We start from the raw sequence: 144,179 nt of genomic DNA on the forward strand, positions 1-144,179 counted from the left end.
ACAGGTGTTCATTATGAGGCTCCGAAAACAATCTGTGGGTTACCTTTACAGTGAGAAATTCCGAGGTGGGACACAGGTGTAACTCCAGCCACGCACCAGGGCTTCACTCCCTCTAGGAGCCAGGAAGGGTCCTTCTTGGTGGGATCAAAGCCTTGTTTGTCAAAATTTGTTTTATATTCCAGTTCTGCCCCGCACAGCCCCCTAATAAGACCCTGTGCATCTCTGGACTGTTGACATCTTCTCTATAAAAAGCATGTACTGGGTAAGGCCCCGTTTGTGAGCCCGGTAAGAAAGCCTGCTGGGTGTGAGGGCCATGCGCGCCCAACTCTGGGTGCTGGCTCCCGGTGCCAGCCCCAAGCCTTCAGGCTGTGTGGTCAGGGTACAATCTCTCGGCGGCACCAGTCCGTGAAGAATCAGAAACCACAAATCTGACCTTTGGAGATGCAGGAAGTAATTGGCTCCATGTCCATTAGTCAAAAACATGTGTTTTTCAACATCTCGAGGGACTGAAGTGCCTCTAAACCACAAAACAGACTCGGACCAAAAGGTGGGTTCCTACTGATAACTGCATTCACTACCTACCACTCCTCTTCCTGGAAAGTTCTTTCCCTACCCTCCACAGCCGGAGAACAACTGAGATCTGGAAAGGGGGCTCTCAGCCCATCTCTGGCTTGCCGAGGCCTCGGAGGGCCTGACCCTTGATGCCGCGCGTCTGTCCCTCCTTCTCGTGACTCACAGACGGCTTCCTCAGGCCTCATTGGGAAAGAGTCTCAGCATCTTCCTGTCTCCGCCAGCCCACACGGTTTTATTGTGGACCTCCAGCCCACAAGGCCTGAACTGGGCTCTGGAAAACAGCCGTTTCCCATGGAAGGAGCAGAAGAGAAACTTAGGTAAACAAACGAATGTCAATGAACCAGTGAGAAAAGTTTAAGTTGGGGAGACGGAGAGTCTTGTGAGAGGGAGGACCAGTTTTGGCCAGGATAGCTGCCGGCCAGGCCAGGGGAGGTCCCTTCGCCCAGGTGGCTTTGGGGCGGGGAGTCAGTAAGCGCACAGACCCTGAGGTGGGAGTGTCTGGGGTCCATGAGGTCACGGGGACTAACTCCCCAGACCAGAAATGACAGATTAGGAGGCAGGGAGCTGCAGAGAAGGCAGATGAACCCCGGCCACAGGCAGAGGCAGAGAAGGGAGAAATGTCAAAGGTGGACATGAGAACCCAACAATGATAGAGCTTCAGAGACATTTCGTGTGAGCCCATGTCATCCACACCCCCTCCCCCCATGTCCCTTGGAAGGGGTCCCTTGATTGTCCCCAGTACCAGAGATACTAAGTGTCTGCATGCTAAAGCTGAGATACTAATATGCGTTTATATTTATATTCAAGACTCAATTCATTTCAGTCCCCAAAGCACGTACTCACCTTGACTACGTGTGAGACACGCTGCCAGACTTCGGAGAGGGCACATGGGTAATTACAAGGCGCAGGCGCGCATAGCCCACAGTCTGGCTAGAGAGCCGCATGGACAGCTCTGCGCCGGTTAAGAAATCACGGGACACTTTACATGTCTTAAGAAACTCTCTATCCACGGGCGCCTGAGTGGCTCAGTCAGTAAGCGTCTTTAAGCGTCTGCCTTCGGCTGGGGTCATGGTCCCGGCGTCCTGGGATCGAGCCCCGCATCGGGCTCCCTGCTCCGCGGGAAGCCTGCTTCTCCCTCTCCCACTCCCCCTGCTTGTGTTCCCCCTCTCACTGTCTCTCTCTGTGTCAAATAAATAAATAAAATCTTAAAAAATAAAAAGTAACTCTCTATCCAAAATGGTTTCCCTTGTTTTTGAACTACTAAAGCGAAAAGCGTAATCTTAAATTGCTGGAAGAGTCACTGACATGAATTATTATTCCCAACACGGCTGGCTAAAGAGGTGCATTTGGACATGCATACATACAGTTATACACATAAACCAATGATCATATAGCATTTTAATGATTTCTGAGCCGTGTCCCCAAAGTGATAAAATGCATTCTAATAGTCAATAAAGTGATTACATTTCTGCCCTTTACTAACCTCCAGATCTGGCAGGCAGGTTGGCCTTTGGAACATGCCTGGGTCCCCTCCCAGGGTCAGGCAGCTCCACCCTGCCCAAGCACCTGGGTCCCTTTGTTTCCGGAGGAGAAGGAGGGGGGCAGTTTAAGTTCAGTGCATTGGAGGGAGGCGCTGTGGGTGGAGCCTAGGACCCGGCCAGTGCCTGGGGGAACCGCCATCCTCCTGCAATGGAGGCCCTTTGTGTGTGAGATGGAGTCTATTTTCCCACCCTTTTACCTGGGCTAATCAATGCCTTTCATTGGCCAGTGGAATGCAGTGGGAATGATAATTGTGCCTGGAGCCTGGCCTCCAAGGCTCCGTGTGGCACTCTGCTTGCATCCCGGGAACGCAGAGCAAACCCAGATCAAACCCAGAGCTCACGGGGCTGAGATAAGTGTGCGCAAGAGTCGAGCTAGCTCAGTTGTCCTGTCTGAGGCCCCACACAGACAAGAGCCCAGCCAGGATCACCAGAGCTGACTCACAGCTGACCCGGGACCTTAGCAGACCTGTGAAGGAGCCCAGCAGAGATAAGAAAAACCGTCCAGCTGAGGGGCGCCTGGGTGGCTCAGTCAGTTAAGTGTCGGCCTTCAGCTTAGGTCATGATCCCGGGTTCCTGGGATAGAGCTCCTCATCCTGGGGCTACCTGCTCAGCAGGGAGTCGGCTTCTCCCTCTCCCTCTGCCCCTCCCCTTGCTCATGTTCTCTCACTCTCTCTCAAATAAATGAATAAAATCTTAAAGAAAAAAAAAATCATCCAGCTGAGCCCAGGCTGAACTGCTGATCTGCCCAGCCACAGGCTAGGTCAGTGGTGGCTGGCTGAAGCCACCAAGTTTTAGAGAGCCCTCCATTCAGAAATCTGCCTGTATCTATAATCACATCTATATCCGAGTATGAATTAAAGGAAGTGGCGAAGGATAAGGGCACTGACTAATGTACAATATACGCACAGATACAGATGGCAGGAAATAAAAAATTGTTATAGGCAATGAAGCCAATAGACACATAAATCTTGTCCCTATAACTATCTTACAAATTGTTCCAAAAACAGTCATTCATTTATTATGTTCACCATCTGAACACCTGAATGAGTGCAAAAGGTGGGGGACAGAGTCGGTGGGTCTTGGTCCTTGTCCTAAGGTTCAGTGTGACCACAGCCCTGTCTGTGTTACGGCTTATGCCGCACTTTTCTATAGGTTACCTTATTTTATTTTTAATAGAACACATCTGTGAGGTAAACCAGAGCTAGAATCAGCATCCCACTTTCTCAGACTCAGAGTCTCCTGCAAGCTAGCACAGGGTGTACTCATCAGTGCCAGGGTTCACGCCAGAGCTTCTCTAGCAAACCCTGGGCTCCTTCTCCCGCTTCCTGCTGCCAAGTTCGCAAGGATGTGTGCGCTACAGGCTAGATTTTGCTCTGTCCCTGGTGCTGTGGCTGCCCCCACTGCTGCCTGATTCTGTTTCCTCCCCCTCCCGATTAATGTCATTCCGTTTCCAGGAGGTCTGCCCATGGACTACCTAGTCCTTAATCACTAGCCTGGAGCTGCCCCTCTGGGTTGGGTTAAGATTTGGTCTGTAATCAAATTATACTCAGATGACGAAAAGAAAAAAAAATATTGGAAAAGAGTAAAGTTTATCATTTTCCTACTAACTAACATGGTGATGACATACAGATGTATGAAACGCCTACAAGTATTACCTAAATCATAATTTCTGGCACACGCAACGTATGTATTATGGGTTGAACTCTGCCCCCCCACCCCACCCCCGGCCGAAACTAATATGTTGAAATCCTAACCTGTAGGATTAACCTATAGGAAGTACCTCAGAATATGACCTTATTTTGAAATAGGGTCATTGCAGATGTGATTAGTTAAGACGGGGTTGTAGTGGAGCACGGTGCACCCCTAATCCAATACGACCGCTGTCCTCCTAGAAGGGGAAATCTGGACACAGACACAGGCACAGAATGAGTGCCAGAGAGGATAAAGACAAGAACACCAAAGCCTGCCAGCAAGCCGCCCAAAGCCAGGAGAGAGGCTGGGACAGACTCTCCATCCCAGTCCCAGAAGGAACCAGCCCTACCATCAACCTTGATCTTGGACTTCTGGCCTCCAGAACCAGGAGATGGTGAATTTCCATTGTTTAAGCCCCTCCCAACGCCATGGCCGTTGTTCAGGCCACCCGGTGCGAGCGCCCTATGTTTACTAGTGTGTCATTGATATGGAAAATGGCATGCTTCCATGTGTCCAACTCTGTACCTCCTCTTTCTCCCAAATCCCAAAGAAATAACAGTTAATATGGACATAGGGAATGCATCCATAATTATGCTAAGAACGTTGCAAGAAGACTCATTAAAGGGTTGGAGACTTTTTTGGAAAACCAAAAGGGAGCCATTTTGTGATTAATCTGCATGGGGGGAAGGCTGCACCCCAGGACACACCCTCCAAGTCTGCTGTAGAAGTGCTTCCTCACCAGCCAGAGCACTGGTGTCTTCCCAGGAGTAGTTTCTAGCTTTAGAAAAGCGCAGGAATCTGCTATGCAGAGATGAGCCATGCGTGCACCACATCAAGTCGCTTTGCCTGTCATATCCAGGACGTGGCTTAAGACCCAGAGGCCGAACGACAGCGTGAACCAGTGTCAGAAAACTGCCCTTCCCACGACCTGCACCGAGGTGCCCGGCCCCCACCCCAACCCCGAGAGGAGGTCTCTCTGCAGCGCCTGCCCAAATGTCTGCAGGTGCGATCTGTACACACTCCAAGTGGAAAATGCACCGAAGTGGGGTGGCAGTGACGGAGTGGGGACCACGTCCTCGCGTTACTGCCTGCACCCCAGACTGGAAAGTGACATCTCCCCGCATGTCCTTGGCTAACCCAGGTGCCCACAGAGGCTCGGCGGGTGCGAGTCTCTCCCCAGGAGGTCCAAAGCTGCTCGTATTTGCTGCAAAACATACACAATTAACACATTGTTTAGATAATTTCTATTTCATAAAATGGAAAAGTGGTGATTAAAACCTACATCATGTAATACTAATAAGCAGGCAAGATTATATAGGCCATTTGTTTCCATGCAAACACGATCATTTTCTCTCTCTCTCTCTTTTTTGGTTTCCCCCAAAACTGAACACAATTTCTCTAGCATCCCTCTACTTGGCCCAGTGGCAGAAACTTACTATTACACAATTGGGTCAGTTTAGTTGAATAAATATTTATTTAGTTCAGGGTTTTGTGTAAATTACAATAAAGAATTGGCTTCCATGGCCAAAGGATATGATTTCCTCAGGAAGCTACCCCTGACCACGTGGGTACTTCGTGAAAGGTGCGCCCGCGCTCACTGGCCAGAGGTTTTGAGTCTACACTGTTGGCCGTTGCTGGACTGTAGGAGCCCTCCTGTCAGTCCGGTCTTCCGAGTCAGGCATGGTTGTCAGTCCCGTGCAGAGGAAATCCAATTGCCACCCCGCTTTGATAAAACAGGAGTTTATCTCCGGAATGCTGGAGCTGACGTCAGCAGCTCTGCCCAGCGTGGCTTCTCCGTGGCGCTCAGGTCTCGCTGGTTTTTAGGGGAGGCATTCTGCTCCTTGCTGACTGTCAGCCTGGTTGATGGGGCAAGGGGCCTGGGGGATGAGCAGGGCTCGGTCTGTTGGCAGGGTGCACACCACCTCAGCAAGTGTTCACACAGATCTGGGCTTTATACCGAAAAGCCAAGAAGTGACTGTTTATTCTCTTTTTTCACATTTTTTTTTTTTTATAACAACTCTACTCTGGAGACAGTCAAGGTCAATATCTAATTTAAATGGAATGCGTGGTGAGGCTGCAAGGCCTTGTATCAGTGCATTGAACATTTTAAAGTATTACCAAGACACACATGTAGACCTATTCAGGTAAAAGTGTCATCTCAATAGAAGTTTTCCCAATGGGACAGTTGCAAACTCTTGAATTTCTACAGACCTAAGATCAGATCTCTATTTGGCTATTTACCAGTTGTTGCAGATTGGGCAAAATAGTTCATCTCTGTAAACCTTATTTTCCTTGAAGATATTTGGTGTAGACCAGTGTTGGCATGGAAGAGACACTCAAAAAATCATAGTCTTCATTACTACTGTTAATAAATCCATTATTGATTAATTGAGGCTCTACTAGTGATCCAGCTCCATGGTAGGATGGGAAATTGGGTTTTATCTGTGCTTTACCAATGAAATGTAACATAGACTAATTCAGGAAAATCACTGGCTACAAAGTTCTTCTGTATTAGTGTAATCATATATACATAAAATTATTGGTATGATATGATGTCTGGGGTTTGCTTCAAAAAAATCTAGTAGATCAGTTATTAATGAAGCACAATGGCCATGAATTATTATCAAAATGGGATAATGGAAACATGGGTTAATTGTATTCTATTTTTATGGATGTATGAAATTTTCTGTTACATATTTTTTTTAATCTTTGGTACACATAACATATTTGAAGACAGACAAAGTGATTTTACATTTAGGAGTATACTGAATCAAACCACTTTTATAAAACGTTACCCTTTTAATTAATTGTACCTTCCCCACATGGTGACATCTCATAAAATTTGAATAGAATTTGAAGCTCCCAAAAGGTAAAAAAAATATTAAAGTTATAAATTATATATAATTTATATATTTAAATTCAGTTTTTTATAAATTATATATAATTAAATTAGTTAAGAGATGGACAATTATCACTTTAAAATAAATTGTTTTTTAAAGTCTAGTGAATTTTAGACTTATGTATATTATTATATTTATTAGATTTATAGCTAGAAAAATATGTACTATATTTATTAGATATATTTATGAGAATATACCTATTATATTAGAATATATCTTGAATACCCCTAACAGGCTAGTCATTCTGTGAAATTCATTATGTACATGATCTCAAATTGCTCCATGATGTTCTTCCGTTGGTGTAATGGGGATATTCCCATCGTACTGGTAAGGAAACTAAGGCACAGAAAGGTTAAGCAACTAGCTTGAGGAAATTCAGCTAGTAAGTGACATCAGTGTAACCTGGTGTCTCTGGCCCAGAGCCCTTGATTCTCCCACTGTACATTCTCACTTGGCCAACACAGCTGTGCATGAAACACCTCGAGAGCCTCCTTAAATGTAAATCCACGAGTGAGAGCATCCAGTTAGGTCGACACTGAGAAGAACACCTTAAAATCGATTCCGTTTGTTACAGATTCAGCGTGGTGTCTGGCTGGTGGAAGCGCTAGTTGCACAGGCTGCCTGGCCCGGGTGTGACATCCGTGGGCGATGCCTGGGGCTCGTTTGACCTCCCTCCTCCTGTTCTGTCCTGAGGGCACCTGTCTCTGAACACAAAGGGAGGCCCAAGCCCAAGGGCTCTTGGCCCTCAAACTCTCCACCCTGGGGTTTTGTGCAGGCCACCTCCCCAGTGTTCAGGGAGTCCTGCAGTGACAGCTCAACCCCGGAGGGTTTCCTGCTGACCTCGGTGACCAACCTGTTTGCCCTTTGGAGGGAGTGTTAACTCTTGGACTTTGCCCCTCTGCATTTATCACTTGTGTTTGTGTGTTTATACAACTGCTTGTATTGATTGCTGGGTTCGTGGCCCTTCTGTTTACGCAGCTTTTGGGAGGCCGGAGCCCCTGCCCCATTAATCTCTGTTCCCTGCACCTCACCCCAGGCCTATCAGACGGCTGGTGCTCAGCAAATGTTTGTTACATTGGATCCATGGGTCTCTCTGTGTTAAGCCCCTTCTGCTGGTCTATCTAAACTGTATGTAAGTCCTATATGGACCTATATGTAGGTTGTGGCCAAAGGTTATTAACAAATCGCATGAACTTTTTTTTTTTTTTTAAGTGGTGCTGTTTACCTAGTCAGTCCAGTGAAGGAACGGCGCTGGCCAGTGTGTGTTTGTGTGTTACCCTGAAGTTTGGGAGGCATGGGTTCTCCTCCACCTCAACCAGGAGCTCGCTCTGCAGAGCCCGGCTAATCGTGGAGCTGCTCTGGGCCCCGACCTCCTTATCTGTGGTTATTCGTGTGCAGTGATTAAGAGTTCCAGGCTCTGGACCCAGGAAGGTGAATCTGAGTTTGCATTCTGGCTACACTACTTAGCTCTCAGGCGGGTGACTTAGCCCCTCTCTGCCTCAGTTTCCTTATCTGTGAAAAGGGAATGATAGTCCCCCTCTCAACAGGTTCTCCCGAGGATTAGAGAAGATAATGAACACAAAGTGCTTACTCGGCTGAGTGACTGGCACATCACCGCTGTTTCCAAGTGTTGGTTTTTCTCACAACTCTGAGCCCAGGACTTGCTGAAGCACTCGGACAAGGTAATGTAGGTGTCCATGATTCTAAAAGGAAAAGGTATTCAGATACACAGAAAAAGTCTTCCTCCCTGGCCTCCGTGTTTGCTCCGTGTTGGCCGGCCCAGGTCCTGCAGTGATGGGGACGGTACATTTTCCAGGCCAAGAGAGCAGAGTGGCTGAAGTCATTCACCTGCTCGACAAGGAACAATAAAGAGCATTCCAGTGACTGGGGAGAAAAGAAGTTATCGGTCACTTTTGCACACACACCCCCGTTTTGAAGTCTTTTGTGTTGATATTTTTTTAAGTCTCACAATCATGTCTCTCCCCCCACCCCACCCCGGGGGTCTTCAATCCTAGCCTATTTTATAGCATTCTTTCCTTCATAAGCATCCAGAGGATTTCCCTGTCCTCCACATGGAGGGGCCGGGTCAGGCACAGAATGCAGAAATGGAAAGCAACAGCACTGGGGGGCAAAGACTAGCCAGTCGGTAAAACTCAAAGGGAAATTGAGGGCAGCTTGGCTGTCCCGCAAGGAGCCCAGTGGTAACTGTGTCCCTGAGCAAAGCTGGGCTGCATTATCAGCATCAGCAGAGACGATGATGGCTCTGGTTTCGCCAAAGGTCGGTGTCGGAGCCCCTGATGGATACTGCCCATCGTTAACCACGTCCTTTTCTTACATCTCACCTAAAGGACTGGGGCCGATCTGAGAGCAGTGATCTCAGAACAGTAAGATGGCTTTGGAGGCGGAGAAGATGTCAGGAAAGCGAGAAAAACCGTGGCTTCTGAGGATCTCACTTGTGGGGTCTGGCAGGGCCACGCTTACAGCCTCTGCCACCACGTAGCCTGGGGCACTTCTCCATATCTTGCAGGCATTCCGACATTGAAAACTGGGTCAGAGGCATTTGAATTGGCCCGGAGGACCCCTGGCCTGCCAAAGCCCTCCTGCTTTGTCATGGTTTTCAGACTTAGTGGAGCAGGCATGCATAAGAAAGCAGAGGGTATGGGGCAGGGCATTCGGGCTGACTTCCTCCAAAACACTAATCTTGTAGAAGGCTTAAGAATTCCAGGGGCTCATGGACATTTTAGCATATTGCAGATACCTGCAAGGGGCTTTGAAATATCACTAAAGATGTCCGCAGATTGCATTTCTGTCTTTTCCACTGCAAATAGGAAGCAAAGGGAGATCTTTGGCCAAACAGGTCAACTCTGATACTGATGCTGAGACCTTGGAATAGCAATGTAACTCATCGGAGCCTTCACTCATCACCTCCTCTCTCCTGATGTGGGTAAGGACAGGGTGTCTTGAGATCCAAATAAAACAATATATGCCAAATTCTCTCTAAGCCTTTTAATACTATATAAACAAAGACTGTATCATTCCTTATAGCCAAAGACCTAATTATCATTTGCATTGCTTTGTTCTTGTGGAAGTCCCACTTATTAATTGCAGCAAATTGAGAAAATGTAAATAAGCATTAAAAAAAGTTAGAACAGTGTGTAATTCTTCTGTCCAGAGTTAACGATTATAAATACATTGTTTATCCTCTTTCAGTATTTAAATGAACTTGACATAGATCATGTGTGGTATTCTTCATTATTTTAAAATCCAAGGCATTGACAAATTGCCTTAGAATTTACTATATGCCAGGGACTGTTCTAAGCTTTACACAAAGCCAACCATTTAACACAGCAACCCGATGACCTAAGTGGTGCGCTTCTCACCTGCATTTTTACATAAGTAAATTGAGGCACGAAGTTAAGTCACTCATCCAAGACGGCTCGGCCAGTGGATCATAGAGGAGAGGTTCAAAACCAGGCCTTCTGAGTCCAGGGCATGTGTCGTTATCTGCTAGGCTACATGGCCCCTTTTCTCTCTGGAAAAGTGATTTTGTTGACGGGACATACCAGGTTTGGTCATGAATCACTATCAACATTTGCACTGTTCTTCTTGGCTGGGCCCTTTCCTAAATGTCTCACGAAGACACGATACGGAGCTCAGCTGATCTCTGTTAAGCTGCATTCAAGTGAACTTAGACTTCTCATCCAGCAAAGACCCACAGCGCAGCCAAAGCCCTCCCCACACACCACCGAGTCCTACTCGCGCTTCCAGGCCCAGTGTAAGCCTCGCAGCTTTACCTGCAGTGCCCCCTCTCTCCCACTGCCCACACCTTGTGGGTCACAGCTTTTAAACACATTCTTCACGTTCATGAAATGCGCGCACGCAGTTTTGAAGGAAGAAGAACTAAACTTTTATAACAAGGTCCCATGTTTTCCCCATTTGTCCCCCACCACGTTCTTCACAGTTTGTGCAAAAGGCAGCGTCCCATAGCCGACCCTGTTTGTCCCTATGTTTCCTTGAATGGAGTTAACAGTTCCCGTCCTGCAGGATGTTCGGGTCAGTGCTGCTTATCCACAGCTAAGTGAAACCTTGAATTGACTCAAGTTAAACATTTTGGCAAAGAATACACTTTAGGTGGTAATTTTATCTCACGAGTTGTGCTCTTTTAAGTCTTTTAACATTAATGATTGCGTATAATGTCCTGTAAGATTGTCCGTGGCTCAAAAAAGAAATCATAATCATGCTTCTTTATAACCCACAGCATCCAACACCCATGAGCATGGCCCTTAGCTTTGTTTCTGAAGCCAGCGAATGGACTGGTGGGACAGACAGGGCACGGTGAGGTGATGGACGCAGGTATAGGCGGAGCAGGTGCCCGCCCCACCCCCCACCCCCCAGCACCTGGGACTGGTGCTCTTTGGAAGTGGCATTCCAGAGCATCCGCGTTTTGGGAGGTGTCTCCAGAACCTATTTGCCTGTCCCTGTGCCACTCCGTAAGCTCACACACGTCCACTATTAATAACTGCCCTGGTTTTGGATGTTCACAGATAAGCTTTCACATGGCTTTTGAAGCACGATTTCCTGTTCTGAGACCCTCACAGCGTCAAGTGCCTCACCTGGCACCATGGGAAGCCAGGAAGTAGGGCTGGCTGGGGCTCACTCTGCCCCGGGCACCCCTGTCCTCACTCACACCCCTCTCTGTGCGAGCCACATTGTACCGATGAGAAAACTGAAGCACAAAGAGGTTGGTTAACTTCTCCAAAGTCACACCGTTCCTGAGTGGCAGAACTGGCATTCACGCCCGGCCCTCTGGTGAGTTCAAAGTTCCCGTTCTAATTGCCCTCCCTTAAGGATATTGGTCGAAGCTACGAGGTTGAGTTAAAGTGCTACGATCTACTCATTTTTTTTTCTTCTTGGGAAATGACTTGATCCGGCTGCGAAAACCACTCTCAACGACCCCCAACAAGTGCTCTTTCCCTCGGGGTCTGGGGCTGTGGGGCCTGCGGCAGTCGTGACCACTCTGTGGCCCCTGGGTGTGGGGCAGCGCTGGGCACAGCGGGTCTGGGATGCACGCATCCTACAGGACGATTAGCCCCTGCTTGCCACAAGGATGCCCTGTTGCTGCCCCCTGCCAGGCATTCGCTTGGCTCTCCAAAGCCTTTCGTGAGGCCGAATCCTGCAAAGCCCTCTGACATGAGAGCTGCACACAGTTTCTGCAGCTGACAGGAGGCACCGTGGTTGCTGAGCATGGAGAAGGCCTTTGTGGGAAACAGATCTGAGCCAGGATTCCGGCTCTGCCACACACCAGTGCCCCCAGTGGCCTCCTCTCCTCTGGCCCTTCCCCTGGGCAAGGGGACAGCTGCCCTGGTGCCCCCTTCCTGGGCAAGTTGGCGGGTGGCTTGCCTTCCTGGGTGAAAGCACGGCTCACAGTCAAGACTGTCCTTTTCCTGCTTAATACCACATTTAAAATTTCTCAGTGTCCTGGGACGCCTTGGTGGCTCAGTGGGTTAATCCTGACAATAGTGAGAGCTGGGGAGCCAAGCTCCATACGTGCTTGTGTGTGCACGCGCTTGTGTGCACAGGCACACGGGGGTGGTGAGAGCCGACGTTCACAGAGCTCGTCAGCCTGGTGCAAACACTTTCTTCCTACTCTAAAGCTACCGTTTCACCAGGCTGCAGTTCCTAGACCAGTCCACCTTGCATTCCTAACAGGGCTATTGCTTAAGTGTGCCTTCGCTTCCCGCCCCTCTGCGCGTACTTAAGTGAGAAAGTGAGTGTGAGCTCCCGAGGTGTCAGTGTCCAGGTCGGCTGTGCCCTCTCTTCCAGAGAGAGGGGCCAGGATGCCTTCGGTGACAATCATCAATATATGCTGAATAAACGAATGGATTTGTGAGTGTCTACAATCTCTCCAGACCACTTTGCGTTATGATTTTATATGCCAAAGTGATCATCAGAAAGTATCAATTCAGTTACTGATCTAATTCTGTACAGAGCCGGATGGTGAGGGCGCAAAGAAACTAGAAATTCAGGTCTCGGCCCCCAGCTCACCTCTGGAAAGTGGGCCCCCCAAACTCTGTTATCCCTGGGAAACGAACCTTTGGGAAGGTTCAGTGGAGGAGCCGAGAGCTGTGCACCCAAAGCTGCCCACAGACCCATAGTGCTCCCTTTGTGAAGAGTGTCCTCTCCTAAGTACCTGCCACTGGGCACTTCTGGCTGCACCCAACAGCCATGGGCTCCCCGGGAGGTCACAGCACACCGGAGAGAGTGTCCGAGTTTCCTGATACCTCGTTGCCCCAGCTCGGTCCCTCAGGAGTGGGAATGAAATAAATCCATCAGTCCTAATGAAAAGTCACATTTTTTCTTTCAATGGCATAGAAAGAGTTCCCTGGAAAAATTAAACTGTTGAGTCTTTGTATTTTGTCCTTGTTTACTGAGCAAAGCATTAAATATACAAGCCAATCCCTCAAACTAATCTTCCTCTTTCTCCACAGAAACAGAAAGTAGATTAGTGGTTGCCAGGGACAGGGATGGGGGGTGACTGCTAATGGGGACGGGGTTTCTTTGGGTGATGAAAACACTCCAGCATTAGTCGGTGCTGGTGTTTGCGCAACTCGGGGAAAACCAGTGAATTGTATATTTCAAAAGAGTGAATGTTGCGATATGTTAATTATTCCACAAAAGAAGCTGTTATTTAAAAGCAACAGCAACAATGCAGTAAAGCTCAGCCACTTTTGCACCTCCCTGGGGCCTGTTCTGTCCTCCTCCGGGGGCTTGGAGCGGGAGGAAGGCTGGAACACAGTAGTTGGGAAAGCCAGGCTTCGGGGACCAGGAGGGAAGATCCCTAACCAGCAATTATGCGTGTGCACCGAGGCGGCGGGAAGGGCACATTTGTGACATCTTCCTGGGCCAGATAACAAAGGCATTTGCTTCCTTTGTGTTGTGTCTACATCAATTAGAAGGTGTAGCCTTAGGATAAAGCACAGGATGTTTGCCCTTTAAAGCTCCTGAGCACACCTGGAAACTTGAGACCAGAGCTTGTTGGAAACAGACCACTTGCCCAAGTAAGCCAGGAAACTCTCCCCAAAATGTGCATGCTCTACAATGCGGGGTTGGCCTAACATTAGTGACAGGCACTACTTTTGTTTAAATGCTAAAAATGTTTTCTCAGAGATTCGCATCAAGGTCAAGAGATTAGCAACCCGAATGTGTTTAGAAAAATACCAACTGTGGGCTCTCAGAGGCCGAGGGCTTAAGGAGAAGTTGCAGAAAGGAAAAAATCTTCCCTCTGAAGTGAGTTGACTTGGGGTGAAATCAGGCCTCCGTCTCTGTGTGAAAGATGCAGCGCTGGTCCTGAGACATTCCACCCGGCTCCCTCAGCAGGGTCTTCATGTGCAGGCTCCAGGGCAGCCAGCACGCTCCTGGGCCTGTGGATGGGACCACGTGGTCCTCTCTGCCTTCCCGCGGTGCCTATGGCTTCGCCAGCGCCCTAGGGCATGGGAACGAAGCAAAGGGTAGGGACCCGCCCCAAAGGAATTTACAGACCCAGAAGGGGGGTAACACTAACCAGTTTGAGGATGAGGAGGACTCAGAGCAAACTTGTCGTCTGACAATCACTTGTCTTTTTCGTCCCTGCTCGGAGGCCCTGTGTTGTGGGGACCCAGCAGAAAGATGTCCTCCCTGCTCCTACCCTCAAGGGCACAGACAGCGGGAGCAAGGATCTGAAAGTGAAATAACCCCGGGGAGCCCATGGAGGGTGGGCCTGGCTCGGCTGGCTGGGACGGGGCAGGGCATGAAGCAGTAAAGGCGGGGGAGATCTACGGACTGTGCTCCCCGAAAAGATATATTCAAGTCCTAACCCTCCAGTACCTGTGACCTTATTTGGAAACAGGGTCTTTGTAGACATCAGGCTAAGATGAGATCTTCGGGGGGGGGGGGGTAGGTTCTAATCCAATATGACTGGTGTCCCTATAAAAATGGGGAAATTTGGATGCAGACACACACGCAGGGAGAATGCAAACACGAAGGCAGAGATCAGGGCAATGCTTCTACAAAACGAAGAATATCGACGATTTCCAGCAAACCCCCAGAAGCTGAGAGAGAGACGCGGGACAGCATCTCCCTCATGGCCTCAGGGAACCAGCCCTGACACATCATGAACTCGGGCGTCCAGCCTCCAGAGCTCCGAGACGATACATCTCCGCCGTTCGAGCCGCCCAGTCTGTGATGCTTTGTTGCTGCAGCCTCAGCAAATTGACATAGGGACTTGGTGTCCTGTCCTCGAAAGACGAGGAGTTCTCCAGGGAAACGAAGGGTAAAGGACCTCCGTACCCAGGCTGACAGGAGGTGCAGGTGCACAGACAGTGGACTTTGGGGATGTGCTGGCTCCATGTGACTCAGGCACAGAGGAGAGAAGTGAATAAGCTTGGAAAGATGGGCCAGAACTGACGGCACATTCAGGAACGGCTTGATCTGGGAGACAAGGGGGATTCTGTGTAAGCAGGGACTGAAAAAGATGAGAGGGAAAAAATATATATAATCCTATAAGCATAGAGAAGGCCCTGCAAGCCTTCCATGGAGCTCAAGAATATGGGAGGGACTGGGAAGGGGTTCCAGTGAAGCCCAAGCAGCAAGCCGATCCACAAGGAGAATGAACGCTAGTGCCTCTGTAATAATCAGAGAGACTTATTTTTCTGTCAACCTGCCTCATTTCGATTGCAGCCTGATACCCAGCCTCTACCTGGGGCTTCGGAAAACTCTGCTGTGGGCTGGGGAGCCCAACCGGGTCTGTTCTTCCAGTCAGCTCTGCAAGAGGAGAGCGCCCTGCTGCAACTTGGCTCTCAGTCTCTCTCTCATTTCTAAGATTGATTTATTTATTTTAGAGAGACAGAGAGAGCACGAGCAGGAGGGGCAGACCTGAGCTGCAACCAAGAGTCAGACGCTTAACTGACTGCACCACGCAGGCACCTCTGCAACCTGGCTCTTACAAAGGTTTGTGGGACACAGTGCCTGGTGCAGGCCCCTGGCTCTGAAAGATGCAGGCCACTGTCCTGGGAAATGGGAGCAGTACCATCTTGTCAACAAGCTCATTCGGGGCCTTCCTGAGGGTGGAGAGGACCACAGTAGGCCTCCCCTTTTCGCACAAAAAGCCAGGACTGAGCCTCAGGGGGAGTCAACCAGGATTGTCCAAACCTTTGCCAGGACAACCAAAGTGTGACAGACGAGAATTCCTCCTGCTCAGCGTGAGTACTTTTTACTTCTTTCCTGTGTGCGCACACGGGGTTTTAACTAGCCTACTTAAAAAGCTATTTCTCTTACCTGCATCGATTGCTGTGTCTCTGGTGAACTTCTAGGGAATGAAAAGTGAATTCACTTACTCTTTTTTCTTCTGTTCATGATCAAGTGGCTACTTTGCAAAAACAGGGTAGGCATCTGTTTGCTTTTTGTGGAAACCGTGAAACATCATCGCAATTAAAAAAACGGGGGGGGGGAACCTATAAGAATCTTTGTTGAGGAGATACTCGCGCCAGGACGACTAGCAATTACTGCTCATTTGGAGGTAGAACTCTGCGGTGCTTGACATTAAAACGGAGAGTTTTCTGTAACAGGGACATATATTTCCAGGAGCAGGGGCTCGGCAGCTGGGCTTGTGGCGGGGGGCCCACGCACACGATGGAGTCCATGTTACAGATGCCACGGGACCCCCGTGCGTGCTGACCCGGGACCCTGCAGCTCACAGCCCTACTCTCAGACTTCACAGCTCAGCGCTGCACCCCCGTTACATCTACCCAAACGAAGGCCCCCTGAAAAGTCACCCCGTACTTCCTCAGGGGCGACTTTGTCCCTGTAATAGAAATGAATAGAAATGTGGTCCATGGGGCACTTTGTTGTCTCGGTGGCTGATTTTGAGATAAGAAGGAAGAGGCAGTCTTTACATCTTGTCTTTAAAAAAAAAAAAAAGGATATGCCATTTTTGCCTTCTTGAGAAATTTTGGGGGTTTTTAAGATTTATTCAAGATAATGACCCATGTTTTCTGAGAGCATTGCATTGGCATTGCATGATTAGCTGACATTCATGAAACAGTATGGCATATGGATTTCCAGCAAGAAGAGAAAGCCAAATCTGCACAAAATTATCAGCCTGATTTGGGGATTAGAAATAGGTTCATTGCTTTCTCAATTCCACTGTATAAAACCAGCCAGGCCTCTATAAAGTAAACCACTGCAGGTAATCGGAAGCATGAGGTTATTACTGAAGAGTGCCGGAGTGCTTTAGAATTTGCTTGAGAACAATGTGCCATTCCTCATGGTGCTTTTCAACCACCATTAGGAAAGCCATTTCCGTAGTGGGCTCCGGTCTCTTCTCAGTAAAGAAATCTCATCAAATTCTTATTCTTACTGAATTTTGTGAACTTGATTTCAAAACAAATTCATTCATTCATTCATTCATTCATTCATTCATCAATGAGCTGAGTGGTCAAGGATCCACAGAAGCCGCGAAGCTACAGTAGAAGACAGACCAGCACAGAAACTAATCTGCACGCAGGGTGGGTAAGGGCAAGGAGGAGCTACACCTTGGGGGTGGATCCAACTAGCTGGGGAGGCAACCAAGGAAGGCTTCCAGGGAGAGCTGTGACTTTGTCGAGAAGGAATGTGTTCAGGTCGCCTCGGCAAAACTGAGGACAGGCATTCCTGGCTGGCCAGGCTGTTTGCAGGATCAGATGTGGCCGGGGCTGTGCAGGCTGGCTGGCTGAGCCTCCGCCTCCTCGTCAGGGAGCGGGGGCAGTGGTCCTGCTGTCCAGGGCTGTGGCACACACCCGAGTGCGAGTGGACCACCCCGGGCCCGTTTGGTCCCACCTGCAGTTACCAGAGGGTAGCTGCTGACTCTCTGTGGAACATCCTATGTGGATCGATAAATACTTCTTTTTTTCCTCCCATTCCTTTCTCTGATCCTTCTAGTAAATTCTCGAGGTTTGAGAAAGACCGAAAAGAAGCACACTCTACTCCTCACCCCTTACCCACGCTTGCATGCCTTTGGGGATGAACAGGAATGACCAGGAGGAAGAAGGCAGATGCTACCATTGCATTAAAGGGAATGGCCGTTTACCTGCTGGCGGCCAGGCTCAGTCTCTTCTCCAAGACAGTGGGCTGTCCTTCTCCTCGGGCAGCGAACCTGTGTATTAGCGCCAGCGACCTTTGACATGTGTTACTACGAACTGAAACTAAGTTTCTACATTGAGGTATTTGTGAATAATATTCCAACGTAAACTCCTATCCATTATTTGTGGAGAAATATCAAGACATTGTATTATTAAAAAATCAGAGAAAAATCAGTGTGTTTAGGAGTAAAGAAACAGAGCAAAGAATAAATTACGAGACTCCAGAATCCGTGTGAAATCATGTGGGATGCATCACAAGTCGAAATACAAATAACGTTTCTCTTCCAGGTCCATCCCCGACATTTCGGAATGGTTTCCAGAGCATGCGCACCTTTCTCTCCAGTGAGGAACGCGTGCCAGAGCCCAGTACAGAGGCGGCATGGGCCAGTCCTTGGCCTGTGTTTTGCCGAGCCCTCCGTGGGCCGGAGCCCCCCCAGCTCTGGAGGGCGGGTAGTGTTCCTGGGGACACCATTACTTTGATCTGTTTGATAAATGGAGTTTCTATTTGAGCGAAGAGAAGATGCCCAAAACATCACTTGCAACCAGCGGTCCACAGGCAACTGCTTCCTCCAAAGTCCCTAACGTGGGGGCTTTGTGTCGCCACCACTTCTCGGACGCGATGAGTACGTGTTAGGTTGACGAATGAACGCGAAGTCAGTGGATGTCGTGTGCTTGCCACGTATGGAGCTTAATGACAGTTAACCCCATGGGTGGTATGGGAGCTGAGATGCTTCAGAGGTCAGACTTTCCAGCATGTAATATCAAGGGGCTTCAAAACACAAAATGATTTTTCTTTAGAACAGCTGAGAAGTGAATTAGCCAGCTTCAAACCCGCTCTATGCTGCAAGCTCACAAGCATGCAAACACATTCCCTTTCTTAGAAAAGGCCATAGGAGTTGGAACAGCTAACAAACAACCTTGGATACTTGGTTTTATGATAACTTAGAAAACTCGACATTTTAAAAGTTTTCATTATTATTGAAAAGAACATGTCCACAGAGCCCCAGACCCAGGGACGGCCTGGATCCTGCCCCCTCCCCCCCCCCCCCCCCCCCCCGTGTAGGCGGAAGGATGGCTGCTTTCCCCCCGGCCCTCACGGCACCTGCCCTGCCCCAGGTTTCCCCAGGTCGTCTCTCTCCCATGCTTTCCGGGGACAATGAGCCAATAGGCCTGCACTTCTCTGTTCTCCGGTTCCAGAGCATATTTCTAATTGTCTCTCCTCTTGGATTTCGCAAAGACGTCCCTAGACCAACCTATTCAACTCTGAGATCATCATCAAGCTCTCTGTCCTCTGATTAAGTCACCGTGTCTTTACAGCTCCTGGCCTCCGCTCCAGGGCCCCGGCCTTCCCCCGATGCCCAAGGCAGGAGCCTGAGTCACCAGAGGGTCCTGGGAGCAGGCTTCCCACCCAGGTCTCCCTTCAAGAGAACCTGCTCCTGCAGTGGCTCTGGACGCCCACCAGCCTCTGCGCCTTCAGGCCACACTCTCCCAGGGGCTCCCAGCCATGTCTGTCCCTCACAGGCCCCTTTGCTCCAGGAGTTCCCAGGGGCCTGCCCAGGGCTACTCAGAGGTGCAAGGCAGCCAGGAGCCCTTCAGCCCCAGGCCTCCTCTCTTCCCTGTGTCCTGTCACAGGGGCAGGCTCTCCTCAGGCACACTTGCTCCCCTTCCTTCTCTTTCCCTCTGCACCCCTTCCAAGAGCATGTTCCCGATGCCTCTCTCCCTGCTGTACCATCACAATCCCCTGCCTCTGCTTTTCTCCCTCCAACCCCGCCCTCCAGGACGACCTTCAGACGCAAACATCTGTCCCCCTTGGTCCACAGTCCTGAGCAAGGTCTGTGGGGGTCTTCCTGCCCTTCCGGTGGGCCCACTGGTCCTGGCTTCATCTTCATTATGCAGCCTCACTCTCATCGTGGCGAACCTCTTCAGTTACTCAAAAGCTGAGGACGAGCATTTGCTCTTTACTTTGTCTATGAACTGGCTAACACCCAATGTGTACTCATCCTCCAAGGTTTAGATTATTTGCCTGTTCCTTTGGAAATACTCCAGCCTGCTCCCGCCCACCCTGCCCTCCCACCGGGCTGGGTGCTCCTGTGCCGACTTCCTATAGCACCCGCTCTGGTCTTTTATTTTTTACCTTTTGCCTTTTCGTTAGCACGTGGCATTCATCGCTTCTTGACAAGTGGTTGTCCACCTCCTGCCATTACGTGTGAGCTGAGAGGAGCAGGCCCACGCCTGTGGTTCATGATGGCAGCCCTGCTCTCGGTGCCGGCCTGGCTCAGGAACGATCTCTTATGTCACTCTCTCAATCAAGAGAGCCAACGAACGTCTGCTTAAATGATACCAAGTGGCTAAAACCTTCATTTCCTAGAGAACTGTAAAGGCAGCTGAAACTAGAAGGAAATGAGGCGAAAATCTGAGACTGCATTCCATGGTCCGGTCACAGATCCCGCGGCCAGGTTCTGACACTGTGGGCCCAGAGGAGGAGGAGAGAGGGAGACGGAGGCGCTTCCTTTCCCTGTTTGATGTCTTCAGGCCCTAAAACGTGGATTCCCTTCCCGAGATGGAGAGGGACTGACATGGATATCGCTAGAAAGCCCCTGCTACCACCCAGACTTTGGCTGTCCCGCACATGCACTTTTCGGTTTCACAGAATCCACTGGCCCTCTGCAGCCGATCTGGGGACGATCTGCTCCATCTTGCGCTCCTCCATGGACATGGAGCGCTGTGTGCCCTGCATCCACAGAGTTTCCAAAGCCACAGTGGCCCTTTCCCACTTGCTGCAGGTGAGCCTGTGAGGGCGATTGAGATTGCACTTGGAACACGTCTGACAGGTCATGTTTTCTCATGCTTGCAAAGCAGGAGATGCGAGGTGGGGAACCCGGGAGACGGGACCCTCCATTCAGACTGACTTGTCAGGTGCAGTAAATCAAATTAAGGTTGTGCATAAATACTGGCTTTCTTTCCCAAATCCAACCCTCCCGGTTGCACAAGCCAAAACAAGATGAGGGATTTTTCTTCTTCCTCTCTGACAGGACAAAACTCCTTTAACAGTTAGACTCTCGGTATGTGAACACACCCAAAGAAACCCATTCTTATGTGAATTTGTGCCCCTTGCCTGGCTTCTCAAATATATGAGCTTTTGGCAAAATGCTCTTTTTCATTTCCATCATTGTCAATATAACACAAAGCTTTGTTTCTTTCCTCTAACAGACTTTCTATTTTATTTCTCAAACACAGACAAATGTACACTTGAATGTCACATCACATTATTAGCAATAAAATAACCATTAATAATTTTAAATTTGAGCCACAACGGTACCATCTGCGGAGCGCCAGATGCTTCTCGTGCTTTGGATGGTGGGGTGCGAAGGCACCTCCGGGTCAGGATGCACACGGGGGCCTTTGCACACATCCTCACGCTCATGGCAGACTCGCGGGGAGGGTGCTGTTGAACCCGCGAGGGTGGGGCATCCTCACTGTGGATGAGGGAACTGGGCCCTTGGGACGCGTCCCCCAGTCCTGGGCTCCTCTGAAACCAGCTTTTCCTTATGAAGCCTGCCTAAGAATTACTTTCTCTGGATGCCTGTTCAAACCTTCGATCCTTCTGATCTGCTGTGTGATGTGTCCACTACCCACATCAGCTTCCCGGGCCTGCTTGGTAGAGACCAGCCTCCTGGCCCCAGGGCCCTTGGTGAGGACAGAGAGAGCCACAGTATGCCAAGCCCCCTGCTCTGCAGCCCCCATAGGTGCACCCCACAGTCCGCCTTCAGCTGCTCCAGCCCCAGCAGAAGCACCCCCCGACCTGCCCCGCAACTCTTCCATGTGCCGATGAGCAAGGCTACACGGGGCTCCTCCCGAGCTTCAGTAGGGGATAAATCTCTCCTAGATATCTCTCAATGGCCTCCCTTTCTCTGTCCCTGTTTCCCTGGCCACCTCCCCTGTGTCCTTGGGAGATTTCATAAGAAATGCTTATCACGGTGGCAAGAGCCAAGATGAAACTTCGGGAAAGAATCCCATCAGGGCACAGGAGGGTGCGGAAGAGGCTGACCGGGCCTCGGAAAGGTGGGCAGGGGTTTGGGCTGGAGTTGTGCAGAAGGCACAGCTGGAGGCTGGAAGCCAGGAAGGAGGGGCAGCAGAGAAGGCAGCAGGGCACAGAAAGACACGGGGCCACGAGCCAGGCCTGCCCCCGAGAGAGGCCGGCAGGCACCTGACAGCGAGAAGCCTGGCAGGGGAGCAGCCGGGGGTTGGTTGAGCTGGAAGGCCTAGGCTGAAAGCCACTGGGTACTTCGGCCAACTCTTCTGTGCCTCGGTTTCCTCATCTGTAAAGTGTGCAGCATATGCGTTGCCCCCCGCCCAGGCTCAGAGTGAGCATGACACGAGGTGATGCCTGAACAGTGTGAGGCACAGAGCTGGCCGGACGGTCGGCCTCTGGGGGCTGGTGGGCTGAGAGCTGTGGCCTTCGTGCCCGAGGAGGTTTATCTGTGCAACCAGTGTCTCCGGGACACGGTGGGCACGGAATCCAGGGCGTCATTGGAGGTGGGCTGCAACGAGGGTAAAGGAAACTGAGCCTCGAGTCCTTGCTTCGGGTCTATCCAGGCTCACTTGTTGTGGAGGTGGGACCCCACCCCTCCCCACCTGGGGAGATTGCCCGCACCCTGGATGGCGTTCTCAAGTGAGTGGCCTCGATGCCTATAAAGGAACTCATCGTGAACCCCTGAGACCCTAACTGTGGAGACCTCAGGGCTGAGCACAACACCTGGCCTGGAGTCAGCCCGCAGTAAAGGCCGGCTGGGAGGGAAACACCTCGTGGGAGCCCACAGGATGCTTTCCAAGAGGAAAATGTGCCACCCTCAGTGTGTGTGGCATCCCATTTCCTTTGAGAGCAAAACAAATAACCAGAACACCCCGAAATGCTCAGGGAACAGGAACGCCAATCGAGGAATGTCTTGGGGTCACTGGGAAGCCCCCCGCACTGGTAGGCTTTATTTTGCTGGTTTCAAATCTCAGCTGTTTACTAGCAACGTGACCTTGAGCGAGTTACTTAAAGTTCCCACCCTTCTCTTCAATGGGACTAAAGATACCCCGCTTGCTCGTTGAACCCCCAAATCAAGTGCAAGATGGAGTATAAGACGCACCGCTGTCCTGGCGTCCAGCGAACACTACAGAGCTCCGGCATTTTCTTTGGCTTGTCTCTTCTCCTTGAAGCTTGGTGAGGAATGAGGACCTCATCTTCACAAGAGAGTTACAATTGATTTCGGAGCTCTCGTCACCTTAGGCTAAACTTAAAGTTATTTAAATGCAGAACATTAACATATTTTTGATTAACTTAAACTTCTAACACACCTGGGGAAAAAAAAAAACCTCAAAAACAAAAACATAAAGGCAAAATACAAAGGGCCAGTTTTGAAGGCATCTTCTGAAGGCCAGTGAATGTGCCCTTGTTGGATCTGAGTGGAAAGAGAATTTCAAAGAAATGAGTATTTTCATAGAAAGTGTGCTGAACACACGCTCCTGCAAGCTCCCTGGCCACGTGTGTGTCGTGCATCGGAAGGATAGGCACCTGAGCCTCGAGACCTGCAGGAGGAGGAAGCTCAGGAGGGAGGTCGCGGCCCCGGGGAAGGAGGCTGAGCCATGCTGGGGGCAGGTGGAAGCCTGCGGGGCTTCTCCCTTGTGGATCTCACAGAGAAGGGCAGTTTCCAGAAGAAGTGGGACACTGACAGAGAGGGGGCCAGTCCTGCTTTTGCCAAGTAGGGAGTTCAGAAACAGACCATCCCCTTTCCACGAAAGAAAGGAGGGTTTCATACCGAAAAGGTGGAAGGGGGTCATCTTAGAGCAGAGGGCTGTCCTGCAAATGGACACAGGTGGCTTCAGGACAAACTCAACCCCGTTGCTTTCCAGATTTCTCTGAGTGCCTGAGAACTCCGCCCCGAGCAGAGAGCAGATGAGGCACTGGGGCCTGCAGCGAGGGAGGCTGCTCCTGGGGTCTTGCAGGAGAGCGGCGGGGCCTGGCACATGGTAACCGTGGTGTCTCAGCTGCAGTGAGGGCTTTCTGAGGTCTGTGGACCGCCCCCTTCTCCAGACCTTTCGCTGCTCGCCGTCAAAAGCATGACTCGCTGTCCCAGCCTGGCCCAGCGGAAGGGTGTCCCAGGACGGCCCCGGGCAGATGGAGATGTGGGTCACCATAAGTTAGCATCCTCAGTTTCGGATAAACTCAGAGACTCCAGGTAGATCGTCTGAGGCAGCACAGCCCTGGAGGCCAGATCTGGAAGGAACCCACAGTCTCCATACTCTTGGCCTGATGTCCACTAGCTCCATTTTAGCAACTGTACATTCAAGAGACTTTTTCAACCTCAGCTCTGAGCTAAGTGTTCTGGGGATGCCACAGGTCCCCGGGAGGCAGCCGTGAGCGTAAGTGGGCTCGCACTCAAGTGTGCAGGGAGGGCTTGGCCTTAAATCAGGCTAACTGTTTTTCAGAAGCTCTACCCCTCTTCACCCTTGGAGCCCATTCTTACTTGGACAGACGTCAGAGACTTCAAGCTTTCTCTCTTTGCTGGGCAGCTGGACTAAAGACGCACAGTGATCCGGACCGGCTGCTCGCCGCAGTCCTGGCCTTGACTCAAGCGAGCCTCCGTGGCCTCCCCGCACCTGCCTGGGCCCTTTGCTCTCCCCTCTTCCAGACAGTGACCTCATGCCTCTGTCCCCCAAACTTCAAGGCCTCCTCCCATGCCCTCTGGGTCAGCTGATTCCAGAGGCAAGTACAGCAGCCGGGAGGACACTCTTACGAACTCCCAGCGCCCCATCTGCCCTCGCCTCCTCTCATGGATGCGCTGTCCACACTTGCGTCTAGCAGGATCCATGTGACCCCTCACGCACGCTGCTTCTTCTCCCTTCTTCGACATATTGCCAGAGACAGCAGTGCCAACGCTCCGCCTCGCTCTCCTTGAGCTGCAATCCTGGCATCCGTACATCCAAAGCAGAACTGCGAACACGGTTGTCACATTCGCTAGCCCCCTCCCGCCCGGCCACCGCCCTGCCGACAGCCCACCAGTCCTTGGCCACCACTCCGAAAGTCACGATGGTCTTCTCATGCTGAATCCATCGGTGACCGGTAGGGTCGTGACCCCGCTGGTCACACCCGCTCTGAGAAAGGCCTTTTGTCACCTGGCTCCTGGCTCGCTTTTTCTCAGAGTCCTCTGCTGGTGTCTCGTGTCCCCTCAGCTGCTCAGAAGGGAGGGACCGGAGCTCAGCTGTGGACCTCTCCTGTGTCTCGGCCCGTCCCCTCGTGAGCTCAGTTACTTCTATCCATTTAAACACTACCTACTTGCTGACAACCCCGGGATTTACATCTCCGGCTCCAATCTCTCCCTGGAATCCAGCTCCGTGGGTTGCAGACTTGATATCCCCCTTACAGTTCTAAGAAATACCTCCTAGGTAGCGCCTCCCTACCCAATGAATTGCTCCCTAGCCACAAATCCGGCGTGTGGCTTCTGTGGTCTTCCCGACTCAGGGGACCGAGCTGCGGACCTGGTGCAGTCAGAACTGGCTTTTGATTCCACATTCTCTCACTCAGTCTGTCGGCAAGTCCCATTTGCTGCACTACTAACATATATTCTGAAAGTTCAAGGAGCATCACCTGGTCCAAGTGACCGATACCTCCGGCCGGGATGATTCCCGGAGCCTCTCAACCAAGCCTCCCACGGCAGGGGGCTGAAGTGACGGGACAAAATGCAAGCTGCGTCCGTCACTCTTCTGTTTGAAACCGCTCCGCCTCCCCAGAGCCCGAGCCCACGTGATGCCCTCGGTCTCCCAGCCTCTGTCCCCTGTTCCAGCTCTGACCTCAGGACTCGTTCTCCAGGATCTCATACCCTACCCCTTCTTCAAGTCTGGCCAAATGCCACTTCCCAGTGAGGCTTCGGACCACCCAACTTAGAGCCCGCAGCGCTCGCCGCCCCACACTCTGTTCTCTTGGCCTGATTTATTTTCTCCGGCACTTTCTACCCCTATTCTACTATCCAACGTACTTGTTTATTCTCTCTCTCTCTCTCTCTCTCTCTCTCTCCTACTGGTTTGTAAACGCCAGAGCCGCATGGGCTTCAGGAAGCTGTCTTCAGTCCCTTGACCCCAAAGCTTCGAGCAGGGCCTGATACATATTAGGTGCTCAGTTAGTATTTGTGAGAGGAATTCACGAATGCATTTCCGTGGAATCTAAAAGGGGGCCAGTGGTGACTGGCTCAGATCAGTGTCCGCGAGTCCAGACATCGAACGTGGACGGTCTTCCGACAGAACCCAGCGTTTGGCCTCAGAGCGGGGAAGTGACAAGAACCTGTCCCCTGCCGGGTGGAGCTCCTCTCAAAGTCCCTTCCTTTGCTCCAGGAGCAACCACAGCAACTGTCTTTGGCCGAGGGGCTGAAACCACATTTTTTCTGAGTTTAATGCAGACTTGTATGATAAAAACCTGTCCAGTGGCAACTCCCATGTCCTGGACATTTTCAGAGAGGGGTCCCCAGCACTTTAGGGTTGAGCCAGCGTGAGGCAAGCCTGTCCTGTTGAATTGTCCCTCTCATACGGCCTGGGTCCTGCAGGTGGTCAGCAGAGCAGGGCCTTCGCGGGCTGGCTGGCACTCCCCTGGTTTGCTTGTCAGGCAGTGATGCTCATCGCTGGTTCTGGGGGGCTTCTTTTGCTCTCTTAATACGCCAGCCCCATGCACATTCTTCACTTGGGGTACCCTCTAACCCCTAAACAGAGTTTGAAATTGCTTTACAGATATCATGAAATCCCTTAGCTTTGACTCTCAGCGTTGGCTGCCAGGCTTAAAAATCAAACATTTGGTACGCTTTAGAAATTTTTGCCACAAGGAGAGCCTCTTTGAGATTTTTGACTCCTTGGCATTTTTAATGTTATATTTATATTTACATTTTGTTATATTTAATGTCATAATTTTACATTAAACATTGCAGGAAACTTGTTTTAAAATATCTGCCATTTTCACAAAATAAGAGCCTAAATCAATTATTATTAATATTATTAACTTAATGAAACAGTTCTCTCCCCGCCCCACATCCCCTTCAAAGGAGATGCCAGTACAACTTACACGAAATGTGTTTATAACCTTGGAGTTGAATATTGTGTAACACACTCCACATAGTCCTCTGCCCCACCTCTGACCTTGCATTTCAAAGACAACCATGGAGGTGAGGCTGATGCCAACCATATGGCCAACAGGTAGACATTGTTTTATTGGTGATGTGCATAAAGCAGGTAGACCAATGGGAGAGAGGTTACTAATATGCACGGGCACCCCATCCACCTGATTCGGATCCTAGCTCAGCCATTGACTTGTACTTGACCTTTGGATAAGAAGTGTGATGCCCGGGGGCGTACCAGTGATGCTTCACGAAGCAGGTACAAAGCTGCAAGGAAGTAAAACACAGCAAGGGCCATTCTGGAAGCAGTGCTCCATGAGCAGTTGATTCCAACTCTCAGATCTGGCTTCTACATAGCAAGTACCAGCACCTCAGGTCTTGTTATGTGCAGTCTCTACTGAACTGTACAACTCCTGTTGGTACTTTTAAAGTCTCAATGCATGAAGAAGACACGGGGATGAACTGCCATTAGTTCACGCATTCACTCCCCCTGTCAGCCTTCAGCACCTTCTACATGTGAGGTTCTGTGCTAGAGGCTGCACGCTAAGTGTAGCCCACTTGGAGTTCACTGTCAAGGAGGCGATGTTAGATACTGAGGGCCACGGGAATGTGGCGGGTCCAGGAATACATCACCTGAAGAACTCAAGTTAGAAAGAGATAGCATTCTCTAGGGGATTGGAAAGGGTTTTGAAGGAATTTCTGATTGAAAAATCAGAACTATTAGACTGCCTTTTCTTACCAGCTATTCCATTAGCATGTCCACTGGGTGCTGAAGGAGTGAGCCTGGGACTGTGGGGGCAGAGAGCTGGGTTTTCCAGCAGCCAAGACAGTGTGAACATGCCCAGGGAACAGAAGAGTTGGTCTGAATCGCTTTAAAAGTTCAACCTGTTTTTCCTATTGCGAATGGCATGTAACACGAAATTCACTAGGTCCACCGTTTTCAAGTGTGCCGTTCGGTGGGGTGTTGGGGGGCGCATTGAGCACACCCACATTGTTGTGCAGCCGTTCCACCACCATCCACATCCTGCACCGGCTTCATCTTGCAAAACAGAGACTCTGTGCTCAGTAGACAAAACCCCGCCCCCTGCCCCGGCCAGGCCCAGCCACCCCTGGGGATCGACGGCCCCAGGAAGCCCATGGAAGCTGATTCACGGTGCCTATACTTTTGTATCTGACTTATTTCTCAGAGCCTTACGTCCTCAAGGTTCATCGATGTGGTTGCATGTGTCAGAATGTGAAATAGTGCTCCGCTGTGAGTACGCACCACGTTTTATTTGTCTAGTCATCTGAGGATGGACACTTGGGTTGTTTCTCTCTTCTCTCTCTTCTCTCTCTTTGGCTGTTGTGAATAAAGCAACTTTTTACCAAGGTCGTTATAGTGATTATGTGGCTGGAACACAGACTCAGGGAAGCTGGGGGCCTTTGGCCCCTTTGCTCGAGGCTGCAGAATCTGGAGGCACCCCTCTCAGCTGCAAACCCAGCTTCTCTTGTTCCCTAGTTCTGTGACTCTCAGCAAGTGACTTGGCTTCTCTGAGATTCAGTGCCCTGCAGAGTCTCAAGTCCACTTTCTCAAATGTTTCTGAGAAATAGACACAATGTAAATAATGGATCTGGTTTGTAGTAGGCACTTACAATTTAGCAACTATTGCCATTATAACACACTTTCATATCATAATTTTATTTAAACAGGGAAGACAATTATTTTCATTTCAGCAGGGTGTAATTTTTAAAAAATCAGAACTATTAGACTGCCTTTTCTTACCAGCTATTCCATTAGCACGTGTCACCTAAACAAGCCACGTGCCCCTTGGCCCCTCGGATTTCTCCCCTCTGAAATGGGGACACTTTTCCCCCGCCTGACTCACAGAGTCATTGTGGGAATTCAGTGGGAAAGTAGAGGTGAGTGTGTCGTGTAAACTGCCATGTGCTGAATAAAAATATGGAGCAATCATTCTTAGTCTATTAACAGAAGCACAATTTATTGACTAGACTCTTGGGAACAAATATTCGAGGAAAGAAGATGTTTTTGTTTTACCCTGTTATTGCTTTCCAGAAGTCTGGCTGCTCAGTAGCTGGAATGAGAGCCCCGGGGTAAGTAAAAGCCATCAAGTTATCAAGTACCTTTCAAGTTGGGGCAGCTCCAGTGCAGCCCAAACAAGCCCATTTGGAAAAGGAACACCAGGGCCTCCTCCAGGGGCAAAATTCCCCCCATCAATCCTACCTGCACTTGGTCCTTTTTATTAAGGCTGTCAAAAGACAAAACCACCCTTGCCCTGAACACCAGCAACAGTGGAGAATTTGGGGGGGGGGGGCAGGGGATGGTAATGGAGTAACTGTGCTCTTTGGCCAGAAGGAGGGAAGGGACAGTCACATTTATTGAGCACTTCCTCTCTGCCTCCCCACTAGCCCTGCGCCAAGCATCCAATGTGGAGGCTAAGGCTCACAGGGATCAGTGAGTCATTTCAGACCCCAGGACCCGTCCCTGGCACCAGGAGGGGAGGCCACATTTCTGACTCCAAATGTCACCACTGTGAAAATTAAATGTTTGGAATCGGAGGCGTGCAGTAACAAGAAGAAAAAATTCATTGGCAGGTTTAGCTGCATCGCGAGGCCAGGGGTGTGATTTTTGTCAGGTGAAAACTATGTTCAAAAGGGAACAGAAGGACCTGGCTTTTGCTCCAATCAGTCCTGCGTGCGGAGGTGTCGGGGAAACAGGGCTCCCTGCGGACATGAAGGTACTCCTCTCAGGTGCTCACTGGTTTTGTTCCTTGTGCAAACTGTGGAAACTGTAGAACTTTCCTTTTGCTTTGACAGCCAATAATCTTGGAGGTGAGTCTAGGGGAACTTTCTATGGGAAGAGATTTCGGAAGCTGGGGCATTTGATAAGGGTTTTGAAGGATGAGTAGGAGTTCACTCCTGTGGTCGGAGGAGAGGCAGAGATCATCACAGGTATGATGGGGCAGGTCTCTGGTGTTCCGGAAAGGCAGGTAAGTGGCATGGTAGGTGATCACTGGAGGGGGCGGCAGGGCCTTAAGCTAGATGTTTCTGCAGGACCAGAGTTTATTGGGCTACCAGTTTGTATTCTGTTGTCATTGCTCTAGAAGAATCTGAAATGAGAGAACTTTTTCTTTCCCTCTCTTTGAGTCAAAAAGGTGTTAGGCAACATGGAGTCTTAACTCTAGGGCAAGGGGTCTTACATGTCCCGTAGACACAGAGGGGTGACTCTGGTTCCTTATAGCCTGCCAGGGGGGAGACTAAACCTCAGGTGGGCTGACTGATGCGACAGTGTGGAAAGAAGATGCTGGGGGGGGCCGTGGGGGAGGATCCCAGCCAGGCCAAGGGGCAGTGGGGCTGGCAGCCAGGCAGGCAAGGTCTCTGGGCACACGGACGCCTCCCCGCTGCCCTGAGTCAGGGAGCCTATCACTCAGCACTCTGTTAGGTGCACACCCCGGGATCTTCAGGAAACACTGGGCTATGGCAGCAAGCGCCAGCAATAACGAGGTGCTCGTTTCTGTTTCCCAGCAGATGGGACTTTCTCTGCTGTGACAACTACAGCGGCTCTCAGCACTAACGGTACCGGAGAGCCAGGACTGTGCTGGCGTTCTTCCAAGTGCTTGGGCTGCCCGGACCCCCAAGGTAAGTGTGGTTATTGCCCTTTCTCCAGGGGAGGGCAAATGATTTTCCCAGGGCCACGTGGCTTGTAAGCAGGGGAACCGAGACTCGGGATCAGGCAGGCTGGCCCCAGGGTCTATACGGCAGTCTAGGATATATTATCTCTTGTGTAAAAAACAAACAAACAAACAAAAAAAGCCACAAAAAACCAACCTGGGGGCATTTCTTGCAATTCTTACTCCCTGCACGTGTCCTAAAGTGCGTGTGCGCCTGTACAGGCAGTGGACAGCTGCAGAAGGATGCTGAGTAGGGGCGTGACAGGTCACACGGTGTCCCAGAAAGACCATCCTGGAAGCCACGTTGAAGGTGCATGAGGCAGAGAGAGCAACACATTTTCAAAGACTGCTTACAAGCTGTTGCCTTACTCTGTACAGAAGAGATGTCAGCTTGATTGAGGCATTGGCAGAGGGAAGGAGGGGAGAGGAAGCCTTCAAGAACACTTTCAAAGGCAGAAACTCAAAGGTGCACAGCAGAGGGAGATGTGAGGAGGCCCGATAATCATGCTTGTTCATGTATCAGCATTCAAATGCACTTGAAATGTGGCTGGGACGGGCTTTAGCTGGAGTCATTCCAGAGACGACATCCTGCCCCTTGCATACATGCACGGAGCACACAGAGAGAGAGCGAGCCCACACGTCCTGTGGAGGTTCACTGATGGTTATAGCTCTGACTCATGGCTTCGATTTCTTTGCACGCTCCACACGTCAGTGTGGGATGGGCTGGGGCTAAGCACACATGTGTGATGGAGATAAAGTCTTTATTCTGGCTCCCCACTTTGTTTCAGGTGGGCTTCGAGGGAGGAAAGGGAGATCCTTTGCCTGAAGTGGTATTTTATCTAAAAGAAATGTTTTTGGTGAATTATAAGCTTTCCTGTGTTGAGACCCAGTATCATTCACAGTGAGTCACGATTTATCCATCCATCCCTCCACTCATCCCTGTATTGATTCTATTTGCTAAGCATTTACTGAGCACCTGCTCTCTGCAGGCCCTGGTGTGTGGTGCAGAGAAAGACACTGAGGTAGTTTACCGCGCCACAGGAGGCTGCCACCTTCCAGAAGCTGTGGTGTGCCCAGGAAAGCCCTGAGCTGGGAGGCAGGTGTCTGGGGTCGGCTCTAGGTTCCCCCATTGAGGATGACCTCAGACCATCTACCCTCAGATTCAACTTCTTCATCCAGGAAATGAGAAAGATGTCATCAAGTTCACTAAGAACTTGTCAGTGTTCTCGGACTCTGCATGCACACAGCAACAGGGAATCGTAGCATCCGGGTTTTGCAATGGCCCTGCTCAGATGTCACCAGTGCCTTTTCTCCACGTCATCTGTAAGATGCGTCATGGCTGCATCTCTACATTCACATCTGTAAAGTGGGCTGTTCACTGACTCAGGAAGCATTGATTAAGCAGTAGCCTGATGTCCACTGTGTGTGTCCGTCTTGGCGAACCCTGAGGTTCAAAGACAAACAAAACAAAGACCCTGCACAGGCCTCCTGGAAGCTGGTCGTGCTCCCGGGTAAAAGGTTCAGGTAGAGTGCGTTGCACAATTTCAGAAGGATGGCAGGATCTCCTGTCTCCGCTCCCCTGAATTCCTTCTTTGGGGTTCTCTCCTTGCAGAGCTCCGTCTGAGACCAGCAGACAGAAGGGGTAGGCTGTCTGCACTGGGGGCAGCGTCTTCCCCGGGGGCTGCTGGTTCTTCCCCAAGGCGCGGGGTAGATGGCAGTCCATCCAGGCGCGGGCATAGCAGCCTGGAGCAGCTTCATGAAGTCAATCCCCGCTCTTTCCTCTGGGCAGGCTCTACCCGACTTCTCGGCACGGAGCGGAGAGGCACAGGCAAGGCTTCCTGAGAAAGCTTGCGAGGTTTATATGCTCTCGATGAAAGAGCACCATAAAAACACAGGCTCGGGCAGCATGCAGCGGGACGCTGGAGTGTCTTTATTCATCAAGGCTGTAAAACGCTGGTAGGTACAAGAGAAAACAGCTCTGTCGGACTTAATCTGGCAATCATTTATATTTACAAGGCCTTATCTCTCCCTTTCTTTCATCCTCGACTTAACGGTGTTTTCTTTTGGTTCTCAAAAGTAACTTTTAAAAAACCTTGAAATTAGAAATGGAAAGACCAGGACAAAGATTGAAAAGGCAACTAAAATCGTTTACAGCAAACTATAAAAAGACCATACAAGCCTATATAACATGACTTTAAAAAAAAATTATTAATGGGTTTTAGGAGGAGAATCCAATTGAGATGGAACATCTTGTATCTGAGCTGGTCCCCGGACGAAGGAAGCCCAGGCAGGAAGTGCGCGTCCTTCCGTCTCCATCACTCACCCCATAAATTAAAACGCAAAATCATCTATATTAAGTACTCTTATCTTAGCTGGCTCAAGAGATTTAACCTCCTTCATCCAAAGGATGGAGGCAATTTATGTCAAGTCAGCGGGAAAACTAACAGTGTTAAGGTCTTTTTAAAAATAACTTGCCACCCACATTAGCTTGGAAGGAGAGCGGGCTGTAAAAGTTGTTTGGCAAGAACAGGTCGGGAAATCTGCCCCAGGTCAGGAGCAGAGTCACTGAGGCAAGCCAAATTCTAGGACTGAGGACTGATTGAGGAGATTTAAAAAATAAATAGGAGCACATCTTAGCAGCCTCTGTGTGGTACCAGCTTCCTCACTGCCAAATTTTGACACTGCTTATTAGTAACAAATGATATTTAAAATGGTGATGGACAACTGGGTTGCCATAAAAACAACTCTTTATTTCGAATACTGCTTCCTTTTCTCTCATGTTTCTTGAGTGTTGGCTAGGGTTTTTCTGGAAAATTTGATGTATTTCCAATAGTTTTGAGTTAAGGTATCCTGAGTCCCCTTGGGATGCAGTCTGGGGTAATGGAGCCCTGGACAGCATGAAAGCACAGCATCAGAGTTCACCACTGATTCAATGAGCTCCGTGAACTCTGCAAAGTCATTTAGGGCAGGATTGCTGGAAGCAAATAAATCCTGGACAGGAGCCAGAAGACCTGAATTCAAGTTGTGGGTCTGCCAAGGATCATCCAGACCTGTGAACCTGGGGTAGGTCCGTGAACCTTTTTAACTGTCGTGACCCTGGTGGGATGAAGATGGCCGGATGACGTAACAGGGCTCTTATGGGGCCAAGAAGACAATGCACTTGAAGGTCCACTGTGAGCCCTAAAATGCTCTCTGTAAATTTCAGATATTTGTCACCTGAGGGCTCAGGGCCCTCGTTGTCAGCGTGTTCATCCCATAAACCAACAAGTACTTATCAAGCGTCTGCTATTGGCAGCACTCTTGTGGGTACTGAACAAAACCTGGAAAATCCTGCCTGCATAGAGCTTACACCCTAACAGGAGGGGGCATACAACAAACTAACACAACTTAACATGTACAGAAAAATGTGAGGAGGTGCTGGGGGACATAGGAAAACAGAGTCCAGAGAAAGCTGGAGAGCAGCCAGGAGTGAGGGGAGAGGCTTGTGGTTTTCAGTGGTGCTCAGTGAGCACAGACCTGCAGGAGTCCCACCGTCCTAAGCTGATGGGGAATTCCGGGAGGTAACAGAACAGAGCCGGGGGTTGGGGGTGCAGCTACTTGGCTGTCTGGCTGCTTGAAGACCAAGGACGCACATGGGAAAGAGCTCGTTCAACGTGAAGGAGAAGCAGGCGTGTCATCTGACTTAAGTCAAAGGTCAGCTCATCGTTCTCATGACCTTGGCTGAGTGAGGTTGGGCATTGTGTGAGGAGCAGGTAGGAGGGCTCCTCTGACAAATATCCGTGATACCTGGCTGTGGTCCTCTGGGCCTCAACAGACAGACAGTGAGCCTGTGGTGCAGGAGCTCCGGGGACATAGATACCTGGGGGTCCTGGCACTGGGGGGCCAGGCCCAGCACCTCTGGAATCACTTTCGAGGACCATGGCGATGCCCAGGATGGCTGAGGCTGACAGAAACTCATTGCCAGGAGATGAAAGAGAACAGGATGGCCCCTGCCCGAGGGAGCAGGCACACCTGAGAGCTGCATGAGACATGGTGCTGGGGACCACATCGAATTTGGACTCTTTGGAGTCCTCAGAGGGCTGGGAGTGGGGGGCAGCCGGGTCCTTCTGTTCCTGATCACGTGACCACAATGCCTGGGTCACAGAAACTAGGCTGTGGGACTGGCTGGATCTTTGAAGGGGCTTCTGTGAGTCATCACATGGGTATGATATTATATAGCTTACAGATATCCAATTTATACTAAAATGCATGATATTACAACATGTGAACCTGGAAAGAACTTGGGATTCCAGATTGAGACTTTTCTTATCCAGTTATGACCCTTTCTTTCTTTCTTTCTTTCTTTCTTTCTTTCTTTCTTTCTTTCTTTCTTTCTTTCTTTTTCTTTCTTTTTTAAGATTTTATTTATTTGTCAGAGATGAGAGAGAGAGAAAGAAAGAGGGAGAGAGAGATTGTGCACAAGCAGGGGCAGTGGCAGGCAGGGGGAGAAGCGGACTCCCCACTGAGCAAAAAGCCAGATGCGGGGCTCGATCCAGGACCCTGGGATCATGACCTGAGCCGAAGGCAGACGCCTCACCGACTGAGCCACCCAGGCCTCCCAATTATGACCTTTTCTTAAGTCACCTCTTAAGCTAGTTAGGATAGCACCACTCTCCAGTGAGACTAGGCACTCACAGGAGATGTTCAGGAAAACCTTTTATTTAACTTCATAGTTATTGAAATTAATTATTAATCTTGCGGCTGTTGGTAATAATATAATCATTTCCTATAGTAAATGAACAGAACCTTTTATGGCAAATCTTTTTAAATGCATCACATTCAATCATGATTGTTGCCCTATAGCTTAATTTAATCACTAAAAGCCTTTATCTTGACTCCAAATCTACTGTTTTGTCATCTGAGCTGATGACCCAACATCCAGCCAATGACTTCTGTGAGAGCTACCGCAGAGCTTCCTAAATCCTTCAGGTCCTGTCCAAGCCGCCATGCTCCTCTTCATTAAAATCTCCCCCTTCCTGCCCCTCTCCAGTGCTATTCTCACTCATGGTCTGGCCATGCCTTCTTTGAGCTTTTCCAATGTCATCTTGTCCCCAGCCTCCTCTTGCATGCAGAGTGACCCTGTGGAGGTAGAAAGTCTTCTGTGTCACCAGAACCCGCTGTAGCTCCTCGTTGTTCACAGGAGGCTCTCTGGTTGCTCAGGCTCCTTGCCTCCTGTGTCCCCAAGTTTCTGAAAGGCTGCCATTCCCTTTGCTTTTCATTCTTCCTCTAGAAGAAACACACATGTGCCAGTTCATGCCTTCATGTTCTCGACTCGTGGGGAGGGGTTGCTCTTGACTGCGAGTTGTTTCCGGAACTCTCCCTCAGGTGACCCTGCACACTGCCTCTTCTGGGAAGGAGTCTGATAGAAACGTCATCTTCTGATCTCTCCCTGTCCAATCAGACCGCAGACCCCGCCCCTAGGACAGAGGCTGGGTGTTCTTCATCTCTGTAGGTGCCCAGTGAAGGTCTGGATCTGGTCTCAAGTGAAGCCCCAACACAAAGAGCTCCACACCAGAGGCGCGTCCCCTTCACGGCAGCACTTTGTGGACACTGCCACTGATGTCGTTCGTTTTTGGTTTTGTGTTCCATTCCTCTGGCTAAAATGTGGGTGTAGAGCTGTCTTTTTCACCTTCACCTATTCTCAACAAACTGAAGGGCCATGCCTGTTGAATAAATTAATATATGAACGAATGAAATGAATCCACATCTCTCATTACTTCTTCAGTTTGGTTCCCCAATTTTAAGTTGACTTTTTTTTTATTGTTTAACTACCTTAATATTATGTTAATATTATTATGTTATACTGTAGTGTCTTTATAAGGACAATTATGCTCATAATTTAAATGTTTTTTCTTAAACAACTTTAACTACATTTTGAATATATTGAATATATATTACAGTTGTGAAATAAAATACAAGCAGATATTCTTCTTCTTCAATAAAATGGAATTCTACTTGGACACAGGATGCAAGGCGTCTGGATTCTCTCTGCTCAGGCTCTGTCTAGTTTTGTGGCAAGTCAGTTAACCTCTCCATGCCTCAGTTTGCTCAACTGTAAAAGGAGGGGATTAAGCTGAATTGTGAATGTTATTTTCTACTTTAAAATGCTATTTCTCTCTCTCTCTCTATGTGTGTGTGTGTGTGTTTTTCAATTTTAACTTGATTTTCAAGTTTACTTGACAGTTGTGGATGTTCTTCATACCACATGGGAATGCTTTCAAACCCATTGCACTATGAAAAATCATGTGGAACTTTTACTCAATGCCAAAAACATCTTAATTACCTGCTGTCTTTTAGGATATTCTTCCCAGTGGACACATATTGGCAGGGGTTGCTGGAGGTAAGAAGCCAAAGAGAAGGGTGAGCAGACAATTTTCCTAAAACCCCGCATCTGAGATGCGATTATTTTCTGTTGGTTCATGCAATTTTATTCCCCAAACCTGTTTCCCTAATTAAGCAAAGAGGCCTTTTGGCAAATACAGAACACGTAGAAATGAAAAATAATCGGCATAAAACAGTGTAGGAAGCACCATTCCAAACGTAGAGTCCACATTGGCAATATGACTTCCCCAGAAGGACTCCTGAAGCACGCACAGCTATGTCTTTCTGGCAAAGCGGGCAGGATGCTCGCTCTAGCTAGGAAGAGGGGCTTTAGGAATGTTAGTTCCAGTAAAAACAGTCAGTGTAAGAGATAGGCATTTATTTTTCAGCAAACAAGAGTCTAATTGACTTTATTGCTTTCCTTGGAAGGCCCAGTAAATCACAGAAAGTCAGCCACAAGTAAAAATTCAACATCAAATGGAAGACACATAATAACGTTTTTTGGTAGCCCAAAGTAATGCCTGACTATTGAAGTCATATCCTTTTTTTTTTTTTTTCAGGTAGAATAATACCACATTTTTTTTTTTCTGGAAAATCTTGTAAAAAGTTACTTGATCTCCCCATTGTGGTTTTTCCCTCCATTTCATACTCTATTCCACTTTTGATGTAATCCTTATTACTTTTATTTTTTAAAAATTGTGGTAAAGTATACCTAACTGAAAATTTGTCATTTTAACTGTATGCAAGTGTATAATTCAGTGAATTTAAGCACATTCACATTGTTGTGCAATGGCCGGGACCATCCATCAGTCTAATCTTTTCATACCTTGTCCTTATTCGGAAGCCTACAGTGAACTCACACCCACCCCTCTGCTGCCCCATCATCTGCTGGATGAGGAAGTCCAATGAGGCAGACCCTCAGCCTCTACACGGCTTGGTTATGTCCTCTATATTCTACTCTGAGTCCCCCTGTGTGCTTGCAGGGGTCCTATGGGACAAAGCACACAGGCTTTGGAGTTAGACACCCCAGGCTTCTAACTTGTCTCCCATACACACCCCAATACCTTGGGCATGCCCCGTCACCTCCTCCAGCATGAGAGCCCAAGCCTATCTAGAGACCTGGCATCTCACAGAAGGTGGAGAATGGCTAGGTGTTGTAAATTGCACACAAGCACTTTTTCCTCTGTGTTTTGTGGATGTCTGGAAAAATAAGACGAAAAATGATGATGATGATGATGATGATGAACCATAGCAACAATCATGATAACCACAATAATAATAATACAGCTGAGGGGGGCCTGGGTGGCTCAGTCGTTAAGCGTCTGCCTTTGGCTCCGGTCATGAACCCACTGTCCTGGGATCGAGCCCCACATCGGGCTTCCTGCTGGGCAGGAAGCCTGCTTCTCCCTCTCCCACTCCCTCTGCTTGTGTTCCCTCTCTGGCTATCTCTTTCTGCCAAATAAATAAATAAAAATCTTTAAAAAAATTAATACAGCTGAGCTGGGAGTGAGGGAGTATGACAGCTGTCAGCCTAGGTTGGAGACTTGAGGACCTGCCCTTGACTTTGTCCCCACGCACATGGACTGAGCTTCACGCTTCCATTTAAGTAGGTTCATAATGGTTTGGAAGTGGGCAGGTTCACTCTAGGCACGCTGCTCTCCCCCACACCGGGGTACTATATGTTCCTGTTATAATAGTAGCTTTAGATTTAACTTTGGATTTAGCACAGTGATTAGAAAGAAGTGGAATTTGAATTCCTTTAATATTGTCCTTCGTTGCGAGTATCTGGAGTTCTTACTAGTGTATAACATTTAAAACAGCCAGATGATGTACAGACTGTGAGATAGAATAGTTTTGCTGATAAATGCAGACTGTAATCCACAACAAAGTTGTTTACTGTATTTTTACATCTTTAAAATTAAAATGCACTTTTATTTAAATCATTGTTTCATTATTTTTTTTTTTAGTAGGCTCTACACCCGACATGGGGCTTGAACTCACAACCCCAAGATCAAGAGTCACATGTTCTGTGGATTGAGCCATCCAGGCACCCCTCATTGTTCCATTTAAAAGCAAAGAATGAGTCAAGAAAATACTGATCATTCCTGATTGTTACATGATTAACACTGAAAATAATTTTGCCATGTCAAGGAGAAGGGTGTTAAAAATGATCCTTCCTGGGTGTTGAATATGCCAGGTCACCCACTGCTGGGAAGAACAGGAGGGTCAACTCTGGTTTGAGATTGTCATTATTCCAGGAAGTGTCCGCAGGCATAGACTTCTCAGATCTCCCCCCAAGGATTCAGTATATTCTCTTCACTCCCCAGCCCTCTTTAGACTAAATGCCTTGGCTTATTTTTTTACCCATTGGAGGCTACTCCCTTCCCTGTTACTTAAATCTGTCCCATTTTCCAACAGGGGAAAGAAGAGTGAAGAAGAAATATGGTGAAGAAAGGGAATATTAGAATTTGCGTGGAGCGGGGCTTAATTCTGGTTGTGTGACACTGTGTTGGATTTTCTCTTTAAACTTGTTTTCCCTTTTGCAAAACAAAGGTAATGAGAGCAAGCAACCTATTTTGATTGTTGTGTGGATGAGGGATATATGACACATAAAGGACAGAGAATGGTGAGGCACATGATGAACAGTTTAGGAAATCATCATCTCCCTCAATCCCTTTTAGCTCCTGACATGCCTCAGACCAGGTCTCAATGCCAGATCTGCATCCCCTAGCAGTCTCTTTCTGCCTGTCTCACTCTCGACATACACAGGCCCGGCGTTCACACGCACATTTATATCCACAGCTGTGCCTGCAGACACACATGCGTGGGTGCACGCTCAACGTTTGCACATACCTCCATGAGTACGCACATGCGTTCACATACAAAGATGTGATTATATGCAATTGTATGACCTAATCCTATAATTTTCTAAAATCAGGCCACATTATTCTTTAAGTAAACATTGCAATAGAGGGGCTTAATTTATAATATAGATCAAGATAAATGATTAGTCCAGCAACCCAGAGTGAAAGCATGTACTCTCACTATGTTTTTATTTTCTTTCGACACATGCTTTTTATCAGGAGACTCCTTCTTGCCAAGCATTTTTATTTTAAACTTGGCTTTTCATGACGCCAAACAATTTAAACATTTGGGCAATGGGATCAGTGCATATTTTCCACCATGTAATAAAATAATAGTTCAGTTGAAAACTTTATTAATTCCAAATTGAGTAGAGTCTAGCTAGTGACCGTTTGGCCCACAGTGGCCTTCGCTCTCTGGCTGGCTGGAGGGAAAAGAAGATGGTGGAAACAGCTGCTTTGCTTTCACATGGGAAACAAGGTAGTGATGTTTCAGAGATGCTTTGTCAGAAAAGGATGAGGTGTAAGAGAACACCCCTCATCTGAAAAGGAAAAAGGACTTTTGTTCTGTTCTTTGGTTGCACCTGAAGAAGACCACTTCTCTCCCAGGTGCGTGGTTAGGAGCCCGGGGGGTGGGGGGGGGGGTGATCCTAAATTTCCCACACGGAAGCATGGGCAGCATTTATCTCTGGATGCAGGTGTTATAGTGATTTTGTTATTTTTTATGGTTTAATTTTTTACATTTTTCAAATGTTCAGCTATAATCAACTTTTATTTGGGTAAAAGGAAACAATAAATCAGCAACCCCTTTTGAAAGAATGGCTTGTTGTGGGCAGAGCTTGAACTGGAGATTCAGAGTTCTGGGTCCTGTTCTCTGGCGCTGGTAACTAGTGTGTCCTCTTGAGCAACTCCAGCAAGTCTTTGAGGAAGTCTAACTACAGTGCGGAATGAGCAGTGACGAGACCGGCACATTCTTACGCCACTTCCAGCGCTATGATTTCTGATTTTAGATGAAAAGAACAACAAACATCACTTCATTAAAAATGGAAAAAAACAAACAAAGAAACATTATTGGACACATTGTTTGTATCTGGTTCTGAGTTCTGTGTTGTCACTGTTTGGTGCATTTTTAAAAAATAACACAATGCTATGTCAGTTCATCCGTACAACCACCCCCCACAAAGTGCTCATTACCACCCCTCTCATAGAGGTCAGGAAACTCATCTCCTGTAGAACGGGTGGTGGGATAAGAATTCTTTTTTTTTTTTTAAAGATTTTATTTTTATTATTTATTCATGAGAGGCAGAGGAGGAGAGAGAGAGAGAGAGGGAGAGAGAGAGAGAGAGAAGCAGAGGGAGAAGCAGGCTCCCAAGGAGCAGGGAGCCCGATGCGGGACTCGATCCCAGGACCTTGGGATCATGACCTGAGCCGAAGGCAGACGCTTAACCATCTGAGCCACCCAGGCGCCCTGGGATAAGAATTCTAACCCAAACCTGTCTGGCCCTGTAGTCCATACACTCTCACTATCGTTGTCAAGAATTCTCCACACTTGATGTGAAACATTTTGCAGAAAAGGCTAGGACTATTCTACAAAACAGCAATCGGGTTAGAGAACTATGAAGATGTTTCTAATGTCATCACTAAGTCATCAGCACATCTGGCTTCTCCCTAACTTGTTAGGAATGTTCCCGGTTGCTGAGCCTTCACCGGGGGCTCCAGAGGGAATGTTTACTTTGTTGAGTAATCCATTTCGTCCTTCTCTATCCAAACCACTAAATAAACTTGCTCCATTTTTGTCCTTTTAGGAAAGGTAATTGAGAAGAATCCAAGACAAATGAACTTACAACTGGCTTTCTGATGGCTTTGCTTTCTGGTTGTCTTCCTGTCCGTGAGTAGCTCTCAGCTTCCTCTTCCCAAAGGAAGGCACATTCCACCAGACGGTTCCATGCTGACCTGCACCCACAGCCACCCAGGGGAGAAAACTCATTTAATTTGACTGCAGCCACACAAATTTGTGTGTCCGTAGAAACTCGGGTTTTATGTTGTTCTCCCTATGGCTTAGAACTGTGGTTTATTGCTAACCACTTTCCTCTCTGTCCCTCTCTTCAAGGTAGATTTATTAGTACAAATATGTCACGCAAATGATGATTTATGGGGGCACCACAGTCCCCGAGAAAACATATTGATTTAAGGGAACTTGCATTCCTTGTTACAAGGGACTGTAAAGGGATCTCTGGATGATGGGACTGAAGTGAAGTTGAATTCATCAACCCACCAAAAACTGGACTTCCCAAGGTTTTCTGCAGCACGAGCCCCACCTCTGGAACCTGCGTTTTTCTACGTCATGGCTGTCCCTCCCATTCTGATTTCCTGCATTCTCTAACCAGCTCAAAGAACGATGACATTTACCTTGGTAGCTCTTCCCATGAGCGAATCGATAGGGAGACAGATTCGCGCTGCTAAGTGAGGAAGAGACGTGGAGAAGCACACGGAGTTATCCGCAGTCTCCTGATTCTGTTCTGATGCCCAGGAGAAATGACTTTCACCCAATCGATCCTAATGGGACTAATCTATATTCCTGGCCACGAACCTGGCATGAGGTAAGGGGGTGCGGGAGCACCCTCTCAGGTGCCCTTGGCTTTGTGGTGGGGGCAGTCACGTCTCCAGCTCCTGAAACCCACACAAAGCACTTAGTGTAGGGACTGCAGTGAAGGGGTGTCGCCCGGGCTCCGTCCAGGGGAGCCAGAAATGAGAGCATCAGGCAGGAAGCAAACAGAATCGTGCAATTATATTTAATTGCAGAAGGCATCCAGGCCATGCACTTTAGAACATCAATAAAAGGAGCTTTGTTTTTTCTGGGCTCAGTCATGGTGATTAGGGACGGGAATATGATGAGCAGCATTGATCACTTTCTTCATTCTCATAATGTCTGTCCATGTTTCTCTGATAATTTCACTTTCAAAGTGGGAAAAATGGAGTTATGTGACCCCCTGGGCCCAAACCCACTACCCTATTGACAACCTCCATTAATCTTTGAGAGTCTTACCCCATTTACTAAATAGCAGGGCTCACCTGGAGTCACACACCAATCAGTGGCAAAGTTAATTGCAATCAATATCTGCTAACATTTTTCCTTTCCACCCCCACCCAGACAGTAAATCTTATCTCCTTGGGAAGACTATCAGCTATGGGCAGCATCACTCCTTTGTAGGCTGTAGAACCGGGACTTGGGGCCAGAGGAAGTTTCCTTACATCATATTTAAAATCTATTTTATACTGAAAAGACTTTGGCTTCGAAGTTTCAGATTTAAATATTAACAGTCTCATTTTTGTCTTTTCAGCAGCTTTCTGCTTACTCATAAAATTTTAAAATACATTTTCCCAGGTTGTAAAGTAATACGAAACTCATTAAGGAAAATTGTTAAAAAAAATACACAATGAATAAAGAGAAAAATGATCTCACTACCGATGTAGAACCCAGGTTAACCTTTTGGTATCCTAGTGTTTTTTTTTCTTCTTTTGTTTTTCTCTAACCAAACACACATGTAAAGCCCATCTTTGTCAGTCGGTGTTATATCCACTAAGATGCGGCATGCCGCCACAGAGTCTCCTAGGTTCTCGACTTCTGTTGTTGTCTCGGAGTGGACATAAAGAAAAGAAAAGAAAAGAAGTGTGTACTATTGATGTCTATGTGTGTGTTAGTGCTCAATGTGTGAGCTACTTGAAAATGGCATGAATGTTCAATTAAGACATAACTCTGAGTTTTCCCCCTTGGTTCAAATGTCTGAATCAGAAAGCAAAATTCGGTGGACGCACGAAGTACCTTTCCTTTTTTTTTTTTTTCTGAAAGGTAGGCTTGATCTGTTTCACGAGCATGAGGGAAACCTCTCTGTCTCTGTCTCTCTCTTCCAGTTTCCATTGGTCTTAAAGTTGGAAGAAAGTTCATTCAGATTATAGCTATCTTTGCAGAATGCCATTTAGTTTCCTTGTTATGAGAAGTTTTTGCCCCCTTTTGTCCTCTGTGTTTTCACATGAAGATTGTGACAAGAATTTGGCAGGAGGTTTAACAAAAGCTGCTCGCTAAACCTCTGCCGTGAAAGTTTGAGACTTCCCCTAACTCCTTCCTGAAATGGTTTTCAGACTCCAATTGCCACGCTGTGTGCTGGCTCACGTGGTCAGTGAAGTGTGTCTCCCGCTCCCCAGGAGTCCACCTCTCAGACGTGACAGGTACCCAAGGGGATTGGCAAACGGTTGGAAATGCGCGTGAGATGTCCCGGAGTACGTTGGGGGTGTTCAGTAGGGAAGCTTTGTTTGGCGGGAGACACAGAGGACAACCCAGGAAGGAAGTCAGAACTTGTTATGTGGCCAAGGGGAGGTGGAAAGAAGGTCCTTCCAGCAGAGAGGGGAGGTTAAATGACAGCCGGTGGGGTTGAGACTGAGGTGTCTAAGGGGCATACTGCTGGGTGTGATGAGTGAGCATGTGCGGCTCAGCTCACTGAGGGCAGACGGAATGGCAAAATACAAACATTTAAATGTTGTTGATGTAAAGAATGTGGGAAAAGGATATGGAGGGAAACCTTCAAATACTCCTACACACAGAGCAAAGGAAGAGAAGAACCCACAAAAAACTACAGGAAAAGCCAAAGGAAGGAGTTCTGGATGAAGGGAATGATCCACAGCGTCAAGGGCAGAAAGAACCAGGAAGGGAAGGGCTGAGAAGCGGGGGTCGTGGGTGACGGTGGCGAGTTTGTATGAGTAAAGCATCGTTGCGGCGGCGGGGGGGTGGGGGGCAGTGAGGGCAAAAGAGAGGACAGAGGGACGGCTGCTCGGGCAGCCTCAGCGCAGCCGGCCAGTGGATTTGGAGAATTTTGGGTAGCCAAGTTCTGGGGAGCATGAGGGCCGGCGAATCGAGGTAGGCACGTGAGCACACCGAAGACAGAATCCACAACTCTCCCTGCTTTCCCACCTGGGCTTCGGAGTCACCTTTATTTACCTTGGGAATTGCAATGCAGGTCGTACTTAGAAAAGCCTCTGCTAGAGTCAGTTTGCTTCAAACGTCAATTAAAAAATCATGTAAGTGGGAAATGGGGCAAAAGGGTAAAATGTTTTCAGGAGACCTTTCTCCTTTGAAAATAAGTCAGTGTATATAACTGAGTAAATGGCTGTAATCATGAAAACACGAAAACGGTGTTTTCCTCTCCCTGCCTCATTTCAGCTTCATTTGGACCAATAAAATGTCCTTTGCATCTTCCCAGAGAAAGAAATGTAGGTGCTTATTCTCTACCACGAATCAGGGTGGGGTGAGGCGGCGGGGGGAGGGGGGGGACGAAAGGTCGAAGGCTCTTTGCACAATTGCACACCTGAGCTACTCTCAGCTCTACTCGTAAGGCCAGGGAACTGGAGCTGCTATGTCCAGAATTATTATTGATTTAAATAATAATTATTACTTAAAAACACCAGCCATAATAATGACAACAATAGTAAAACTCACACCCATGCAAATTCTTACTTTTTATGATAATAGGTTTGGAGATAATAAATGTCATATGTAGTTATGGAAAATATTTGTAGAAAGTGGATCTTATCATCGGCTTTAGGAACCTCATCTCATTGACCAAAACTCATCCATTGCACAGCGTCGTCTGCACGTAGGGATCGTCTTACTTCTTAACAGCAGTATGATCCACCGTCAGACACATTTATCTGATAGACTTTATATCAGGCTAACATATACCCCTTATGTCCAAATTTTGACCCCCGGTCTACTCTCTATTCTCAAGAGCAACCCAAAACACATCTAAAATCTCTTTTTTGGGGCGCCTGGGTGGCTCAGTCGGTTAAGCATCTGCCTTCAGCTCAGGTCACGATCCCAGGGTCCTGGGATCGAGGTTCGCATCGGGCTCACTCCTCCTCAGGGAGCCTGCTTCTCCCTCTGCCTCTGCCTCTCTCTCTCTCTCTGTCTGTCTCTCATGAATAAATAAATAACATCTTTTAAGAAAAAGAAAAGAAAAAAGTAAAACCCCTTTTTCATAGAAGGTAACACTTCAGCTACTAGTTGACGATAATTATGATATAAGAATAATCCTTTCTTGCTGTTACAGATCTATTTCGCAGACATTTTTCTCAAACCATTTTTGGGAATTGGCAGGCTTGGGTCCCACCTTTTAAGGTGCTTCCAAAGCTGGGATTCCTCCGTGGAATATTTTCTCTTGCATAATCCTTTCTCGAAAAATCAGAGGGCACCTTGAAGAACTTGTCACTTGACTCAAATGGCATTAATTTTAATTCATTTTATTTTATCTGGGAATGGTGTAATCTGAATGAAGACCCCAGACTCTGCATGCTGCAGGTCTATGCAAGACTTGTTGGTCCCCCGGTGCCTGGGCCATGCTGGTCCATGTGCTCCTGACTTCCCTTTAAAGGAGAGCTAGAGCTCAGGAGATGTCAATAAAACATGGGAACTCAGCAAGGGATTGGAAAACTAGTACTTAAGCTCACAAGCACCCAGCACTACCACTACAGAAATCTGGGTAAAAGCTAACGAGATCCTGGAAATAGCCCCCTGAGGGCTATTCTTCTCATTTCATGTTTTGAGAAAAAGCCAACACTTGAAGTTCTGAGGTCCCTTGAGAACTGGGATTTTCCTGAACCCAATTCCTGTGACTTTCCCACCCTGTTTCCTTGCTCATGGTGAAGCTGGTGCGCCGGACATTGGGAACAGTAGGTGTGAGAAGAGGGTGACCTGCACAATGGAACTGGAATTAGGAGACAGAGCTCCCTTCTTCTGGAGGCTGCTATCCAGCTTCAGGGAAGATGAGTGCATGGCAAGACTAGGGGACAAGAATACACAATAGGTGTTTAGTAACGTTTGTCTGTAATATTGTAAAAAGATGCCAGTGTGAAGATTGATATATAAGCCCTAATTTAACAGTAGAACAACTTATTTAGTCTCTCCTTGGGTCATAGAAAATCCTCCTTTTAAAATGAAGTGGTAGTTGACAAGCAGATCGAGATGTTAGAATACTACACAAAGGTAAGATGCTCATTTTTAACACTTCCGTTGTCAATTACTTCCAAGGGATGCCGCCAGTCCTTGAAATGTAAAAATTCGTCATTTTTACTTTTCCCAGAACACAGTAGGTGCTTAAAACCGATTTCTTCAATGAATGAATATTGACCTTTCCCTCTTACATAAATTTTAATCTTTCTCTAGAAATCTAGCTCCAGAAAAATGTCACTTAGCTAGTGAGTGAGCCTGGCCATCTGCTGAGCATCTGGGCTTGAACATGTCCAAAAAAACTCTTGCAAAGTGATCAAAACAGTGCTTCTTTATGAAAAATCCTGCAAGGAAGAAAAAGTCTCGTCTTGACAAAAGAAAGGAAGGGACAGTGGAGAGGTGACTTGAGAAATAAAAGTCCTTAATGTCAGAAACAGAAAGGTTATAGGTAGATCGGGGGTAGAACGTCAAGCCTGACAACTCTACAGGCCCGTGACATAAACAGGCTCACCATATGCTCGACAGGAAATAAAAAAAACTATTTTCAAATCTTTTTGAACCTGCTCCCATCAGTATAACTGCTTCTCTCTGGGAGGTAAACCTGTGGCAGAAGTTGAGTGATTAAGTCATGGAGACAGAAAATTCTTATGTGGGCGGCTGTGGACGGAGAGGAGATTCAGGAGAGATCTGGGGCCACACAACCCCGTGCACCATGCAGCACAGGTGGGCGCAGACGGGCCCCCTCTCTGGGCGTGTGCGCCCCTGAGACAGGCTGCTTGGATGCTTGGACGGTTTTGTTTCTGAAAATGTGAAGTTGGGAACGTGGCATGAGCTGCAGTCACTGCCATGAACCAGCTTCCTCCCACGTTGAGGAGAATCATGTTTTCAGCCCTCTATTGGGGGCAACTCCTGCTGGGAGGAGATGGGTGTTGGAGATGTTGGCGGACAAAGTCGGTGGGTGCCTCCACTTCATGCTCGTGCACGGATCCCGGGCACTGAGTGGCACGAATCGGAAATCTGAATATGTACAGCCTCCTACAAAACCTTGGGTCCACATGCAGATGTTTTTCTTTTTTAGCTAAGCTATAGTCCATTGTTCTAAGATGACACAGTAGACATGCGTAGACATAAGACATGGCTTACTGTAACACCTTTACAAATTCTCATCATCCTGCAAAGAGAATAATTAAAGGTATTAAGAAGGAATAGTTATCTTCCCTTATTGTTTATTGTAGTTTATGGAAGAAATTGTACTCTAAAGTGATGTGCACATAGTTAGGCATTTGTGAGACTCCTTTTGCTTGTAGAGAGTCTACTACAATACGTGATCATTACGATAGTGAAATAACTTATATTTTCCTTTTCCTGTTTAACCACAAGTATACAACTGACTTTCCAAATTGCCACAGTTTTGAAGGTAATAAGGGCTCTTGAAATGTCATTACATCTTTAGACAATAAGGTCTGACAGTCAGCATCTTACATAACCAGGAAGAAAGATTCAAGAGTTGAGAGGGATTGTCACAGATCCTTGGACTAGATAGACAACATGAGCTTCTGTTCTGTCAGGAATTTCAGCTGATCGCTGGAGATGCTTCGATGGTTCGTGCATCCTCTGAAATTGTGGGCAATGATGGCATATCCCTATTCATTTTTTTCCTGGGGAGAGGCCTATCGTGTTCCCGTGATTCTCAAAGAATAGAAGAATCACCGCACAGGGTCCCCTCCACTTCCTGCTGCTCTTCTGAGGTCCGATGGGCAGCACCCAGGGTGGATCGCCAGGTGAGACCCAGTCAGGGGGCGCAGGGCCGGCTGCCTCCCCCCTCACCCAGCTCCTTCCTGGGTTTCTGGACGAGAAATGCATCCCCCTAGCTGCCTCACTAACCCTTGGGTTAATTAGACTCAAACCAGCCTTGGCCTCCATTAGCACTTCATTCTCGAACTAACAACCACGTTTTATTTAGCATTTGATTGGCTTAATGATAAGCTTCTTGGTCTTCTCATTGTGATCCCATTTAATTGTTTACATTTCCGATCAGGCAGGATCTTCTGTGGTGTGAAACTCATACTCTTTCCTTTCTGTTCCCTTCGTATTTTATAAAACTGTTAATAAAATAGCAACAACTCCGAAAGCTGAGTCACAGTTTGCTAAACTCTTCTTAGGTTTATGTGTTTTTATTTAATCTCATTTAATCTCACCTACATGGTTTTGTTTGGTCATCTCTGAGAGAAGCAGAGCATGAAGAATGCTCTTGTGGAAGAGGGGAAACTGAGGCTTAGGAGGCAGGTGTGATCGGCAGGAACAGTGGGTTCACGGAGCCAGGACTCCAGTCTGGCTTTGCCGATTCAGTGCTCTCTCTTTTCAAGATAAAATTCTGCCTGTATAAAAAACACATATACGTGTCACACTCTAGAATGTTCACCTACATTAATTTCTGCGACCTGGGTGCTGCCAAGGTCATTCCCCTCCCCCCTTAGATGGGGGAGAGGCTGTGCCCTCAGCTCTGGCGGAAGAGCCTGAGCCCAGAGTCCGTCTTACAATATTAATACCTTTTCCCAGGCCCTCCGTGACAGGTAGTTTTAGTTCCGTTTTGAGCTTATTTGGGGGAGGATCAGTCTAGTAGAAAGGCTCTAGAAGTGGGAATCGGGAGGTCTGGGTCCTCGTCTTGACTCTGCTGGTGAGTGGCGGTGTGACTAGGACTGTTCTACAATTTTTCAGTCGCCGTGCTCTCTTATCTCTGTGCTTGGAACTTCTGTTAGAGGGGGCTCCCCTTTGTTCCAGAGAAAGTGAGCTGTTCTTCCGGAAGAAGGCGTCGAGGGGGCTGCTCCCAGGGGCTGCTACGATGGCCCCTCACATCTCCAGGCCAGCAGCCTGTCCTGCCACCACTCAGGAACCCTGCATTTTCACAGATAAGTGTTTCTCCAGCTCGAGTGTGGGAACCTGCCCGAGGGCCCATGGCTTGCTGGGCCCCACCACAAACGTCCAGAATCAGCAGATCTATCTGTGGGAGGACTGGCCATCCTGCGTTCCAAAGGAGCTTCCCACCACTGCCCACTGCTGTCCTGCTGAGCCCCTTGTGAACAGCAGTGCCGTGGGGCCCAGCTGACAGCCACTTGACACGACAGTGGTGCCTTAATCCTTTCTTACATCCACATCTCATCACTGCGGATTGGATCACAGTTGTCCAAGTTCTGGGTTTGCCCTGGGGCATTCTGGAAGTCCCTGCCTGACCCTGGGGATGCAAACAACCTCTTTCTGGGTGTGAATGATGCTCAACTCAGAGCCGCTTAGCCACAGCCCCGTGTCACACCAATGTAGATAATCCACCCTCATTTTATGACAAAGACCCTAACATTTAAGAGAATCTAACATGCTTCTAATAATGATGACTTTCCATATCTGTATGGCACCTTTCAATTTATATTAAACGAAAGCTTGATTCAAATAGTTCTCTGAAACAGACAAGACAGGTGTCATTATCCCCATATTACTAGACAGCAAATCGAGGCCCGTAGATTCCCCTTTGTATCCTGGGTTAGTTGCTAAGGCTGCTCTAAGAGCATCACAGATTGAGGGCCTTATTATAAACAGCAGACATTTCTTTCTCACAGATCCAGAGACTGGAAATTCAAGATCAGAAGGCCAGCAAAGTCGGGCATCTGGTTCATATGGTAGAAGGGGCAAGGGAGCGTTCTGGGGTCACTTTTGTAAGTCCCCAATCCCATTCATGAGGACTCCACCCTCATGACCTAGTCACCCCCAAAGGCCCCATGTCCAAATACCACCACAAAGGGGGCTCGGTCTCAATATATGAATTTTGGGGACCACAAATAGTCTGCAGCATATCCCTATTTGAAATTTCAATAGGAATCCACAGTTTACTGCATTTTCTCACCCAATCCAAAACATCAACTGTTTTCTTTTATGTATTTTCTTTTAGTTTATTTTGTTCTATTCTGGTAAGAACACTGAACACGAGATCTACTCCCTTAATAAGATGACAGGTCGTGCTGTACCGTCCGCTCTAGAGATGAGTTGCCTGGCTTGCTTGAAGCTTTGTGCTGGTTGACTAGAAACTCCCCATTTCCTCCTCCACCCTGCCCCTGACAACTGCTATTCCACTCTTTGTTCCTATGCATTTGACTATTTTAGAAATCTCAAATAAGTGGAGTCAAGATAAAATGTATTTCTCTCTCTGTGACTGGTTTATTTCACTAAGCATAAGGTCCTCTGTGCTCATTGTGTTGCTGTATATGGTAGAATTTCCTTCTTTTCTAAGGCTGAATAATATTCCATGGTATGCATGCGCCATATTTCTTCATCTGTTCATTCGTTGGTGGACATGTAGATTGTTTCCACATCTTGACTATTGTGAATAGTGCTGCAGTGAACATAAGAAACCTAATACCTCTTGGAGATCCTGCTTTCAGTTCTTTTGGATAAATATGGAAAGCGAGTTTGCTGGATCACAAGATAGTTCTATTTTTAATGTTTTGAGGAACTTCCATCCTGTTTCCCATTGTGGCTGCAGCATTTTACGTAAATCCCCACCAACCATGCACAAGGGTTCCAATTTCTCCAGGCCCTCCAACACCTGTTGTCTTTCTTTCTTTGGTCACAGACATCTTGACAGGTGGGAGGTGACAGCTCATTCTGGTTTTGATTTGCATTTCCCTGATTAGTGACACTGAGCATTTTTTCATATACCTGTTGGCCATTTGTATGTCTTCTTTAGAGAAATATCTTTTTAAATCTTTAGCCCATTTTTAAATTGAGTTATTGTTGTCCACTTGTTTGTTTTTTTTTCTTTACTATTGAGTTGTAAGAATTCTAAACATCAATTTTTAGTACAAAGACTGGGTCACATTCATCTTCATAATTAGCGCATCATTTGCTTACTACTAATGTCATCACTTTCATCCTGATTTCCTTCTACTTTCAGTACATCTGGGGTTAAAATAAAGGTGCTTGGGGAAAGAAGAGGATCCTGAGACACATAATTTTCTGATTAATTGATTCTCCAGAAGGCATTACATGCTTTGACCCTAGAAGAAATGTTCTTTATACAGTCTCTGTTCCCCCCTGGATCTGTTGGATCTAAAAATTACAGCTGAATCACTGGACAGAGACAGAAGATCTTAAAAGGTCTCAGAACATCTTTATAAAGAACAGTGGCAGGACAGAGGACTGTGCATACGGAAGGGGCAGGAAATGGGCTTCCGCTCTACCGAGCCAACCCATAATGTATGTACCTCCTTTTTCTTATGACTCATTTCCTTCTTCTAAAATAAAGAACTGTCCCCTAATAGCTTATCTGGGGTTTCCAATTAGCTACATTTCTGGTTAAGCAAGATTTTCCTGTTTTATAGCTTATCTTCCAGGCAAAATGATATTCACACCCATGAGGTCCCAGCCTGAGCATCATAAAGCTGTGACAGTGGATCCATTCCAGTGTTGGGATAATTGTTCTTCATAGGGGCAACCTGAGCTTTCTTTGACTGTTCTTTATCCTCGTACATGATTTCTTTTTCCCTATTTACCCTTTCCAGTCATTAAAAAAATCTGAAATCCAAGTACTTAAGCATCTTTCCTGTAGTACGTTTGCTCCTAAGAGGCTTATTATGTTCTGTAAGGTAACAACTAAGTGTGTTAGGCAGAGCACAGAAGAGAGTCCTGTAAAGACATCAACAGAAAAATAATGACCTTCCCAAATAGCACCTGGAAGCCAGCAAATGGATTGAATGACCTCAAAAGGACCCTTCACTGGGTGTATCTAAAAATGATCAGGAACGTCACCATTTTAGAGCTTGCCCCTTCCATGTGAGAACCACCATGTTGTAAATACAGTCAGATCTACTTCTGAATGGGTCCTTGAGGGTCAAGTTACTCACCAAGCTTGTGCTAACTAGACACCTAGATGTGTTGATGGTTATTTTTGTGATATTCTATTGGCATGCTTAGGTCTAATGGTGGTTTTAATTTCATCTGTAGTTTTTATTAATGATCATGAAGGGAACAGAGTAAATAATCATGAAGTTTGTACTTGCTGTCTTTCTGGCAGCATTTTCTCGCTGTCAGATATTAGAAGAAATCTTTAGGGAGAAGAAAGATTTCTAATTTTATTTTATTTTATTTTTTTTAAAGATTTTTATTTATTTATTTGAGAGAGCGAGAATGAGAGAGAGAGAGAGAGAGCACATGAGGGGGGGAGGGTCAGAGGGAGAAGCAGACTCCCGCTGAGCAGGGAGCCTGATGCAGGACTTGATTCCGGGACTCCAGGATCATGACCTGAGCTGAAGGCAGTCGCTTAACCAACTGAGCCACCCAGGCGCCCAAGATTTCTAATTTTATCCAAAAAAAGGCGGGGGGGATATGCACTTTAATATTGCTAGTGATAGCTGGAAGGAACGTTAGAGACCATCTAATCCAAGCTCCTAAATTTACTTTTTACTTAAGCTCCAGAATGTGAACTTTGCTGGGTTGTTAGAAGATCCAGTCCAAGGATCCTGGTTTATGCCATCTTGATGCTTCTGCTTCCCCAAATTCCAAACTGCGGTGTATTGAAATCTCATCCTAAAATTTTCTGGGATCTAGAGAAAAAAAAGGCACTCATAATCCTGTTATTTCATTTCCAAACTTTTGGTTAATATGTGTCTTTGCATCGTGTTAATTGTGTTATCCATTCATTCCACGGCTATCTGTTGAGCTGTGGTGATACATCAGGCGCTGTGCTGGATACTGGAGACACGAAAATGAACTCAGACTCCAATAAGACAAACCAATGTGGGTTTTTGTTGTTGTTGCTTGTTAGTTAGTTTAGGAAGAGCTACAAAAGTGGAAAATGCGGTATTTTGGAAAAGGAGAGATGGTGAGCCCAGTCTTGGGGTGATCAGGAAAGTGAAATGAAAGTGAAAATGAAAATGAAAAAGTGAATGAAATGAAAGTGAAAGTGAAAAGTGAAATGAAAATCCACATTCACACCCAAAGATGTCTTCTCCTTCTCCTCTGCAAAGAAATTAAGCATGTTAGCCTTCCATGCAAAGGTCAAATGACCTCCCACATGGAGAAAAGGAAAAAAAAAACAACTTTGTTCTTAGATATATTTTTTTCTTTTAAGAAAGATTTATTTATTCATTTTAGAGAGAGAGACTGCTCACATGTGAGTGATCATGCAAGCGATCACGTGAGTGTGGACGGGGGAGGGGCAAAGGGAGAGGGAGAGAAGAAGACTCCCCACTGAGTGTTGAGGCCTACACAGGCCTAGATCCCTGGACCCTGAGATCAAGAGTCAGACACTTAATGGACTGAGTGACCCAGGTGCCCCTGTAGTCATATATCTTAATTTCAAATTCTGTTCCCCTCTTTGTGACCTTGACCAAATTAATTAACCTCTTTGTGCTTCAGTATCCACAGCTGTAAAATTGGGATGATACCACATTTTCTTGATTAGAAAAACCCATTAATTGTAAGAGACATTGTAAATTTAATAATAGCTCATCAGAATAAAGGAATATGTCATAACACTCACACACTTTCAGCCAACAGTAATATACCTATAACATTCTACCATTTCTTCCAACAGCATCAGAATCAAAATATGAATCTTATCTCTCTTTGTATTAAGTGATAGGATGATTCAGAATTATTTTTACTGTATGAAGTTGTACATCATATCATGATAAATTTTTGTAGTTCATATTCATGATATTCTTTTCTTTAACACTTTTGTGTTGGTAATTTATTTTTGCGCTGAAGAATGCCAGGCTGTTTCCTACATTTCTTTTACATGTACACTTTTAATTTTCCTTTTAACGAGATTATGGATTATGAACAAATAGCATCTCATAAAAGTCAGCTAGAGAAAACTTCCAGACTCAACATGGTAAGATGAGCAGGAGATACAATTTCTTTCTTATGCCCCAAATCCCCAGAAGCAGTGTGAGGAAAGCCAACACCATCAAAGGGAAAAAAATCCTCCACATATGAAAGAACTCAAACAAAAGAGAAATCTAAAAAGTGCTTGAAAGCAAGTAAATTTCAGATCATGAGAGAAATAAAGAGATATCCATGAAAGAAGAACTGGAAGAAATAAAACAAAAATAGGCACTTATGAGAAAAAAATCCCATTAGGGAATTATTGGGGGTAGGGGGTAAATCATTCTAGGTTTTTAGAGGTTGGTGCTGACATGCTAGTAGTAGTGGTGAGGTGGGGATCATTGTCACTAAATTGATTTTTAAAATATCAGGTACAGTGTTCATGGAAAATATTTACAAGTAACAACTAGAAAAAGAAATGGAGCGCATTACATTCAAATGCAGAGAGGAAGACAAAACGGAAAAAAGAAAACTTAAGCAGACCAAAAAATGTAGGAAAAGACAAAATACACAATCATGGTAAGTAGAAAACACAAAGTTGTCAAAAATGAGTCCTAATAGGTCAGAACCATGATAAATATGAAAGGATTAAAGTCAAAGAGAAATGTTTACAACAAAATTTCAAAAAGACTGGAAATTAGAGAATAGAGAAAAAATACATACTATTCATATGCTAGTAAAAATACATCCAGTGTAGGCAGTGGCCCCAAAAGAGAATTCAACACAAAAATCATTGAATGTAACAAAGAAGAACATTTATTTGGAAAGTTAAATAGATATCAAGTTTCTATTACCAACAATGTAGCTTCAAAACACAGAAAGCAAATGACTGGAGATAGGATATAGTTCAGAAACCAGCAAAGTAGATAACAACTCATTACAGCTACAGGTTTGATTAACATAATTAATGAGCTTGAGTTTTTAATCCATGTTAATATTTAATATACATTTGAATATATATTGAAGGTGAGTTTATATGGATGGAAATCTGACATGAATGTGGATAAAGACACACATTAAAAAGTGGAGAAATGAATACTCTATAAAAAGAGTATATTTATTCTTTCTAAACACTAACGGGGGCATGTACAAAAATCTACCAATAATTAGTCCACTGGAAATTCTAAAAAATCTTGATCAAGAACTTCAATGAGAAACATTAGAAATTTTCAAGACAGATATGTCCACATTCCTTCCAATGCAGAAAGTAAATAGTTACGGGGTCTTTTTCACACAGGGTTATCTGGTACTCGAATGCCACATCAAGTTCTCCTTGCTTCGAAAATTCTGACTTGTTCTGATCCGTTGGGCCACTTCTACCACCTTTAATTGCATATGACATGCACTATTCCATGTGTACAATGCCTTTCTATAACCAACACTAGAACAAGGTATGATATTTTAATGACATTTCAAGTGACATTTAAAGTTTCAAATTTAAGTTACAATTGGTCTGCTTCTATCAGTGGAAATACCAGAACTGAAATAATAATTGGTTGAATAATTTACTTTTAAGGTTGGCAAAATTCATATGTGAAGGCAATGAAGACTAAGTGTGTCCTAGAATCAGGGAATTCATTAATCTCTACTTTTCTGGGTGGTGGTGAAGGTACGTAAAGCATCTAGTATGCCCGACACAAAATCTCTGTTCAGTACATGCATGAGGTAGGGAGCCATTGCTCAGCCTCTGAGAGAGCTATGAATGCCTCTTCTTCCACTGGAAGAACCAGCCTCACACAGGTGGTACAACCACTTCAAGATGCCTCCTGAGCTCGCGAACCACAGGGGACATAGAGCCTCCCAGCTGCTGGGATCCTGGAGTCCTTCTTTTTGACCCCCTACCCCACCAATGCACTAAGTGGGAACAGTCCTGATATCTACAACCATTTACCCGCTCTAAGTCTGGGCTTTCCACAACCACCTCCTCTTTCTTCACCTCTGACAACAGAGGAATCACAAAATTACAGAGGATCGAGTTTGATGCCAAATGGTCTAACTGATAAATACTTATTTTTAACCTGAATTGTAGTCCATTATGAAGTTTATCAGGAAGAGAAAACATAGTCAGAGATTGGGGGAAAATGATGAAAACATAGCACTGATCCAGGATAAGCTGGTTTTTTTTACCAAGACTTCTCTTAGGTTGATTTGCCGACCGTGTCTGTCAAGGTGAAGTAGGGTAGCAAGGCATGGCCAAGCAGCCTTGTCCAGTGACATGGGAGGGCTGTTCTCAGAACCCAGCTGAGAACTGTAAGAAGGACTACCCATGGCGGGGAGGGGGGTGCAGAAGGGAGAAGGCAGAGAAAGGGCCCTGACTTCTCGTTCCTGGACCCCTCGATTTTCTGCCAGTGTCTCACGTTGAGCCCCCTGCAACCTGAGGGCAAGGGGCCCTGGTGGGTCAGGCCACAGACTCCAGGGTCAAGAGCAGGCTGGGGCCAGGCACTGAGCACTGCTGGTAAGTCTTCTGTATCTCCATTGCTTTTGTTTGATTGACATCGTTTGCCAGGGTTCTAGTAACATCTGTCTTACGCAAGCATCCTTTCCTGTCTTAAGGGGGAAGTGTGGTCATTCACTCACTTGAATGTAGATACAAGAGGACATGGGTGGAAAACAAAAAGGACACTTCTAGGAGCTTTCCACATGTCCTTCCCCGCAAACACACTCACTTGTTTCACTTACGTGATACGCCTGTGAGGCCAGTATGGGGGGTCTCATTTCATAATGGAGGATGCCCCCCCGGGTGACACACGGATCAGTGAGGTCGGAGGGGAGCCCAGATGAGAACCCACTGCTCTCCAATGCAATGCTTTTGGGCTGCTTTATCACTCTCTGAAAACTCAAACATGAGGTGACAGGTGCCTGTGAATTAGGTTTGTTTGCTTTTGTTTTCTTGAACTCTTTATATTGAATTAATTATACACTTAGAGGAGTATTGCAAAATATTGTACAGAGTCTCCCTATGCCCTTCACCCAGCTTCTCCTAGTAACAGCTTCTCCATCACCACAGCATGGCGATCACGCTGAGACGTCACATTGGTGCAGTAGCATTGACTATATGTCGGGCTTTATCTGTGGATCCCACTCACGTCATATTCGTGTTCCAACAACAATTGCAGGATTCCATATCACACTGAGTTGCGATGCATCCTTAGTCTCTGCCACTCGGGGACAGACCCCCATCTGTCCTTGTCTCTCATGACCTTCATGAATGTTTTTGAAGAGTTCTGGACAGATATTTTACAGGATGTCTCTCAATGTAGATTCGCTTGCTGTTTCCTCACACTTAGATTGAGACTGCGTTGTGTCAGGGAGTATACCCCAGAGGTGATGGGCCCTTCCCAGTGCACCACGTCAGGGGTACGCGACGTCAGTATGACCTAGGACTGATGTTACTAACCATGCTCACTTGAGTCAGGTGCTGTCTGCCAGGTTTCTCCACTATAAAGCTTAAATGTTCCTTTTTAATTAATAATTTTTTAATTTGAGGGTATCTGTGCAAATCTTGTGCTGTTATTTAAACTTCCAGCTGCTAAAATGTGAAACTAGGACAATATCTAGTTGGTGGGTTGCATTAGTTTGCTAGGGCTACCATAACAAGAAACCACAGGCTGGGGACCTGCAACAATAGAAATGCATTTTCTCAGGGTTCTGGGAGATGGAAGTCTGTTATCAAGGCGTGCACAGGGTTGGTTTCTCCAGAGGTGTCTCTCCTTGGCTTGCAGACGGCTGTCTCCTCCTGTGTCCTCACATGCTCTTCCCTCCATGCACATGCTCCTGGAGTCTTTTCCTCTTCTTCTAAAGACACTAGTCATATGGGATGAAAACCTATCCTAATGGCCTCATTCTAACTTAATCATCTCTTTAGAGGCCCCATCTCCTAATAGTGATATTCTGACGTGCTGGGGATTGGGGCTTCAACACTGAATTTTGGGAAAGGCACAGTTCAACCCATAAAATGTGTGTGTGTGTGAGTGTGTCAAGAAAAAAATAAATAAGTAGGGGTGTGTGTGTGTCAAGAAAACATAAATAAGTACGTAGGTAAGCTAGTAGGGGTGTGTGTGTGTGTGTGTGTGTGTGTGTGTGTGTGTGTGTGTCTGCAGACATACACGGAATTCAAATACACTGGAACACCTGGCAAAGGTCAGCATCAAATTCAGCACACTGGGGGCCTGTGGCAGGAAATTGAGGAGAGAAACAGAATTAGAACAGTTAGGCGAAAGCCACTAACGCCATTTGTTACATTGTATTTCTTAGTTGGAGTATAAGATACACAGGTTTTTGTGATAGTAAGTTGTGTACTTTTTTTTAAGATTTTATTTATTTGAGAGAGAGAGAGAGAGAACTCTAACCCAGGACCCCAGGATCATGACCTGAGCCAAAGGCAGTTGCTCAATGGACTGAGCCACCCAGGAGCCCCTTAAATTGTGTACTTTTAAAAATATCTGAGATAGTAGTGAGACCCTGGCCAGCGATCTTCACAAAAGATGGGAAAAGAGAGGGGGAAAGTAACCCAGAAGATTTCTCCAAAACATAATTTTTAAAAGGGGCACTCATATTTTGGAAGGAAAAATTAAAGTTGAAAGGCTTCTAAATCCCTGCCCAGGAAAGATAGAGGAGGATCTGTATGTAAAATCCTCACCAAACCAGGCTACTGGAGGTCGAGGCCACAGTTCAGGCCCTCCTCAGGGAGTGGGGCCAGGCTCTTAAATATTTGCAGTAACCCCTGTCCGACAGCAAGCGTGAATGCCAGCCCAGCAGGGCATCGGGGATCGTTAGGCTCTAACAGTTGTGCACGCTCCTGCGTCTGAGGGGAGCTGGCTCTCCGCGGATATTCTAGGTGTAGCCTGGGCACTGGATGGGAACGGGGTTCATCAGGCCATTCCCGTGCTAGTTAAATAACACATCTGGCTTCCCAACTGCCAACTCTTCTCCCAGTTATCTCTGTGACATCGTTTGGATACACTCTGCTATCTCATCTACTGCTTACTCTGTAAAAATTCCATCACCCACCTTGTGGATAATGAGCTATGGGCTGGGTTTGTGGGACGTGTGTGTGCATTTCTCTGTGTGTATTCGCCTCCATCAAGGATGGTACATCAGCTCTCTGCTCAGATGCCACTGGTTGATATCTAAAATGACAGAAATGATAGGTCAGAGTGTGTGCAAATTGGCTTCCTACTTTGGGGGATGGGAATGGGGCAGGCTGTCTCATTTGGGAGTCATGAAAAATAGGTGTTGGGGTGTAACGCTCCACTTGGACTAGACCTTTGGCTCTCTAGCCCAAATCTACATGTTTGGCTCCCTCTCTCATGCCATACTAACCATTTTAGATGCACATCCCTGCATCCTCACTAATGGTGTCCCAGTCCGGGCTCAAGCCCCCACACCACCATAGCATTTACGCCTTCACCTTCTCCTCCAGCCCCACTATTCACATTGTTCTTTTTCTTCCAAGTCCAAACTAAAGTCTGCCTTCTCTGACAGGCTTCCTGGACCATCCACTTACCAGTTTTCCATGAACTCCCACGGATTACTCTTTTATGACATTTATAATGCTCCTGTCCTTCTGCCTTGAATTATAGTTAATTGCTATGCATCTTCAATTAATTCAACAACTCTTCGTGAAGAGCCCACCCTCCACTTGCTGGGCCATGGGAATGCAGGGCTGAACAAAATGCCTGCCACCAAGGAGTTTGCAGTCTAGCAAGGAAGGTAGTGACGATAAATAAAAATAATAAAAAATAACAAGTGCTCTGAAGGAATCTACTAGGTCCCTGAGAAAGACAATAAAAGCAGGGACCTATTTATGGGGAGGATTGGGCAAGCTTTATTAAGAAAATGGCAAGGAGGGATTTATACTGAGGGATTAAAGGAATTGACAGGTTATTTGCTAGGTGGGGAGTGTTTGGGGAGGCCTTATAGCATAAAGGACCATGGCATCTTGGAGTTAAAAGGTTTAAGAGATGAGACTATGCAGGAATGGTAAATAATGAGGTTCAAATTTGGGCAGGTGTCACCCCTTAGATTTAGGATTTATAAACCAAGGCATGGTGTGTGGATTGTTTTCTAAGTCTGATGGGTGATAGAATTTGTTCAAAATTGAGCCTTGAACATGTGTCAACCATGCACCAACTGGCCTTCTGTACAAAACCACTTCCATCACGTAGAAGTACAAGATGAACAACATGCTGTATGAAGTGTGATAAATACTTAGATGAAAAAGGGAAAGCAGCGAGAACTCCAGGCCACAGCAGTGATAGGTGATCAAGCCCTAGCATCTCAGTGATCCATTACCGTAGAAGAAAATACCCTAAAGCTGAATTGCTTAAAATAATAATGATGTATTATTTGTCACAAATCTGTGGGTTGACTGGGCTCAGCTGGATGGTTCTTGCTCCCCCCGGTATGGCTGAAGTTGTGCGCAAGACTGCATTCATCTGGAGATCAATAGGAACTGCTCCAGATGTACATTCTATTTTATAACACACTCTGCTTTAAGTTTCCATTATTTATGAAGCAAATTAAATGTTTTAATACATCACCTCTATCACAACAATTCTGAAAATGCAGAATTATTATATGACAAAACCTAAGGCTTAGTGGGGTTGTACCCCATCATGGAATTTATAAGTACAGGACTGATATCCTGGCCCAAGGCTGCCTGTCTCACTCCAGAGCCCATCCTGTCTCCAGCATACAATGCTGACTCTAAATTACGGCAGCACCTTATGAATTACTGACACGATCTCTTCTTCAGAGTAAGGGTCTTAAAAGCAATGGAACCAAGGTGGGAAGGTGGTTTTATGGACACACTATTGCTCTCAGACAACTTGGAACCTACATGCAATGTGACAAAACTTATTTTTTCCAAATCTGAGATCCATGAACTAGACCTCCCATCAATATTCATCAACTCACCCTTTTATTTATTCATTCATTCATTCACTCATTCATCCATTCCTCCGACCATCTGGATATCTCCGCTCTCCTTATTGGGAAGGGGTCAAAGAAGGTGAAACCTCATGAAGTTAGGATCTTGTGGTTTCACAGACTCTGAGCTGGAAGTCTTCCCGAGATAATCAAGTACGATTTTCTCGTTTGACACAAGAAGAAATCCGGATCAGAGAGGGGAGGCCATTTTACAAGGATGCGTGTCAGTTAAGGTCAGAGAGAATGAAGTTCTGTGGGTGTGCACGTCTTACTCGGTCAAGCAGCGCCCCCAGTGCCTGAAACCCTGCTCCTGGAGAGATATTCCTTTGTGTTTAAAGCCCAGTGAATCCAGGAGTCCTCCTGCAAATGTCAGTCCCTCTGCAAGTAACCCAATAAACCATGCAATTGTTATCATTCTAATGTGAATTGGTCTGTTAGGAATTAACGCACTGGTAACCTAGTAAATCTCTGGCGTGATTATGAGTCCATGGATTTCAGACCAATAACATCAGGCTTTGGAGTCAGATAACCACGAAATGCTTGTTTCTCCGCTTCCCTGATGTGTTCCTGGCCACATCACAAAACCTCTCTACATCTCCCCCGTTTCCTCCATAAAATAAAGAAAAAAGCATTTTCCGTATATGATAACTGTGAATATTCAGATTAGGTCATACGTTTAAACTCTTAGCTTAGTACATACTCAGGAATGGCATGCACTTTTCTGTTTTGCAATGTTAAATGTCCATAAATGGACAAGAGGGCTTCGACAGGTGGTGAGTTTCTTGTTGCTGGAGGTGTTCAAGCAGAGTATAGGACATAACCCAGCACAGTGCTGACCACATGTGAGGGTCTCAGGGAATACTCCTGTGAGGTCAACTTCACGGGCTTTTGCCTCCTACCTGTTCATTAGCACCCTCGCCCATACAGTTTATCCCATGATCACGCATTCCTACATGACATGTTTGGGGACACACTTCATATACATATGAACTGGTCTTCTCCTGTGAATTGGTACCACCCCTGTCTGCTGCCTCCTAGGAATACCCCCACAGTGCAGCTCTTCCTAGGTCAGTGGATCCTACACCAGGAGTGACAAACATGGCCATATCGGTCAGATAAACGGAGATGTAGTCCAACGACCAGGCAACAGAGAGGAGCAGAGATTGAGAACAAACAAAGATCACAAGTTCCTTCTGAAGGGGCAGCCGATTGCTGCAAAGGGGGCATGTCAGAGCAGTGCCACCAGACCTTTCTATGTTTCAAGCTGAGCCTGATTTCCAGTGTTGGCAACTAATTCAAATACAAAGCAATAATGTCAATAACTACATGAGCTCAGTACGACGTACTTGCAGGTGAATTTGTAACCTCACCTTTAAAACTTTGGCTGTTCACCTGGAAGCATTGTCTCCTGAGATAACTAAACGGGAGGTTGTTTTTCCACTGCTGAGATGAATTCACTTTTTTAATATGCTAAAGTATGGTTTTGTCCATAGAGATTAGTAATTTGCCAAATGCTATTTCTTTGCCCTAAACTAGAATGCTTAATCCCATGGAATATATTATGTGTCATTATGTCAAGGAGGGAATTGTAGATTTTCTAGCCTTATGTGAATTTTTTTTTTTTAGATTAACGTTAATGATGCTGGCCATTTCTGCAGTAGACCTCTGAAGTGAACATGCATTAAGTAGAATGTTTTCTCTTTGGCCAAGTCAGGATTGGCATTTAGTAGGTGTCTCTTATTCCTGCACCAGAGCAAATTGTTAAGAAAGTAAAGAGGACGTGCAAAGAGAGACATACTAGCCAACCATTCTCACTGCCACAAGGAGGTCCTGATCTTCCGACTCCAGCTGCTCAAATGAGGTAAAACCTGGTTTCCTATTAAAATTCTTTTTTTTTTTTATCCTGTGGTCTGTTTCATTGACTTCAAGTACTTGACTTCCAATGACTTCAAGTAGGTTTCTAGATTTGCACTTATGAATTATAGTATTGTCTAGCAGCACTATTGAGAAGTATTTTTAATCATTATTTTCATCAGTTTTTTTATTCCTGAGTTAAAAAATTAATATTATAAGAGAACAAAAAACCAATGACTCCTAAGGGGACAGAACGCTTTTGAACAATTCAGTAACATTTCAAAAACTGACCTACTAGTTGCATGGTCTTAGTGGGAAAAATAATCAACTAAAAAACGTAGGATTTGGAATCATGCAGTCATGGATTTGAGTTCTGATTCTGCCACCACATGGCATGTGATATTGGAGTTTTTCCCTAATGACCCTGAGTGTCCATTTCCTCACTGGAAGGGTGGAGTGGAACGCGTCCCAAGAGGGCAGAGGGACGGTGTGATGTGGTGGAGCATGTGTGTTCTAGGGCCCGGGGGGGTGTGGGGGGCCAGGGGCAGAGAGCATGCACAGAGCAGTCCCAGGGTGGCCTCTCTTCACGGGCTTGCCCTCCAGCTGAGGGATGCCATTCATTGCCTCAGGCTTTCAACAAGCTGGGTACTTTTCTTTCAGTCCAGTAGAAATGGAACCTGCTCCCTTGGGAGAGTGGGGCACAATTGCACGTGTGCCTGTTTGCCTGCTCATTGTCTTTCCGTGCTCTCAAAGTCTCCTGGCTTTTCTTTCAGCATTTGCGCCCCAACGCGCATGATAAGCACTCACTGCTGACCCTACTCTCTGTTCTCATTCTCTGCTCTCTCTCAGTCAGGGCTCAGAAGGGTGCTCAGTAACTGTGTTCCAATAAACGGAGGCTTCTCTGTGCCACTTTCTCTGACCAGCCTCCCTGATCCAGATTCCTGTTGGCCGTGTGTACTGGTGCCTGTGCCCTCAGCTTAGTTCGTTCCTCTACTCAGCAGGGATCACCGGCTGTTGAGGTTTTCCGTTGTGCCTTACCCTCTGTGAGGCTGGTGCTCCTGGGGAGCCAGAGCTGCTCTTACCAGAGTCTGTGTCCCTTCTTTTGAGAAGTTTCTTTCTTCATAGCTGACATCTCAAGTATTTGTTGAGTGTAGGTCAACCAAAATCTCAAGGTTTTAGCTTAAAAAGATGATCTTTCAGATTTAGAATTAGACTCCGCATCCCCTTAAAAACCTTTTCATCTTCAGCCTCTTTTCCTTCTGGGCTTTTCAGGTCTTGGAAGGGAGTCTTAGCCTCAGCCACATTCCTACTGCAGCCCCCCTGAGCCAGACCAAGGCCCGGAGCTGATTAGCTGCTCCTACTGAGAAGGATGGAGATTCCCCTGGGGCAGGAACTGTCGGGCACTGGGCCGAGCTCGTGCTCACTGATTCCCAGCACCCCTTTCCTGTCACAAGTCTGGTACCGAGGTGTGGCTTTGGGGGAACCAGTCCAGGAATAGGCCCAGACACCCAACCGACCAAGCCACCCAGTTGTCCCTAAAAACTGGAATTTAACTGAGGCCAGTTTGATGCAGTTTTCTGGTTGATTTCTGGATTGTTGAGTGAGCCGGCAAGGGGACATCGTTGCTATTAGATGAGTACTTACTCCTCCTGGATCTGGGCAAGCAATGTGTGCCTTTGAAACAGTCATGAGAATTAAGTAAATGACAAAACCAGCATCTGTACAGGGAAGGTCAAGAAAGTAACCTCACGGATGCGATTTTACTGTGTTCACCAAATGTTTTAATTCACCGTGAGCCCAAAGGATTTCAGCAGTACAGACAAATATGATGGCCATCTCGTGCAGGGGACAACGTGTACCACGATCTCCTGCATTCAGAGAAGGAATTAGGCTTCTAATTAATTGGAAATAAAGTCTTGAGGCTCGTAAAGTTTGTTGCCTCATGAATCACCTATTGTGATTGTCTTCTGACAACGTAATTCCATGTGATCGAAATCTTCAACTCATAATCCTAATAATGAGGTTCAAAATCCTGAGGCTGGGAAAGGTACATTTTCACAAGAAAGCATAAACACAAACGGTCACCCTTAGGCACCCCTCCACCCATAGAAAAATACTTAACGAGCATCGAACCTTCGTGCCCGGTGCTGAGCAAGCCTCGGAGTTATATGCAGGGGGTAATAAAAACAGACCCACTTCTTGCCCTCCTGCGGCTTTCTATTCAGTATGAAAGAAAGACATTAAATCAATAAACACAAATGAATATGTAAATGAAGTTTATGGTAAGTGCTGTGAGAGTATATGTACTTAGAATGGCAGACCCTAAAAATGAATGTGCAAGTGTCTAGTTACAGATTTCAAACAAACAGGAAATGACTGGGAAGATGAGCATCCCTTCCTTTTTCCTCCCTCATCTCCATGCTGCCAACCTTTATGTTTGCGTGAAACCTTTTCCTCGTCCCTAGCACAGTGCCCATCACACTGTGCTGAAGTCACCTGTCCATCCTTCTTTCCACATCCTGAACTCCCAGGGCCATGATAAGGACTGAGTTGTACTCACCTTGGAATTCAGAAGGCTTATAGGTCTGGCATGGAAAGCTGCCCAGTTCAATGGATGTAAACTTCAAAGTCTAAGGTAGTCTTGAAATGAGTAAACCTAACCATCCATAAAACAGGCATGGCTCCAATTACAACATCAGTTTACCAGTTGAGGTCACAGATTTACCTATTCAGCCATGCTTCCTCCAGGAAGAATGGGGTTGCTTCCAGTGAAAACCAGTACCGTCATCATAACACTAACTTGGGGAAAGATTGCTGGGGAGTGCCACGGTGGACTGAGATGGCATTTAAGAGTCTGTTCCACCACTCATAGTTAATCTTGGGAAATCACTGAAGGTACCAATGGGTGTAGCTAATAGCAATCAAAGGAACTATGTTGCAGTCATTCAACAGCTAGACTCAGTTTCCCATGCCAGTTGTGGGACGAGCTATAGCTGTTCTGTTTTCTGTTGAATGAGGAGGGTGGGTGAGTCATTTCCAAAGGTAGTGTGGTGTCATTTAAAGACTCCCAGACCTGGCCTCAGAAAAGATGTATTCAAAGCCGGAAATTTATCCTATGTGAGCTCTGTGAACTTAACAATTACGTTATCTCCCTGAGACTTAGATCTCCAATCTGTCAAACAAGAGCATCAAATATATATGATACAGTCTTTTTTGGTGAGAATCAGATGAAATAGTGAATGTAAAAAGGTTTTGTTAATTGAATATACAATATAAATTTCAAGATATTCCTCCCATTCTGATAGAGAACCATTCCCCACCCCCCAAAACAAACAAACAACCAAACGAACAAAAAACTCTTTTCTCTGCAACCAAATCATTTCTCCTTTTGAAATTCCCAGCCCATAGTAAAAGTCCTGAAAACTAGCAGGTGCTAAATAACTACTTGTTGCATGAGAGAACTAATAAAGAACTCATGATACATTTCCAAGGCAGCTGTTTGGGATTAGTGGGAATTTCTGAGGCCCCATGAAGCTGCAGGGCTCAATCTATAGGTGAAAAACATGACCTTGTGTCCTCGCTAACCATTCCAAAACCCACATTGAATGTGCCTGCTCTCAGGCCTGGCCCTCTGCTAGCCATTCATTTCCATCAAGTCTGTGTTATAACAACGTGGCAGGATACCCCACCTGTGCCGAGGAGAATGAGGAGATTCTAGTACCAATTTCATTGTTTACTTAGCTGTGAGATGATCAGCAAATTAAAAAACAAAACAAACTTGACAACTAACTCAGCAACCACAAACTACATAAACTTTCTAGACTGAATGTTGATTCATTACACTATGTCGTATGTGTCTTTGACTATAAAACTGGGATCTGTGAGACTTTTTAAAAAGTTTTATGATTAAATAATATTTGACTGAGTATTAATAAAGGTTTTATGATAAAATACATCTGTTCCTTCTTCTACTGTTCCTCATTTTATCTCATCTCCTCCTCAGAGGCAACGGTTTTCAATTTTTTTTAGATTTTTCTGAGTCTTTAAAAATATCTATATGCCTACTATCTTTTGATTAATCAATTTTAGATATTACCTATCTAATTTCTATCATGGCAGATGAGAATTTAGTTCTCCAGTACCACCATTTTCTTCTTTTTGCTCCCCAGTTCTCCTAAATAGTAATTTTGAAAATTTTGGTTAAATCAATATTCAGTATTCTTACTATTAGGCTATGCAAACATTCATAGCTGAGCATTGTAGTGTATTATGATTACATTTCCTTTATGTTTTTCTTGACATTAATAATTGTTTTGTATTTCTTTGGATTTTTTTACTCCTCACTCATTCTTTCAACATCTTCCTTTTTTTTTTAAGATTTTATTTATTTATTTGACAGAGAGAGACACAGCAAGAGAGGGAACACAAGCAGGGGGAGCGGGAGAGGGAGAAGCAGGCTTCCCACGGAGCAGGGAGCCCGATGCGGGGCTCGATCCCAGGACCCCGGGACCATGACCTGAGCCGAAGGCAGATGCTTAACGACTGAGCCACCCGGGCGCCCCAACATATTCCTCTTTATACAATTTTCTGCAAGGTCAGTCACGTCAAGTAATTTATCATTTCATATTTTCTTTCTTGGAGACACTCTGGGAGACCTCACTGTCTTCCTTCAGGACTGGATACTCTCTAGGATACCTTGTGTAGCTCTGATTCTGGGCTTCCCATCACCAGCATCCTGGGAATTACCTTTCCCTTGAGTAGGAGTCCTGCATTCTGCATCTTATGTCTTCTTTTCTTTCCTGTCCCCTATCTTTTGTTGTTGCTAATGCAAAAGGCATAGTGACAACACCCTCAGTTGGTCTGTCCTGAGTCCTACAGCTTCCACCCACCCAGTTGTTACCTGGAGTCTCCCTTTACCATCATCCTAGAAAACTATGATTCTTTTTTTATGTTCCATTTCCTCTTTTCTGTATCCCATATCTTCTTGTTTAATTCCCTTGCTTTGCTTTCCTTGTCAATTTTCTGAGGAAGTGAATATGAGAGGTAAATTTTTTGAGAGCTAGCATGTCTGAAAATGTCTTTCATTATATGAGATCTAGGCTGGAAATAATTCTCCTTCAGAAACTTGAAGACATTCTTCTATTTCTTCTTCTTCCTCTCCTTCTTCTTCTTTTTCCTTCTTCCTTCTTCCTTCTTCCTTCTTTCTTCTTCTCCTTCTCCTTCTCCATCTCCGTCTCCTTCTCCTTCTCCTTCTCCTTCTCCTCCTCCTCCTCCTCCTCCTCCTTCTTCTCCTCCTTTTTCTTCTTCTTCCTTATTTTTTAGGTCCCAGCTTCCTTTCATAAAATCTGAACTCATTCTGTTTTTTTTTTAATTATTGTAAACAAATTGTTTTTTCTCTGTGAACTCTTTTAGGGTTTTTTCTTTGTTCATACTACTACCGATAATGCTTCTTAGTGGATATTTTAGAGTATTTTCGTTGCAATAATGCTGCATAACAAATGGCTCCTCTTATCAGTGGCTCTTCTCACTCATGGGTCTGCAGGTTAATTACCTATGGTTCTATGTATATTTATGGGTCAAATTCAGGTGCTGTGTTTCTCATTTGGGACCCAGGCTGAAGGAATATCAGCTTACGGAAGCATAATCTTCTCAGGGCACAAGGCAGGAGGGAAAGGAGTCAAATCAAATGACACATCCACATTTGAAGTTGTATTTAGGTGTATTTCATTGTCCGATGCAAGTCACATGGCCAAAATCAACATCAGAAGAGCGGGGAAGTGTTTCTGCGCACAGCGAAGCAAGGCTCAGTGAGGAAGGGAAGGAGAACAGATGGATACTGCTACTGTCACCCCCCATGGGGACAGGGCTTCATGCGGTGCATGCGTAGTGACAGGCCATTTCATTGGAGAAACTCGTATCTTTCACTTTTTAAAAAAAATTTTCATTGTTATGTTAATCACCATACATTACATCATTCGTTTTTGATGTACTGTTCCAAGATTCATTGTTTGTGCATAACACCCAGGGCTCCACGCAGAATGTGCCCTCTTTAATACCCATCACCAGGCTAACCCATCCCCCACCCCCTCCCCTCTAGAACCCTCAGTTTGTTTCTCAGAGTCCATCGTCTCTCATGGTTCGTCTCCCCCTCTGACATACTCCCCTTCATTCTTCCCCTCCTGTTATCTTCTTCTTTTTCTTTTTTCTTAAATTATGTTGCGTTATTTGTTTCAGAGGTACAGATCTGTGATTCAACAGTCTTGCACAATTCACAGCGCTCACCATATCACATAACCTCCCCAATGTCTATCACCCAGCCACCCCATCCCTCCCACCCCCCACCACTCCAGCAACCCTCAGTTTGTTCCTGAGATTAAGAATTCCTCATATCAGTGAGGTCATCTGATACACGTCTACCTCTGATTGACTTATTTCACTCAGCATAACACCCTCCAGTTCCATCCACGTCGGTGCAAATGGCAAGATCTCATTTATTTTGATGGCTGCATAATATTCCATTGTGTATATATACCACCTCTTCTTTATCCATTCATCAGTCCATGGACATCTTGGCTCTTTCCACAGTTTGGCTACTGCGGACACTGCTGCTATAAATATCGGGGTACACGTACCCCTTCAGATCCCTACATTTGTATCTTTGGGGTAAATACCCAGTAGTGCAATTGCTGGATCATAAGGTAGTTCTATTTTCAACTGTTTGAGGAACCTCCATACTGTTTTCCAGAGGGGTTGCACCAGCTTGCATTCCCACCAACAGTGTAGGAGGGTTCCCCTTTCTCCACATCCCCGCCAACATCTGTCGTTTCCTGACTTGTTAATTTTAGCCATTCTGACTGGTGTGAGGTGGTATCTCATTGAGGTTTTGATTGGTATTTCCCTGAGGTCGAGCAATGTTGAACAATTTTTCATGTGTCTGTTGGCCGTTTGGATGTCTTCTTTAGAAAAATGTCTGTTCATATCTTCTGCCAATTTCTTGATTGGATTATTTGTTCTTTGGGTGTTGAGTTTGATAAGTTCTTTATAGATTTTGGATACTAGCCCTTTATCTGATATGTCATTTGCAAATATTTTCTCCCATTCTGTCGGTTGTCTTTTGGTTTTGTGGACTGTTTCTTTTGCTGTGCAAAAGCTTTTTATCTTGATGAAGTCCCAATAGTTCATTTTTGCCCTTGTTTCCCTTGCTTTGGCGATGTTTCTAGGAAGAACTTGCTGTGGCTGAGATCGAAGAGGTTGCTGCCTGTGTTCTCCTTTAGGATTTTGAGGGACTCCTGTCTCACGTTTAGGTCTCTCAACCATTTGGAGTCTATTTTTGTGTATGGTGTAAGGAAATGGTCCAGTTTCATTCTTCTGCATGTGGCTGTCCAATTTTCCCAACACCATTTGTGGAAGAGACTGTCTTTTTGCCATTGGACATTCTTTCCTGCTTTGTCGAAGATGAGTTGACCGTAGAGTTGAGGGTCCATTTCTGGGCTCTCGATTCTGTTCCATTGATCTATGTGTCTGTTTTTGTGCCAGTACCCTACTGTCTTGATGATGACAGCTTTGTAATAGAGCTGGAAGTCCGGAATTGTGATGCCGCCAGCTTTGCTTTTCTTTTTCAACATTCCTCTGGCTATTCGGGGTCTCTTCTGGTTCCAAACAAATTTTAGGATTCTTTGTTCCAATGCTCGGAAAAAAGTGGATGGTATTTTGATGGGGATTGCATTGAATGTGTAGATTGCTCCAGGTAGCACTGACATCTTCACAATGTTGGTTCTTCCAATCCATGAGCATGGAACGTTTTTCCATTTCTTTGTGTCTTCCTCAATTACTTTCATGAGTATTTTCTGGTTTTCTGAGTACAGATCCTTTGCCACTTTGGTTAGATTTATTCCTAGGTATCTTATGGTTTTGGGTGCAATTGTAAATGGGATCGACTCCTTGATTTCTCTCTCTTCTGTCTTGTTGTTGGTGTATAGGAATGCCACTGATTTGTGTGCATTGATTTTATATCCTGCCACTTTACTGAATTCCTGTATGAGTTCTAGCAGTTTTGGGGTGGAATCTTTTGGGTTTTCCACATACAGTATCATATCAAAGACTGAGAGTTTGACTTCTCGTTTGCCAATTTGGATTCCTTTGATTTCTTTTTGTTTTCTGATTGCTGTGGCTAGGACTTCTAATACCATGTTGAATATCAGTGGTGATAGTGGACATCCCTGCCACGTTCCTGACCTCAGGGGCAAGACTCTCAGTTTTTCCCCATTGAGAATGATATTCGCTGTAGGTTTTTCCTAGATGGCTTTTATGATATTGAGGTATGTACCCTCTATCCCTATACTCTGAAGAGTTTTGATCAAGAAAGGATGCTGTACTTTGTCAAATGCTTTTTCTGCATCTATTGAGAGGATCAGATGGTTCTTGTTCTTTCTTTTGTTAATGTATTGTATCACGTCGATTGATTTGCGGATGTTGAACCAGCCTTGCAGCCCAGGGATAAATCCCACTTGGTCGTGGTGAATAATCCTTTTAATGTACTGTTGGATCCTATTGGCTAGGTTTTGGTGAGAATTTTTGCATCCATGTTCATCAAGGATATTGGTCTGTAATTCTCCTTTTTGATGGGGTCTTTGTCTGGTTTGGGGATCAAGGTAATGGTGGCCTTGTAAAATGAGCTTGGAAGGTTTCCTTCCATTTCTATTTTTTGGAACAGTTTCAGGAGAATAGGTATTAATTCTTCTTGAGATATTTGGTAGAATTCCCCTGGGAAGCCATCTGGACCTGGGCTTTTGTTTGTTGGGATACTTTTGATGACTGCTTCAATTTCCTTAGTGGTTATAGGTCCGTTCAGGTTTTCTATTTCTTCCTGGTTCAGTTTTGGTAGTTGATACATCTCTAAGAATGCATCCATTTCTTCCAGGTTATCTAATTTGCTGGCATAGAGTTGCTCATAATATGTTCTTATAATTGTTTGTCTTTCTTTGGTGTTGGTTGTGATCTCTCCTCTTTCATTCATGATTTTGTTACTTTGGGTCATTTCTCTATTCTTTCTGATACGTTGGGCCAAGGGTTTATCAATCTTGTTAATTCTTTCAAAGAACCAAGTCCTAGTTTCGTTGATTTGTTCTACTCTTCTTTTGGTTTCTATTTCATTGATTTCTTCTCTGATCTTTATTATTTCTCTTCTCCTGCTGGGTTTAGGCTTTATTTGCTGTTTTTTCTCTAGCTCCTTTAGGTGTAGGGTTAGGTTGTGTATTTGAGACCTTTCTTGTTTTTTGAGAAAGGCTTGTATTGCTATACACTTTCCTCTTAGGACTGCCTTTGCTGCATCCAAAGATTTTGAACAGTTGTGTTTTCCTTTTCATTTTCTTCCATGAATTTTTTTTAATTCTTCTTTAATTTCCTGGTTGACCCATTCATTCTTTAGTAGGATGCTCTTTAGCCTCCATGTATTTGAGTTCTTTCCGACTTTCCTCTTGTGATTGAGTTGTAGTTTCAAAGCATTGTGGTCTGAAAATATGCAGGGAATAGTTCCAATCTTTTGGTAGTGGTTGTGACCTGATTTGTGACCTAGGATGTGATCGATTCTGGAGAATGTTCCATGGGCACTAGAGAAGAATGTATATTCCGTTGCTTTGGGATGGAATGTTCTGAATATGTCTGTGAAGTCCCTTTGGTCCAGTGTGTTGTTTAAAGTCTTTATTTCCTTGTTGAACTTTTGCTTAGATGATCTGTCCATTTCAGTCAGGGGGGTGTTAAAGTCCCCCACTATTATTGTATTGTTGTCAAGGTGTTTCTTTGCTTTTGTTATTAATTGCCTTATATAATTGGCTGCTGCCATGTTCGGGGCATAGATATTTACAATTGTTAGATCTTCTTGTTGGATAGACCCTAATTTAAGTAGGATATAGTGTCTTTCCTCATCTCTTATTACAGTCTTTGTTTGAAAATCTATTTTTTCTGATATAAGGATTGCCACCCCAGCTTTCTTTTGGTGTCCATTAGCATGGTAAATGGTTTTCCACTCCCTCACTTTCAATCTGGGGGTTTCTTTGGGTCTAAAATGAGTCTCTTGCAGACAGCATATTGATGGGTCTTGTTTTTTAATCCAATCTGATAGCCTGTGTCTTTTGATTGGGGCATTGAGCCCATTTACATTCAGGGTAACTATTGAAAGATATGAATTTAGTGCCATTGTATTGCCTGTAATGTGACTGTTACTGTATATTGTCCATGTTCCTTTCTGGTCTATGCTGCTTTTAAGCTCTCTCTTTGCTTAGGGGACCCCTTTCAATATTTCTTGTAGGCCTGGTTTCATATTTACAAATTCCTTTAGTTTTTGTTTGTCCTTGAAGCTGTCAATTATAGCCTAGCTGGATATAGTATTCTTGGGTGAATATTTTTCTCATTTAGTGCTCTGAAGATATTATGCCTGTCCTTTCTGGCCTGCCAGGTCTCTGTGGATAGGTCTGTTGCCAATCTAATGTTTCTACCATTGTAGGTTACATATCTCTTCTCCCGAGCTGCTTTCAGGATTTTCTCTTTGTCTCTGAGACTTGTAAGTTTTACTATTAGATGTCGGGGTGTTGACCTATTTTTATTGATTTTGAGAGGGGTTCTCTGTGCCTCCTGGATTTTGATGCCTGTTTCCTTCCCCACATTAGGGAAGTTCTCTTTTATAATTTGCTCCAATATACCTTCTGCCCCTGTCTTTCTTTCTTCTTCTTCTGGGATCCCAATTATTCTAATGTTGTTTCATCTTATGTTATCACTTATCTCTCGAATTCTGCCCTCGTGATCCAAAGTTGTTTATCTCTCTTTTTCTCAGCTTCTTTATTTTTCCATCATTTGGTCTTCTATATCACTAATTCTCTCTTCTGCCTCATTTATCCTAGCAGTTAGAGGCCCCAGTTTTGATTGCATCTCATTAATAGCCTTTTTGATTTCGACTTGGTTAGATTTTACTTCTTTTATTTCTCCAGAAAGGGTTTCTCCAATAACTTCCATTCTTTTTTCAAGCCCGGCTAGTATCCTTAAAATCATGATTCTGAACTCTAGGTCCGACATCGTACTAATGTCCGTATTGAGTAGGTCCCTGGCAGATGGTACTACCTCTTGTTCTTTTTGTTGAGGTGTTTTTTTCCATCTTGTCATTTTGTCCAGAGAAGAATTGATGAATGAGAGAACATAACGCTAACAGGGTAAGAATGTCTCCAGAAAATATACTCTAAACAAATCAGAAAAGACCTGAAACCGGAAAGAAAGGGAAAGAAAGAAAAAGAAAGAGAAAAAAAAAAAAAGATAAAGATAAAAACAAACAAAAAGAGAACAAAACAAAAATACAGAATATGATCAAATATGATCAGGGTGGTGCATAGATCAGTGCCACACACTAGATTTTGGGTGTACTTTGGTCTGTTAGAAGAAAGTGCCTTCCAAAATTTTAAAGAAAGAAAGACATATATGTACAAAATAAAGGTTGATACAATGAAGGGATGGAATATGACTGTAAAGATGAAAATTATAAAGAATTTTATAAAAGGAATTGATAGGAAGTTGTTTGAAAAAAGAAAGAAAGAAAGAAGAAATAAAGAAAAAGGGGAGAGAATGTGATCAGGCAGGAGACTAGAACAAAGCCATACACTAGGGATTTAGGGTATTTTTTGATCTGCTAGAAGAAACTGTATCTCAAAATTTCAAAAAGAGAACAACTTATATATATATATATGCCAAAGGAAGGGTAACTACTATGAAGGGATAGAATATGACTCTAAAAATGAAAAATAAAAATGTTTTTTTAAAAAAAGGGATTTTAAGATGTTGGTTGAAAAAACGAAAAAGAAAAATTAAAATTAAAAAGACAGTTAAAAAAATTAACTTTGAAAGACTAAAGAATCATGCTAAAAAAGCCGTGAATTCTATGTTCGGTATTCCCCTAGCGTTGGAGTTCTCCCGTTCTCATTGATCAGTAAATTTGGTCTTGGCGGACTGTTCTTGCTGATCTTCTGCGGGAGGGGCCTGTTGCTGTGGTTCCCAAATGTCTTTGCCGGAGGCGGAATTGCCCCGCCCTTGTCGGTCCGGGCTAAGTAATCAGCTCAGGTTTGCTCTCGGGAGCTTTTGTTCCCTGCAAATTTTTGGTACAGCTTTGGAGGACGAGATTGAAAATGGCGGCCTCCCAATCTCTGCCCCGGAGGAGCTGAGAATTCGGGGCCCCACTCCTCAGTGCGCCCCCAGAGAAAAGCAGTCAATCACTCCCGTCTCCCCGGTCTCCGGCCACACTCCGTGCTCACCCGGCCTGTGACCGAGCGTTTCTATCTCTGGCACCCGACCCCGTGCGGAGTCTCCAAACCCAGCAGATCCCTGCGGTGCGCTCCCGCGCCGCTCCTCCCGGGGGAGGAAGGGGAGTCTCCCCGGATCTGCCGCTTGTGGGGTCCCTGCTGGAGGAGCAGTGGCCCGACTGGGCCGCGGATCACAGTTTATGGCAACCCCGAGCTGAGAGTCCACGCCTCAGCTCCGTCTCTGCACCTGGCTTCCCTGCTCTAATACCTGGGAGCTCTGCCGCACTCAGGCACCCCCGGTCTTTCTGTGACCCCAAGGGTCCTGAGACCCCACTGTCCCGTGAGGGTTCCACCCCCCACTTAGCCACTGGAGCGACGTCCCTCCGCGGAGCCGACTTCTCAAAGTTCCGATTTTGTGCTCCGCGGCTCTAGCACTTGCCAGAAGCGGCCGACGGAGGCCCCCTCCCCCGCCGTCTATCCTCCTGAATATCGCCTCGGATTCACTTCTCCGCACGTCCTACCTTCCAGAAAATGATTGCTTTTCTGTTCAGAGAGTTGTTGCTATTCTTTTCTTCGATCTCCTGTTGAGTTCGTAGGTGTTCAGAATGGTTTGATCCCTATCCAGCTGAATTCCTGAGACCAGATGAAATCCAGGTCTCCTCATGTTTTTCACTTCTGAGAAGTTCTTTTGAATAACTTTATTCATGATTTCCTCCTCTCTGTATTCTTTATTCTTGATTTCTACAACTCCTGTTTTCCCATCACCATACCTCTTAAACTTGTGTTCTGATTTTCTCTTCTTTCTTATTGTTACAACTCTTAAGTTCTTTTTCTACTGTTTTAAACACTTTTATCTTCCAGCTCTTCTATCAAAAGCTCTTTCCATTTCAACAATCATATACATATATATATACATGTACACATATTATATATGTGTAAGTATGTATATACATATACATTATATATGTGTCATTCTTCAAGAAGTCTACTTTTGTTCTTTGCTTCTCTTACTTTTTGGAAGTTATAATATAGTTTTGTTTGATGTTTTCATTTTTCTCTCTGCATAATTTCTGTTTCTTCTAAATTGTGCTTTCTATGTGTTTTAGTCTCTTTCATGCTAGAGGATTCCTTCAAGAATCCTTGGTCATCTGCACATATTTTAAAACAGAGTATTAAGAAGCTGGGTGCAGACACTGGGTGCTTGGGCAGGGTTTGTCAGCTGACCTGGGTTGGCCATTTCTTGGAGACTTCCTGATGTCAGTGTTTTTAAGTTTTTCTTCTGAGGCTGACTGGGATTTTATTTTATTTTTTAAAAAGATTTTACCTATTTATTTGACAGAGAAAGACACAGCGAGAGAGGGAGCACAAGCAGGGGGAGTGGGAGAGGGAGAAGCAGGCTTCCCGCAGAGCAGGGAGCCCAATGTGGGGCTCGATCCCAGGACCCTGGGATCATGACCTGAGCTGAAGGCAGACGCTTAATGACTGAGCCACCCAGACACCCCAGGCTGACTGGGATTTTATAAAGGAGACTTAAAATCTTCTACCTGGAGAGGAAAGAGTGGCTGTCATAGGAGCACAAAGATGAGAGAGCTGGGAGTCTCAGACTGCAGTCCTCAGTAGGCTTCTATCCACTCATTATTCTTGTTTGATAAGGGTGCCTCTGCCACCCCGAAATCCTCTGGTACCAGCTTCAGAGAATAAAATCCCCCAGTCTTCAGACCTGTACCTCTGAAACAAATAATACATTATATGTTAGAAGAAGAAGAAGAAGAAGAAGAAGAAGAAGAAGAAGAAGAAGAGGAAGATGATAGCAGGAGGCGAAAAATGAAGGGCAGGAAATCGGAGGGGTAGATGAACCATGAGAGACGATGGACACTGAAAAACAAACTGAGGGTTCTAGAGGGGAGGGGGGTGGGGGGATGGGTCAGCCTGGTGATGGGTATTAAAGAGGGCACATTTTGCATGGAGCACTGGGTGTTTTAAGCAACCAATGAATTATGGAACACTACATCAAAAACTAATGATGTAATGTATGGTGATTAACATAGCATAATAAAAAAAAAAATCCCCCAGTCTCCCACAGGAGAAGGAGGGCCGCAGCTTCATGCATGGGGAGGGGATTGCCTGGTGCTGTGAGTTATGGAGGCTTCTGAGGACTCTTGCCGTAGATGAAGTTAGTTTTTCTTTTTTCCCACTGCAGTTCTAAGATTTGCTTTCTTGGATTTGCTACATCAGTTATTCCTCATTCATTTTTCCTCCAACTACCAAAATCTGGAGTTGTCTTCTCTCCTACTCCCCCATTTTTGGGGTCTATGTCTTTCTTAAAAAATCCTTTTGTGTAGTTTTAGAGGAGAAATAGGAAGAAGCAAAAATAAATATGCATGTGGCCAATCCACCATTTTTACTTACAAGTAAAAATCATTTTATATTTGCCTTTTATCCAGATTCCTATTACAAGAGCTATGATAACATCTGCTTGAAACGTCTTCAGCTGTGGTGGTCCTGGAGGAGAGAAATGACATACTCTATGGTAGCAATTTCCAATAAGGCTGATCTTTGAAAAGTGTAGTAAAAACAGTGATCAGTTACTGAATTACCATAATAGGTCAAATGCTGCCTTGGCTGACCTACATATATTCTATCTAGTCCTCTGCAAGCTCATTTTATTTCTTTGTTTGTTTTATTGTACGTGGAAGATCAGAGATAGAGTTTAAAAGGAATTCGTCCAGAATGCTCAGTCGGTAAGGAGTGAGCTGGGTTGAAATCCAGAACCTGATTCAGAGACTTTCGCTTGTATTCCATTTGACTTTTCTATTTGTTAATTAATGTACCTTGTAGACAAGTAAATAAAAAAGTGCATTAGTAGAAGTGATGAGAGAGAGATGGATCTCAGCAACTTCTTTTTTTTTTTTTTTAAGACTTATTTATTTATTTGAGAGAGAGACAGAGAGAGAATGTGAGGATGGGGGAGAGGCAGGGGGAGAGGAGAGAGACTCCAGCCCAGGGTTCCATTCCAGGACCCTGAGATCATGATATGAGCTGAAATCAAGAGTTAGATGTTTAACTGACTGAGCCACCCAGGTGCCCTTCAAATCAGCAATTTCTTGATGATCCATGTGGCACCATGTCATGATTAGAATGAGGAAAAAGGATGATGATTCCTTCCATCAGTACCCTCTTTCTTGCTCTGTTTCTGTTATACTGAACCAATCCTAAAGCCAACACTGAATTACAGTTCTTCAGTGACAGATGGACTTTAGAGGAAAAACCCATAAAACTAGTTGTTTTTAAGCATCCATATAACTGGTTGGTTTTCCCTGAAGCTCTTGAGGATGAAACCAGCACTTGCTGATTACTTCAATGAGAACAAATGAACTTTATGTTTAATAGACTGTGGACAGCATGACCACTATGTGGCCTGATTCAATTACGAACAGAATTAAACCTCAGCTTCCTTTGCTGAGTGTTAACAAAGGTCAACAGTTGGCTATCTAAAGGACATCTCGAACTCAACATATCTGATACTGTCCTTGTAATCTCTTCTAAACCTGCTCCCCTCTGTTTCTCCCACCTTCATGGCACAGGCGGTATCTCCCTGCTGTAAAAACCAGGAAACTAAGAATGATCTTTGAAATACTCCCATTTGTTATTTTTCCACATCAGATCCATAAACACATGTTCCAAATTTGATTATTCATTAAATATTCTTCTCTACTGCCAACCTCCTGACATAAGCTCTCCTCCATTCTTACCTACATTTGACTGTAACTAGTTTACCAGCATCTTATCATGGTTCCCTCTCGTTCACATTTTTTCTCCTGTAGCAAGACAACTCTGATGTCTTTCCACAACTTTTAACATAAAAATCAGATTCTTTAAGAGCCAATATGGCTCTGCTGACTCTGTCACCTGCTTATCTTTCAGGATCTCATGTTTTCTACTTTCTTTGCTTTTTGTCTGTCAGGTATGGAAATGTGCTAGTTCCTTCTCACCACAGGGCCTTTAAACATGCTGTTCCCACATTTTGGGGAGCTCTCATCCAAATGCTTTGTCTAATTAACCCTACTTTTCCTTTAGACAACAGTTCAAAGCTTGTTTTCTCAGAGAGAATTTCCTTGACGTCTTAGTTTGCTTGTAATAAGATCTCATAGAAAATTTGTTTTTCTTCAGAGCATCCATCTGCATGAGAGATAATCACCTATCTCTTGTTATGATTATTTGACTCACCTCTCTCACCAGCCAATGAAGGTAGAATGCTTATTCACCATTATATCTCTATAGGTGAGGATGGTGTCTAGCACATAATAAATGCTTAATAAATAAGAACTGTGGAGTCCATGAGAGGTAAGACTGAGCAGAATTCCTTTATCCCACTGGCAATCCAGTACCATTAGGTGCTCAATGACTATGTGCTCAAATGCACGAGTGAGTGAAAGACTGAATGAAAGAACAAAATGTTTTGTTAAAGATAAGGTGGCGGCATGTAGGGAAGCATCAGTTCAGTGGAGGGAAGAAGGGAGGGCAGTGAGGATGCCTCCCCAGAGGCCAAGATAACCAAGCTAAAGAGCAGCGTGAGTTCCTAACCTGGTGCATAGGGTAGTGTGAACAAAGAGAAGAGGAGGCCTGGCCTAGGAGGGAAATCCTAAACATTTCAGCCTGGTTAGGAAGTAAGATATGAGAAAGGAAGGTATTTATGAGCCTGCTCCAAAGAAGACTCAGAAGAAATGTGAAATAATCCTCCACGAGTAGATCTGACAACAGCAAGGATGAGTCAGAAAGAAAACAGGCCAGAGGAACTTCCTCTTTGCACAAGGCATGGATCACACGCATTCGAGCTCCACCAGCTCCTGGGTGTTTGATCAACGTAGAGCTTCAGCTCGGGGAGAAAGGAGCCAAGGCCAGTGCTCAGATGAGGGGGGCACTGTAACTGAGCTAAAGCGATTAGTCTCAATGGATAAATATGAATGGGCTGTAGAAACAACAGGCCTTAGACTTACCAAATCAAGACACAAAAACCTGGTGCCAAAATAGCATAGGGATTTAATACCCATTTCTGCCCAGACAGTCAAAACAAGAGCTGGGAAACATATTTCTCTTGCACTCCTGAGAATTTGCTGGGACTCCAATTACCATTAAAATTGCCCTCCACAGACCCTGAGAGGCCCAGCGTGGACCTCCCATGCACACAGACCGAGGCAGCCTGGCATCCCCACTCTCCCCACCCATCCACTTCTCCCCACTCCTGCTTGCTGGGGTGTGGGGCCACCATCCACGCGGCCAAAGGCACCAACAAGTCACGACCACAACACCTGGTGCTGCTTCATGCTCACGCACACGCTCACAATTCTTTCCAATTCTATGTGTTTTCTGTCTTACTCATTATTCATGTGGACTTATGCTTCTTTAATTTCTACAAGAACTCATCTTTGCCCGGCAGAAGCTCATGTTCTTCCCATTTTCTGTCATTGCTCACCTGTTACTCTTTCTAATCAATTCCTCCTTATTTAATCCCATTGACCACCACAAAGGCTGTCCCCCACTGACCTCATATCTGTTACCGGCATCCTGGTCCCCAGGGCACCTCTGCTCCGGTTGGTCCCAAAGAACCTTACTCTGTCTTTCTCACTCTGTCTTTCTCACTCTGCCTTGCCTTCGGCCAATGAATACTGAGTCCTTAGGCTTTCCCTGCCCATGCTTGCAATCATGTGCAATGTCAAGAAAGGCCAGATGTCTAGAATCTGGCATGACTGATGTTTTAGGTGAAGTCTTCTGAATGCAGAGGTTCCACAAATACCTTAGGACTCTCTGCCAGTGACAGAGATAATCAGAGGGTATTGTCAGTTAAAGTTGAGATCTGGAAGATTTTTCTCAATAGAGACTCATCCCCTGGAGCCATGTAAATACCTTGACTTTTTTTTTTTATTTTATAAATTTTATAAATTTTATTTTATGTTATATTACTCACCATACAATACATCATTAGTTTTTGATGTAGTGATCCATGCTTCATTGTTTTCATATAACACCCAGTGCTCCATGCAGTACATGCCCTCCTTAATACCCATCACCAGGCTAATCCATCCCTCCGCCCCCCTCCCCTCTAACACCCTCAGTTTGTTTCTCAGAGTCCATGGTCTCTCATGGTTCGTCTCCCCCTCTGATTTCCACCCCTTCATTTTTCCCTTCATTCTCCTAATGTCCTCCAAGCTATTCCTTATGTTCCACAAATAAGTGAAACCATATGATAATTGACTTTCTCTGCTTGACTCATTTCACTTAGCATAATCTCCTCCAGTCCCATCCATGTTGATGTAAATTTGGGTACTCATCCTTTCTGATGGCTGAGTAATATTCCATTGTATATATGGACCACATCTTCTTTATCCATTCATCTGTTGAAGGGCATCTCAGCTCTTTCCAAACTTTGGCTATTGTGGACATTGCTGCTATGAATATTGGGGTGTATATGGCCCTTCTTTTCACTACATCTGTGTCTTTGGGGTAAATACCCAGTAGTGCAATTGCTGGGTCATAGGGGAGCTCTATTTTTAATTTTTTGAGGCACCTTCACACTGTTTTCCAAAGTGGCTGTACCAGCTTGCATTCCCACCAACAGTGTAGGAGGGTTCCCTTTTCTCCACAACCTCTCCAACATTTGTTTCTTGCCTTGTCAGTTTTTGCCATTCTAACTGAACACCTTGACTTTTAAAGCTAGAGGTGTATTGAAAGAAAATTGCCTACATTTATTGCCAAATTTCAGGGTGTGTGTGTTTGTGTGTGTGTGTGTGTGTCTTTGTTAGCTCAGGCTGCTATAACAAACACCACAGACTGAGTAGTCTGAATAAACAACATATTTCTGTCACAAGTTTGGAGGCTGGAAGTTTGGGATCAGAGTGCCAGCCTGGTGGGGTTCTGGTGGAGACAGATGGCCATCTTCTTGCGTTATCTTCACATGGGGGTGGGGGAAAGACAGAATCTCGCTCATGTCTCTTCTTACAAAGGCACTAATCCCATTCATGGGGCTCTGCTCCATGACCCCATCACTTCTCTGGGGCTATCACATTGGTGATGGGGCAGAGTGTATAGATGTGATTTCGGGTGAAGGTACAAACATTCAGTCCATAGAAGTGTGTGTATGCATGAGTGAGGTTTATTTTTCTGAGGATGGGTTCGAATCTTTTACCAACCCAACCATCAAAGCGTGTGATACAAAAAGCCCTAGACGTGGATCCATTTCTCCACCTCTTGCCATCTCCCAAACTCAGGAAAGTTCAATAACCTCTTTTCATACCTAAGCTCAGCAGGCTTCTCCACAAAATGTCAGGGCAGTGTCTGCTCGTCCTGTAATAGGTGGAGCATCATGTCCTGCATCCCTGCATCTGAATGCCGAGACTGTTGAGGTCTGGAACTGAGGCGTTCATGGGGACCTGGTGGTGAGTGATGGCACTGAGTGCTGAGGAGTATTTTGATCGTGGCTTATATTATTAGGAGAAACATTCTCTTCTCCTATACTGTTTAAAACAATGATATGATCTTCACATATTACCCAGACCCTACAATCAAACTTATAAATGTAGCTGTCTATGTCTTGCTTTTACTGATTTTCTGGTTTTAAAATAACCCTGAATAATTTTGATTGAACATAAAAAGCATCGACCTCAATGCTTTCTTATGTCGGAACAAGCACTAAGTCCATATTTAATTTTACATTTGCAAAGAATTTGAATAAAACAAAACAAAACCGTGTTCAAATCCCATCATTTCACAAAGAAGAGCCAGGGCCACAGACCACAGCGCATGAAGTAAGTGAAATTATACAGAAAAGGAATGATGGAATCAGAATTGAAAAACCTTGATCCTCAGAGCCAGGCCAATGTTCCTTTCTTTAACACTCTGTTTCCTCCCAATTTTTAACCGTATATGCTACAAATAAAGAAGATTGGATGAAAACACATAAACATCAGTAATTTAAGTCCCCCCACTTAAAAGTACAATAAACCAATGGTTCAGGAGCAAGACCATACAATTTACTTTCATGAGAACTTTCCTGACCTATCTGAAATTTTAGCATAGTTTCTCCACACATTTTCACCACATTTCAGGCCATCATCCAGAATCACTTGTACAACTACAGCAGCCTTTCAAAGGGTCTCCTTGGAATTTAGCAGACACAGTATGAGACTTCCCAACTTCAAAATCACCCATGCTTTTCTGTCTCCTTGGAACAAAGCCCAGACCTTTGTATCTACCTGCCGGGTACAGTGCTATGTGACTTTGTCTTCCTCTCAGTCTACTCGAACATTATGCTCCCTTTTGCTGTCTTGTCTCTATGCAAACTTGACTGTTTTCAGTTCCTTCCCCATGCCTGCTGTCCACTGGCTGCTTCCTGGAAGGTTCTGCGACATGTGACTTCCTCCTGCGGGTTCTTACAGAGGGCTGGATGGAACACCTCTCTCCGACACTCTTCTAGAATCCTCTAGTGTCTTCCGACCACTTCATGTGGTTGGGCATCTATGCTCTACTCTCTGCCACTGTTTGCTTGGCATTTGATTTTTACTCTCTCCCCTAAGTCCTAGAAGGTGGGATCAAGAATGTTTTCATATTCTCAGGGCCTAGGAAGGCACTTGATGCACAGTTGGGATTCGAAGACTATTTCCTGGCTAAACTTCTGTTGATGCACAGTTGGGATTCGAAGACTATTTCCTGGCTAACCTTCTGTCTTACCCTGGTCAGCCTTTGTTGACTGTGACTGACAGGTTTCTTGGCATCAGATTCTCAAGCCAGTTCCACGACAGATTTGCCGTCTCTATTGTGTTAACCCAGCATCTGACCCCTCCCTGCCCACCTCTGCCTTCACCTTAGTTTGATTTACTAGGTTTTGTCATTTATCCACAACTTCTACGATGCTTGACCTTGCCCACTCCTCTCTTCATCTTTGCTTTTCTTGTAGGACCTACTGTGAGGGGGACCTTGCCCATGTTTCCCCAAGACAAGGCCCTGGGTACCACTCCTCCTCCTGGGTTACCAGCCCTTCCCTTCTTTCCTTGAATCTCTGCTCTGTTTCCTGACAGCTAGGTGAGGCTCTGGTAACTACTTAAGATTCCCTTGGCCAAGAAAGATTAACTTATGGAAAGTTCCCAGCTTGAGGCTGAGCTACCCAAGCTCTAAATGGGGAAATTTTGGTGGATGTTAAAACATTTTAACCTGTATCCTGGATATCCAAGCACTGTCCATCAAAGAAGATTGCTCCTGAGTTAGGAGAACGGGGTAAAAGGTGAGGGACATACGAAATATTGTGACATCTAAAAACAGTAACTACCATGTGCTTTACACATAGCATCTCATTTCCTCCTCACCACAGCCTCACAGTGTAAGGATTATTATTCTCATTTTATAGCCTCTCATGCTTAGGAAGAGGATGGGACTGTGCCAAGATTGCATTTCCAGTGAGAGGCAGAACTGGCAAACTCATGCCTGCCTCGTTCAAACACATACCTTCCCACCTATAAAAGTCAGTGGTAGAAGGACACAGAGGCCTCAGGCCCATGGCCACCAACATGACTGGCTCCCATTCCTGTTCCAGGGCATAACAGTGGGCCAGCCTCATCTGTTAGTGATGGAGTGAGTGCAAATTAAAGTCCTGGTGGAAATAAAACCGTTCTAACAAAACCAAGTATCAGGGAGGCTATGAAGCAGTGACATCCCTATCAGCTGGTGGGGTGTAGACTGGTACAATCGTGCTAGAAGGCTTTCTGGAACTGTCTAGAAAGCTAAATGAGGCAACTCCTAGTCTAGGGACCTGCCCTAGAAACACTTGTTCATGAGCCAAGAAAACATGAACAGAGACGTTTACACAATCTCTGATAGAATATTGCATAAACGCATTGTGAGATGGTCACAAAATAGGAATACTGGGTACATCATATGGACCTTAGCCACACACATCAACACAGATGAAGCTCAAAAACACCATATCTAGTGAAAAAAGGCATCTTGCAGTATAACATAAACAGTATAATCAACTTAAGAATATGTAAATCTAAACAATATATCAACTAAGCAGATAGATGACAGATAATAAGTTCATGAAGGAAACAGGAATTAAAATACAATCCATCGGGAAGACAGTGTCACTGGGAAGTGGCAGCTGGATGCTTCAAAATCATTGGTCATGTTTCTTTTCTCAAACTTCATGTTGGCTATTTCTCAAGCATGGGTGTTTATGTTTCCTGTTGTCCTTAAATAATATATAGTACCTTTTTGTGCATGTTATAGTCTATATTAAAAAGTACAAAACTGCAAGAATGTTTTGAAATTTCAGGAGTGTGTATTATAGACAATATTACATAATTTATGCCACTGGGGAATACATTGCCTGGCCTTGCGTTTCCATGATTTATAACATTCTGACCAACTCAGTCAGCTGATAAAGTCTAGAGAGTCTTCGGTTCTATTAAAAATGGTGAGAAACCCAATTCCATCACATTAGATGACTGGGAAGGTTAGCCTCCCCCTCTGCTGGAAGTCAGAGAACCACAGATTCAGAACAAATCTTAGCGTTTATCTAGGTCAAGATGACATGTAATATTGGGAAAAGTAGCCCTATTTCCTTGCTTTTAATGCACCTCTAATGATATGCTCTTTGACTTGTGTATTGAATATGCTCAGAGATGAACGCATGCTACCTGAATTCATTTCCTCGACAATCATTAACTCACTGCCTACTATGTGCTTGTCATGGCAGTCAGGCAGTAGGGAACCCGGGCGGTGGGGGATAGGATGTGGTTCAGTCCTTGAGGAGACCGCCCTGCAGTGGGGTAGGCGGGCCACACAACCGAAATATAACAGCATGGGTAAACGATCTGTTGGAGAGAAGTGTCTCTCCCAGCACAAAGGGTGAGCACCTGGTCCAACAGGGAGGATGAAGGCAGACTTCCTGGAGAGGGAAGTAGTGACCTGGATCCTAAGGAGGAAAGATGAGGAGCAGCCCCCCAGGAGAAGTTGGGTGAAAGGGGCCTTTCAGGAAAGGGACTGATCATGAAAAGGAAATATGTCAAGAGCCACAGCATAACATGTCCAGGAAATGCCAACTTCTCTGATCTTGCTGGACACCCTATTATTTTGACAATGATGACAACAAAAGAGAGAATCTTAGAAGGATTTCTGACGTTGATTTTTGTCTGAGTTTCTAAGAACCACACCTGGGAACCCCTGGCTAGACCCCGGGAAGCGATTCACATCCTGGTCTGCCACCTACACGCTGTGTGTCTTTGGACAAGTCCCTTGAGAGAGGCTGACTGTCCTTTCTTCATGCCTGCCCCCCACCCCAAGCCCCTCCTGGGCATCTGGCCCAGGGAAGATGGGCCGTGAATTTGCAGTGGGGTAAATGACATAAGCCCTTTAGCTGGTACAACGTGCAGCGTGAGGATTCCCATAGCCAAATGGGATGCTGGGGCCAGTCCACGTCTAGTGACAGTGACCACAGCACGAGAAATGCCATTGCCTGAATGTGACCTAAATACTTCCTGCCGTTAAGCCCTAGGAACAAGAAAAGCACTTACCTCCACACAGAACATCCACAGTGGGATGGCGGAGGGCCGGCTCCCTCTCCTCCCACATCACAGCCATTCGGACGTGGTGGTGACAGTGAACTCTGCCAGCACGCTAAGTCGTCCCGGGCTGGTTTGCCTGCTGGACTTGACTTGTTCAAATCAATTAACTCCAGCTGAGAGTTCTCTTTGCCCTGTCACCTTCATGCTGAATAATATCGAGGGTCTTTGTCCTGAACAGTTGGTGTTCCTGGCTCCCTTTTATCTCAAATCTGAGTTTTTGCAAGACTCTTAACTATTACTATTTTGGTAAGAAAACGCACCCGAAATAACTCCATGGAGACCTAAATTAGTATGCTTACTGTTTGCCAGACACTGTACCAAGAGATCTGCAGATATTATCTTTTTAAGATCTTCACAAAGATCTTATGAGCTAGTTGTCATTAACCACATCACAAAATGAAATGATTGTGTCCCAGAGAGCTTGAGTACTCTGCTCAAAGTCATAAGATCTCCAAAGAGGGGAGCAGAGGTTCAAACCAGGTAAAGTAACTAGTACTCAGAGTGTTCTTCAGTGTCCATTGGGCCTCCAAACTGCAGGGAGCATTGGTGGTTAACAAGGTAACAGATGCCAACCCCCTGGGAATCAGGATACGTCACTCTTGGCTTTGTAACCTGTTTCTAGCAGGAAAACCCTAAAGTGATTCTGATAGACACGCTTTGTCCCCATTGTGTTGTTCCAGTGGCAAAGACATCTTCCCGGGGTGAGGGGACCCCACCGGGGCCCCCACAGGGCCATCTACCCTTGAGGGGCTCCTGGGGGCAAGGTGGTGCTCTGTGTGTCCAGCCACACCGTTGACGGGCCTGGAGAAGCAAAGTAGGGTGGAGGCTTCCTGGACTGCTCCAACTAGGTCTGTTGTTTTCCCACCCGTCCTGAGGCTTCAGCAGCAGGCCTCATGGAGACTGAATGCATCTCTGAGGCTCTGCCTGCCTCTTTGCAATTTTTTAAGTTCGCACTCAGCAATATAAACTCATTTTGATGGGGACCCACAGTAAGGAAACTGTGACACTTTAACCCATTGCACACAAATGCAAACCAAAGCTTCCTACGTATGCACACAATCCTCTGACTCATTCTAATGTCTTCTCTTTCTCCCATTTCTTTCTATTGTACTCTATTTTATTTCATTTTGCGAGAATTCTGGTGACAACTCAGTAAACTGATTTCATGGCCCACTGGATCAAGGCCTAAAGTTTGGAGAAGACTGCTCTAGAATAACTCAGAAGCCCCTGAATCTTTATGGTAGTCTAGAGAAATCTCCATCCACACTGAAGGTGAGCAGAACTTGCAGGCTTTGTCAGGGGCCCCTCCTCTTGCTCCCTTTCCCTGCTACAGATCTCCGCAGAGAGCATGGTGGGCCACCTTGTCTGTATGCACGTCCTTCCCCTCCTTAGACTGACTTCCTTCAGAGCAGAGCCCGGACCTTGTTCTTTTTACCATATCCCATCCCTGGCCCAGTTGTGCAACACAACAGGGATTCAACATGGCTTTGCTGAGTGAATGAATATACAGCCTCCCCTCTGGGCTGCTATATTGTGAGTGGGAGGGGTGGGGGTCTTTTACAGAAAACAACATGAAAAGTGTATCTGTCTCATACTCTATTTAAACCTCCACCCTTAGCACAGTAACCCAAACCCTTCCTTGCTTCATTTTACTCTATAGAAATGATCAACATCTAATATTATGTATAATTTTATTTACTATTTTGTTTATTAGCTGTCTTCTTCCATAGAATATAAGCTTTGAGAAGTCAGGGATTTTAATGTCTTTTTTTTTTTTTTTATTACTCAATGGTGCCTGGAACATACTAGGTGCTCAGTTAATATTTGCTGATGAGCCCCCACCAACTCTGCCTTCCAAGTAGCAGTGCTATTCAATAGGCATTAGTAATGGCCATTTCAGATTCCAGCAAATTCTTGACCTATATTCTTTTGGGAAACTGAAGCCAGGATTAGAATGAGATGTGTGCTAATAATAGGAATCTTCTTTAACAAATATTCTCTTAATATTTGTCCCGTATTTTCTAGGGGACTGCTATTTGAAAGAAGGGCACAGTAACATTAATGAAAGCATTAGAATAAAAGAGTGAGAGCTCACATTTAAGTGGCATTTCAGAGTTCTCCCATGCTTTTAGATGTGACTGATCAGTACAGATGCCATATATTTCTTATGATAAATTCCTTCCTCTCCCATCCTTCCTCCGTCCATTATTCTTCCTCTCCTTTTTATACACCACTCACTCCACACCATACATTGAACAACTTAAAGAGCTCGCAGTGTAATGGGATAGAAATGCAAGTGCATAGCACCGTGTGGTAAGAGCTGTATGGGCAGATAAAAGGTTAAAGATTGAGCCTGCTACTTAGAAAATGAAAGGCTCTGTGTAAATACCAAACTATTTTCATTTGGTTTTCAGGCTGGTTGGGCCTTAGAGCCCAGGAGACAGCCAAGAAAAGAGACAGGAATGCTTTCATAAGGTTTATCGATGTGCATATCCAATGCGGCATTTAAGGTTGTAATCATTTAGAAAATAAAAACAAACATCTGCATTCTTCTCCTTCAAGCAGAAGTACCCAAGTGTGGAATATGCCAGATGATGCTGTTACTTTATTCAGTTGATCAAATGGTTTGATCAATAGGTTGAAGATTGAAAAAAAGAAATCAATACACACAGGGAGAATTTAAAACTCTGTTTATATAATCAATTGATTAGGGGGATTGATTTGAAAGGTACAAGCACAAGGAAAGGGCTTAAAACTAAAGCAGGAGAAAAGCATTTTGTGTCTTGCAGTGAAGAAAGATAAATATAAACTGGGATGCTTGGAGTAAAATAAACATGGAAAATGCAAAATTCAGAGTAGAGTTCAGGTTTTTAAAAAGACATGCTTTCAACAGACATGTAGGATATAATATATTGTAAATGCATACATATTTTCATTGTTGTTTCTAGTTCTTTCTTTTGCCAGGCAGCACCGGGTACGGGAAACGGCTAGGAGTTTTATTTAGAAGATTACATCAGTCATGGGCCCTAGTTAAAAGCAGTAGAGAACAACTCTACCTGGCAGAAGCAGAAAAGGAATCCACTGCCAGAATGCCAGGTCGATAGTCTGAGTCAAACATTCAGCCACCACAGCGCCTGCAGATTGGGGCTGCTTTATCCGGCATTACAAGGAGCACTAAATGGCCTGGCTAAAAATTCATTCCAAATATTACTGTTGTTCCTTGTGGAAACTACCCCTTCTTTGGGTACTAAAATCCTGAACTCAGCAAAACCTAGAGTCACGGAGTGAGGAATCAAACATTTTTGAGTTTATCATTGAGCTTGCCAATGAGGGGCCATTCCCATCCCCCTGCCTGCCCCCCACCCCGGGTTTCTAGAACCACATGGACTGGCTCAGGGAGAAGATGCTATGTTTCTTGTGTAGGGGACTCCCTCCAACCTCACAGGTTTGCAACTTCAATAATTCATTCAATTTGATAAAGCAACTGCTCCTGGCAATGGGGGATGTGGTAATGCCGGTGAAAGCCGTGGGCATCAACCCATTGCTTTATCTTTCACTATGGAGTAAATTTTTTTAAAGATTTTATTTATTTATTTGAGAGAGAGAGAGAGAGAAAGCGCACATGAGTAGGGGGGAGGGGGCAGAGGGAGAAGCAGACTCTCCACTGAGCAGGGATCCCAACTCGGGGCCCAACCCCAGGACCCTGGAATCATGACTTGGGCCAAAGGCAGACGCTTAACCCACTGAGCCACCCAGGTGCCCCTGCAGTAAATTTTAAAGATAAGTTAAAGATATGGTTAAAGATATGTTATGTAGACTACCAGGATGGTGTTTAACCCTCTATATACCAGGAAGAACAGTCATTATCATTTGACATCTGAGCCCAATGTTGGAACTTTTTTATTTTTTTAAGTGGGGCATGGAGCCCAACATGGGGCCTGAACTCACCACCCTGAGACCCAGACCTGAGCTGATAGCAAGAGTCCCATGCCCAACTGACTGAGCCACCCAGGCACCCCTCAATGGAACTTTTAAAAAAATATATTATCTCTAAGTCAAAAAGAAGACTTTACAGAAGTAAGAATAAAGCGATGGGGGAAAACTAGTCTTACTAGAAATTTTAATAAGAATCTAAAATAGCTTGCCCTTTTTTTTTCCAAATAAATTTTGGCACCCAAATACCATAAAACAGGAAAGAATACTGTCACATGTCTGTTTGACAAAGTAAAGTGGCCCAGGCTCTTGGCACACAATCTAGAGTGAGGAAATCCCTCCTGTTTGTGAATAATTTGGTAACGATATCATATTTCCATTTGAAACCTCATCATATGAGATTTCACTTCTGTCATCCACTTCATAATCAACATTAGAGTTTAAAGCTGTGCTCCTAGTTATATGTGGCTATTGAAATTTAAATTACGTGAAACTAAATACAATACAAAGTCATTTCCTTGGTCCCACTAGCCACATTTGAAGTGCCCCAGCTCTGTGTGGCTGATAGCCACTGCAGGGGCAGTACTGATATAGAACTTTCCCCACCCCCACCCCCAGCAGAAGCACTGCCCCACTGCTGTGGTGAGGGGTGGGTTGCGCTCATTTGCTGCTCTGCTTAAGGACTGTGAAATGTCTTCTTTGCCAATTGGTTTTCTTTGCCATCCATGGAAGAAAATTTCCATGGATCTGTTGGACCTCTTCAAGGCTTGTGAGCAAAGACACTGCGTGTCTTCCTTTCAGTCTATTTTTTCAAGGAGGTTTTTAGAGTGAATGACCTTGAAAGACAGAAATACCTCTTTGTCTCAAAGAAAAGGGCAAGTTTCTTTACTGTCCTTGATGATAAATGTAACTAACATTTCATTCTGGGGCCAAAGGTGGGTTTGCTTGTAGCATATTATAAAAGATTTAGTTTCCCAAACCTTGGGGTTCCTAAACGCTGAGGCAGATGCCTTTCTTGAGCAGTGTCCAGCTGCATGGGGTCTTCCACACCATCCCTGTAAATCGTGAGGACCTAGAGAAACCAATGCAAGCTTGATGCTTCTGCTGAGTGGAACTTGATGTTTCACATCTTCTGACAGCTGCCATGAAATGGTGGTAAGTCAACTTGGTAGCTCAAAAAAGTAATAAAGTCTTGGACCCTTTATATTTTTGACATTCCTTGGAGACAAAAATGAACAATTCTGAATTATCAACTATGTTCAATGAAAGTTGTAAGTGGACTATGAAGTTGGTTTCTCCACTGTATTTTATTTCTTCTTGAAAGATGGTGCAATTCTTTGAAAAATTAAAAACAAAATAAAAATGAAGGATGACAGTTCATTTTACCATTGTATCATCCTTCTAGGTGATTCTGTCTTTCTACTGATTTTATGATCTTACATTTTTTTCTTTCTATTTTTTTCTTTTTGGCCTAGTTGAGAATAATTGATGAGATATGATAAGATAATTCCTAGGATGATAAAAGAATAACATGCTTCATAATGTAAGAAAAATAAAATAACTAAGTTCTCATATTGTATTTTAGATTTATAAAAGGATCCAGGGGACCCATATGGTAATTGTAGGGTAGCATGAGTTTTATTCTATCTTTTTCTTTTTCAAGATTTATTTATTTTTTTTTTAGAGAGAGAGAGAGAGAGTGTGTGTGTGCACATGAGTCAGAGGGGCAGAGGAAGAGAATCTTCAAGCAGACTCCCCACTGAGCATGGAGTCTGACATGGGGCTTAATCTCAAGACCCTGAGATCATGACCTGAGCAGAAACCGAAAGTAGAATGCTAAACAAACTGAGCTACCCAGACACCCCTTCTATCTTTTTAAAAGAAGTAAAACTTTTCCTTGTTCCTTGGAAGATCTTAAAAAAATAATAATAAAGCCATAAAATAATTATCCTTCCAAATGGTTGGAGCTGCTGCTCAAGAAGGACACTTCAATGGACCCTGATGATACACTGAAGGTTCAGACATCTATGGATAGTGATATAAAGGCAAGCACATGCTTATCCAGATGAAGTATCTCTTCAACTGAAGACAAGTCTCTACACTTTCTGTAAGAAAGAATTCAATGGGATTAGCCTATCACTGACTGATCCCCCAGGATGTGCTAGGTCACAGCTCATGGCTTATCTTTGCTGCTGGCAGATTACACACTCAAAAGCAATGATGTTCACATCAGCTTTAGTGAAGGGTGCTCCAGATGCTGGGTCCATGTACCCTCTCTCATTGCCCTGGCCGTCACCTTTCCCTTCAGCCTGTTGGGACAGCACTCACTGGCTGGAAAAGTGAATTGCTTGGTATTTACAAAGGAAATCATATTGTTCCTAAGATTATTAAAAACCTCATCCACAATGAAAGATTTTGGTGACCATCTAGATAAGACATAATCTGGACTCTTTTCCAAGGGCAATGCATGCTGCGGAGAACAACCACAAAGGTAATTTGCAGAGATGTTGGTGCTTTCCTAACTGATGGCTTCCTCAAAGCCTTGGTGGAGAAAACGGTTTTAGGCGATCCAAGAAAGCAGAGTTTGGTGGTGGATAGGCAGGTTGCATATGATATACCCTCATCAACAATCCTGACACCCTAAATCTTTGATTTCATCTCATTCTCCTAAGAAAATTCTGGCTTCTCAGCTTTATTTTGGTTGGGCTGCAATTATGCCCCAGACTTATGAAACAACTGGTTGACCAATTAGAGCTACCTCCAGTTGCTCCAAATAACATGCTGAAATTAGAACTCTTATTATTGCACCCATGTGATAAACACAGCCTGTTAGACAACTAGCCTCTTCTCTCCTTGGTCTAAAATGAGGCTCTTTCTGTAAAAGGCTGGATAGGAAGTAGTTTAGGGTCTGCAGGCCATGTGATCTCTGTCACAACCACTTGACTCTGTCATTTTAGGATGACAATGGAAAGAGTATATGAAAACAAAAAGGCATGCTATGTTCCGATAAAACTTTATTTACATAACCAGGCAGCAGGTCAGTCTTGGCCAGTGGACAGTATTTGATGGCTTATAGTCTAAGCCTCTCAGAGGGTAAACTGGCAATTTATTTTTACCAAAATAAATTAACCAGGACTTGCAATTATGTTAGTTTTGAAGATTCTCTTCTGGAATTTGTGTTTATAACCATCCTGCCCTCAAGCTAATTGGGATCTGACCCTTGTTACAGATTTGTAGACAAACAGTCCCAGCGATGCTGGGACATGAGGCACAGTGTCTTCCCCTTGCAAAGAACCTCTCTCTGCTGAGGTGTTTCTAGTGTTTTCAATCTCAGCAGGAATGGTCCCCCTAAATGATTACAAGGACATGACTTGGCTGGCAGGGAGCCCTCGGGGAGGAGAAAGGCTGAAGATCAATGAGTGGTCCACATGCTCTTGCACGCACTCATTCCAATTCTCAGTCTCATAGTTTCTTAGTTCACGCCCTGATGTTCACGTAAGAGCTCTGACGTCAACGTCAATGCAGGGCAGGCGGTCCACTAGTACCTGCAGGGCTGAAGTGTGCTGGGTTGTAGCCAACACATCCCTGTGGCTGCACTGGGCCAACAATTCTTTCAGAATAATTGTTTAAAGGCCTTGGTGTCCAGCCCATGTCTTGACCAAAATATTTACGCATTTGGACTTTTCTTTCTCTTTTAGTAAGTGAGACTAACCAGCACCACAATGAGCAGTCAGTTAGCCTCCGAGGGCACGAACCCCTCATGCTCTCAAATACGCCTGCAGCAGTGACCACCATTTCTCCCAAAGCCTTGACCATGACCACATTTCCTTCCAGGTGACTACAATTCATCATTTCCTTAGGTGGTCTATAATGTACTGCCAGAGTCCTCTTGTAATACCGGCAGACTATTTTTTTATTATTTGTTTTAAAGATTTATTTATTTATTCTACATATAGAGAGAGCACAGGCAGGAGGGGCAGAGGGAGAGGGAGCGAGAGAATCAAACAGACTCCATGCTGAGGGCGCCTGGGTGGCTCAGTCGGCTGAGCATCTGCCTTCAGCTCAGGTCATGATCCTGGAGTCCCAAGATCGAGTCCCACATTTGGGCTCCCTGCTCAGCGGGGAGTCTGCTTCTCCCTTTGACCCTCCCCCCCCATGCTCTCTATCTCATTCTCTCTCTCAAATAAATAAATAAAATCTTAAAAAAAAAAGAAAACTCAGACTCCATGCTGAGCGTGAAGCCTGAAGCAGGACTTGATCTCACAGCCCTGAGATCATGACCTGAGCCAGAATCAAGAGTTGGATGCTCAGCTCCGCCACCCAGGCACCCCACCAGCAGATTATTACCTAACCAGGACAGGCCCAAATACCAACTCCTAATTCCTGTTATTTTTCTAATCTATTGTCTAGAAACTCCCTTGGTACCAATTTTAGTATCTGGCAAAGAACTTGATGGCATCCAAGGGAAACTGGTAATGTGAGATGTAGCCAGACAGGAGCTGTGGAAGGTCCTCAGTGGCCCACAGAAAGGCCTACAAAGCCAGGAGAGCCAGGTTCGAAAGGCGGGCACAGATGGAGAACTCCAGGCAGGAGCTGAAACCACGGTCCAGAGCAGGCCTCTGTTCTAACTCAGAAAGGACACAGACCACGACAGCGACCACAAGACAGAACTGTCAGAGCTTACTTCCAGATCCATTACTGAGGCCATAAAATCCTTTCCTTGGCAAACCCGTCTGGAATGGAGAGGTAAGCAGCTACCGTGGGTAGGGAGACCTTGAACCCTGGGTCCTATGGAGAGAAAAAAAAAAATCTGATAAACTTTCTTGCCAAAAGTTTTGTTCTTACATAAGTTTGAATGGCATTTATCAATGATAATAAAAACTCATCCTAAACTTAAAGAAATCACATAGTATTCATTATAAGAAGAATATAGCATAGCTTACAAAAAATATTCCCTAAAAATGTCAAGCCGTTTTCATATATCATTCATTCAAGACAGAACATTTCCAACAGGTGTATTTGCTCTGCTTCCTCTCACATAGAGACTGGAAGCTGGGGGCGGGGGTGGGGGGAATCACATGGTCCCCAGAGACAGGTGTGGCCATGAAGTTTCCAGAATATGGTCATCAGAGATAGTAGGTCTTTGTTTAATTAGAATGCCTTTAGATATGCCTTCTATGGTCCCCACATTCCTCTGCCTCACATCTGACCATTTTGCTCAAATTGCGTTATAGATAACTAATTTTTACTTTTTAGCTTTTTGGCCTATATATGTAACAATTTCTGCTCAAGAACTCTTTAGAGCAGCCAGGCGGGGACTCAGAGAGGCCGGGCTCTCTCTCCGCTGGGCCTGTGCTGCTAACGGGGTTGTGTCCTTGATAAGTGACCCCAGCCTGCTGGTCTAGTTTTCTCACTCGTAGGAGGGAGGGAGCCCCTTTGGAATTACGTTTCTATAAATAGCCTTTTACGAGGGCTCTTACCATGCCTGGCAGGCTATTTCCATCACTTGATTACCTCGCATTTTAGTTCTTTAAACAAAATTCCAACCAGTGTTCCTGTGAATGATTTTGTTCTCTGGCCTTCAGGAAATCCTGTTCGACTTTATGCTGAAGAGTCCGCTCCCGGTCTTTCTGTGGGGTCGTGAGGGGCTCTGACTGCGGGTAGGTTAGGGAGCCGTCAGGCCAGATGTCAGTTAGGGCCTCTTAGAGCACAGAGCTCACATCAGGGCAATGTCAGACGGGAAGCGTGGACGAATGTCCCTTCTGCCGCCTCCTCCTTCACTGCTGGCCCGGGATCAGAACTAAACCCAGATATCTCACTCTGTTCTTTTCCTTCCTCTAGCCCTCTGGCTTTACTTGTTTGTAATTAACGAATTAATTAATTTCGGGGGGCAAGTGGTTGATTTTTACTTTCTCAAAATTACGCACATATACCTAAAAGATGCTTCATGATATTATACGCAGTAAATCCCAAACCGTTAACGTCTGATATGTCTGCACAGAATGCAAAGCCTCAAGCCACGGGGACCTATTACATCAAACGACATGGGCAGAGTGTGGAAGAGTCTCTCAGTGTAAAAGGTCAGAAATAGATTTTTGGTTGTGCTTTTTAAAGATGAATAATAAAAGTTCATGCTGCAGGGAGTGGCGAGGCATGCGGGCTCTGTCGGGCTGGCCGAACATCATGATTTTTTTTTTTTTCCCCTTTTAGCCTGAACTTGAATGAGGTACAAATGCAGATGAAGATCATTAATGGTTCGGACAAGACTTGGTGCTTCCCGCTAAGAGGGAAGTAAGAGGGTTTGTAGAATTTTTCGCGGACGGTTCAGTATGGCCTTTCTTCGTGTGACCTGATGATTGCAGGAAGAAGGCGGGAGGAGCTGCTGACATAGGAGACAGCTGTGGTCACACGCTGTCGTGCTCTGAATGCGTGTGTCCCCCCGCCAGACACAAATTCATATGTTCAAAGTCTAACCCCCCCCCCCCGCGTATGTGGCTGTTTGCGGGTGGGGTCCCTGTGATGGTACTAATGTCCTTATAAAAAGAAACATCAGAAGACCTCTCCACCTCTCTGTCTGTCTCTCTGTCTCTGTCTCCCACACAAGGACACGGTGAGCAGGCTGCAGTCTGTGAGCCAGGAGGAGGGCTTGCACCAGGAGCCAAATCTGGCAGTGCCCTGCTCTGGGATTTCCAGCTTCCGGAACTGTGAGAAATAGGTGTCTGTGGGTTAAACTCCCAGTCTGTGGTGATTTGCTATGGAGGCCAGGCTGAGTAAGACAGAATCACACATAAGATGCTGGACGTGGGAATGGAGGCAGCCCCTCATGCCTACTCCAGGTTGTAACTTTTAAAACAGAAGGCATTGAGCCCCAAAACTGGGGTAAAATAATATATACAGACGGTGACCAAATCAGGCTGAAAAACTGTATTCACAGATATGTGGGACATTTGACCTAAAATGACCAGGCTGCTAAAAAATACCTTTTATGATTTCGAATATGTTACTTTTCTCTTTCCTTTTATGGAAAAGTCCCCTCTGGGCCTCTGTCCTCCATTTCCTGGTGAAATTTGGTGAGGGTCAGGCCTTATTTGAAAATGTTATGGATTTAATTAATCAAATACGGCGTGGCGGCTGGCCTTAATACTCACACATCTCCTGTCCTCTCAAAGATTTGAAAGGTTCTTTTCCAGGGATTATAACTCACTGTTTAAAATGTTTAATATTTCACTCTTTAGGAAATTGGCTCATAGCCAAAGAGCAATGTTAAAAATGGTTAAAACACATGTAACAAGAGGCCTTTGCTTAAAGTACGTCAAACAGCACGCATGTTTTGTTCAGTCGTGTGACAGGCCAGGGTGAAGAAACGCGGCCCACACAGAGGTCACAAGGCTGTCGTCGGGACGCGATCATCCTTGGAGACAGAGGGGCAGAGTACGGTGTGACAGCAGTGGGGTGCTCCTCAGCCCCAATCCTGGGTCAGCCACTGGGTCTGTGAGCCCAGCACGGAGTCAGATATAGAAGGAGCACATTCTCTGGGCCCTAAACGTCCTGTCTGGGGAGGGCCAGCGCAGCACCCACCTCACAGGCTCAGTGCGTGACCACGGGAGTGTGGCTGGCCTTCCACTGGCCTGGAGCTGAGGTCGCCTCTGGTGGCGGCGGGCCCATGAGACCCGAGCTGACCTGCGTGGGACGGGGGGCCCCGTGAGACCCGGGCTGACCTGCGTGGGACCCGGGGGCACCGCAGATGTGTACAAACATGTCTGGAGGGTCAGGAGCTACAGACAACAGCCAACACAGGCATGTGTTGGGGGAAGGGCCACCTGGTGCGTCTACTCAGGCTAGGCAGCGGTGTGGCCCTCAAGGCTTGGGAGGTTTGGGGTTTGCCCACGGAACAGTCTCATCCAGGGCAGGCTGCCATCCCAGGCCTCGATCTACCAAGCAGCACCTAGAGACCCAGCACGTGTCCGTCTAGTGACACAGCTTCCTTCCCTAGGTACCTCCCCTGTACAGGCACCAGGGCAGGGACAGAAAGGACACAGAAGGCTGTGAGCATTCCGGCCAGGCCTAGAAAGCACACGCTGTTTTTGCCTGCCTTCCACCGGCTGGAGCCTTCACGGGGCTCCAACCCCATCGCAAAGGAGGCCTGGAAAGGCCAGTGTCCTTGTTCCTCGGGAGGACATGGGAGTGGACAGCACCAATCTGGTCCCCGTCGGTCTTTCCTCTGCCCCCCACCCCGTAGAACACGCAAAACCGCTCCCCAGAGGAGACACCCCGCTTTTCCCACTGTTTGCTCTCCATCAGGCTCAGACATAATCTTGTTTTGGCAAAAGATAGTAAACTACAAAATTGCCTGCCTCCTACTACATACACTAAGACGGGAGAGACACGGGATAACCCGAGGGGCTGGGGTGAGAGACACACAGCCACAAGGGCATCAGGACAGGCTGAAATCCCACCGACAGGACACACCGGAGATCGCCCACCACGGGGCAGAGGTGTCCGGTGGGGCCCGTGCACCCTCCCTGGGAGGATGTGCCTCCCCCTCCTCCGTGCCCTCCAGACCCTGCCCCGTGGAAACCCTTCCTCCTTGAGGCTCTGCCGGCCATACCTGTGATCTTGGGTCTCTATAGTCTCCAAATCCAGCCTCTGACTGGAGAAGGATCAGAGATTGAAGAACTTTTTCTTAAGTCTTGCACAGTGAAAGACATTTTTTTTTTTAAATGGGCTTATGGATTTTTTTGTCAATAAATGATCCCAAAAATTCAGTTGACTTTTCTGATTTGCTATTAGTCGGTTAACTTGTCTAAAACTATGACCACATTTTCCCAAGGTATGCACCTCAAACTTGCTTTATTTCTTTCCTTTATCCCTTGGTCTTTCTCTTCGGACTCCGTATCTCTACTCTGAGACTAATGATAATCATAGATGAAGATACATTGTTAACATGACCTTTCACCAAGTCACTGCATTCAATTTAGAAGATTTCCTGAGATTTTGTTACTCAGCCTTTTAGGTTCCAGCTCTTGTGTTTTAGGGTATGGAACCGCTTAGGTTTCCAACCTGCAATCCTTTGAATTTCTGGATTCTCTCTAGCCCTTTTCATTTCTTTTGCAAATTGGCTAATTTGCTCATCTTTCTCTTTAATAATATTTTTGTTATAAACTATCTCCAACATGTGGAAAAGTTGGAAGAATTTTACAATGAAATCCCACATACTCAGCATCTAGAGTCCACCGTTAACTGTTTATCTATCTGATATATCACATATCTACCCGCTTTGACTAATTCTTTCCTGAACTCACCTCTCTCACCCAATGCGTGCTAAACACAGCCAGTGATAGTCAGCACACACGAATGCTCTGGTCTTTCCAACCGTCTCTCCTTGAGCTGCAGGCTGAGTCATGCACACCTGCCTCCTAGACACCACAGGGGAGTGCTCACCAGGTAACGTGCCATTGCACAGCTTGTGCCCATCTTCCTGGTCTCTGATATCCACTTTCTGCTACTTAAGGAGTATAACCAAGGGCACATACATTACTTTTTAAATTACCGTAGCACTGCATTACAGTATATGAAGTTCCAGCAACTCAACAATGCTGCAGGAGACGATAAGAACATAAAAGGAGAAATCGTGGCCATCCCTAAGCCTCAATAGAAGTTTCTTGCTGGCTCATGGCATGGTTTGGTACATGCCAGATGCCTTTCTTGGCTCAGTTTTTGAAGCCGTTATATCAAGGACGGTGGCTTCTTCTATCTCGTGGCACGTGGAAGACAGGGCAGCATATCTCATTGCCAGGCAAGGATAGGGTATATATCATTTTGGCCAAAATCCCTACTCTACTATAAGAGGGGCTGGGAAATAGTCTCCTTCTTTCTGTGTGCCCAAGAAAAAGAAATCAGTTTGCTGAGTATCTTAGTGTCCCAGGGCCATCATGAGAAATTCTTATGAACTTGGTGACACGGAACAACAGATATTTATTCTCTCACAGTTCTGGAGACCAGATGTCTAAAATCAAGGCGTTGTGGGGTAGGCTCTCTCCAGAGGCTCTCGGGGAGAACCTGTTGATACATTTCTGTTAGCTTCTTGTGGGGACCAGCAACCCACGGCTTCCCTCGGCTCATGGATGCGTCGTGCCAATCTCTGCCACCTTCTCCCTGTCCGCGTCTCTTCTCTTCTCGTAAGGACATTAGTTATATAGGGTAAGACTAATGCTTTGATTTCATCTGCCTAGATCTGATCTCCAAATAATCTCACACTCACAGGATTTCAATGTATATTTTGGGGGGGGGGTCACATTTCAACCCACAACAGTGAGCACCTGACTAGTCTCATCACAGATTCCAAGAAGAATTCCTCCTCCACCTGAAAGAGTTTGCCCTGGAAGCCAAGCTGGGAACAGGATGTGAACATCACAGGGGGCAGCCGGTTCCATGAGCCACCATATCCCAAGAAGGAAACTAAAAAAGCTGAAATGGATAGGTCCCTGAGGAGCACTGTTTTCTGTGATTTCTACTAAATTGTCACTCATAGGTGGTCTTAGGGCAGAATGAACGCCTCTGTTCTGTGTGTACCTTATCTGTAAGGTAGAGGAATGATTCCCATAAAGGTGTTTGACCAATCCTAGCAGAATGGCAGAGTAACCATGCTGGGTCATGCAGATCTTTCTCAGATTTTTAGCATCTCTCAGGGTCGGGGTATGGAAATCTGGGCAAGGAAGAACACCATAGCCCTTTTATCCTTTATCTTAAAACAGCAGCAACAACAACAACAACAAAACCAGAAAACAAACCCCTAGATGTCTATAATTTCCCCTCCCCAATCGTCTGCGAAGCCACATCCCTAGCTGAGCATCCCATCTCTGCCAACTGTAGTGGGGCAGGGTCCCACATTGGGAAGTCACTGCTGTCACATTCTGAGTGTCTGCGTTCGGTGATTACTTCATTCCACAAACATCTACGGAGCGGCCAGCATGGAGCTCACGAGGACTGCTGTCTCCGTGTCAACAGCCTGAGTAGACTGAAGAGCAGGCACTGGCAGGCACCAGCCCGCTGTCTCAGCACCCTGACACCAGGAGTGTTCGCCGAACCAATGAATAGATGAATCGGTGAATCAATAAATAGATAATTTTCAAGAAGTGGAATGTTTGCTTTAATAGGATCCACTAGAAATAATTAGGTCAGATGTTCAGTTATGCTCCAACAAAACCAATAAAACCCAGGAACATATTCTCTTAATAAAAGCCTTTCTGCCTTAACTGATAGATAGATATATATTTTACTTTAGAAAAGCCATAATGTAGGCAGGTTCAGTCAACGAAATAGATATAACGGGGATATTTTCCAAAACTATTATCAGGATACATATTTGACACAATAGATATATTCCAAATTATAAATGCCAAAATTTCACCAATGTATACAAATTGTATCACCCAATCTTTGTAGAAGGCGATTTGGCTGTATGTACCAAAATCTATTGAAAATGTTAAACACTTTGACCTAATAATTGTACTGCTGGGAATCCACCCAAAGAAATAATCCAAAGTATTGAACATGCCTTTTGAACCGGTATTTGTGGCAACATTGTGTTTGACAGTGAAAAATTTGAAAGAGTCTAAATGTCCAACAATAGGGAAATAACTAAGAAAACTATGGGATGTGATTATGCAGTCTTTAAAATAATGTTTTTAATGAGTTTGTAATAATAATGTGAAAAGAATTTATATTACAATAAAAGAACGGGAGGCAAAATTATAGTATGATGATATCCATATTAAATATCAATAAATCTATGCATAAAACTCTGAATGGCAGCACACAAAAATGTCAACAGTTGTTGTTTCTGGAGTGTGGGACTGGAGTGGTTTAAAAATTTCTTCTTCCGGCTTTTCTTTATTTTTCAAATTTATTGTACTGAGCATTTTGTAACAGGAAACATAATAAGCACTTAGAAATAAAGGCACAAATGAGGTGAAAAATTAAATTACATTAAATGTTACATTTATGGAAAAGAGTATCATAAAATTATCACTGCCTTGGAAAACTCAAAGAATGAGTTTACTGTGCATACAGGGGCTAAATTGAACTAAGAAAACAGTTGGATGCCATGATTTCTGAATGTTCACAGGCTCTGATTAATTTGCAGGGGCCCGTGCACAGGACAGTGAGCCATCGGCACTGAGAGGCCGCCTCTGGGGCCAGACTGGTATCTCCTCCAGAGAGCTCCGTCTCTGTGTGCTCCATCAGCTGTCCCTCCCCGTGTCAGTTCTGCCAGCTTCCATGAGCTCCGACAAGATAAATGGTGGCCAGAGAGGAAGAAGCTGCCTGACAGCCACTGCATTCAAACAGGTCACTTAGAAAGGAAAGGAGTTTAACAACATTAACATCAGAGCAGTTATTTTAAATGTCAATCTCCCTCCCCAAGGGACGGGAAAAACGTACTCTCTCGTGTGTTATTTGGAGCGGATTCTTTACCTGGAGAAACGTGGCTCAGGGAGGCCTCACGCCTCACACTGATCGCGTTTAAGAAGAATTGTATTTCCTGCCAGGTGTTGTGATGAAAGAGACATCGCCCCCTGTTCTCTTCTTCTTTTTGTTAAAATATTAATATCTCGTCTATGTCGGATACCAAATATCAAGAGATCACTAAATATGTCTATAAAAAAAAAAAGGAACACCCCCACAGCCTGACCATTTGTCATGCTTGCCCCCCACGTAAGCTGATAGCATTTATTTTATAATATTTTAAATAAAAAGTCATTTGTTTTTCCTGAAAAACAAACGCATAAAACTATCGGGCTGGGCACCCTTGTGGGGATTAAAACAAGCACCGCACGCAGAGCTTCCCCGGAGCACAGGGGACTTCAGAACTCCCACAGTGCTGGGTTTCCACACGAGGGGCGAGGCGGCAGAGGTAAAGAAAGGTAGCATGTCTGGTGGTTTAGGAAAGAGAGCACGCGGCGATGGCAGATTTCCAGTGGGACTTACGGGTCAGTGGTAAGAGAAGAGTTTGAAAATATTTGGGTCCTAAATGTTTCCTGTACTTTTGCTTGCAGGTCCTGGGAGAATGATTTAGCTGTTCACCGAGTACGGGGCAACGTGTTCCTGACCCTGGGCTCCACGCTGTGCCACGCCGCGGGTAGCCTCGCCAACCCGCCCTCCTTCTGCTGCGCTGCGCTGTGCAGTGAAAGCAGCCAGCCCAGCAGCGATGAGCAACCCTCTCAATACTTGTCTGCCGTGGTAACAAACCCAACTGACAGAAGCTGTTTTCCCCGCGTCTGCAACTCTTGTCTTTCTCTTTTAAGAACCTTGAAAATTCTTTGAATGTTAAGCCCTTCCTCGATTATCTTCCTGCATAATGAAGGTGGTTTTCTGCTTTGAATGGTTAAACCCGAACTCGCATTTTGACAGGTTACAACTTCTGGAAAAATCTCTGCATTAAGCGATGGTCAACAAGAAACGTAGACAATATTTGGGCTGAGATTTTGGGAAATTTTGCCGGTTTGGATGACCTTTTAATGAGTCAGCCAAGCTTTGCACAAATATGGGATCTTCGTCCATTTCTGCGAATCTCTTTGGGGTCTCCTGGCTTCTTGGTGGTACTTGTGCAGGAGGCAGTTGGGGGGGGGGAGGGGATTGCTGTCAGAAGTCAGGGCCTCACGTATATGAGGACTCAAAAGACTTTCTCCAAAGCGGGCTTCCTGCTGATTGATACCAAGGTCATTCATTATGCAGAATCATTAGTCACATCACATTACTTCTGCAATCAGGCTTTTGATGATCAGTCTTAAACTTAAAAAAAGAAATACAATTTTCCCAAAAGGCACAAAAGAGACGATACATTTGTCTGGCCCATTATACTTCTGTCGTGTTGCTCACTTTCCCTCATCTTTTCTATACCTAAAGACACTGCTCTGTTTCATGTCCTTGGCATTTTTTCTTGGTAATTACTACCGCCTTTCAAATGGCCATCCTGTCTCTAGGCCCTGTGTTTTCTAGAAGTGTCTGAAGTTCTGACTGCCACAGCCAGGCACTTGGACTCTCCGAGGACTCCACAGACCCGGCTGCTCAAGCTCCATGCCCCTCCGGCTGGCACCGGACACTTCCTGCATTTGCTTCCCTTTGTCTTGTCCGCTCCCCAGATGCCAGCTTCAAAAGGGCGTGGGCTCCCTAGTCTGCCGTCTGCCTTTTTGGAGCCCCTCACCACGGCGACCTAAGATCAGGTCCTTAGCTCCCTCCGTGCTGATGCTCAGGGGAAGGCTGGAAACAGCAATGTCATTTGCCAACGTAAGAATTTGTCGATACAGGATTCATCAACGATGAAACGAAATGCCCCTTTCTATCCACGAGGCCAAAGACATTTTCCATCGTTGCTTTAGGAAGTGTCCAGCTCTGCACCGGGGGTGGGCGGGGGGAAGGGTATGGGGGCGGACAGGGGCTGTCCGGGCTGCTGTGTGGGGTCCCTGCCCGCACGCTGAGCGCCACAACGCGTGGGCCCAGAGCAACACCGCGCTAGCTCCCTCCTCCTCCGCACAGGAGGCACCCCAGCCCAGGGAACAGAGAGGGGGTCTGGCCTCGCCGTTGCCTTGGAGACAGGCTGGTGGGGCGCCTCTTTCCCTTCATGAACAGGCCCATCCATTTGCAGCGGATTTTCTCCTCCATCCCTCCTGCTATTTGTGCCTCTTAAGCAGACCCTAAAAACCTTCCCCTATTTGTAAAGAAGAATAAAAATGACCTTTTGTGAGGCCTCTGGTGTTCAAAATCCTAACAGATAATGTGCGGTTTCGATAGTAATGCCAATTCGCAAGAGCCCCACAGCAGCACATTTCTCTGGTCTCCGTGGACGGCGAGGATTTGCAATCACGTATTTTCTGCCTCTTCCGTTGCTGCATTTCTTCCTTTCCTTCATGGTCCACTGTCAAACTTCACTGCCACTTGGCTTGTCTATGATCTCGGTGCTGTGATCAGATATCCAGACCCCTTCTGTGGATTTAAACAGACATCCCCAGCGCCCAGACTGGAGGGTTCACAGAGCTCTTCCCCCAACACGATAAATGAAGAGAAAACAGGGCACAGAAGACATTGCTTTATAAATGGTGAAGCATGATTTATGCTCGGACAAGTGTTACAAGAAGAACCCCCCCCCAGCATTTCTGATACCCGATACTCTCATTTTTCACAACAGAATGCTGAACATTTTATTTTATTTATTTTTTTAAATTTTATTTATGTATTTATTTGAGGGACAGGAGGAGCAGAAGAGAAGGCTCCCCAGCAGACCGCCCGCTGAGCACAGAGCCCCAAGCGGGGCTCGACCTCAGAGCCCTGAAATCATGACCTGGGACAAAATCAAGAGCCAGACGCTAAACTGATGGAGCCACCCATGTGCCCCCAATACTGAACATTCTAAATGTGATTTCCATTTTACTAAACGTATGCCAGACCTTTGTTTTATTTAATCTCATTCAACTCTCTGGGGCCTGGGGTGCCAAGACTTTTCTGACCCGCACCCCTGGTGGCTGTGTGTGACCACAGTAAGTGAGTGTTTCTCCAAACGGATTCTAAGCGGAGCTGATATTTGCCTCTTGCAGACCAGGACACTGAAGAAGCAGGCCCAGCCCATGCTGTCTCTCCCCTCCTGTTGGCTTCCTGCAGGGATGGCGAGGCCCCAAGCCCCGGTGGAATCACCCGGTAGAAGGCTACTCCATCCCCTCCGTATATGTCTGGGCACAGCACTCTCTGAGATGGGTGACACGGCTCTGCCTGCTGCAGAAAGATGCTCGGCCCATTATCCCTTTGTCTGGCTCTGGCTGCAGGCGTGAGTCAAGGAGACAGAGGTTGTGGGAGAGAATGCCCTTCCTCTTACAGACACGTGTTCCTGTTTGTAAACTGTTTGTAAACCGGTTTGCTTTATTTTTAACCAGCATTCCCCCTAACTCATGTGTATTTTGTTCCCCTAGACCAGCCTGTCCCCACTGTTGGGGGTCATTTTTCCTGAAATGGCAAATCCTCAGTGTGTAGCTACGTTTCTACAGATAGAGGAGAGGCGGGAGAGGGGTGGATGAACAAGGCACGAGTGGCTGATTTGCCACCACCGCAGCTCAGAATGGTTGTAATGGGTGTGTTTTACTTTTCACAAACCCACTGGACAGGTGCGTGTTTGAACCAGTTTTGAGGTCGGCCTCACACTGCTCACAGACCCACGATGAGGGAGGCGGCCATAAGAGGGCTGGTTTTCTGAACCAGGGGCAGGCACGTGGGAGGTAGCAGGGCAGCAAATCCTGGCAGGCGATGAAGGGGGGGGTCAGTGCACAAAGGAGGGGAAGGGAGAGAGGCAGAGAGACCAGAGACAAAGGACCTGGACAGTGTAAGGGAAGGATGCTTGGTGAGCATCACTGGGGTGGGACTATGCTGCCTTCACCTGAGCTGCCTTATGGCTTCACTGAGGGAGAAAAGGAACCCCTCTCCGTGGCTGCAGGAGGCTCTGAGGCCCCAGCTGTCATGGGCCTCAAAGGGCTGGAATTTTCCTTTTGTTACACCTGTCATTTGGATGTGTTCCTCTAAGAGAAGCACTTAACCAGGACTGAATTAAGGCCAAGGAATGATGACATTACATGAGGATTGAAGAAGCTGTCCCTCAAGACGCAGGCCTGGGCAGCTGGGAGACCAGGCTCCCTTCTCCGGAGCAGAGGGTTGCCTGGGCGGAGAAGGTGAGTGCAGCCCCCCACCCCTGCCCCAGCCTCAGCCCCAGGCTGGGCCCTGCTGGCCAGCCACAAGTGGCCACTAGGGAAAAGCTCTCTGGTGAGGGTGAGGGTGGGGCTGCGGATGGCCAGGCAGATGTGTTGTCAAGACTTTGGAACTAGATAGTAGAGGCCCTTAGAGATCCTCAGATCTGACCCAACTTTTGGTTTCTGTAGGTGAGGAACCACCCGGGGCTCAAGGGCCTGGAACAGCTTGCCCAAGGTCCACAAGCCCTGGTGTGGTGGGGTCCTGCCCAGACCCTGATTGCCCCAGGCTGTCCCCCGACCCCACCACTGCCTCCCAGTGCAGTGCGCCTTACCACGATCGCAGTGCACCTTACCACGATCGCAGTGCACCTTACCACGATCGCAGTGCATGGCACAGCTGCGGGGGTGGGGGGAGCTCTGTGCTGTTGGAGAAGAGTGATGGGGCCCCTCCAGGGGTGCTGGGACTCTTGTGGCCTGAGAGAGAGGGCAGAGGAGAGGATCCACGTAACGTGAAAAAAACAGGGAAACAGAGCCTTCTGGTGTAGTTTCTGGGCTCAAGGCAAGAGTCCTTGCTCGTTCTCCACCATCCCTGTGCCCTGGAGGATCTCCTGAGTTTAAAAAATGGAAGTTATTCCATCTCTTCCCTTTGTGAACAGAAGCTGAATTACGATTAAGCTTCTTTCCTGTCTCATTCTGGAATTACGGCTTCGTTTATGGTCACGTCCCTGTGGCTCTCTGGCAGACAGAGCTAGAGCAGCCCCAGGCTTTCACCTCAGGCCCAGCAAGGTGCAAATCCGACTGCACCACTTCAGAGATTCAGGGAAATTAGTTTTTCTTTCATGAGTTTCAGTTTCATGATCTATAAAAAGGGGCAATATTACAGATCATACAGATGCTTTAATGGTTAACAGAATTAATGCCTGTGGAAGTGGTCCTCGCTGATTCTGGAACATATTGCACACTCACCAGTTGTCAATGCTCTCTCAGTCGTTCCTTGCCCAGCTTAGGTAGGGCGCTTTGTGGGGCCACTGCAATACCGTACACAGTTAATAAAATAGGCTCTCGACTTCAAGAAATGTATGGCTTAATGAAGCAGTTATAGTTTGTTTTCCTTTTAATGTTCACTACCTTGTTTGAAAACAGGAATTCCGTTGTTCTGCTCTATTTCTCCAGAGCCTAACATAGTAAGTGCTCAGAACACATAGTTGAGATGGTAGCATTGATGCACCCTAGAAACTTTTCCTAACATGGTTAATGCAGATGCAGATGAATAAGGAGGGAGCTGGCTGAGGCCTCACGTTCCTGAGTCATCCAGAAGCAGCCCAGGGAGAAACAGGGCATCATCACAAGGGGCCCACATTGAGGGGATGGAGCGCATTTGACTGCCTCATAGGGTCGCTCTGGCATCACAAGACAACAACTTCTCTTTAAAATTAACAAGCACTTGGATAGAGTATTCAATGTGTAATGATACCGGTCCCATGTTTTCTAGGAAAAAAAAAAAAAAATCAGTGAGAAGGAAAAATGACAAATGTTGGTTTCGGATAGAAACAGAGATAAAGTATCAGAGATTGATATCAAGGATTTCTATGCAATGTATGTGATTTATGTGTGTCTAAAAACGAGTCATTTCTCCAAAGATGATTTAAAAACAAATATATTCAATTCAACTAACAATCACTAATCGCCTACTATATTTTAGGTGATAAGTTATATATAAAAGACAAGATTTTTTTTTTTCACAAAGTGCTCCCAGTCTGGAGGAAGAAACACACAAGAATAGTAACTCATTTTCCCAATTTACAAAACCAGAAACAGCCTTCACAGGCCCGATGCCTTCCTGCGGGGCCAGAAACCTGATATTGCAGTAGTGGGGCGTGTCACTGGGACACAAGCGAAGGATGGTTTGAGGGGAAATCCAGATGGGCTTCGAATCCACAGTAAAGAGTTTCAGCCGTCAGCAAATATTCGGGTTCAGGTTCTGTCTTTTAATTCATGCCATCTACTTTTTTTTTTATTGTAAGAGGAAGAAGAACTGCCAAAGTCGGATGATGTATAAAGAACGCTGGGAAAAAGCGAGGAATTGACTCACCCATGGTGACCAGGGTCCTGGTGATGCAGACCTTCCCGGGAAGCTGGGCTCTGCTTCCTACCTGGGTGCCTCGGGGTCATCTCCTGCTCTTTCTGACATTCCTTCTTCCCACAGTTCCTGACCAAGGGATTGTGTTGAGTTGGCAATGGAGTTCACTGGAAGGGGCTTGGTGCATGCCATGGGGATGCGGGAGGCGGCGACCACCACTCCGACGTGGCAGACAGGAGGGGACCCTCGAGCAGGGTCACAGCCCCGGGTCACAAGGCCCGGGGGCTGGCGGGAGGAATCTCTCCTGTGTTGAAGACACAGACGATGTGGGAGGTTGGGATTGGGACCTTGACTTTCCACAGCCATGTTTAACCAGGAGAGAAGAAACTGCTTTTCAGATGCTGTGGTTGACGCCAAGGGGGGGCCAAGATGCAGGCCAATTTATAAAACGGGCCGAATGCACAAGACTTCCTTAGCGGGGATGTACGCAGGTGCTGCAGTGCCTTCCAGGGGAAATAGTGCGTTTCCACACCCTCCTTCCCACTTTACACGGAAATACTGCAGCAAGCCCCCATCTCTCCCAGAGTCACCAGGAGAGCTTCCTAAGTGGACATTTCGAAGATGTTGCTCCCCAGCTGCACACAGCTCAGTGCCTTACTGTTGTTCCAGAGAAAGTGGGCAGACTGCTGACAAGCACCCCTGCCCCAGGGTTTAAACCCCTCTCTGTTTCCTGTCCTGTTTTCTTCCATCCAACAGGAATTGTCCCTGAGACTCCCCCTCCCTGACTCCAGTTCATGTGGTCCCATTACAGGTGGCTTCGGGGACAGACCGTGACCCAGGTCTGGTGGTCAGAGTCAGCACAGAGCAACCTCCCGGGTCACCGTGTTCCAGCCCCAAGCGCCCCGGCATGTGTGGCCGCCCCGACACTGTCTGAGCACCCCCACCCCAGTCACGAGACGGCAGCCCAGCCTCCAGGAGACACCACACTGCCCTGGTGCCCTGTGGGCTCCGATTCTCAAGTTTTCAGCCCCGGATTCCAGTTTCTGACAGGCAGGGACTCCTTGCTCATCCCCGATGTATAAATAAACTGCCACCTGAGGTCTGCAAATGTCACACGTGAACACGAACACGCTGCTGACTGCATGCACCCCACGGAGACGGAGCTGGTTTGGAGAGCTGTGTGGGGATTTCCCAGGAAGAAGCCGAGAAACATTCTTGGAAGGTGCAGGGGCTATGAAATCATCCCAGGATTCTCCGCCTGCCTGTGTGGAGACCCTAGGGACGTTCTAGGGAATTGAGGCTGAGAGGGCTGTGGGCTGGTGGGTGGGGCTGTGGGGCTGACGGCCAGGTGGCCCTGAGATGTGACCCGGGCACCTGTAGAGCAGTCACTGCTAAGTCTGGGAGCTCTGCCCAGTGCCAGTGATCCTGACATCCCGGGGCTTTCCTGTCCCCTGGACGCTGTGTCCTTACAGACTCAGGTGATTCTGACATGCACCCCCCAGATAATAACCACTATGAGAGGCAAGGCTCTTCATGCTCGTGTTCAAAAAAGAACTTTGTCCTCAGGTCTGTTCCCCACCCCTCGTTCATATGTTCAGGAAAACAAGACAAATTAAACACAACAAGAAGTCCATGAAGGATGGATGGCATTTGTCTGAGATCTTGTGCTGTTGTACTCTCTGTGAATCGGAAGGGTGTCAAGTATTTTAGTGATCAATAACATGAAAAACATTTAAACTCATGAAGTCCAGGTGAGGAATGCACCTGTTACCTTATCCCGAAGCAGCAAGCGTGCCTCATCGCCTGGATTCTGGAACCCCCTGTGTAATTCAACACATTCCAGCTTCATTTCACTGGAAAGAACACCATTGTAGGCAAATTCCGAGAAGAGGTGTCTGAACAGTGCTCTGAGGACCGGTTATTGTACCAAGATGCTCTGTAAATCTGCCATTTGCAGACAATGAGCACAGCCTGTAAATAAACTGAGAGTCAGATGGAAGCGGCGTTTACAGAGGAAGACGATGACCGGTGTGTGCTGCAGGCTTGCGGCTTTCCTAACACCCATCTTGCAGCCTCAGATTCACAAAACACTCGTGAATGCTGGGAGAGCGCTCAGAGGGGCGGCCTTATCCCGTCCGCTGCAGACAATTTCACGAGAGGTCAGCAATGACATGAAAGTGTTTGATAAATCCTCGGGCCACTTCTGAAGGTGCTGGTGTGTCTCTCCTCCAGAGAGAGATTTTCTTCCTGGGAAAGGTTGCTCATGGAAACATCCTCGGAGAAGCCCAGGTAAATAGCGTTCTCTGAATTCAGTGGGCTATTTCTTTCTTTCTTTAAAAAAATTTTCCAAAGATTTAGATATTTCTTGAAGAAGCTAGCTTTTATAAATATCTTTTATCCAGTCTGGCTTTTATAACTTTGAGAACATACTAAATGCCTTTTTTTTTTTTTTTCTTCAATTCAAAGGGTCAGAATTAATCAGGTCAGAAGTAAAACAGAAAAGTATGTCTGTGTGTGTTTGTGTGTGCGTCTGTGTCAGTGTGTACATCTCTGTGTGCATCTGTGTGTGTGCATGTGCGCATGTGCCTTTGTGGGGGGCTGGTACTCAGGAGAGGATGGGCAATACTTTGGTCTTGCCATATGGCTTATATACAAATATAGATTGTAGAAACTTCACCACACTAAATTAGGCATCTGTGCTTGACAATATTGCCTGAAGTTAGGCTTTCAAAATAAAGATAATCATATTAATGATTTTACCAGAAGGCTTTCTGCTGATTTTTTGTTTGGTGAGTGGAATTTCTGAATTGTGTTCCTTGGTCTGTGTCTGTGACCTCTCCTGCATTTACCTGGTGGTCCACAGGACCAGGGGAGTGTTTGTCTTCTCCTCTACAGAGGGCAGACATAGCATCTCTCTTTCCTGGACCCTGCTAGAGTGTCCACATGGTCCTATTTTCTATTTCACTGCCACTCCAAACTTGTGCCCTGGGAAGGGGAGGAAGTGAAGCCCATTCCCCAAACCTTTAATATCCCAGAGATGCGAGATTCCAAACGTCATTGAACTTGGAATTAATCCTCCCTTGTGTCTGGGAATGAGAATTCCTGCTTCTCACCCTGCTCTGTTTTCAGAATGCAGATTCTTAGCAAGGTGTGCCTGGGGGTGGGGGTGTGGGGGCTTTTTAATTTCCCTTTTATTTGCGACCACAGCTCATGCAGTGTCTCTGGGATGAAATCGAAACAAGTACCATCATGACAGAATACCACAACAGGACTTTTGCTGGTTTGTTTGATCAGAGTCGGTACTGTGTTCTGCTCAGATTGACCGCAAGCGGCAACACTGTCCTACCGAGCTGATGTAACCAGAAGGACTTGCTCCCTCGAAGGCTCTTCTTTGTCATGTGTCTACACTTGCCTTCGGAAGATCGGGATTATCTATGTTTTCCAGTAGTGTTTCCTTGGAGAGTTCTAGGGCACAGTTGTGCCTTAATAATAGTGTACTGCACATCCCCCACATCTGAAGGCACATGCCAGACATACCAGGGAAATAAATCACATGTCCTTCTTCATTCTCAAAAAAGGTTGCTGCTCCATCATCAGAGCATAGCAGATACCCAGACGAGCTTTATTAGAGACCCACAGGCAGAAAATCCCCAGTAGACAGGTCCAGAATGACCACTGGGCCTCTGCATATGCTAGTTACAGATGGAAAGAAAGTGACAAGCAACCGGGCATTGCTTTAAAAAGCCTTGGAGTTTAGGCAAGTGGCTGTTAGCCTGGTCAAGCAAATTTGATCCCTAACATTTGGTGTGAGTGTGGACATCACTTCAGAGTATATATGAGGTTTAACATGCACTGGAGTGCTTTAGAGACAGCAAGTTTGCCCCCAATACTGTTTCATTATGATTTTGAGCTTGACAACAATCCTGTAAAAGTATTTTTTAAAATTTCCATATTATGGGAGAAATGGGAGCTCCGCTAAGAAAAGTCAGCTCACCCATGGCATAGGGTGAGAAAGTGGCCCAGAGAGTGTTTAAGTACAGAGGTTTTGACTTTCAGCTTAGAACCGACCGTGCTGTTCCATGTTGTACAAGGCTGTTCCCCAAACAGAAGGATCTGTCCAGCACCAGGCCCAGAAGCTGGTCTTGGCAGGGACTCTGGCCCTGCCTCCATCAGCCTCCAGGGGCATGTGCAGCAAGATCTTAGTCACCCTGCCTGGGACAGAATCGCTCTGGTCAAAGAAGCCTCGCAGGTTCGGCCTGGCCATGGCAACCCAGAAGGGCCAGGATCAAACACCAAGTGCCTAAAACTCGTACAACTGTGAAATAGGACAGCAGCCCAGCCAGCTTTTGAGGAATGGCATGCGAGACAAAAGATGGTAGCGATGAAAGGTTCTTGACTCTCAGTAAGTATGAGCTTTGGGCTGTGGAGTCCATATTGAATGAAATTAATTGGAAGAAACAGGGTAATCTTTTGTTAATTGACAGACACCTGGTAGAGGGATGGGTGTATGAATACGTTTGGGAAGAAAAATTAGCTGAGAGCAGGTCGACCAGATGTCACTTCAAAACAAGACTACTTAACTGAACTTTCTTATGCAGAACATTACAACCTCTCAGTTTGGATTGTTTGGACATTACAAGTTTATATTTCCATTTTTATTGTCAGATATGTCACTGAAGGAAGGTACCCTTGTCTTTGCCTGCAGACATCGCCCACTTGTAGTATTTCCCTCCCCTGCCCCCCCACTGCACGGACTTCCCATTATCCCTTACACCCAGCAACACCCTCAACTCTGCAGTTCTCCACCAACTCAGTCCACACCCATACCTTCTGTCTCTGAAACATTGTTCTCATGTTAATACTGAATGTAGAATTTAATTTGTCTTGATAGTTTATGTCCTGCCTCCTCAACCACCTTGCAAGTTCCACAAGGCTACCGACGTATGTCGTACGTGTGTATGTGTGTGTTTGATTTCTTCTTGTTTGGGGTATCTTCCATATGCAATAGGCAGTCTTATGGGCAATAGGATTGGATTTGTGGTAAATATGCAGTAGATGGTTAGAGTCCCTCTGCACCCCCCCATCAGATTGCCCCAGAACTATCTAATGGCCATATCAGATTAACAGAATTTTATGGGACAAATCACTTTTCAAACTTAATTAATGCTTGAGTTTTGGGCAGCAGTGACATATCTGACAATAAAAATGGAAATATAAACTTGTAATGTCCAAACAATCCAAACTGAGAGGTTGTAATGTTCTGCATAAGAAAGTTTAGTTAAGTAGTCTTGTTTTGAAGTGACATCTGGTCGACCTGCTCCCAGCTAATTTTTCTTCCCAAATGTATTCATACACCCATCCATCATCTACCCATGCATCCATGTATCCATCCATCATTGATCCATCTATCCACTCTTTCAACAAGTATCTATTTTTTTTTTACACCAGACAGTATCCTACATAATTAGGATGGAGTATTGAAAAAGACACACAAAATGTGCTATTGAAACAACAAGAAGAAAAAAAAAATCAGAGTGGTGAGACAGAAAGTAGGACTATAAAGAAACCAGGGAAATATCCCATAACAATAACTATTATACAAAAATACGAGTAAGGTCCCAAGCAAAGCAAAAGCCAATGTGTCCCAAGGAGGAGATGAGCTTAGTAATGTTGTCAAGTGCCTGGAGGAGGCAGTGCGCCTGGAGTGGGAGGTGAGGGGGCCTGGAGGAGGAGGGCCATGCTGTTGAATTCAGAAGGCTTGTAAGGAACCCATAAGGAGAGTTTGTACACCAGGCTAAAGAACTTGCATTTTATTCCACATGGGGCAGGAAACAAGGTAGGGTTTAAGATTCTAAGCAGGGTGTCTATGTGGTATTGGGGGGGGTGGCTATTATATGTTCTATGTTTTTAGAAGATCACTCTGACATATGTACACACAAATCGATGATCTGGAAAGAAAGGAAATAAGAAAGCCAATTCGGATATTTTGTTAGCTTGGGTTAGGGATGATGGGGGATACGGTGGTGACCAGCAGAGCTGCAGCTGATACAGAAGTAAGTGAACATACTTTGTGGATCTAATACCCCGGAGTTGTTGGTGAGTTAGATGTGAAGGGGCGGGAAGGATGGGAAACACAATAATTTCCATTAGAACAGGGAGAATGAAGAAAACTCACAAGTATCCTGAAAACAAAGACTGACAGTGCCCTATTGTTAAATCATGGTGGGACTTTCCAAGACCAGAAAGCCGGTGGAAGTGGGCAGATAAATGGGTCTGTTGGCTGGTATAATACTCAGCGTCCGGAGACAGAAAATCTGTACTTACATTTAAGAAAGTACTCCAACCGGCTCCATCCCCTTCCTGGGGCAGAGAACCCAGCTCTGTGTCCCCCTGAAAACTCACCAAGCAGAAAGGGCTTGGAGCCGAACACTCTTTCTTCCCACATCCCTCAGGATCCCCTCTGTGCATCCACAGAAGGGCTACCACGCCGAGGACTCGCGGGAATGCTGACAGTGACTGAATTTGCAGATGCGTGCACGATGGGGAGGTGGGAACAAGAAGAACTCGGGGGCAGCGTGTCTGCAGATGGGACTTCTTCAAGGACCCCGCTGGGTCACAGCGCAGTGAGCATCCATCTCTCGCTCCCTTTGCCCGCAGCGGGGCTGCTAACCGCCTGCTCCGTCTGGCTTTGGCTCACTGCCCCCGTTTCTCCTCAGCGTGCTTTCCGGCAACGCTGACAAACCAGCTGAGTCATCCAGAGAGACCGAATCTCATTTGCCATCCTGGATGTGGAGCAAGGCAGTGAGAGTTACAGACTGAGCCCCAGTAGAACAGAAGTGACCAGGGGAAATCTTACCAGACACTCGAAATTGGGCCAGATATTATCTGTAATTCGCCCTGCAGCTATATATCTGAGAAAGGATTGGATCATCAACCGAGGAGAGATTAGGTGGAGGCTAAGCAACAGCTAATCTCTCAGAGTCAGTAAAGGGAAAGAGCAACTTCATGTTTTTGATTAAAAAAAAAAAAAATCCAGGGATAAAGGACATGACCTTAAAACTTAAAGGAAGAAAATATGGGTAAAATTTGAGAAACGTGCTTGGCATCCCCAGTAGCCCAGAGGAAAATATACACCTCATCAAGACCAAAAGGACAAACGGATAAAACAGATAGAGAGACAGCACTGAGCAATTCTCGTCCTCATGCATTTGGCCTATCTGTGGCATTTAGCACAGAGGCTCACTTTTTTGTCTTCCCGACATCACAGACTGCTGGCATTTCTTTCTTCTTGCTCAGTCTCTGGTGGTACCTCTCCATTTCCCTGACTTTTGAACTCTGGGATTCCCAAAGATTCAATGTTTGGGCCTCTTCTCTATTCTCTTGGTGATCTCATTCATTAAATGTTATCCACATACTGATTTCACCGAAACCTATTTCTCGAGTCCTGGCCCTATCCTATAACTCCAGACTCATATATTCATCGCCCACACCTCCATCTCTGTTCTTACAATATGCACTTGAATGTCTCCTGGATATGGAAGCCCTCACTGCCACCAACAGAGCTCTGGATAAGCCCCTACTCACTGTTCCATCTGCTTCCCACTCTATGGCAATAAGAAACTCCATTATTCCAGACATTGAAGCCAAAAATGGTGGGGATTCATGTTTTACCCCTCGCTTTGCTCATTTCATAAGCAATCCATCAGCAAACCCCACTGACTATACCTTCAAGATATATTCAGAATTGCTCATCGTCTTGACTCTTCCTCCATGGTCTACGCCTCCCTCATATTTCACGTGGATTACTGCTCTGAAGGGCTCTTCCCCACCTGCACTCTGTTCTCAACACAAAAGCCAATGTAATCACAACAGCCTGCCAGACCCCACCTGCTCTTTCCTATCCCCTACACCTGCGCTGTCTTCTTCCATGGTTTTCTTTCTTCTACAACCGCATTGGCCTTGCTGCTCCTCAAGCAAGCCAGATACGATCGGCACCAAGACCTTTACTCTTCAAGATCTCTCTGCCTGCAATTCATGGCTCGCTCATTACTTCCTTCTCACTGATGTCTTTCCCCAAGGTAATTATCACTATCTGATGATAAAGTCCTATCTCATGATGATACACTTGTTTGACGGGTTGGTTGAAGAGCTGTCTCTGCACGATGACACCAGCTCCAGGAAGATGGGGGTGTCTGTCTTATTGTTTGCTGAACTCCCTGTGCTTAGAACAGTACCTGGCACATAGCAGGCACGGGGGAAATATTTGTTGGATTAATTAATAGATTAATGAATATAAAGATCATATGCAAGTATGAAAAGGAAATTGAATGCATGAGGCAAGAGAAAAGGAAAAGGAAAAAATCAACGGCAGAACCAAAGTCTTCATGGCATGCTCTAAAAAAGAGTTGATACATAAAAATAGAATTTATGATCTGATAATAAATTTTAAAGTCCTTCCAGAATGAATAAGAAAAACTGAAGAAAAGTAAAGGGAGATAAAGAAGACACTGTGTAAGGTGAAAAGAGACTAAACATCTCATCTTAAAATGATGATGTTATTCAAACTAATCTAGAAAAATCAGTGCAGAGCAAAAAATCAAAGACACCAGAGGAGAAATGTTCATATATAAGAATAAAATATAAAGATCAATATGTGGATTAATTAGGTTTATTATATTTTAGAAAATGTCCCTAAAATCATACCTAGATAGAGTCCATTGTTGGTTTGTTTTTTTTTTTTAATTTTTTATTTCCTTGCTGGGTTTTGTTTGTTCATCTGTTTTTTGTTGCAGTGGTAACATCCTCTGGGTTTTTCACACACACACACACACACACACACACACACACACACTAGACTGATATCAGTCCTTACCACCGCAACAGTTAATGGCCAAGATAATGGAGCATCTCAGTTCCAAGACAAAAATAATTACAGCACGACTTCTGAGCAGGACAGACAGGATTGGGCATGAAAGGTGCTAGACATCATCCATGTCCCAGATGGTCAGTGTTACAGAAGGGCTATAAATGTGGCTTCTGAATCTCCACTTCCCAGGTTCTAGAAGCACCTCCTGCACTTCCTCGCTGTGGAATGTTCCATCACATCTCTGCTGCATCAGTGTTCTTGTCTTCTGATTCCATAATCTTGGTCATGTCGGATGTCTTCCTACTAGTTGCTTTTTCTCCAGGTTTCTCCTGCATCTTTACATTTCCAATCATTTCTTATTGGATGCTGGACATAGTGAGTTTTATATTATTGGTTCTTGGATTTTGTTGTATTCTTCAGAGTGTTGTTTTTGTGTGTGTGTGTGTGTGTGTGTGTGTGTGTGTGTGTGTGTGTGACACAGAGAAGTTGCTTCACATCCGTTGGACCATTTCAAGGCTTGCTTTTATAAGTTGTCAGAGTGGGTCTAGTGCAGCTTTTAGATGAGTTCTAATTACCCCTCTGGGATTCTCCTGGATGCCCCTCATGCTCCTGTCTTTCTGCTCTGGATGGTGGGACACCAGAAGTCGTGTGAACTGTCCACTTTTTGGCTGCTCTTCCCAGCCCCGGGGGGGCTACTGTCATGCACACACAGGTCTGGACTCTACCAGAGACTCCAGGGGACTATGTAGGTCTCCAGGTCTTTTTTTTTTTTTTTTTGTAGCTGTCTCCTCTGCAAAATTTCTGCTCCATAACCCCAGCTGCATTAACCTCCCCAGCACCCGATCTCTGCTCTGCAGCTAAGTGGAGATTCTGAGCTCTGTGTGCTCCTGCTTGCACCTGTCTGTGTATACCTAGCACACACTTTCTTCCCATGACACTGTCCTCATGTGTGTCATCGCTTCTGGATCACCACACCTCAACAGTCCAAACCATGGCTCATCTGGCATTTATCTCAGCCTCCACAATATCTATAGGGAGTGGGAGACACATACGTGTTTGTTAGGTGAACAGTTCCCTCTAGGTGCAATAAAAGTTTGTCTTAAAGGAAGTCAAACCGGCTAAATTTAAATAGTTATATTCTGGAGCCACCAAATTTAAGCACAGATCCTGTTCCTATTTTCGGTGGAGGCTAGAACCCATTATTGACAAGGAGTCTAGGGAGAAGAATTTACATGGCTGATATCATTCCACTCATTATCTTAATAGATGCTACATTTTTTTTTTTCTCACCAAAACTATTGTGTTTCCATAGCAGTAATGGGAAGAAATCAAATTGATTTCAGAAAGAAAACATTATTGCACCTAGGAAAATACATACTTCACTGAACTTTGCTTAATGGAAAAAATGCAGGTTCCTTTCTCTAATGGGCAAGCGAAACAGACACACACTGAATGTAACATGGTGGCTCTGGCACTCGGGCTAAGCTTTTGTGCAGATAGGTGCAGACAGGTGCCTAGAGATATGCAGGCTTGCAGTCTGCTCTAAGGTACATCATTCTTGAAGGTAAACAAACAAACAAACAAACAAACAAAAACACATGTGAGCCAATAATGAGCACATAGAAGAGTCTATAGGACTAAATGTAGCTAAGTGGGAAAATGTTTTGCTCAGATGGACAAACCAGTAGTTAATTACAGAATTTGGGTCTGTCTCCAGAGAAGGTGGCATTGGAATTGAATCTTGAAGAATCACAGGGATGTCACAGACTTTCTCCTGTGGGAAAAGGACAGAGTAGATGCACACCAGGTCAGAATGATCTGGCTCAATGCCCTCCTTCCCCGATGTCGAGGACCTCAATGCATTCGTTGACCTTTCCGAGGCTTGGCTTCCCCTGGTGTCAGTGGAGACAGGGATGTAGAACTTGCAGGGTTGGGGAAACATTTGTGTAACGTGTGTGACCAATAGTGTTAGGGACGGAATTCCCTCCCTTTAGAAGGATATGTTGAAGTCCTAACCCCCAGTACCTCGGGACGTGAGCTTATTTGGAAAGAGGTCATCCTTAAAATGAGGTCCCTAGGGTGGCCCTCCCCTGATAGGACTGTCACTCTCATCAAATGGGGACATTTAGACACAGGGGTAGATGTGCACAGAGGGAAGACCACATGAGGGCACGCCACGTGAATGTAGGGACACTGCCCCGGTCACCTTGCCCCGAGGAATGCTGAGAGCCGTAGGAGGGAGCACCACCCTGCTGACAACTTGATTTTGGACTTTTGCTTCCAAAACCGTGAGACAGTAACTCTCTGTTGTTTTAGGGCACCTGCGTGTGGCCCTTTGTCGTGGCCGCGGTAGGGACCTCATGCAAATGGCTGATGTGGGTGAAATGGGAAGAGCCCGCAGCCTGCCGCTCCTGTGGAGCCTGCCGGGGCCAGCAGCAGAGACGTACCGAGGCGCAGAGGGGCCCCGGTCGCCTGAGACTATGGAGAGACGACACTTGTGTAGGAGACAGGGAGTCCAGCCGTGGAGAGAAGAGAAGGAGAACAGGGCCACAGTGATGCCCACTCCCGCTTCCCATGCTTCCCCAGGCTCGGGAACTCAAGCCACCCGACAGGTCAAACTGCTTTGGTTTCATTCAAGACCAAATTGAGGTGGAAAGTATCCGGCTTCGTGCACTTCCCATCACTGATTTCTCCTTCATCTTTAGCACTTTCTGCAGTGGCCCCACGCGGCAGCCCAGCGCTGGGTAAGAATCCGAAGACAATGAGGCAGTTCATGTTGGTGGCCAACCACACAGGGACAGGTCCCCGGGCACCACGGGAGGCCAGAGCCGGCCCTGGCATGGCCCGTCCTGTGTGCCCAGGCTGCCTGCAAAGCTCAGGCTCATGGAAAGGGACTCCCACTGAAGATTCGTGAGGCCACTTGGCTGGGTCTTGGGGCGGCAGTCTGTCTCTGGGCTCTGGCCGGTGTGGCTGCTGACCCTGCTCCACAACCCCGCCGGGGCAGCTGCAGACGTGTCCCTCGCTGCCCAGCCGACGCTGGGTGGGTGGCAGCATGGAAATAGCTGGAATCCGATGGGTGTGTGTTCTTCCGGCGGCTGCCCTAGGAGTCCTGAAGTCTGTCGTGCGGAGGGGCGGGGAGGCACATCCCAACAGCCTGTCCGGCCCTGAAGGAGCCCACGGAGACGAGCCGGCGGCAGGCGAGGTGGGGTGCACCGTCGTCCCTGTCATGGAGCCCCCACCTGCCCCTCCTCCTCCACACAGAGACACGGGGGTCCAGACAGTGAACCAGCACCCCAAAGTCAGGCAGCGGGTTGATGTGGTGGAGGTAGAATGCTGATTTCACTGTGCACACGTCTTTCTAGATGAACTGCCATTTTTATTAAAGCTAGTCATACAACCAGTCCCCCCAGCTTCTCTTCTTGCTCCTCAGCATCAGGTTTCACGATGATCTACTTCCCCTTCACCCTATTCTTTGGCTACTTGTGATGCCTCTGGAACAGCTGAGCAGGAGCACATGGGGGGGAAATCCCACGGGGCAAGGCCTCCCTCCCTCCCTCTGTGCCTAAAGGCAGGGGAGAGGTTCCTTGGAGATCTGCTCAAAGCAGACAATTCCAACAAGGATTCTTGAGATACAAGCACCCCACACAGACACTTCCAAGAGCTTTTCTGGGACCCTCACACTTGCCACCTTCCCGGTGACCCTGGATTCCTGGACAAACTGGGTGCATCTGCAGGAAGTCCTGAAACTGAAGTCACTGTCAGCTCAATACATCAGCTCAGGCTCCAGAAAACAGACATCTGCAACGTGTGCTTGGTCTGTGGACAGTGTGTGAGGAACGGGCCTGGAAGGCTGCCTGTGAAGTCCAGCGTTCACCTCCTGAAACACAAGAGTGAGTTCTCATTCCGTTTTCTGCTGTTCCTAGTTGAGGGTGGGACCTGGCGCCACCATCTATCAGCGCCAAGGATGTTGACTCTGCAGGAGCCAATGTTGCCCATTCTGGGAAACTGAGGCAGCCCGGCTCTTTGTGGACGTGAGTGTGCTGCGCTGGTTGACCAGCAAGTGTAGACAGCGACGGGGACACGTCCCAAGAGCCATTTCTCCCTGAGGCCTTCCCTGCACGGCGGGGAAGTGTGGATGTCCGAGGAAGGCCAGGCTCTCTGGGGCCGGAGAGACCCCTGGTTCTCTCCCTGCGGGGGGGGGGGGGGGGGGGGCGTGACGGGGTTGGAGACGTCTGCATGAGGTGACAGCAGGGCATCATGGACACGCGGAGCTCTCCACGCCTGCTCTGCTCGAGGCTGACAGGAGTGTCAGGCCACCTGAACTACCGGCCATTGAAGCTGCTCGTCCAGCCCAAGTGGGGAGAAGGTGCGGGCGCGGCAGGGATCAGTACGGGGGGCCACTCATTCCGAGCCCTCTGGCCGGGTCACACTGGGAGGCGTCTGTGCCCACACCCAGCAATGCCCTGCTGCTCCCAAGGCCACGAGAGTGTGGGGGCACCCACCAAGGGTGGGCCTGGGAGCCAGGTGCTGCCGCGGGCTCTGACACTTCGCCCCGGGAGGGGTGCACGGCATTCCTGAGCTCTGGGATTGCCCGCGGAGCTGCCTGCCGCAAGAGCAGAAATAACGTATCCTCTAAATGCTCGTGATCCCTGGAAAATCCCCGGGTGTGGCCGCCCCTGGGGGCGTCTTGCCCTGGAACGGACTCGCCGTGGGAGGCCTCCCGGCTTTCACGGAAAGAGGGCAGCGTGGGCACGACGGCTGCCGAGGCCGCGAATCTCTCGGCTCGCGTCCCCTTTGCACGCCCGCCTTCTCCCACCCTTCTGTTCTTCCGTAGCTCCCCCCCCCAATAGAGAGGGGAGCATCCTATAGGCCGCTGAAGGGACAGCAGAGAACGCGTCGCTATGACTCCCGTTGCTTCATTCAGCTCTAGGCCGAGAGACGAGAGACAGTGGGTGTCCAGGGTAAGGGAAGGGAAGTCCGGAGCCTTGGCACTGCTCAGTGCTCATGGATCATCTCTCCTCCTCCCTGAAGCCCACCCATCCTCACACACACGCACCGTCTTTCACCTTACAGAGGGAAGGTGGGACGATCCGTTTGCCTCTCCGTCTACTCATTCACAAACCTTAGTAAGACAGACAGTGTCAGACTTTCAGGGTTTTCCAGGTTGTCAAACAGAACAAAACGATGCTGGGTTCGTGGTTCTGTGCTGTGAAACCATCTTTGCTTCCGGGGACTCCTCTCGGGTTTGTAACCTCTCCCTCTGGGGCTGTCGGCTCATCTAGACCGAAAGTGTTTCATCAACTCTCAGATGAGATCCATTTCATCCAACTGAGCGGAGGATACCCTGGGGGGCAGCAGGGTGCCTAAGAAACGCCCCTCTGCCCAGCCCACGAAGTGAGGAGTTTGACCCATCATACTGAGACTTGCTTCTTGTCAGATCTGCTAAAAAGGGAGCCTGTGACACGCCCCCCACGCTGCCCCCACAGGTCACACGCGCATCCACTCAGCCCCTGCACAGCTGTGAGAGTGAGAATCCCGGGACAGTTCCCTCTGCGGCCACGGTCTGTTCTGCTTTCTGGCTCATCTCCTGGGCACGGCCGCTCCTGGGAGGCCAACCCACTCACCCACGTCTTACAGTCAAGAATTCTCTCTCGCGCCCATGACATTTTTTCTTTTTTCCTCTAGTCTTGCATTCACGAAATATAGTCCATGTCACGGCGTTGCTGAGTGTACTACAGCAACTGGAGCCTGAAGGGAGGGCACTTTGCCCCCATCTTACAAGTGGGATGTCATGGACTATCTCACTCAAATACATTTGGTACTTTGCTACGGGCGATGCCTGGGAAGCTAGAGAGCTGCTCGTTTCTGCTCAAGACCTTGTCCGTGTCAGGCCGCATTCAGGGGAGGGTCCACGACGCCAGGACTCGGGGCCAGTAGGGGTTTTCCAGAAGCCTCTTAGTGAAGCAAAGCCAGCCACGTATTTTTCCAGCCTAGCTCCGACCCTTTGCCTGAACCCTCCCCTGAGGCTCTCCCCTCTTGACTTCATTCTGTTTCTGTCTTATAGGACGAGTGTCATCTTTAGAACTAGACATACCTGAATTCACATCTTTCTCAGTCACTCAGAACTGTCTGGCGTCCATGGCACGTCAGATAAGCTTGCTGACTCTCCAGCTCCCAGACCTTAAAATGCAGCCACCGCCCATCCCCATGCACGGTTATCCAGGAAGTCACACTGAACTTCTGACACCACGCGACGTTCAGGGACCTCTGGCCCTCTGTGATCGCTCATTCCCTTTCCCAAAGTGTTCCTTGTCCTGGCGCAGGGAACTGTGGGAGGAAGGACCCAAGCATGGAACTTCAGCCTCTACCACCTGGTGACCCCTGTGATTCCAGACGAGCTGCCTCATTGCCTCATTAGGAAAATGGCTGCATTCATATTACAGGGGTCACTGGGTCGCTAAGATTAATGATTCAAAGTTGCTAAGGTAAATAATGATAACAGGGGATGTCTTACCTATTTTAATATTTTATTCATATTTAATATTTGTGGGTACATCGTGTATGTCAAATATTTAGCACCTTTCATCCTCCCAAATACATCTGCTTGTTAGCTATTATAACCTCTACGTCTTACATGTCTTCTAATCCTGTTACAGTGAACAGAGAGCGGTCAGTGCCTAGGAGAATGGTCTGCAGGCTCAGGCCTGGGCCCGGCACTCCTGTCCCAAGGTGTGACCTCCTCAGGCACAGTGCCTCCTGATGGCACCGCCTCTGCCAAGCTACCAGTGCTCAGGAATGGTGAAAGCAAGCAGTCTCCGAGCCTGGAAGACTCTGAGACAGTCATTCCCAGAAATGAACCAAATTAACGTATGTAGATTCAATTTTCTATAACAAGAATCAGTTCACACAACACATTCTCTGATAGGTGAAGTCCTTCCGTCTGAGCAGTTTTATGAATTCTCTCAAGCAAAGAGTTGCATGGTATAGTCTTGCTTGGCAGGTATCTGCTTCACCTGCAGTCCTTATAATTTATAAGACAGAATGAGCACTCTATGCATAAAGTTATATAGAAATATGTAATTAGTGGCATTACTGTGTGCAAAACTACATGAAGCATTATTTATGACAGTGAACCCCCCTCCCCTGGTTGATCTGGGGCTACATCTCCTCTTCCCCTCCACCACTGACGCTTGATTTCTTCTTACAGGTACACCTGTTCCTAGCCCAGCCTCCCAGCCTTGCCTGGAATCTACTCTCGGTGCTGAATCTTGGAGCTGGCTAAGTATTCTCCCTGCTGGGCTGCACCACAGCAGAACCTTAACTTCTACCTTTGGCTGCTACGGGCCTTGCTTCCTTGTTATGGTGGCCTACGATCAGGTAACCGACAGCAGGTTAGGAGTGGTTGACCCCTCTGTCTCCGTCCTCACCCAAAGCAAATACAGTTCATACAAAAGTCGAAACATTGGGTCTGTTTTATTGCAGTGGGTACTTTTTAAAAATTTTCCTCTTCTCTCTAGTGCCCTTGAACCTCAAATTCAGGTCTTCACCGTTTACTAGAGCAGGGATCCCCAAATTCTGTTCTCTCAGCTGGCACTGGTCCATAATCTCACATTCGTATGCGTGTATGTGCTCCTCCGTTGGAGGAACTGCTGTTTACTTTTTTTTTTTTTAATGGCTTTCCTTGCCTTGTAATGCTTCAATATCCAGGTGAACTGGTGGTATTGAAATGTTTTGCTTTGTTTTTGATTTGTGGGTCTATACGAACCCCAAATCTGGAAAACACCTGTATCAGATTGCGGTTCATCATTGATTCAAAAATACACTCTCCCGCCCCATCTTAATATTTCTGAAAGTAGGATACAACTTACACTCCATGACATGAAATGGAGCTATGATTATTGGACACTTTCCCATTAATTTTTTCACTGCCCACGAACATACTCTCTGAATGGCATTAAAATATTTTGAGTGGTTGTTAGGGACTCAATTTTGTCCCCGTCCAGATTCATGTATTGAAGTCTTAACCCCCAAGGTGACTGTATTTGGAGAGAGAACCTTTAAGAAGGTAAATAAGGTTAAGTGAGGTCAAAAGAGGGGGTCCTAATCTAATAGGTCTGGTACTTTTATAAGAGGGAGAGACCCAGGGTGTGCACACACACACAGGGAGACCCCAGTGAGAAGGCAGGTGTCTGTAAGCCAAGGAGAGAGGTGTCAGGAGAAACCAGCTCTTTTGACAGTTTGGTCTTGGACTTCCAGCCTCCAGAATTGTGAGAAAAGTCATTTCTGTTGTTTCGGGTGCCCAATCTTGGTACTTTGTTATGCAGCTCCTGCTGACGAATCTGAGGTAAGAGAAGAGGCCAATGTTGTCATCATAATGTTTGGAGTAGTTTTGTGAATGAACTGCAAGCTTAGCTGAACAGACCATAATAGATAAACAACAGATTATTAGATCTGAGCTCATTTAATTGTGAAAGCTTCCAGAGGTGTATGCGTGTATGTTCAGCATTAAAATTATAGAGTCTAGTAGAAAACCAAGAAACATCTGCAGCTTGGAAGTAGGCAGAGAATTCTTAGACAGGACAAAAAAGTAGAAAGCATTAAAACATATAAGTTTTTCTTCCTCAAAGTTAAAAACTTCTACTCCTTAAATGACATGGTTAAAATTAAAAGACATGCCATTGATCGGGAGAAAGCCTTCTCAATGTATGTAGTTGGAAAGGAGTTTCTATCTAGATTACATGAGGAATTCGTACAACTCAGTATTAAGGGGGGAAAATGTTCAACCTAAATGGGCATGAGACTTAAATAGACACTTCATAAAAGAAGATACACCAACATCTAAAAGCCTGTGAAAGGCTCCTACATCCTTAGTTATAAGGGAAATGTAAATGAGACCTGCCAAGTAGTGCTAAGACACACTCACGTGAATGGATACAGTGAAAAGACATACATACCAAGTGTTGTTGCACATATATACACAAAATTGGCACTCCTAAAGACAAGCAAACACCCTTGATTTTTTTTCATAATTCTATAATAGAAGGGGAAAATTACATTTAGCCCATAATGTATTTTTGAATGCTTAATTCTTAAAAGCGGTTGGAGTGAATGAGATCCAAGTGTCTGTCTTTCACCAAATTGTAGAGTACAGAGTTTAGTGTTTGGTGAGGTAGAACTATAGCTTCCAGAGAACTGCACTGTGAGCATCTGCAAGATATTCTACCTTGTGGACTTAACACTGACGTTGTCCTTGTGGAAACAGAAGACCATGCTGTGAATACTAAATAGTTTTGTATTACTTAAAAAGTCTTTGGATACAATTCAAGATATTGACTTCACAAGCATTAGGAAGGAGACGTTTTTAGTACACATTCTTATTAAGACTGTTTAATACTAATGAACACGTGGGGGTAATCACTTATTTCTACTTCTTTGTTCTTTTTTTAATTGAAAAGAAACAACCCTTAACAACCATTTCTAAACTAACTTGTCCTCTTAGGTACATGATAATATTTATTCAAAACCTAAAAAAAATCAATGCAAAATGTCTGTATAATGAAGCACTTGGCTCTTAATTATTGAGTAAGAATAAATTGTATCCATAATGTTTTGGGAGATTAAAATCTATATTTGTTGTCCCCTCTTGGCTAGTACTCATAGAAGGGTTTAAAGAGTATAGCAAAACATACAAGAATGAAACATCATTATTTCACACCTTATTCAAGAACTATTGGTGATAACCCTGATAGAAGTTTTTCTACTTTAAAACACAATTCCAAATAGTTCTAATTTCTGCTTTCATTCAGAACTAATTATAACAATGGAGATAGTACCCACAAGCAGATTTTCAAATTTAGGGATTCAGTGGTTGAGAATCACTATACTTTTTGGTATTCTTCATCTTCAAAGGCCCAGCACCCAGATACTCCAAGAGACCTTGCCAACCACTCACGTTCCCTTTTGGGTACCTGTGGACAATGTTTTGGTATATTTGCTTAGCTTTGGGATCTATAGAATTGTCTCTCACTGTTAGTTCTAATAAAAAAGTGTGTATTAGGAATCTCAGAGCTGGAACAATCCTTACAGCATGTTTATTTCCAACACCCAAAGTGTTATCCCTTTGCAAGGTGACCACTCTCTGATGATTCTCAATGAGAGAGAACACGCGGCTTCAAAAAGTCATTGCTGAATAACCCGCTAAAATTTTTCCTTAAAATATGAAAGTATCAACACTGTGAATCAAACAAATCAAAACTGTTAACACCTATTGCCACAGTGTGTTTTAGACTCTTCCGTATCAACTGAATTTATTCCAATGGGTGTTTATTAGGTCTATAACTCAACTAACTGTAATAGTGACAATAAATTTTCCTTATATTATTTGGAAGATAAATATGATAAGCTAAAGATCAACCACATGGGGCCACAGAGAACAAGCTTCACATGTTTGTCATTTCTGCTTGTCCAACTCCTCAAGGCACTGGTCAGGGCTGTCTTCATTCTTCTCTGAAGACGTCTCCGTATTAACTATTTCCGGTCCTTCAATGATAGTACCAAGATCCTGGAAGTTAAGGGGTATGCTTACTTATTTTTGTGCCCCGACAATTTAGACAGTATTTGATGTGACTTCAGGCTGGGGCTCAGCTAATATTAGTGGGATACATGAATTATTTCCCCTCACCAAAATGGTTACTTTTCTCTGAAAAAGCACAGGTCTGACTCTATCTTTCTCCAAGTGTAGCCCCAAATTGGATCTTGACCAATGTCCAGAGTGACATTTTTTTGGCTTCTTTTTTTTTAATGGAACATAAGTTTGCTCCTGTGTCTGGGAAGCCACATGACACCATTGATTCCTGTGGACTCATTTGCCAATAAAATATTAAGTTCTTTCCAAGGTTTATACTCTGTCATTCTCTGCAACTCAGGCAGTGTTGATGTCACTAACTTAGGTCCATTGTGTCTAGTTCACCATAATGTCAGTAATAAATTCTTCCTATGTGCTAGCAATAGTTCCAAGACAATTCCTTTTTTTTTTTTTTTGCATTAACTCAAGTCAATTCTCATAACAGCTCTGTAAGAACTCACTTTGACTGTAGGAGTCTCAATTACTTAATTAATAAATGGGTTGCTCCTTGAAATATAGAGAATATTCTAGAGGATCAGAAAGTACTGCCACAAAAATAAGGAGTAAGAGATTCTTAAATTTCTGGAAAATATGCTTCAGCAAGAGCACGTTGCTACCCAAAGTTGAGACCAACAGCATTGCCTGGGAACTTAGCAGAGACGTAAATTCTCAGGTCTTGTTCCGGATATACTGAATCAGAATCTATGACTTAGCAAGATTCTCAGGTCATTCCTGTGCACATGCAGGCCTGTGAAACAGGGGTTCAGTGTAGGGAGGTGCCCCAAGAGGGGGGCTGCCTAAAGTCCTAGCACCACACACATTCCTTGCCATGGGCTCTTCATGAATAAATAAATAAATAAATAAATAAATAAATAAATAAATACAGGCAAATGCCATCCACCTCGGAGTTGCAGTTTAAAATAAACTAGATTAAATATATACACGTGATCAGCCCAGCACCGAGAATGTCACTGATATTTTTTACATATTTACTGAATCCAAATATGATATTTTAAAGCAGTACTTTCTCTTCTCTGATGTAAAAAATCAATACATGTTCATTGTGGAAAATTGGTAAAATGCATTTTTAATGTGCAGTTTTATTTCAGTTTAAAGCTAGATAAAAGGTAGCATGTCTACGGGTATTACCTTGAATTAAGTGGCTGTTATAAGAAATATTTGCACTGCACTTTAGAAAATCAGGTTCTATTTTCTTAAAATATATAACAAGAACAAAATGTACAAAACAAATGTGTCTCGCAAAACAAAATAAACCACCAAATACAACTTTCATAAGAGGTGGAGCTCAGTGGAAAGAGGCCAGGCTTTTGAATTGGGTGGTCAAGTCTGGATCTAGAATGTTCCATTTAGTAGACAGATGACATCAGGCAGGACCTTTACATCATGTGAACCTCAGCGTCTTCATCTGTTTGTTATGAGGATTTCATTGAGGGGAGAGACCTAACTCTGGGACCGCCTTGGGGTAGGCTCTGGATTAATGGGGGCCACCATAGCGATAGAGTTTCAAGAGGGTCTTTCTTGACAGCCCCTGAGGAATAGAAACTCACTACAGGGTTTAACATCAGTGTGGAACCCAAAGTAGCTTCCAGGCAGGTGAGAGTGTGGCAGAGAGTGGCTCCCTTCGAGGGAGCATAAAGGCTAATGTCACCAAGGGGACAGGTTTCTTATCAAAGCAGCTCTGTGCTGGTGGTGATGACATGAGGGTACCTATCATCTGCAAAATGCTAATGAAGGTGCTAAAGACCACAGTCCGCAGAACAGAGGTTCTACTGCTCCCGTGGGTTTTGCCCAGAAGTGTGGGTAGCTGCACAAGTTTCCAATTTATCTTCAAATACCTTTCCATGCTCTCTGGGCTTTCAGAATCAGTGAAAGTGAAGTCATTGGAAGAATAATCCATTATCAAAGGATGAAGATGACGGTGGAAATGGGATACATAGTTTAGCTTACAGAACCTGTTTTAAAACCTGCTGTTGTAAATACTGCTAGGTAGCAGGTGATGTTGACAAGCTCATTTTGTCACAGAGAGGGAGTCTGAACCGAGTTCCCAGGAAATCACTGCAAAGTAGCTACCTAAAATACCTCACTTCTGCTCCTGTCCTGCAATGTTTGGCTGCAAAATGCAACAGGAGTGTGGTGGGGAAGATGTGGGCAGTGGCCAGGGGAGAGGATTCTGCTTAATGAAGCAAGTTTCTAGAACTCGGCTTCAGTGTCCAGCATGTCTACCAAGTTATTGGGCTTGTGGCGGACTTTGTACACAATCTGATGAGTGTTCGTGAACTTTCTAGCTCCCGCCAGCGTGAAAGGTCATGGTCTGTCCATGCGGATGTTTTCCTTCACTCCTCTGAGGAATGTCTTCTTGTCACGTGGTTCTTGGATTTTTAATAGAAAATGAAAAACAAAGTAGCGGTGAAGAAAAATGATGCATGGAGCAAAAACGAAAACGTTTTTCTGTGAATTTTGAAGAGAGATGTATGGAAGTGGACCCCTTCCCAGTTGTGCTTGATCACAGGGAATACAGTCCTTGACCTTGCCACCTTTGAATTCACCAGCATGGGTATGACTTCCTAGTTGGCAAAAGTTTGTTGAAATGCTCTTTGGTACCAGTCACTGTTGGTGTTCTCATGAAAGGGAACAGAGCTGTAAAGACCAATCCCTATACCAGCTAAAGTGAACACCCAGGGGGGGAGCGCAAGGTAAACACGGGTGTGTGAAAACAAAGCCAACAGGACAAGTAATGTCACAAGGCATCATGTGACTTAGGGAGACATGCAGGCCATGGAAGAAGGCTTGCTTCCAGCTGAGGGAAACAAGGTGCTGGAGGAGAATGGAAGTCTGCAGAGAAAGTGGTAAGAGTCTTCTTCTGAAAGGTGGGGGGATTCCAGATACACAGAGAGGAGAGGGCAGGGGTGTGGTGGGAACTAAGCCAAAACTAGGTTTTGGTGGACTTTTTGTTCCTTGTTCTCTTTATTTCTCCATATACATATATATGGGTGGATATATATAATGTGTTAAAACTTGTTCAGAATCTATTTACCAAATAACTTTCTATACTACTTTTGAATTGGAACCACACCCCCAAAACAGCTCAAAAATTTTTCTTTTTGTTTGGTTTTGTTTTGTTTTTAGTAGCCAAAATAAATATTAACTGACCTGAGGAGACATTTGAAAAATTCTTGGGCCATCTTAACTCTCTAAAATCAAATATTTACCTCCCTGCATTTCTCAAAATAAAAGCTTCTGCTTGAAAGCGCTTGCCAGCAAAACAAATGTTTGCTGCAGAATGCTACATACAGTTGGACTGTTGAGACATTACTAAATAAATTGCTTGATTGCCAAATCACACTTTTTGTTTGGAAAATTACTAAGATTGGTCATATGCCCTAAGAGTTAAAGTTAGCTTTTTATTGATGAGTAATAGTGTGGGATACTCTGAAAAAAGGAATGACGGTAGAGAACAGTAATGTACACTTTATGGATAATACACATTTCGATAAACAGATGTGAAGCTCACATACAAAGGCAATGGCTTGCCCCCGAAATAAATGCTCGCTAAAAGGCACACACTTTATGTCATTATGCTTAGTGGTAGGCCAGCCCATCGATGGTCCCAGACCTTTGTGTTTACAAAAAGATTTTGCTGTAGAAAGCAACCTCAATCAAGTGGACTTCACTAATTTACAATTTATAATATTGCTTGTAGAAATTGTTTGAAGTTCTTCTTTTAAGATAAAAGAGTAATTTCAGGGCAATTTTTAAGCAATTCAACAGATTGAACTATTGTGAAGCACCATGGGAAGCATTCATTTGCACGTGAGTATTTTATAAGCTTTTCTGCAAATCGCTGCAACCTATGTCTGTAAGCAAGTTTCGTCTTAAGTACGTGGACTTTTAGCCACCTTGAGGGTTTTATTATTAATATTCATTTGTTTTTACATATCCTTAAAAATACTAAAGCTGCATGCATTTCATATTGTTCCCAATTTTAACTACCTTCTGTACCCAATTTCTATGAATTGGTGAGGTTTGCTTTGAATAACTTCCTTGGCACATAGCTAGGACATCAGGTAGTGTTTCTTCTTACATATGTGCTAGCTATAAGACACAGGTAACCCTGGGACACTGAAGCCTGGAACTCTTAAAATTTGGGGGCCTGATACGAAATTTGGAATTCTCCAGCATGTCACATTGCATATGGTATTAACACTTTATGTTAATAATGGGTATGTATTGCTCACTTATTGCATTTTGACAGTGCTCTATACATAAAGAAGAGTATCCACTGCCCCAGAAGGTTAGTATAAATTTTCCAGCACAATTGATAACACAAAAAAAACAAAAAAAAAAAAACAGATGAGTAGAAGGGTAAAAAAAAAGTGCATGGCTTTGTAAGTATATTAGTTAATGCTGAACATGGTATTTGAATTGAATAGAGCTCCCATCATGGAAAGATCATAAGCTTCACAATGTACAATCTAGAGGGGACATTCACCTTGTTACGTGTTAGAACTTCTAAAAAATGGACATGCCCAAGTCTCATTCCTAGAGATTTTGACAGAGTGAAACTGAGGTGGTGGGGTCTGGTTGGGAATTTTTGAAAAGCTTTACAGCTGAGGAGCACCTGGTTGGTGAAGTTGGTTGGGTGTCTGACTCTTGGTTTCATCTCAGGTCATGATCTCAGGGTGTTGGGATGCAGCCCCACCTCAGGCTCCCCACTCCACATGGAATCAGCTTGCGATTCTCTCTCTCCCTCTCCCTCCGCCCTTCCTGTTCATGCACTCTCTGTCTCTTTATCTCTCTAGAATAAATAAATAACATCTTTTTAAAAAGGTCAAGAAAAGCTTTACAGGTGATTCTGATGTTATTAGCTGGAACACAGAAGCAATATTAAATAGGAGTTTGAGAATCTAAGTGCTAATTTCGACTCTTTCATTTACCAGGCACATGACTTGTGAAGTTACTGGTGGTCAGTGAGATCCGACATATTTATACAGTGTAACACTCTTAAGGACAGCACTAGAGAGTAGGTAAGGAAGGATGTAGAAAACTGGAATCTTTTGTGAAAATGTATGAGCTTGTTATTTTCAGAAACTAGTTGTTTGGGTAAATGAAGTTTTTTATATGGAGACTATATTGGCACATTTTATCAAGCTGGTTTGCTCACACATAATACCTCCTGAAGCCCTGATCAGAGCTCTATAGTAAACCACACATTCAGTTCATGGATTGACCAAGTAGTTCCTTCCAGGGCCTTGATGAAACAGGACAACGCAGGAAGTAGATGTGCTTCCAAATAGCAGTATGTGTGACTTGCAGGGCTGCATCACTGAAAGACCACCAGTGGCTCTCAGGACTGAGGCATTTGTAAGCTCAAAAGGTATAGGGAAGGTGGTGCATTTTAAGAAGAGACATGGAAGGTATAAACATGGCCCAAAGTGACCTTCTATGGATGAAAACTGTATCTTCTGAGATTAAAAAAAATACACTGGGTGGGATTAATGCAGATTAGATACTGCCAAATAAGTGATTAGTAACATGAAGACACAGCCATGGAAGCTAACTGAAACAGGGAGAGAAGTGGCTGAAAAGAGCAATTGTGCTTAGGGAGCTTTGGAACAACATAAAACAGCCTAATATACCTGTAATTGACATTCTGAAGGCTGGGGGAGGACCAAGCAGAGACAAACTTTCAAAGAAATAAATAATGGCTGAGACTTTTCCAAACTTCATAAAAAGTCTAAACTCAGAGATCCAAGAAGCTCAAAAACAGGAAACTCTACATGCAGCAAAAATGAAGAGAACCATATCATAGTCAAATTGCTTAAAAATAGTGATAAATAGAAAATGTTCAAGGTTTCCAGCCTGCAAAAAAAAAAAAAAAAAAATCACATACAGAGGAATAAAGATAAAGATGACAGCCAATTCCTTGTCAGAAATAATGGAAAGCAGAAGACAGGAGAGCAACATCTGTAAAGTACTGAAGGAAAAAAAAAATTGTCAACCTCTAATTCTAGAATTCTATGTTTAGTTCTTTGTGTCAAGACTGTCTATATAGCTACAATAATAAAATGTAAATTATAAGGATAGACATACAGATTAATGGAAATGATCCGAGAACCTAAAAATAAGTATACACACAAGGTCAATAGATTTTTAACACTGCCCAAGTAATTCAATGGGAAAGAATTCTTTTTTTCAATAAGTGGTAGGGGACCAATGGAACATCCATAGGCAAAACAATAAACCTCAACTTTTACTTTGCACTATACACAAAAATATAAGTCAACAAGGAATAAATATAAAAGATTATAAAACTTCTAGAAGAAAACAGAAAATCTTTATGACACTGGGTTAGGTAAATATTTCTTTGCTATTATATGAAAAGCATGAATGATGAAAAAATGGTGATCAACTGGATTTCATCAACATTCGGAGTTTTTTTCTTTTCAAAAGACTTTGATAATTTTCACCAAAAGACAAGCCACACACAGAGAGTAAATATTTGCAAAACACACACTCAATAAAGAACTTGTATCCAGATTATATCTTACAATTTAGTAATATGAAGATAATTACATAAATAAAAGAGAGAAAATATGTGAACAGATACTCCATCAAAGAAGATACGAAGATGGTAAGTAAACATATGAAGGATGCTCACAATCAATAGTTACTGGGGGAAAAAATAAAAACACTATGAGATACCATGGCCATGGCTAGAAGGGATGAACTTTAAGAGATTCATAATGCCAAGTGCTTGCAAGGATGAAAAGCCACTGGGACACTCACACTTTGTTCTATGAGTTGGGAATTCAACGGTACAAGGCCACTTGGCAACCAGTTTGATCGTTTCTTATAAAGTTAAAATAGATGCGCCATATGTAGTCATTGGCTAGGGCTGCCATAACAAAGTCACCCAAACTGGGTGGCTTCAACAGCAGAAGTGCATTGTCTTGCAGTTCCGGAAGCTGGAAGTCTGACATGAAGTTATCAGCTGTGAGGGAGAATCTGTAGGGGCCTCTCTTCCCTGGGGTCTGATGGTTCACTGGCAATCTTTGGCACTTCTCTACTTGTAGATGCATCGCCCTGATTTCTGCCTTCACCTTCACGTAGCAATCTCTCTGTGAACACCTGTGTCCACATTTCCCCTTTGGTTAAGGACCCAGTCATATTGCATTAGGCCACCCTAATTATCTCACCTCCACTGGATCAGCTGCAAGAACTCAATTTCCAAATAAGCCCATATTAACAGGTTGGGGTTAGAACCCCAACATTTTTTATGGGACACAGTTCAACCCACAATATCCTCGGGCCTGGCGATCCCACACACAGGTGTTTCTCCTCAAAGGTTTGTCTTTGTTTTTTTAAGATTTTATTTATTTATTTGAGAGAGAGAAAGAGAGCTTGCTTGAGGAGAGGGGAGAGGGGCCGCGGGGAGGGAGAGGGAAAGGGAGAGAATCTCAAGTAGCCTCTCTGTTGAGCAGAGTCTGACATGGGGATGGGTCTCAGGACCCATAGGTTATGACCTGAGATGAAACCAAGGGCTGGAGGCTTAATCAACTGAGCCCCCCAGGCACCCCTCCTCGAAGGGCTTTATGAAGATTATTTGAAATTTAAATATCAATCAGTTTGATTGTTGTTAATATAAGTTTTACTATAGTGAATCCAGTCCCCTATTTCATGCGTGAAGGTTGGATGAGAAGAGAAAATTGCTTTATTCTGCCCTTCGACACATGTACACGACACGAAATGCATTCATTGCGTTGTGCCAAATCATGCTCTTGAGGAGCTGATACTCCAGCGGAAGACATAAAAGGTGACTTTCAAAGCTTCTAATGCCAGGTGGTCCTGCCTTGTGTAGGAAAAGTTATAGAAAAACGATTCTTGTAAATTCAAGAGGCCAGCGACCTCTTTCATGTGGAGGGGGTCAGAGATGGCCTCATGGGGAAAGTGGCAGTTGACCTCATCCTCAAAGTTCTGGACAAGTGGATGGAGGGAAAGGCGATCTGGGCACAGGGAGGACACCAAAGCCAAGTGACGGAGCTGGGAATGGAAAGAAACACAAGCAAGGATTAGGAGATCACTGACATGCGGGACCCATGGGGGTGAAGCGGGTCTCGAAGTGGTGGGCGAGCCTCAGCCTCAAGAGCCCGGGGACCAGCCATGGGAGGCGGTCTCTGTTCTGGAGGCAACAGGGAGAAAGGGGCACATCTGAACACAAAAATGACAGGATTCGTGCTGTTTCAGCAAGATGTATCCTGTGTTGGGTGCAGAGTGTTCAGAAAGTGAAGAGCCAGGCGGGGCCCCCTAGGTGTGCAGATAGTGGAGGAGAGGCCTTGAAAACGGGCCGTCTTTCCTCCTTCGGGGAGGTTTCCTGTTCACCCAACTGGCCCCGTGTATCAGGTGGCTTTCTACGAAAACCAGTCCAGCAGAGATGTGAGTAAATAGTGGAGAAGCTGATGATCTTTTGGCTGAAAGAGCCGGGACTGAGAGGTTGCTGCAGTCTGTCCCTCTTTCTATGAGGACATAATGCTACCCCAAGGACGTAACACTCGGCTTGATTTGTGCAGAAGGAGCGGTATGATTTTCCTCACAATCAGATCTCCAAACCATCGGCATTAAAGATAATTCCAATGCTGCACTTTTTAACAGGTTACCTTTTATGCTATGATAGTCATCTCATGGAGGACGCCCTGAACACTCAGGGAACAGAGCTCAAATGTGCCTATCTCCAAATGTTCCCGCGTGGCGTGATTTTTCAAGGTCAGTGGTCAGAGAAACAGTCCCCGTGAGAAAACCTGAGAACAGCTCGACTTCACAGTAAACGCATCCGATTGGCTACCCGGGGGAGCAAAGGTGAAGTTCTCTGCCTCTCCTTGCGTGTCCTTGGAGAGGTGGCTCTTGGTGTCCTCCCCTCATAGAATGCATCAGGAGGCTCATGGCTCACCCAAATGCCCCCTCTCTCCCCTTGAGTAAGTCGCCACTGCAGCTTTCCTGCAGCTTGAGCAGAGCTCTGTCCCTTAGAGCGAGCTCAGTGATGGTGAGGTGAGACCCAACCTTGGGGAGGGGGCTTCAGGGCTCTCCAGACAGCTTGGAGATGGCTGGTGTGCTCAGCCAGACTTTGCACATATGTAACTCTGCAGGAAAGTGGAGGCTCCCCCAGGAAGGCGACTCCGGATGCCAATCTGTCACTGGTGCACAACAGAATGAGTTTAGGAACAATTGAGTTGAATGCACACATGTACTATCTCCATGAGTTCCCCAGAGGGCATTTTAAGCAGGAAGCAAGATGTTTTTTACTATGTAAAGCTCTGAGTTTCCTGGATAAGAAATCTGTTCCTGTATTTCTTTATTTATGCCTGTACTTCATATATATCCACAGAGAAGAGGAAAACATTTTAGGCAGGAGCATCGCTGGATGGCAGGCTTATATGTAGAAGGAAAAATGTCTGGAAGTTATTGGGTGATCTGAGGGCCCAAGGGGTCTGTGGCTCAGGGCAAAATGGGGCTGGAAGTCAAAGCAACTAAATAGTTTCCCAAGAGCCCCCACGGTTATTGGCTGAATTGAAATGTGAGTCCTTATTTCTTGATTCCCTATTCCTGCCATCTACTCCTATGGAACAAATCACCCCAAAATTCAGTGGCTTTTAAAGACAGCAATGATTTCTATTTTTTACTAATGAGTTTGGGCAAACTATGGACAGCACGCCTGTTTCATGCGAGGGTCAGGGTGTTGGCTCTCTGGAACAGGGGCAGGGCCGGGGTGTCCTCAGACGGGCAGGTGGGCCATGGCTATTTCTGGGGGCTCAGGCGAGGCTGTATTCAGAAACCTCATTACCTCTTCATGGGAATGTCGACATCTCTGTCTTCCTTAAGCACGGGGGTACATTTTATTTGTTTGTTTGTTGTTTATTTATTTTACTTTTTTAAGATTTTATTTATTTATTTGAGAGAGAGAGAGAGAGAGAGAGCAGGAGCGGGGGAAGGAGGCAGAGAGAGAGGGAGAAGCAGGCTCTCCGCTGAGCAGGGAGCCCGATGCGGGGCTCGATCCCAGGACCCTGGGATCATGACCTGAGTGGAAGGCAGACGCTTAGCCAGCTGAGCCACCCAGACTCCATGTTTATTTGTTTTAATATCCTTTATTTTTAGAGCAGGTTAAGGTCCACAGCAAAACTGAGGAATAGATACAGAGATTTCCCATATACTCCTGCCCCCCCACATACACACAGCCTCTCCTGTTGTCAGCATTCCCCCACAGAACGATCAATACTTTTGTTACAATTGGTGAACCTACACGGACACATCATAATCAACCAAAGTCTATAATTTACCTTATTGCCCACTCATGGTGTTGTACATCCTATGGGCTTGAAGAAATGTATAATGACATGTATCCTCCATTATGGACCATACCGAGTAGTTTCATGGCCCTAAAACCCCTCTGCACTCTGTCTAGTCATCCCTCCCTCTACCCTTGGCAACCACTGATTTTGTACTGTCTCCATACTGTTGCCTTTTACGGACTATCATATAGTTGAATCGTACACTCTGCGGCCCTTCAGATTGGCTTCCTTTACTTAGAAACATGGACTTGAGTTTCCTCCGTGTCTTTTCATGGCATGATAGTTCATTGCTATTTAGTGCTGAATAATGCTCCATTGTCTGGACGTTGCACAGTTTACTTATCCACTTACCTCTACCTCGGTTGCTTCCAAGTTTTAACAAGTTGTGTGTGTGTGTCTGTGTACTACTACTATAGACGTCTACGTGCAGATTTTGTGTGGACATAAGTTTTCATTTCCTTTGGGTAAATACCAAGGAAGACAATTGCGGGACTGTGAGTGCAGGATCGTGAGATAAGCTTTGTAAGAAACCACCAAACTGTCTTCCAAAGTGGCCGTAACATTTTGCATTCCCCCCAGCGATGAGTGAGAGCGCCTATTGCTTCATACCCTCACCAGCATTTGGTGTTGTCAGCTTTCCGAATTTTGGCCATTCTGATAGGTGTGTAGTGGTGTCTCGTTGTTTTAATTTGCATTTCCCTCACGACATATGATGTGGAGCATCTTTTCCTGTGTTCATTTGCCATTTGTGTATCTTCTTTGGTGAGTGTCTGTTGAGGTCTTTGACCCAGTTTTTAAATGGATTATTTGTTTTCCAGTTGAGTTTTAAGAGTATTTTGTATATTTTAGATAACAGTCTTTTATCAGATGTGTCTTTTGCAAATATTTTCTCCCAGTCTGCGGCTTGTCCTCTAATTATGTTGATATTGTCTTTTACGGAACAGAAGCTTTTAATTTCAATGAAGTTCAGTGTATCAGTGATTTCTTTCATGGCTTGTGCCTTTGGTGTTCTATCTAAGAAGGCATTGCCTTACCCAAGGTCATCTAGGCTTTCTGCTACATTCTCTTCTAAGCGTTTTATAGCTTTGCATTTTACATTTGGGCCTGTGATCCATTTTCAATTAATCTTTGTGAAGAGCGTGAGATCTGTGTCTGGATTCATTTTTCTGCACATGGATGCCCAGTTTTTCCAGCACCATTTGCTGAAAAGCCTTACTTTGCTCCATTGTATTGCCTTTACCCTTTTGTCAAAGATCAATTAATGATATTTATATGGGTGTATTTTTGGGCTCTCTGTTCTGGCCCATTGATCTATTTCACCAGTACCACACTGTCTTGATTACTATGGCTTTGTAGTAAGTCCCGAGGTCGGATCGTGTCAGTCTCCCACTTTGTTCTCCTTCAACACTGTGTTGGATATTCTGGGTCATACCTTTCTCTACGCATGAAAGGATTTTGCCTCTGGAAGCTCATGGACTCTTTCCCATTCCCTTAGTGTATGAGTTTTAAAGCCTTTTTAGATCCTTAAGAGTGAAAATTGCACAAGTCAGGTTTTTGCCCCAGCTGTGCTGTTGTTTTGATATGCAGCCCCGTAACGAGCTCTGTTTTATAGTTGCTAATATACGCCTATGATTGTGCCATTGTTTATGTTGCTGTGGTCGCTTTATTTACATGTTTGGGCCCATGGTATTATAAGGCCTGCAATATGATATTCTTGTGTCATCTCGAGATGTAGAAATGTTGTTCTCGTTAGTGTGGTTTCAGAAACAACCTTAGTACATAAAACACTTTCAAGGAAAGCCTATCCCCGATCAACTTTAAGCAAGAATAACACATCTATGTTCATGGCGATTTTTGAAATATGATCCTCTGGGTTAAATGTCCTATCCATACATTATCTACTTTTAGGATAAACACAGCATTTAACTTTGATTAAATAGGGAGTAGATGTGAATTTAAATGAGTGGAACTCAATTATTGGACTGATTACACAAGAAATATATGTTGTCTATTCTAATCTGCTTAATTACTGAAACAAGCTTTTCTTTTAAAATTTCTCCGTTAGTCCAAAGAACAAAATCAATGCATATTCAATTAGTAATAATTATACAACAAATGCAAAGTTGAGTCAGGTTTAGCACAGCCCAATACTCTGATTTTCTTATTGGTAAATTGAAAATTCATTTACTGAAAGAGAGAAGGAAGGGTGCCTTTGACTACATTTAGAATCAGCATGAGTGCCAAATTCTAAATGTCAAACCAATCTCAGACCTGTAGGGGTTTGTGTAAGTGAAGGCAGGGCTGGGGTCGGGGGCATGCCATGGTTCTGTTTCCTCTGCTTCTGGAACAGAAACTGGAAAAGACCTGGGAAATGAACTTGTAAGATTCCTGGACATGAAATTACTTGTGCCAACCAGTGTTTCAGTGATTGTAGAGTGACAGATCAAAAGATGTCAATGAATTTTCCTGAAGCCTTATGCAAGTTTACAAATGAAGGAGCAAAGCTGCGGTGAGAGGTATCTGTGCTGCTGGTAGGCAACTCTCACCGGGGGGGCGGGGGGGGCACACAGGACAACTCACTCTGTCTGGAAAGAAGAAAAACCATGCATAGCTGATTCATTTTGCAAGCAAAGTTCACTGCTCACTGAGGAAGGAAGGCGGACATGGGAAGGCTCTTCCCAAGGTTGCCTAGAACCCTCCTTGTCATGGTTGGACTGTGCTACACATCTCTCAAGTGCAGATTTGGTTTGGGAGGAACACCTATGTTTAAATACCTCTTTCCATGTTACAAAGCTTTTTTTTTTTTTTTAATTTTTGTAACACCTCTGCTAGGAGCATATATATATATATGAGGTAAAGTATTAACTAGTCATTGTATTATATAATTAATATATGTAATTTAAGTTAAATTATTAAAATATATTCTCACATGTGCGATTATTATTATTCTCCATCTGTAAACTAGTAATCAGAGTCAGACAGGTGGGATACTGGCATCGAATAGCTTATGAATGACACAGATGGAATTTGAGGGTACATTTTCAAAGCCTACTTCTTTTGCCTCTGTGCCAGAGCTTCCATTCAATAAGCTGAGTTGTTTAACGACGGAAATAGAAGAAGACAAAATGACACCCAAATATCCTTCAGTGGTCTTGGAGATGCTTTTGCCTATGCTGGTCAAGTTAACTTCAAACCACAGATCTGTTTCTCAGCATGCTGTTCATCTGTAGCCTCAATCACTAAGCATGGGACTTAGATGTCTGATTAATTCACTCACTCATTTATTCACTGATTGGACAGGTACTTTTGGTTGCCCGTGATGCCCAAGTCTCTGTGCTAGTCCCTGGAAATACAGTAGTGTAAAACACAGATAGGGCTCTCACATTTATGGAATCGAGAGGGAACTGGACTTGTGTCCGGGAAATGGACCAGTAAAGGAGGTACTATAGGGACAGTCAGGGGCCTATGGCACCCATTGAAGGGAGGCCCAGCCCGGAAGAGTCAGAGAAAAATCCAGGTGGCATTTCTAATACCAGTCTTATAATAAGTGAGAATTAGCAAGGCAAAGATGAAACCTGAAGTTTTGGGGGAAACAATAATGTTCTTGACAGAATGAATAGCAAATGTCAAGGACCAAGTGCCTAATCTAGTTCGATTCTTTTAACAACCCCATGAGGATGATTTACTTTGCCAGAAATACACATGCTTTTCAGTAGCTGTCCAGTCTGATCTGTGCGGATGCCAAGGCTTGGGAAGGCAAAATAATGTATCTTCTCCTGGAAAATAGCAGAGTCAGACTTAATACTTCTTTTCATAATTCTACATCGTAATTACCCGCGGTTTATATCAAAATCCCCAAGCCACACTTGGGGAAGATAAGAGCTCTTGCAGTAGCCAATGAGATTAGACCTTAAAATTATAAAATGAGTCAAGGTGATTGATCCAGTGGATCCTGACCACAGAGATGGCCACACAGCCATAACGTTTCAGTGGTTTCTGTGTCTGGAAGTGGAATAGAGCTTATGCGGGCAGGAGACAACTTCCCATGCCGGGTGCAGTCCTCCTCAACTTACACTAATTTCACTCTTTCTAAGTCACTGTGCTCTTCTCTCATGCTGAAGGGACAGAGAAAGGCAATGAGTCTACGGTGG

This window comes from Eumetopias jubatus, unplaced genomic scaffold (genome assembly GCF_037043125.1).
Source record: "Eumetopias jubatus isolate StellerSeaLion01/CBP00866 unplaced genomic scaffold, mEumJub1_p1.0 scaffold_9, whole genome shotgun sequence".
NCBI lineage: Eukaryota > Metazoa > Chordata > Mammalia > Carnivora > Otariidae > Eumetopias > Eumetopias jubatus.